The sequence below is a fragment of the Chenopodium album genome, chromosome 7, assembly GCF_948465745.1.
Source record: "Chenopodium album chromosome 7, dcCheAlbu1.1, whole genome shotgun sequence".
NCBI lineage: Eukaryota > Viridiplantae > Streptophyta > Magnoliopsida > Caryophyllales > Amaranthaceae > Chenopodium > Chenopodium album.
In genome coordinates this window covers 70,081,424-70,224,898 of record NC_137840.1, presented here as the reverse complement: position 1 = coordinate 70,224,898, position 143,475 = coordinate 70,081,424, and the positions used below count along the sequence as shown (strand labels likewise).

General features: G+C 33.0%; 10 protein-coding genes, 2 long non-coding RNA genes, 1 other non-coding gene and 2 pseudogenes across 19 annotated transcripts in view; 5 read left to right on the top strand and 10 right to left on the bottom strand.

Moving 5' to 3' along the window:
* LOC145638279 (5-OH-xanthotoxin synthase-like) overlaps window positions 1-2,729 on the bottom strand; it is a 3,236-nt gene extending 507 nt beyond the window's left edge. The window contains exons 1-3 of the mRNA XM_081689246.1: window positions 2,088-2,729; window positions 566-878; window positions 1-232 (exon numbers count right to left, since the gene is read on the bottom strand). The exon at window positions 1-232 is cut by the window's left edge and continues 507 nt beyond it. Of these exons, the coding sequence (XP_081545372.1) occupies window positions 1-232; window positions 566-878; window positions 2,088-2,656 (1,114 nt within the window). The 5' untranslated portion in view covers window positions 2,657-2,729. The remainder of the gene's footprint in view (window positions 233-565; window positions 879-2,087) is intronic.
* An 851-nt stretch (window positions 2,730-3,580) lies between these two features.
* LOC145639357 (cytochrome P450 83B1-like) lies at window positions 3,581-5,517 on the bottom strand (annotated as a pseudogene). The gene is made up of 3 exons (XR_014114872.1): window positions 4,943-5,517; window positions 4,436-4,754; window positions 3,581-4,280 (listed from the first exon to the last, which is right to left on the bottom strand). The product of XR_014114872.1 is annotated as a cytochrome P450 83B1-like (transcript).
* A 1,483-nt stretch (window positions 5,518-7,000) lies between these two features.
* LOC145639356 (cytochrome P450 83B1-like) lies at window positions 7,001-10,301 on the bottom strand. The gene is made up of 3 exons (XM_081690582.1): window positions 9,694-10,301; window positions 7,855-8,173; window positions 7,001-7,768 (listed from the first exon to the last, which is right to left on the bottom strand). Exons 1-3 carry the CDS (start codon window positions 10,263-10,265, stop codon window positions 7,160-7,162), a joined length of 1,500 nt encoding a protein of 499 aa, XP_081546708.1. The 5' UTR covers window positions 10,266-10,301; the 3' UTR covers window positions 7,001-7,159.
* A 1,049-nt stretch (window positions 10,302-11,350) lies between these two features.
* On the bottom strand, window positions 11,351-11,962 carry LOC145640602 (cytochrome P450 83B1 pseudogene; annotated as a pseudogene).
* Window positions 11,963-14,073: 2,111 nt separating this feature from the next.
* LOC145639355 (cytochrome P450 83B1-like) lies at window positions 14,074-16,682 on the bottom strand. The gene is made up of 3 exons (XM_081690581.1): window positions 16,055-16,682; window positions 14,834-15,143; window positions 14,074-14,753 (listed from the first exon to the last, which is right to left on the bottom strand). Exons 1-3 carry the CDS (start codon window positions 16,615-16,617, stop codon window positions 14,142-14,144), a joined length of 1,485 nt encoding a protein of 494 aa, XP_081546707.1. The 5' UTR covers window positions 16,618-16,682; the 3' UTR covers window positions 14,074-14,141.
* Window positions 16,683-24,103: 7,421 nt separating this feature from the next.
* Window positions 24,104-29,288, top strand: LOC145639353 (CBL-interacting serine/threonine-protein kinase 8-like). Its single transcript, XM_081690579.1, has 14 exons — window positions 24,104-24,600; window positions 25,949-26,011; window positions 26,297-26,368; window positions 26,467-26,574; window positions 26,658-26,732; window positions 26,815-26,868; window positions 26,963-27,088; window positions 27,336-27,425; window positions 27,617-27,739; window positions 27,884-28,003; window positions 28,162-28,278; window positions 28,416-28,472; window positions 28,567-28,641; window positions 28,841-29,288. The coding sequence occupies exons 1-14, from the start codon at window positions 24,442-24,444 to the stop codon at window positions 28,946-28,948; spliced, it is 1,347 nt and encodes a 448-aa protein (XP_081546705.1). The 5' UTR covers window positions 24,104-24,441; the 3' UTR covers window positions 28,949-29,288.
* A 128-nt stretch (window positions 29,289-29,416) lies between these two features.
* LOC145639352 (serine hydroxymethyltransferase 2, mitochondrial) lies at window positions 29,417-34,720 on the bottom strand. Its single transcript, XM_081690578.1, has 15 exons — window positions 34,503-34,720; window positions 34,358-34,408; window positions 34,116-34,202; window positions 33,373-33,494; window positions 33,209-33,285; window positions 32,781-32,905; window positions 32,065-32,157; window positions 31,550-31,642; window positions 31,247-31,444; window positions 30,848-30,952; window positions 30,675-30,740; window positions 30,478-30,555; window positions 30,182-30,293; window positions 29,984-30,094; window positions 29,417-29,872 (listed from the first exon to the last, which is right to left on the bottom strand). Exons 1-15 carry the CDS (start codon window positions 34,593-34,595, stop codon window positions 29,724-29,726), a joined length of 1,560 nt encoding a protein of 519 aa, XP_081546704.1. The 5' UTR covers window positions 34,596-34,720; the 3' UTR covers window positions 29,417-29,723.
* Window positions 34,721-38,109: 3,389 nt separating this feature from the next.
* Window positions 38,110-41,928, top strand: LOC145639351 (oligopeptide transporter 4-like). The gene is made up of 6 exons (XM_081690577.1): window positions 38,110-38,577; window positions 39,572-39,669; window positions 39,781-40,356; window positions 40,505-40,757; window positions 40,957-41,139; window positions 41,317-41,928. Exons 1-6 carry the CDS (start codon window positions 38,116-38,118, stop codon window positions 41,926-41,928), a joined length of 2,184 nt encoding a protein of 727 aa, XP_081546703.1. The 5' UTR covers window positions 38,110-38,115.
* A 1,812-nt stretch (window positions 41,929-43,740) lies between these two features.
* On the bottom strand, window positions 43,741-43,813 carry TRNAR-CCU (transfer RNA arginine (anticodon CCU)). The gene has a single exon. It is a non-coding gene; the product is annotated as a tRNA-Arg (tRNA).
* A 909-nt stretch (window positions 43,814-44,722) lies between these two features.
* Window positions 44,723-47,196, bottom strand: LOC145638277 (uncharacterized). The gene is made up of 2 exons (XM_081689245.1): window positions 47,061-47,196; window positions 44,723-46,661 (listed from the first exon to the last, which is right to left on the bottom strand). Exon 2 carries the CDS (start codon window positions 46,650-46,652, stop codon window positions 44,838-44,840), a length of 1,815 nt encoding a protein of 604 aa, XP_081545371.1. The 5' UTR covers window positions 46,653-46,661; window positions 47,061-47,196; the 3' UTR covers window positions 44,723-44,837.
* A 5,471-nt stretch (window positions 47,197-52,667) lies between these two features.
* On the top strand, window positions 52,668-79,165 carry LOC145639349 (uncharacterized). The gene is made up of 7 exons (XR_014114871.1): window positions 52,668-52,693; window positions 53,260-53,324; window positions 53,427-53,492; window positions 69,548-69,607; window positions 76,239-76,305; window positions 78,516-78,584; window positions 78,735-79,165. It is a non-coding gene; the product is annotated as an uncharacterized LOC145639349 (long non-coding RNA).
* Window positions 74,300-90,680, bottom strand: LOC145639348 (MADS-box transcription factor 23-like). Of its 3 annotated transcripts, none has more exons than XM_081690575.1 (10): window positions 90,342-90,680; window positions 89,907-90,116; window positions 83,007-83,085; window positions 77,562-77,623; window positions 76,327-76,426; window positions 76,203-76,244; window positions 76,018-76,101; window positions 75,773-75,921; window positions 75,624-75,688; window positions 74,300-74,633 (listed from the first exon to the last, which is right to left on the bottom strand). In XM_081690575.1, the coding sequence occupies exons 2-9, from the start codon at window positions 90,086-90,088 to the stop codon at window positions 75,670-75,672; spliced, it is 717 nt and encodes a 238-aa protein (XP_081546701.1). In that variant the 5' UTR covers window positions 90,089-90,116; window positions 90,342-90,680; the 3' UTR covers window positions 74,300-74,633; window positions 75,624-75,669. The 3 variants fall into 3 exon arrangements, with proteins under 3 accessions (XP_081546701.1, XP_081546700.1, XP_081546702.1); XM_081690574.1 differs by having other exon boundaries at window positions 74,303-74,633; window positions 90,240-90,677; XM_081690576.1 differs by having other exon boundaries at window positions 74,306-74,633; window positions 75,624-75,685; window positions 90,240-90,675.
* A 5,216-nt stretch (window positions 90,681-95,896) lies between these two features.
* On the top strand, window positions 95,897-98,548 carry LOC145640601 (uncharacterized). The gene is made up of 2 exons (XM_081691854.1): window positions 95,897-96,415; window positions 97,892-98,548. The coding sequence occupies exons 1-2, from the start codon at window positions 95,897-95,899 to the stop codon at window positions 98,333-98,335; spliced, it is 963 nt and encodes a 320-aa protein (XP_081547980.1). The 3' UTR covers window positions 98,336-98,548.
* An 8,064-nt stretch (window positions 98,549-106,612) lies between these two features.
* On the top strand, window positions 106,613-129,364 carry LOC145638276 (uncharacterized). Its single transcript, XR_014114640.1, has 8 exons — window positions 106,613-106,783; window positions 107,355-107,424; window positions 107,548-107,622; window positions 113,803-113,853; window positions 120,093-120,172; window positions 121,162-121,499; window positions 121,632-121,690; window positions 129,152-129,364. It is a non-coding gene; the product is annotated as an uncharacterized LOC145638276 (long non-coding RNA).
* LOC145638275 (MADS-box transcription factor 23-like) lies at window positions 111,276-136,845 on the bottom strand. Of its 4 annotated transcripts, none has more exons than XM_081689241.1 (10): window positions 136,680-136,845; window positions 136,220-136,484; window positions 127,081-127,158; window positions 120,903-120,981; window positions 115,676-115,737; window positions 112,375-112,474; window positions 112,251-112,292; window positions 112,080-112,163; window positions 111,804-111,964; window positions 111,276-111,699 (listed from the first exon to the last, which is right to left on the bottom strand). In XM_081689241.1, the coding sequence occupies exons 2-10, from the start codon at window positions 136,399-136,401 to the stop codon at window positions 111,681-111,683; spliced, it is 807 nt and encodes a 268-aa protein (XP_081545367.1). In that variant the 5' UTR covers window positions 136,402-136,484; window positions 136,680-136,845; the 3' UTR covers window positions 111,276-111,680. The 4 variants fall into 4 exon arrangements, with proteins under 4 accessions (XP_081545367.1, XP_081545368.1, XP_081545369.1 ...); XM_081689242.1 differs by having other exon boundaries at window positions 112,122-112,163; XM_081689243.1 differs by lacking the exon at window positions 127,081-127,158.
* Window positions 136,846-143,475: the final 6,630 nt, after the last annotated feature.

The following is a 143,475-nucleotide window of genomic DNA, read 5'->3' as shown; positions in this document are numbered from 1 at the left end:
TTTCGTGCACAATTAACAACGGTGTTGCTGGTTGTAGCCTAAATGTTTCTTTCACTACTGCCTTGAAGTATTCAAGCCCTACGAGGTCACTATTATTGATGCATCCCTTGTGTTGCATGACATTACGAAGCTCTTCTTGTACCTTTTTCATTGAAATAGGATTTTTCATTAGCTCTGCCATTGCCCAAATTACCATGGCTGAACTTGTATCCGTTCCTGCTATTAATATGACCTGCAAAAAGGTTTAATTTAGCAAGTTGCCACCATTAGAGTGATTTCATAAGAATGCATGTATCCAAAAAAAAAAAAAAAAAAAAGTGTTTTTTAGAAGATTAATTTGACAAGACAAGAACATTAATGTTAGAATAATGCGTAACTTTATTATGAAAGCCTCATTCTAGAATATATAGTAATGGATCTCCATTGTCTAATATGTGTTTTATCACTAACTTTAAAGCCGTAAATGTCAATGAAATTTATAAAGACAAAAGAAAAATACATTTGAGGGTGTATTCATGCCAAAGACGACTAGAATATGAAGTACAAGATGAAATATTTATGTTACCATTAAAACTGCTTTGATGTGGTCTAATGTGAGCTCAAATGAGCGTTCATTCATGAGTTGGAGTAGAACATCAACGATATCTTCTCGCTCGGATTTAGGCTTGTTTGGGTCAAGATGATCATTAATGATTTCTTCAAAGAATGCATCTAAATCCTTAAATGTCTTCTCAAGTCTAGAGAATTTTCCGGTTAGCTTATCAGACCACCCAATAATAGAAGGAAAATAATCACTAAAGAAGAAGGTTGTAAACATGGCTTCTGCTTCTCTTATTAGCTTGTGAAATCTGCTACTTGACCTTTCATCATCCTCGTACCTGAATTGAAATGTGCAAACTTGAACAAATGCCATTTTTTATTTGTTTATTTATTTATTTATTTATTTGAAAAAGAAGGTCATGTTTACCTCATTAGACATACAATTCTTACCATTAGACCAACTACTACTTGTCGGTTTTGATATTAAGTTCATAAACTAGTTTATGAGTCATGATGCATTCTCCTTTTGTATCGAGTCTCAATCCGTGCATGCCATCCAATTTATGCTAGAGATATAATACTATTGATCATATTACATATCACTTTTAACAAAAAAATTAATAAAGGATAATGTGAATTTGATATGTAATAAAATAAATTTAATTTTATAATAATACGTAAGTTTTGACTCGAAATGTCGTCCAGGCCCATACATATACGAAGTAGTTGACTTTTATGCAGATTATAATGTATTATGATACGGAGTTAGTAAGTACTTATAAAATTGCACTTTTAATTGGACTCCTTTGTCACAAATGGATCATTTTATTTGCCAAGCCCAACCTAAAAATGACACTGGGTCTGGCCGGGGCTGCCCTGAAGCTTAGCACGAAAAAAGCACGACACGGTACTGTGTGTGACAATTATGGGTCGGGCTGGGCCGCCTATATTTGGGAGAATCACATTAAGACCCGGCACAACAAAGCAAACTACAATCAATGCAATTTTGGCACGCAAGCGAGTCACGATGGCATGTGGGCCTGGACCGTGCACGGACTAACCTTTTGAAAACTTCGGCTCTGTACGGCACGACACAAACTTGTGTGCCGGCCTAACTAACCCCAAAACTCGTGGTACTGACACGAGCCATCTCTAGCCCAACCCATAATCGCCTCTAGAATAATGCCTAAATTATGCCTTTTATTTCCCGCCATTTTCTTTTACTACCTTTTGTGTGGATTAAAATAGGATAAGGCTTATCTCTAAACAAATTCAATAATCCTATATTTTTCTAAGCTTACACGAAACAAGTTAGATAGATAATAGAAATCATACATTGTCACATTGATACATACTCTCAAAACTCCACCAATATAATTTAATGCCACGCATATATAATACACAAAAAGTCAAACATCTAATTTCAAATCCATAGTTTTCAATACAAAATATTACTACGAAATAATAATTTTTCACAAACATGCACAATTTTTCTAAGCATTTTTGGTCAATAAAATGTTAAATTATTAGGGAGTTTGATGTAATACCTCTTTCCAAATGCAGTTCTACAAACATTCAATCTTGCAAAATTCGCTAGGAATTCAGTCAAATTTATAATTTCTGAAGCTTCGGAGAGGGATGATATCTTCTCGATCATTCTTGATACTTCTTCTTGACGAATTGGAGCAAAAGATTGAACTCTTTTAGAGCTAAGAAGATGAACAATACTAATCTTTTTAATTTTTATTTGATACTCATTATAAGGGGCAAAAGCTATGTCTAATCCATTATAACTTAACCTTTGAATTCCAACCATAGACGGTCTACTACAAAAGTTAAGGTCTTGTGTGTGTAAGACCTCCCTTGCTAACTTGGCTGATTGCACCACAATAACAGGTACACGTCCAAATTGTAAGCTCAAGATCGGGCCGTAGGTCTTGGCTAGCTCGGCAAAGTAGACGTGTGGTTTCGAGGTGTCGAATTGGTGTAGGTTTCCGATGAAGGGGATCCCTTTAGGTCCCGGGGGTGGATGAAATGGCTCATTTTTTTTGCGATTTGGAAGAAGGAAAAGTATTACTAGGGATAAAATTGCTAGAAAAGATATTATTATCAACATGATTTTATTGTAATAGGGTTAATTGTACTAATTATATATAGATAATAGACTGAATTGAAGCTTATGATCAATATTGTGTATATAAAAAAAAAAAAAAAAAATCTTCTGCAATCTCCATATCACAATATATTACAAGTTGCGTTACATGAAATGTGAGTGGCCATCTTTTATCCACGTGATACCTTGATGTTGTACGACATTATCAAAATTAATCTAGTATGGATATGATCATGAAAGAACGAAAACATTCACAGAGGATGCCCCGATTTTTCATAGCGAGAAACAAATTTTGTTTCTCACATGACATTTTCGTAAATAAACCAATAATTTTATTCAACTGTGGAGCCCACAATAATGAAAAAGTTGTTGATTTATTCACGAAAATGCCCTCATGAGAAACAAATTTCGTTTCTCACCATGAAAAATAGGGAATTTCCCAGCATTCACATGATTCAATAACATTGTCACTCGGCATACTCTCTAACCAATTGTGGGGTGGAGCATTTACCTAAATCTCTATTTTGCACTTGATTTTAGCATAACAAAAATTGTAAAGGGTATTAATAACTTACCAAGTAATTGTGTTGAAATAAAAAAAAAAACATGGAATTCAAAGGAGAGAAGAGGAAGAGAATAGAAATCATTTAACATTGATTCATTCCGTATTCATTCCATGTTACAATATAGTAATGAAAAAAGTTGTTGATTAATTCACGAAAATGCCCTTATGAGAAACAAATTTCGTTTCTCAATATGAGAAACAAGGAATTCCCCCAAAGATAGCTCAAGGTAGGATGGACATTATCTCATGATCATCATATCATGCATAATAACTCCCTACCAGTCAGCATCAAACTCTAACTATAATTAATAATTTACGTGACACACGTACATACGTATATATAAATGAAATTATTGATAAGGGACACATTTAACACACATTATCATTCATTCTCTAAATCTCAAAAGACAAGTAAATCATTAAGAACAAACTCATTGCATAGAAAATTTAATTACTAGTATATTTCCTTGCCACAAGGCAAAGTGGATTTTTCTTATTCATAGTCAAACCAGGAAGCGTATCAGTGTCAATATCTTCAATTTTCATACCCGAAGGCAATTCCCAGTCAAAAGAGAACAATAAGTTGGCTAGTGCTAGCTCAAAGTTTGCAACAGCAAGAAAAATTCCAGGGCACATTCTTCTCCCAGCACTAAAAGGAATAAACTCAAAATTCTGTCCTTTGTAATCAATTGAACTTCCCATAAACCTCTCCGGCATAAATATATCTGGGTTCTTCCAATATTCAGGATCTCTTCCGATAGTCCATACATTAACAAACACGAGGGTTTTTGGTAGTATGTCGTACCCTTCTATAGTGCATTTTTCGAGTGTGTCCCTGACTATTAGCATTGGAACTGGAGGACGGAGCCTTAATGTTTCTTTGATCACGGCTTTAAAATACTCGAGCTTTGGCAGATCATCTGTTGATATATAATCCTTGTTTCTTGCTGAATCCCGAATTTCTTTTTGTACTTTCTTCATCGCGGTTGGGCTCTTAATTAGTTCTGTCATCGCCCAAACTACCATTGCTGAGTTTGTATCTGACCCTCCTACGAACATATTCTGTGTAACACATTTTCAGAACCAGTAAGTTTACAAACTGTACAACAACAACAACAAAGCCTTAGTCTCAAATTAATTTGGGATCTGCTAACATAAATCGCCGTTAAACTCTGTCATTGAACCAAAAAAATATTGTAAGACAAGAACTTAATTACCATAAGAACTCCTTTGATGTGGTCTAAAGTGAGATCAAAGGTAAAAGCACGCTCTTTTCTAAGGTGTAATAAAACATCAATTAAGTCCTCTGCCTCAGATTCAGGTCGATTTGGGTCAAGATGGTCGCTAATGATTTCATCATAAAACACATCCAAATCTTTGAACGTTTTCTCAAGCCTCGATGATTCTCCGGTTAGTTTATCAAGCCAGCCGATGAAAGGAAAATAATCTTTAAAGAAGAAGGCCGCGAACATGGCCTGAACATCCTTTAGAAGGTCTTGAAATCTGCTTCTGTTGGACCCTTCATTTTCATCGTATCTGTGATAAATTTAATATAAGTTACTTTGCTCAACATTATTACTTGTATATATATATATGAAATATGACACAATGAAGCAAGCAGGGCTACTTAGTTTAATGAGATATGATTTTAATTTAATACATTTTGACAAATTCAAATCAAAAGGTTGTTAATCAATATTAGTAATACACTAATTAATACATACCTCTTGCCAAAAGCAATCCTGCATATATTGGAGCATGCAAAACTCATAAGCAACTCACTCAAGTTAACAGTTTCTAAACCAGATGAAATTTGTGTAGAAATCTTGTTTACCATCCTCAAGACTTCCCTTGTCGAATCGGAGTAAAAGACTCCACTCTTTTAGAACTAAGAAGATGTACAACACATATTTTCTTTATTTCTCTGAAGTATGCATAACTATGGGCAAAAGCTAAGTCTAACCCTTTATAACTTAGTCTTTGTGTTGCAACCATTGATGGGCGGTAACAAAAGTTAAGATCCTGTGTATGAAGGACCTCTTTCGCCGTCTTGGCTGATTGAACCACCACAGCTGGTGCACTTCCAAATCGTGTAGACAAGATTGGACCGTGAATCTTTGCTAAATTAGCAAAGTAGATGTGAGGTTTTGAAGGGTCGAACTGGTGTAAGTTTCCGATAATAGGAAGCCCTTTAGGTCCCGGAGGAGGATTAAATGGTTCATTCTTCCTTCGTTTTCGAAGAAGAAAGATAAGAGAGATTGTTGCAAGGAAGATGAGTGGGAGTATCATGGTAAATGATCTCCTTGGTTTTGGCTTATGTTGTGTTTTGTATATACACACTCTATATATAATACTTCGTCCGTTCTATAATACTTAAGACTTTGGAGTAGATACGAAGTTTAAAAAATTAAAAGTTTTATTTATACATTTGTTTATTATACTTGGATTTTTTTTTATTTTTTTTTTTTGGTATTTTTTTAATATAAAAAACAAAAAGTGGAAAAGGTGGGGTAACGAAGAAAGAGAAAATGTATGATTTACTATAAAGGTCCAAAAATTTCAGAACAGTCTACTTCTAATTTTGTATTTTAACTTATTTAAAATAATCAAAATAAGAAACGTAATCATGTTGATTAGAAAGTAGACAAAAAGTATATACAAATTGGAGAGTTGATGATTAACAAGTTAGTCATGGCAGCGCCGCCATGTAGTAAGTATGTGAAACTTCCTCGTTATTTAATTAGAGTCTCATTTTTAATAATGTAATTATTACTCATATAATAAGAAAAAATGAGACTCTAATAAAAGGACGGAGGGAGTATAACTTTTAACTTTAAATTCCATAGAGTACTAGTTTTGTGTCCCGATAATGTCGCATACTCACATTGTTAATTGAATTTTATTCTAAAAATTTTATCAAATTATGTTTAAGATAATTAAATTAACTTTCTTATAAACGTTTCTCCATGTATTTGTTGATTAATTTTATATTTTAATCAATTAAAATTTATATAGTTTATGAATCTTATTTTTAAATAAAACAAAATTTTGTGATGTAAAAATGATTGATGGATAAGATACATACTTAAATTTGAGATTTCAATCGAATCTCAGACAAATGAAAAAATTAATTTGAGATTTCAATCTCAGACAAATGAAAAAATTAATTTTCAAATTATTTGATTTTTTAACAAACTCAAGTGTTACTTAAATACATCTACAAATAACAAATTCCGTCATTACAGTAAATCTTGCGTGGACCTAGTCCACAATAATACATTATTGTGGACCTAAGATTTATACACACGTAACTAACATTATATTCAACATAGTGACCCTTAATTTTAATATAGTAACCTTATTTTTAACATAGTAATTTTTTTTAAAACTAGTGCGACCTTTATTGTTATTATGAACTTAAAGTACGACATTATGTTGAATAGTGACTTAATTTTAACATAGTGGAGTTTATTATTCATATTGACCATTGTATTAAAAATTTCATTAAAAAATTAATTAATCTCTTATAGCCTATGACACACTACCTTTTATTTCAACATAATAACCTTTATTTTAATATAGTGACATTTTTTTTATTAACAAAACAATCCTATTGTCTCTAATATTGGTGGTCCACAATAAATTAGTGTGAACCAGGTCTATTTAAGAATTATCGCCTTCCCTAATAGAGATTTAATCATTTTTTATTTTTATTTTTTTACATGTACAACAGATGTGCTTATATCTTGTAAATTAATAATTCATAACAGTCCATCATATCATTAATAATCTTACAATATAAGTTATCATTAATAAGTTGTGACACATTCACAAAAAAATGTACAACTTAAACAATTGATGAGGAACATGTAACACATATATCACTCTCAGAAGATAAACATGAATCATTAAGATTATCAAGTTTATAGAAAGATTAGAAACTATGTATATTTCCTTGCAACAAGGCAAAGTGGATTTTTCTTGTGCATAGTTACACCAGGCAGTGTATCAGTGTCAATATCTTCCATTTTTATATCATCAGGTAATTCCCAGTCAAAAGAGAATAATAAGTTGGCTAATGCTAGCTCAAAGTTTGCAACACCAAGAAGCATTCCAGGGCACATTTTTCTTCCAGCACCAAAAGGAATAAACTCGAAATCCTGCCCTTTATAATCGATTGAACTTCCCATAAACCTCTCGGGCATGAATACTTCCGGGTCTTTCCAATATTCAGGATCTCTTCCGATAGTCCATGCATTTACAAAGACGAGGGTCTTTGGTAATATATCGTACCCTTCTATAGTGCATTTTTCGAGTGTTTCCCTGACTATTAGTACTGGAGCTGCAGGACGGAACCTTAACGTTTCTTTGATGACGGCTTTAAAATACTCGAGCTTTGGCAGATCATCTGCTGATACATAACCCTTGTTGCCTGCTAAACCTCTAAGCTCTTTTTGTACTTTCTTCATCGCGGTTGGGTTCTTAATTAGTTCTGTCATCGCCCAAACTACCATGGCTGCGCTTGTATCAGTTCCTGCTACAAACATGTTCTGTGAAACATAAATTCAGAACCATTTAATTTAAAAACAATTTATTACAAAGATTAAATTTGTAAGACATGAACTTAATGAATTACCATAAGAACTCCTTTAATGTGGTCTAAAGTCAGATCAAAGGTAAAGGCACGCTCTTTTCTAAGTTGTAGCAAAACATCAATGATGTCCTCTGTCTCAGATACAGGGCGATTAGGGTCAAGATGGTCGTTAATGATTTCATCATAAAACACATCCAAATCTTTGAACGTCTTCTCAAGCCTTGATGATTGTCCGGTTAGCTTATCGAGCCAGCCGATGGAAGGGAAGTAATCCGTAAAGAAGAAGGCTGTAAACATGGCCTGAGCATCATTCAGAAGGTTGTGAAATCTTCTTCTGTTGGACCCTTCATTTTCACCGTACCTGTGATACATTTGAATCAAACTATAAGATACTTTGTTCAACTTTTTCCTTTTTGTGTTCATGCTTTGCAATTTTTTTGTGTGTGCTCCACGTATTATATATTTTACATAGCCAAATTTTAATCTAAGCTACTAGGGATATTGAATGGGATAAAAGCATTTCTAAGCTTAAATTCTTAAGCACTTAACCATGCCTATATATATTTAATTCACATTTTTTTAAAAGGATATATTTAATTCACTTTAATTCCCCTGATCTATACTTAATTTGTTTAAAAAATTAGTTTATAATACATGTCTATTAATCAAAAGATCTAAAAAAAGATCATTATGTGACATATTAATGAACATATGGATAGAATATAGTGTATTAATTAATTGTTACATACAAATATAAAGTACATGTTTTTTTTTTATTAAAAGTACATTATTTAACAATATAAAGATTACTTTCAAAAAAAAAAAATAACAATATAAAGAACATTACAACAAGGAATACACTTGACAATCAATCATTAAGACATATGGTTAACGGACCAACTTAATTGATAGAATATTTTGTAATGAATATTATTTAAATTTAACTTGCATGATCAACAGACAAATTTTGAATTTTGAAAATGAAAGCTTACATATTATAGTTGCAATCTTGAAAATAAATTTTTTTTTTTTTTTGAAACAATCTTGAAAATAAATTTAGAGAGAGAATTTTTATGAGAAATTGAATTTTTTATTTTTTAAAAAAATAATACTTTCTCCTTTCTTTTAATTGACACGTTTCTTTATTCACGTTTGTCAATGCACAAATTAAATCATTAATAGCTTTAATTACCGATTAGAAAAATTAATAAAAATTTGATATTTTGAAAATATATATTGTGACGAATCCAACAAGATACCACTTGACTATATTTTTACTTACATATAAATCACAAAACATAGTCAAAGGGAGGTATGTGAATAGTGCTAAAGTCAACATGTCAACTAATAAAAAACGGAGGTAGTTTTAAATATGATATAAAAAATCTATGGAGTAGTAATTAAATTTTACTTATTTGAATTATATTTTACTTATTTATAATAGACGCTCACAAATTATCGTGTTCATTATAGTTAAACAATATGTTTTTATCACTTTAAAGAACTAGACATTAGTTTGAGTGTGCAGAGTTACTTCATAATTGATAATAAGACGTAGGGGTTTCTTTATCATAGTTAATGGGAATGATGATCGAGTGGATCATTAATTTATATAATGTGTGAATGAGAATTTTTTTGTCCTTAGAAATTATTGCCAAAGAAGATTCAACATTTTATTGCTTGCTTGTGTGGATCATTTGTTTGTTTAGAAAGCCACAAAGGGCGGGGGTGAGAATCGATCCCAGGATCTCCTGGAATCGGGAGGGAAGCTCTAACCACTTGAGCTATACCTCACTCTTAGACTAATGATCATTCTTAGTACTACGGTTTAACAAAATTTAATCAGGTCATAATTACAAATAGTAATTCACTAATACATACCTCTTGCCAAAGGCAATTCTGCAAATATTGGAGCTTGCAAAACTCATTAACAACTCGCTCAAGTTAACAATTTCTAAACCAGAAGACAAAGAAATTTGAGTAGAAATCTTGTTTACCATCCTCAAAACTTCTTCTTGTCGAATTGGAGTAAAAGACTCCACTCTTTTAGAACTAAAGAGATGAACAACACATATTTTCTTTATTTCTCTAAAGTATCCATAACTTTGGGCAAAAGTTATGTCTAACCCTTTATAACTTAGTCTTTGTGTTGCTATAGTTGATGGGCGGTAACAAAAGTTAAGATCCTGTGTATGAAGGACCTCTTTCGCCGTCTTGGCTGATTGAACCACTACAGCAGTTGTACTTCCAAATCGTGTAGTCAAGATTGGACCGTAAATTTTTGCTAACTTGGCAAAATAGATATGAGGTTTTGAAGGGTTGAACTGGTGTAAGTTTCCGATAATAGGAAGCCCTTTAGGTCCAGGAGGAGGATTAAATGGTTCATTCTTCCTTCGTTTTCTAAGAAGGTAGATAAAACCGATTGTTGCAAGGAAGATAAGTAGTACTATCATGTTATATGGATTTCAATGGTACTTTTGGCTTATGGTACGGTTTTAAGGTTTTTCTTGTAACTACCTATGCGGCTATGCAACAATCCGTACTATCTATGTATTTTAAATAGCACATTAATGATTCAGTTCTCATCACTTGATCCATCTCAATTCTTTCGGTTAAGTTGGCAATTCCTGGTCCACAATAAGGTTTTGTAAGTTTCTCTTGGTTTTACCGGCTTTGAAGTCAATGGTGTTATGCAATTGGTGGTCTTCATCACTAATCCATATCTTGGTCCTCAGCCACGTAACACAAGGTTGCTCGTTTGATGTAAGTGTGTTTAGTTTGGTGTGTTAACTTGTTTTTAGTTACTTCTAGGCTTCGAGAGTGAGTGATAGTTCAAGTGGTTAGAGTTTCCTTCTCGGTTCCAAGAGATCCCAAAGTTACTTTTAGGCTTAAAGCTCTCTTAGGTAGTAATTTGCTCTTTAGTTATGAAATTTTCATTGTCTAAAAAATAGTTTGTACGTTTTTAATTATTATTATTGATATAAGCCTAAATGGATTAATGATTTTTTTGTTTCATTTTTGGCAAATACATGTGAAAGGTGGTGTTATTCAGGAATAATCAAAAGGTGGTGCTATTATGGGAATATCGCCCAAATATGGTGTTATTTTTGGCAAATTTTCCTAAAGGGCCCCCTCAGTCCCTCACCATATCACAGGAATGGACGAGAGTTATGAGGAGTCGAACTCCCATTACTTTGGGGGGGGAGGGGGATGGGATGCCATCCCTCCATATCCTCACTCCTCATGACATGCACAATATTGAATTAGAGAGTTGATGATGAATTTGACAAACATAGACATATTATAAGATTACCAAATTGTCCTTACTTATTTTTACTATTAGTACTCCCTCTGTCTCGCATTACAGTTCCTGTTTTCTATTTTGAAAATCCAAAATGTTCCTATTTTCATTTTTAGATGGTATGTATTATGTAAGATCATTATAGCTTTTTTTCTAGGGTACCTTTTTTCACTTTCACTCTTTTAACTTTTGTTTTAGTCGTAGTAGACATGATGATTCTGTACAGTTCAACAAATTTCAAATCAAAAGGACATTACTAATTATAGTAAGCAATAATACAAACCTCTTGCCAAAAGCAATTCTGCAAATATTGGAGCTTGCAAAACTCATTAACAACTCGCTCAAGTTAACAGTTTCTAAACCAGAAGAAATTTGTGTAGAAATCATGTTTACCATCCTCAAGACTTCTTCTTGTCGAATCGGAGTAAAAGATTCCACTCTTTTCGAACTAAGAAGATGTACAACACATATTTTCTTTATTTCTCTGAAGTATGCATAACTATGGGCAAAAGCTAAGTCTAACCCTTTATAACTTAGTCTTTGTGTTGCAATCATTGATGGGCGGTAACAAAAGTTAAGATCCTGTGTATGAAGGACCTCTTTCGCCGTCTTGGCTGATTGAACCACCACTGCTGGTGCACTTCCGAATCGTGTAGACAAGATTGGACCGTAAATCTTTGCTAACTTAGCAAAGTAGATGTGTGGTTTTGAAGGGTCGAACTGGTGTAAGTTTCCGATAATAGGAAGCCCTTTAGGTCCCGGAGGAGGATTAAATGGTTCATTCTTCCTTTGTTTTCGAAGAAGAAAGATAAGAGAGATTGTTGCAAGGAAGATGAGTAGTAGTATCATGATATAGGAATGATATGATTCCCTTGGTTTTTGGCTTAGGGTGTATTATGTAATATGTACTTTGTAGACTGTAGTAGCAGAAAGGTAAAGGTAAGCCAAATTAAGAATAGTCTTCTTCTAACATTGTATTTTAACTCATTAATTTAACTTTAAAAGATAATTTATTATATTAGAGTTACATGACATCACACCTGGCCCGACTCGATTTGAAAAATATTCGATTCATATTTTAATTCGACAAAATATTCTAGTATGAATCAACTATAAAAATTGACCTGACTCGACCCTCACTGAAATCGAAGCCAATTCAGACATCTAAATTGACACCTTTAGATATTATATGACTTTTTATTATTATTATTGTTATTTATTAGTAAAATTTAGATTTTTTTTAATGTGTCGATGTTCTAGTCAACAAATTCTAAAATAATCATAAGAGGACAAAGATGGGTTCTATTTTGTTAATTTAATTTATAAACATACATAATTAGCCGTTTAATTTGATTTTTTATGAATAGAGATGTACGTCCCACATAATTATAAACAGTAAATATATAGTGTACTAATCATTGCTTAGCTGTATTTTATTGAATTATTTCAGCCTATAGAGAGTGTAATTGAATTCAACAATAGCGAACGACGACCAAGCAAATAATGTATGGTTGGTGCACCCGGGTGCACTCGGAAAGAACATTATATACATATAAAAGAACATGGGCGAAAAAAAAGAACATTATAGATATTTATAAAGAACATGAGCATAATATGTTCTTAAAGTTTGATTATTATGTTCTTTGAATTTGAACAATATGTTCTTTACATTATACAATATGTTCTTTAATGTATGAAAAAAAATAAAAAAAAAATAAAAAAATCACCCGAGTAATCAGGAAAAAAACATGTTCTTTGGCTAGAGGTGATCAAATTTAGACCGGCCCCGCCCGATTTTGGACGGATTTTGGGCAGAATTTTTTCGACCCCAAATCGGGTTGGACCCTGCCCGTAAATTTAATTTTTGGGCGGGTTTCGGAATACGTTTTTATGCATTTTAGTTGATTTTTTTTACTCGACCTGAAAAGCCCGCACGACCGGACTATTTTGGGCAGGTTTGGGCACAAAAACTTCGGCCCAAAACTTGGCCCAACCCAAGAATTGAGCTGATTTTTTAACCTTGGCCCATCCTGTCCAATGATCACCTCTATCTTTATCAAACACAAACATGTTCTTTTTTGTCAAATATTATGTTATTTTTCAAACACGTTCAACCACTCAAGTAACCATGAAAAATAACATGTTCTTTTTATAAAGAATTTATGTTCTTTATAATGTGTCATGTTCTTGTCAAAAACAAACATGTTCTTTTGTCAGATACAAGTATGTTCTTTTTCAAACACTAGCATGTTTTTTTTTTTTGCCATGTTCTTTAAAATATGTCTAATGTTCATCTTTCCAGGTGCATGGTGCACCCGGGTGCACTATACTATTTTCACCGAGTAAAAACCAATAATATTTCTTGATAGTGTGTAGTTGCGTATTAACATCACATGTGCGATATGAGAGGCTGTTAGATACATGAGATATCGAAAAATAAGGAAAATATATGTGTGAGATATTTTCCGTAGATATCATTAAGGGAATAATATATTTAAACGCCACATTTCTTTTACTACCTCCGTTAACTATTATTTGCAACATATATCTCACAAATAATACCCCTTTGTTGCAAATAATAGTTAACGGAGGTAGTATTTCACTCTCTTTATAGTATTAGTTTAGTAAGCTTGTTTACCATAGTAATTAAAGATCAATTTTTAAGTATTTCCTGTATATATACTCCCTCTATTCCTTAAAAATCTTTTCATCTACATTTATATTTGTATCACTCGAAATGAGAGTGGGAAAGACTCGAGTGGCTAGAACTCCCCTCCCGATTCCAGATGATCTTGGGAATTTTCACCCCCCCATCCTTGTGGCTCTCTAAACAATCCTAGAAAAAAAAAATTAAATAAATAAATAAATCGGAACCAAATCCAACATATAGTAAATTTTATTGATTAGTAAGGTCATTATTTATACATATATAATCACCCAATTATTTCAACACTAAAAAAACCCATCATAAATTGAAAATACATACAAAGCTAATATAAAAACTTTTTATTGGGGAGGGAGGGTGCAACTATGAATATGTTTTTGCCACAAGGCAAAGTGGATTCTTCTTATGCATAGTAATACCAGGCAATGTATCAGTGTCAATATCTTCACTCTTCATACCCTTAGGCAACCCCCAGTCAAAAGAGTATAACAAATTGGCTAATGCAAGCTCAAAGTTTGCAACACCAAGAAGTATTCCAGGACACATTCTTCTTCCAGCACCAAATGGAATGAGCATGAAATCATTCCCTTTGTAATCAATTGAATTCCCTAAAAACCTCTCGGGCATAAATACTTCTGGATCCTTCCAGTATTCGGTATCTCTTCCAATAGCCCATACGTTTACAAACACTAGGGTTTTGGGTAGAATATCGTACCCTTCTATGGTACATTTTTGGAGAGACTCCCGGAGTACTAGTAATGGAGCGGCAGGTTGGATCCTAAATGTTTCTTTCACAACGGCTTTGAGATATTCCAGATCTGGTAGATCTTCTACTGATACATAACCCTTATTTCGTGCTGATGAGTCTCGAATTTCTTTTTGTACTTTCTTCATCGCAGTTGGGTTCTTAATTAGTTCTGTCATCGCCCAAACTACCATGGCCGCACTTGTATCTGTTCCCGCTACAAACATATCCTGTCAAATACAAAGTTTAGTATGTAACACTCAATTTATGAACAAATCTTAGTAAAGTAAGGTAATAAGGAATTTGCTACCATAAGTACAGCTTTGATGTTGTCCATAGATAGATCATACGTAAAGGTTTTCTCCTTTTTAATCTGAAGTAGAACATCAATGATATCCTCTTGCTCAGATTTAACTCTACTTGGGTCTAGATGGTCGTTAATAATTTCTTCGAAAAATGTATCTAAGTCTTTGAATGCCTTCTCAAGCCTAGAGGATTGTCCGGTTAGCTTATCGAGCCAGGCTATGGAAGGGAAGTAATCAGCAAAGAAGAAGGTGGTTAACACAGTCTGAGCGTCACTTAGAAGCTTGTGACAATTGTAACCTTCATCATCACTATACCTGTGAAACATCAATAAAATAATGTTAAAGACTTGTTATATTGCTTTTATTTATCTACTCGTATTTTCTTGTCACTTATAAGTTATAAGTCTCGATGTTTAAGTTTACCCTGTGTGAAATTTTATGGGAAAAGGATTTGAGATATTATATTCTAGTAGTACATGATTTGCAATAATTAGTGTACATTTGTGTTTGATATTTATTAGAAAGTACACAATTCAATGCATGTTGGATGGAGATAGAACAATAAAATTGTTTGTATTCTTCTTGAATTAAAGAAGCCAAAAATCATATGGAGTATTCAATGTAAGCACAATTTTCTAGAAAAATGTCAACAAAATGATTAAATTGACAAACAATTCTTTGCATAATCATTTTTTATGAATTTCCTACTCTGTATAATTATGGTACGTACTATAAGTTGAGGAATCATCGACGAAAAAAAAACGTGTAGATTAGTGTATATAATTTGATCCTCGTCTAATTAAAATGTATGGAGGAGGAGTATTATTCATCCATAATTATAGAAATTATTGATTAAATTCAAATGTTACTATGGAGAATTACGAAAGTTTAAGGGTTTAAAGAAAAGGAAAAAATAAAATAAAAAAACTCCGTCAGTAATCATGTGTTTCTTTCTTAACAGAATTCCACGCATCACCGCACTATTACCACCACGTCTACGTAAGCTAGCTAGCTAAGTAGCAATGACTAAATCATCACTATTATTTATTACTCACCATTTATCAAACTGGCGTTTAGCTAACATGAGACAAACTTTATTATAGAACTCATGCTACATCATCAAATATTTTACTCGTATTAAATTAGTAGAAGATCGACAAAATAACCGTGATAATGTAATATGTTATATGTAAATTATTTCCAAATCACAAGGTCGAAAGAAGTACCTCTTGCCAAAAGCAATTTTGCATATATTGGAGCTTGAAAAGGTCATCAACAACTCGCTCAAGTTAACGATTTCTGAAGCAGAACATTTTGTAGATATCTTATTAATCATCCTCATAATTTCTTCGTGTCGAATCGAAGCAAAAGACTCTACTTTTTTCGGGCTAAATAGATGAACAACACAAACCTTTTTTATTTCTCTAAAGTAATCAAGGCTATGAGCAAAGGTTATGTCCAACCCATTATAACTTAATTTTCGCGTTCCTAACGTTGGTGGTCGGTAACAAAAGTTTAGATCTTGTGTTTGTAGGACCTCTTTCGCCGTCTTGGCGGATTGAACCACCAAGGCGTGTGCGGTTCCAAATCGCAAAGACAAGATCGGACCATAGATCTTGGCTAACTTAGCAAAGTAGATGTGAGGTTTTGAAGGGTCAAATTGGTGTAAGTTTCCTATAATAGGAAGCCCTTTAGGTCCGGGCGGAGGGTGAAATGGTTCATTTTTTTTGTGTTTTAGAAAAATGAAAATAAGAGAGGAGATTGCTAGGAAGAGGAGTAGTAGTATCATGTTATATGGTTTCACAAATTTTTGTTATTGGCAGAATCATGTAATCTTGCAAGTACTATATATAGAAAGTAACACGTTGACTTTTATTTAATATTTTGCCTCTCTTTTTTCTGTTTTTGGTAATTAATGGAACTAACATGTTGACATGATACAGCATGAACGATTCGAATCAATTTTGATTTTCGAGTTTTAATATATTATATTATCATTATATTACTACTATAAAGGATAATGTTATCTTGTTTACATTGAACTGAATTGGGCTGAACTGAATTGAACTGAACTAATTGGAGCTAAACTGAACTTAACGAATATTTTATGAGAGAATAAAATTAAAAACTGAACTGAACTGAACTTATTAGAGTTGAACTGAAATGAAATTAAGCTGAAGTGATTAGACCCTTACTTGTCAAGGAGAATAAATAATTAGCGTATCATATATTCTATTAAATGTCCATATCTAAAAGATTGTCAAATTTTAAAGCAACCCATAGAAGACACTAAGGGACGACTAGTACTACTAAAATTTAAAATTTGGAGTGATGATAACAAATAAATGACTCAGCTACTCCCTACGTTTCGTAATACAAGTATTTAATTAACACACTTCTATAGACATAAAGTTGAAATAAAAAAAAAATGAGTGGATTATTTTTTTATTTTTTTTTTGAATGGTTTATCCTACTCTAAAACAGTAAAACATGATACCGTTGCTCTTGTGTAATGTATAGAGTATGTAACGTACCACATAATTATACTAGTATATAGGAACTTGAAAATAAATTGAAGCTTGAAAATGTCATTAGCAATTCACTCAAAGTTAACAATTTCTGAAGCAGAAGACTTGGTAGATTTCTTATCAATCATCCTCATGACCTCTTCGTGTTGAATTGGAGCAAAAGACTCAATTCTTTTCAAATTAAAGAGATGAACAACACAAATCTTCTTTATTTCTCTAAAGTAATCTATCAAGGTTTTGAGTAAACGTTAGGTCCGTCTAACCCATTATAAGTTAACTTTCGCATTCCTACCATTAGTGGTCGATAACAAAAGTTAAGATCTTGTGTTTGTAAGACCTCTTTCGCCGTCTTGGTGGATTGAACCACCAAGGCTTGCACGGTTCCAAATCGTAAAGAAAAGATTGGACCATAAATCTTGGCTAACTTAGCAAAGTAAATGTGAGGTTTCGAAGGGTCAAATTGGTGTAAGTTGCCTATAATAGGGAGCCCATTAGGTCCGGATGGAAGATGAAATGGTTCATTTTTTCGGTGTTTTAGATAAAAGAAAATGAGAGAAGAGGCTAATAAGAAGAGGAGTAGAAGAATCATGTTTTATGGTTTCACTGATTTTGGTTTATGGTTCTTGAATTTCCATAATCATGAAATATTGCAACTAAACTATGTATACATAGCTACAAGTTGACTTGATGTATATGAACAACTTGGGTCAATTTTTATTTATAAGGTCTATTCTAACATAATTAGTAAGGAGATAATCTTCTATTATCAACAACAATAAATAATTATCATCACTACCTTTCTTCTACCATATAACCATATTACTTGTATTGTTTAATTTTTAATTGAAACTAACATCAAAAGGAATATAAGACCTTCTCCAATGGTGAGACTCAAGTGAGTATTTTTAGGAATGAGAGAATATTTTTTGCAATGTATCTAAACTTAGCAACTCCAAAAGAAAGTTGTTAAGTTTAGACACTCAACTTTGAGTCTCATTTGACAAAAAGTGTAGACCCCTTTCAATATTCTAATATATTGACCCTCTCCAATGGTGAGATTCAAGTGAGTATTTTTAGGAGTGAGAGAATATTTTTTGCAATGTATCTAAACTTAGCAACTCCAAAAGAAAGTTGCTAAGTTTAGATACTCAACTTTGAGTCTCATTTGACAAAAAGTGTAGACCCCTTTCAATATTCTAATATATTTTGTAATTTATTTAAGTTTTACCTTTTTTTTTAATCTTACAATATTTTATATTAAAAAAGATATGGATTTAGTGAGCTTAAATTGAAAGTGAAATTTGTATATTTTAAAGAGTCTCACTATTGGGAAATTAGGCTTCACACGAGTTGCTAAATTGAGAAGTGAGTATGATATCACCATTGGAGGTAAAAAAAACAACTCATTTTGTATTTCAATACTCAAATTTGAGTCTCATCATTGGAGATAGTCTAAGGACTACTATTAATTGAATTTGATAATGGGTATTAATTGAATTTGATAATGGAAAGATGAGTTATTAAATGACCTAACTATAAAGAGTGTTTTTAATTTTTTATATTGTGGTAAGGAAATATCTTGCCAATACCCAATACTTATATTGGAATTTGGAAATATAAATACGGAGTACAAAAAATAAGTTAGACTTGATGCTCGTGGGCTGAGTGGGGCTGGGCTTGGGCAAAAGTTTAAATTGTTTCAGGCTAAAGATTTAGGCGGGCTTTTAGTACATGTATGCTGCAACACACCTATAAATGGCACGGTCCAGGCAGGACTATTTGATCTTCTGCTCCAAAATACGAGCCTATTGTCACGGGTCATCTCCCACACCAAGGATGGGCGTCAAGAGGATCACTAGGCAGCAAGGCAACAATCGGAGCCAGGGGGCTTGCCTTAGTGCTCAGGTAAGCACTTCCCCCTAAAGAGCTTTATTTAGCACCTTGCTTGTAATCCTAGTGAACACCCACTTGACAGTAACACAATAATGGGTCGTTTGGAGACCCAAATGAAGTCCAAACGGGCCCAAATTTGGGGGTCCGCCGTATTTTGGGCCAAGGAAGACGATGGTGGTGTCGGTTTTCCGAGACGAGGTCCCGAAATACAAGTTTGTGCAGCAGGTAGCCCGGAAAATGCGGGAAGCTTCTAGAAGGTTCCGGAGCTATCTACGGGGTTCTTTTGGAGGAGTATTCTAGAGGGGATGTCTCTAGAATATTCAAGGTTCATCTAGTGCATCTTAGAAGTCTCTAGGGTCTTCTATGCATGTACATTTTGTATGTAAAGTTCTAGAATGTTCTAGGTTAGTCTTTAGCATTCTAGGCTTAGATGTGTGTAGAAACCTCCATGTATCTAAGTTCCTTTGGAGGTGGGAACTTTCCAGATTGTTGTAGTCTAGAACCCTCCATTTGAGGAGGTTAGGAACGTTCTAGAGAAATTATGTAAGTAGGGTGGAGCACTATAAATAGGCTCCAAGGCATCATTTGTACATTCAAGTTGAGAGCAATACAAAAAGCATTCCAAAGCACTTGTGTTCTCTTGCAACTCAATCTCTTTCCTTCAAACACTTAGAGAGTGTGAGGAAAACTAAGGCACGAGGGTGCCAAGTGAGTGATCAGGCATACTAGCAAGGGTGATAGCTTGTGTGCTCAATTGTCTACGACACTTAGTCGTAAATTCGGACTAAGGCACTAAGGGTGAGTGCTTGGTTCAACCAAGGGGACTTGTTAGCACCAAGGGATCGTGCTAGCAAATATATTCTAGCAGCACAAAGGGTTGTGCTACGTGGGCACAAGGAGTTAGTGCCAAGGGGCAAAGCCTGACTCGTCTTACGACGGACTGTAAGCGGGTGGCGCACGGTGCGTGACTAGGGCAAAGTAGTCGGCACGTGACACTATGCTACACTCGCAAATCAAGAAAAAGACTACACTTCACTAGTCCAAAGGATATTTTATCTCTAAACTACATGGTAATAGGAAGTTTAGCTCTTTAACGTTTTAAAGAGTTTAACTTTCTCAATTTTTTATCAATGCAAAACACTTGCATGTATTATTTGTACTTCAACCATACTCCAGTAATTTATAGTGTCGGAAACGTCTAGGACTATACTCTATAGCACTTAAAACCTAAAATTAGCTTCAACACAGATCATGTTTTCTTAGAGATTTGTCCTCAATCAGGCTGAAAAAAGGAATAACTAACTTTATTGTATGTCACAAATTTGAGGTATCACCATTCACCATTTATTCAGTAGCCTTACCAAACATTCCTCGCTATTTACCCAAATGATAACCTCTTTATGCACCATGCTACATTATCGTAGACCATCTTTACAAACTCCTTTGTCCATGATGAACCTAGTCCATTTGTAATATGATATTATGAGATAACATTGTATGTGATAATATATTGTGATATAAGAAGTCTAGAATTATTAGGATTTAGGAGATAGAATTCACTAATTCAGTATATAGATATTATAATTTATAAACAAATATTTATCAAAAGACTTTGGAAAACAATTATTGTGAATATGTGATATTGTATTATTGTACGTATAAGTATGTAAATGATTAATAAGAAAATGCAATGCGACCAATTATTAAGAAAATGAAAATTATTATTCCGTGTACTTCCTTGTCGACAAAAATCTTCCTATAAATAACTACGAAGTATAATACTACAAGTAATAAGTAACTTTTTAATGCACAGTGATATACAAATTTTTGTATGTGGCTGGCCACATGGTGTGGCAGGGGTTACTTGTAGGGTGTTACTGGTTTTGGTCAGGGTGTTACTTGTGGGTGTTACTTGTATTATGGAATTACTTGTAGGGTGTTACTGGTTTTGATCAGGGATTACTTGTAAGGTGTTACTTGTTTAGTATGGGGGTTTGGTCAGGGGTTACTTGTAAGGGTTACTCAGAATCAGGGGCGGATCTATTAAGGTGCACAGTGAGTCACGTGACTCACCAACACACACACACACACACACAAAAAAAAAAAAAAAAAAAAAAAAAAAAAAAAAAACTAAGAGACCGCCTATTACAGATAGGCGGTCTCTTTGCTGCTTCTATTTGAGATTAGTCCACTGTCAGTTTTTTAAATATCAAAGAGACCGCCTATTAAAATATCAGATAGGTGGTCTCTTTGTTGCTGCTATTGCCACCACGTCATTAGAGACTTGTTATCTAGATAACATGTCTCTTTTTGTCAGAATAATTTTTTGCTCTGCTTTCATATTTCATTAAAGAGACCTGTTATATTTAATAACCGGTTTCTTAAGTTATCTAACTTTTTTTTTATATATAATTCTTGTTTTTAAGTGAAAAATCATAAAGTTAGTTTAATGTAATAGTTTTATAGTATGTATTTTTAGATCCTATTTTTGAATTGAAATCATTTTAGTGAAATATAATTTTTTTATATAATTTTTGGATTGAAACAAGTGATCAATTATTGATGGTGACTCATAAGTTCGAAAATCCTGGATCCACCACTGCTCAGAATACAAGTAACTCATACAAGTAACCCCAAAATACAAGTAATACATACCAGTAACTCATACAAGTAACCCAAAATACAAGTAACACCTACAAGTAACCTTTGTCGTACCATATGGCTTGCCGCACTGATAAACCTTTGACAATGATATTATTTAAATTGCATATCAACCAGTAGTATTAAAAAACCTTCACCAAAAATTCGAACTATAACATGGAGTGTGTGTCAAAAAAAAAAAAAAAAAAAAAAAAAAAAAAAAAAACAAAACATAGAGTGAAAATAATTTTGAAACATTAAATAATTAAATAACTCATTTGTGTCAGCCTAACACCACTCGGCCACTTGCAACTTTTAGTGCAAGTTAGTGGTGAATCACCAAACAATGTACTTTAGGAAATGTTTGCAATTGTTTCTCTTTCACAATTTAAATTACATTTTTACTACACATATTCTTACAAGCTACAACTTGTAACGTCTTCAAAAATTAGTATTTTTATTGGTTTGTTTGTCCCAATTACAAATTAAAAAAATATTAGCGTTCTAATCCTTTTACTAGAACCGTCCTAGTGCTTCAATCTCACTCGCAAATCTTTCTCATTCAATGGACAAATAATAAAAACTTAAAATAATCCTAGTATAAAAATCAATCTTAAACTTTAATCATTAATTTAAACTTTTTATTCAGTTAGTCCTCCGACATAATATCAAAGTCAATGAGACAGGTTTATATCTCATATGTCTCTCCTTCATGTATGGACTTGTATTGTTTTTTTTTTAACACTCGGCGCAAAATTTGGGAAAATATTTAATATTTAAAAAAATTTACATCCATTGCTGTAATTAAGCCACTATGAACTATTACCTTGAATTTAAGACCACTACAATCATACACAACTTTGACATTATGACGAGGAAATCCTACTAGAAGAAAGGGACCTCTTTAGATGAAGGGAATAAAGGATGATCTGGAGAATTTATTTGTGAAATGTAATGGTACCATGGTTCATCGACGTATATGATTCATTAAGAAACTAAATTATGGTAAGCGAATCAACCACACATTATGACATTAGCTTAATTGGATTAATTGCTATTTGTTAATCACTTAGTAGTCAAATCAACCACATATCCATGACATGATGACATGTTAGTTGGTCAAAAGCTAAACCAATAATAATTTGATTCCTTATCCCCAATAAAATCTAATCCTCTACCCTTAATTATTACCTCTGTTTGAAATTATTTGCAACGATTAAATATTTTCTACTTACATTTTATATTAAATCGTTTCAAATAATTTAAAACTAAGGTAAAGCTGCATTTTTCTTGTACGTTATTTGATTGAATTATAGAATTATTTTTCTTAATACTCCATAGTATTTTATCTCTACTTTTTTTTAGATGGAATGCAAATTCATCTGATTATTTCTTCGCTCTTTTTAGTAAAATTTATGTGATACTTCCTCTATTTTGTAAGTACACATTGATTTTATTTCACTATTTACTTATTATTATTTGACATATTTTTTTACTTTTACATAGGGCCTGTTTTAATTTACTGAACTGAGATGAACTGAACTGAATATTTTATAAGAAAAGGAAATTAAGAGTTGAACTGAACTAAACTGATTGAAACTGAACTGAACTGAACTTAAAATAAGCTGAAAAGAAACAGACTCATAATAATCTTATTGTATTATATATTGTTAAATTAGTCTTTTTTTATAAACAGTGTTGGATTAGTCTTAACGTATAATACATAATGAAATACAAGTATGTAAATGGTGTTTTTTTTTTAATGAATAGTGATTAGTGATGAGATGCTAATTGAGGACACATCTTGTGGACAGGTAGGGTAGTTATTAAAGCTATAGCAAGTTAGCAACCTACAAAACATAGTCTTCCTCTTGGTTGCGGTTATGCACTTATGCTGTCAACGATTCCCACATCTTTAATTTTATCTTAGTTGTTAACTTTTTTTTAAAAAAAAAGTTAACTTCATTTTATTAATCAATAAATTTATCGTAGTAATTAACTAATTATTCTCACAAAAATAATTTATAAAATTTATAAAAAAAAATAATTAAAAAAAAAAACACAAATTTAGAGCATTTATATAATTATATCCACCAAAATCCAACCTAACATAGACCTACAAAAACAACATGCTTTCCCTCAACCTATAAAACCCCAAACCCATTTTTCATGTTTAATGTTTATATTCTATGCTTTTTCGGCACAAAATTTTCATTAAACCCATACTTTATTTTCCCACCAATTGCAATTTGGCAATTAAACAAGAAAACAAAAACCCAATTTTTCAGGACACTATTTATTTTTTGCAGGACTTTTTAAAGTTGTTAGCTTTTTGATCTTTTTTAATCTTTTTAAATTATTATAGAAATTGGGTATCAATCAAATTTCTTAATTGTGGGTATTTTTTTTTCAAGATCAGTGGGAAAAGAGGAAATCTTCATCTTTACTCTTTTATTTTATGCTGTTTGTGAAGTAAAAAGAGAGAATTTTGTGTATGTCCTGTCAAATTGGACAATTGAATTTCTAGAGTAAGAAATTAAGGAGAGAAAGAGATGGTGGTGAGAAAAGTAGGAAAGTATGAGATAGGAAGAACAATTGGAGAAGGAACTTTTGCTAAGGTGAAATTTGCTCAGAACACAGAAACTGGTGAAAGTGTTGCCATGAAAGTTCTTGATCGAAGTGCCATCCTTAAGCATAAGATGGTTGAGCAGGTGATTTCCTCTCTTATCGTTATTTGACTAAGTAAAAAAAAAATAGAATTGGGAGATCCACTATGATAATTTTGTGGGGGTTATAATTAAGTTGGGAATTGGTTGATTTTTGACTTGTTTTGTGTTTTTCTTGTGATTTTAGTTGAAAATGCCATAATCGAGCTTATAATATATATGTGTTGATGTTGCATAGTAGATGATTTGTGTATGTTGGATGGAGACTTGCATTGATATCTGATAGGCCGTCGTCGAGCCTAGTCAAAGATAAATTACCACCTGCTAATTAATGTTGTTGTAATTGGCTCTTGAAAGTACAATCAAATCCTAAAGGATAGTACAGTATAAAGGGTTGATTACTTGATTTTCTGGAGGAAATTGCATTTCAATTTTGTGAATATCATTGTGAATTCCTAAATTTTTTTAAGATTTTCCTACATTACCCTAATTACTTATTGAGTTGGTGGTGGTTGCTTCTCAAGTAGGATAATTATGAGAAGCAATTTTGATTAGTTGATAAAATTTGTAATCTGGCTAATCCTAGTCTCTACTCACCTGCCATTAGCAATGATCAAGGTGTAAGGATCCAGCCTTTAATATTAGTTGGCTTTGTGACTCTTGTAGTTATGTAGTCTTTCTATGTTAGACCAATCTCAACATTGTTACTTTTTTTAGCTAGCCTCGCACCGTGATTTGAAGGGGCAAGCCTAGTGAAAGTCTGTACTTTATCAGGCTCATTCCTAGTAAAGTAGTACCACCTCACAGGCTCACGCCCATAATTTGCTGCTCTGTTAGGTGTAGTGCATACTTTGTGAATATGAATTTCAGAAGTATCAACTGGATGATATTGAACACCTTTAAATTTTTCTTAAGAGTTCCACCACTCTGCAACTATGCCTAATTGTTACTTGTTCGCCATAGAAGATGAAGTTTGCTTATGCATTATTTTTCCTATTTATGTTCGAGCTTTGTGGCACTATTATACTGTAACATAATATGATTTATTGAGATGTGTAATTGAAGATTATATTTGCATAAATTGGCAACAATCAAACACTTAATTTCTATTGCTGATATGTGTCTGTTGCTGGTTCTTTGCTCAAATGTAATTGTATGACTTGTTCCAAGTTTGTTAGCTTAGGATTGTATGAAAATGAATTTGTTTGCATCAAAGTATATGGTTTTCTTTCGTTCTCATACCCCGCTTCATTTTGCTTCTATGCTCTCTAATCTTTTGGAAGATACAGCATATTGCTAATTGTACTTCCCTGCATCTCACCTCTCGTTACTTTTTGCTATACTTGTTTGTACCATTACTGCATTACACACTGATGTATTTGCCTTTTTGCAGATAAAAAGGGAGATAACCATAATGAAACTTGTTAGGCATCCACATGTTGTTCGGTTACATGAGGTAAGGATGCTTTGGTCAGAGTATTTTTTCGTAAGTGAAGCAGAGTTTGTTTTCCATGACTGGTGTGCTATAATTTATATAGGCTGTTTGTTGTGAATACACTTTGCCTTAATAATGGAGTAGAATAATATATTATTAGTGTTAATGGAAGAATTTTGCCTACAGAATTAGAAGAATTTACCCTAAATAGGGAGCCATGAAAAAATTATTGTAGATAAATTATGCTTTGTGTTTTGTGAGGGTGCAAAATGTCCTTGAAATAAGCTAGTGTTGTCAACTGTGCAGGTACTGGCAAGTCGTACCAAGATCTATATCATATTAGAATACATTACGGGTGGTGAATTATTTGATAAAATTGTAAGTATTTTGTGCTGAGTTTTTGTTTTGAGATATGACCTTATTTTGTGCTGAGGTTTTATTTTTGAGTTTTTGCTAATTGTACTTCTTCCCTGCAGGCTCACCGTGGACGACTCAGCGAGGTGGAAGCGCGCACATATTTTCAGCAATTGATTGATGGTGTAGAGTTTTGCCATAGCAAAGGGGTTTACCATAGGGATTTGAAGGTGGATTTCTATTGTTATCAAAATGGCCATTTTGCTGATATTGCCTTATGAGCATCCTAAAATCCGTTTCTATGTTTGTCCAGCCTGAAAATCTTCTCCTAGATTCCCAGGGAAATTTAAAAATATCTGATTTTGGACTTAGTGCACAACCTCCGGAGGTATATATATCATAATATTTTTGTCCAGTTTAAGAGATGTTTTATATTTAGATGATTAACACTAGGCTTTAATTTTTTTTAGGGCGTTAGTCTCCTGAAGACTACTTGTGGGACTCCTAACTATGTGGCGCCAGAGGTAAAGGCACTTCAGCAAACTACTTTATATACATGTTTTTTTTTTTTTGGTCTTTGAGTCCTAAATCATAATTTATCTTCAAATCGTCTACTAGGTTCTCAATCACAAGGGCTACAATGGTGCTCTGGCAGATATATGGTCTTGTGGGATTATCCTTTATGTCTTGATGGCAGGTTATCTCCCATTTGACGAACTTGAACTCACGACACTATACAGTAAGGCATGAACATTTTGATTGGACTCATTTTGTTAAAGCTATCAGACTTTTGGTAACATTGACCCCCGTATACTTGATCCTTTTCTTCTTCTAATCCTGCTGGATATAATTGTTCCTTTAATAAAAATGTTTTTCATTGATGAATTCTCCCATGTAATACGAGCAAGTATCAAAGCATTAAAATTATTCTGGCATTGTTCCCTTAATCTCAATTCATCTTCACACTTGACTTTTCATTTCTGATCTGCAGATTGCAAATGCCGAATTTTCATTTCCTTCTTGGTTCTCCATGGGAGCAAAATCTTTAATCAAGCGAATATTGGACCCAAATCCTCAAAGCGTAAGATTTTTTGTCAAACTTAAGTTGTGCGTACTCAAGTGTATACAAGCATATGAAAACCTGATTACTTTGATGAAGCTTTTAGTAACTATTCACAATTTGTTTTATGTTTTTACTTGTCAGATTATTTCAGTGACTTTATGCATTTAATTCTGAGTTGTATGTTCTTTTCTTCTTATTCTTCTCTGCAGCGCATTAGGATGGAAGATATTAAGGATGATGAATGGTTCAAAAAAGATTATACTCCTGTGAGTTATATTGAATATGAAGATGTCAACTTGGATGACATAAATGCTGTTTTCGATGAGACTGAGGTCAGTAAGAACTTGAAATTTGGTTCCCTAGTTTTAGTTCATCTGAGATAGGAGAGGTTAATTCACATCACATTCCCTGAATTTAAATTTAATTTTATCTTAGTTCATCTTTTCATACGGGGTATGATGTCACTTTTATTGCAGAATCAGCAAGAGTATCAGCAGCATGGAGATGATGATGCTGGGCCATTGATTCTCAATGCATTTGACCTTATCATTCTATCACAGGGATTAAATCTTCAATCCTTGTTTGATAAAGGCAAGGTATGAAGCTGTATCTCCTGGCTCCTTTATACTTTGGCTATCTTGGACCTATCATGTCTCGTGTGTGGTATTTCACTAGATTTTCCTACTTTTGGTATCTTGAACCTATCATCTCTTTTTTATTGCTTAAATATAAATACCCTTTCACTCTTTGACAGGATTCAGTGAAACATCAAACACGCTTTGTTTCCCAAAAGCCAGAAAAAGTTGTCTTATCAAGTATGGAAGTAGTTGCCCAATCAATGGGTTTCAAGACGCATATACGGAACTATAAGGTAGGAAGTCCTAGGAGCTTTTAACAACCTTTCTCAACCTTAATCTTAGATCTGTTATTTGGTGGTGACATTTTTTTTTATGCTTGCTGTTTATGTTTGCTAGCAATAATATTTGTTTCTTTCTCTTTTTCTGCCAGATGAGGATTGAAGGTCTATCAGCTAATAAGACTGGAAATATCACTGTGATTTTAGAAGTAAGTCTTCCTCTACATTGTGGTTGGTTACTCTGATGTTCTGAATTCTTTTCATTTTTGGGAAGTTGGAACTGATTTAGATTCATTTTTCCAGGTATTTGAAGTTGCGCCTACATTTTTGTTGGTAGATATTCAAAGAGTTGCCGGTGATCCTAATGAGTACCTCAATGTTAGTTTTTTTACTTGCTTTTCTTATGATTTAATTAGCAGTTAATTGTCGAGTGATTGGACAATTATTATCAACGATTGCTCTACATTTTCTGGACTGCTGTTTATGCCATGTCATTTATAGCTCAGAGGAATACTATTAACGCAGCAGTGCTACTTCTCAAAATCATGCAATTGACTGATACTTTTTCATGTCGTAGTTTTACAAAAACTTCTGCGAAAATCTGGATGATATAATTTGGAAGCCTCCTAATGATTCGGGGGTATCAAGAATTGGCAAGAACAAGATGGGTAGAAAGCGTCCGTAGCCTTGAGCTTACTTCAGAATAATTAGGAGGCTTTTGGATTGTGATGAGCTTACTTACATTCCCACATCTGTATCAGTTGGATCCACGAAAGAAAACTAAGAGACAGCAGTGTAGCTAACTCGGGATTGAAGAGCAGAACTCACTCCTAATGATGTTTATATATCTTTTCTTAGGGAGAAAAGGATATAGAATTTTCTGTACTATATTACATAGTTTTGAGGAAATTAAGTATGACCTTAATTAATACGAAGTATGGTTTTTGTAAATCTCATGGGTTTTCTTACTTTTTGAAAGGCAGACGAATTTTGCTTAATATGAAGACATGCTGAATTTTGATGTTGTTTGCTTCTTTGCTTGTTATACATATAATAGTGAGCTGATTGTCTTAGATAAGTTAATGTTACAGTGTGTTCTATTGAGTAATTATTAGTTTAATGTAGGGAAAGTCCCTGATGATTGAACGTGTAGTGCAGTAATTTCAGCTTCCTCTATTAAGAAAAGTACTAATTCTTTGCTTATTTGTTTAATACCAAAAAAGAGTGATAAACTAACATGTAAAAAATAACTGCTAATATTGGCGACATTTAATTTGTCGCTGTCATGATACATGCCTGATGCAAATTCATACTGAATAATATCATACTGCCGTATATTTGGATCCTCTCCTTTCAAATAGTTGTTTTGCCGATACTTAACAATAGCCTGTTCAATTTTCCACCAGAGAGGCTGACCAATTATCTGAGCAACAACCTCGAACTTTCGTTGACTGCAATGTCTACTCTTTGTATTTCATCGTCTCTTTCTCAAAACCAATTGTCGGAAATTGTTTAGCAAAGTCCTCAACATCTTGACGCAGCTTCATGATCTCAGACTGGAAGTTGTCATTTGATTGCATGGTAGCCACAAAATCCTTCAGCTTTGTCCCTTTCAAAAGAGGTTTCAGATGGACAGCATTAGATCATTCATTATTCACTTTCATTGTGGATGACAAAAGATGAGCATGGGGGTAATTAAAGCACAAATTGATATACGAACCTTTTGTATCAGCCTTTATCTTTAACGCCAATTTAACAGCAGCGTCAAAGAAGTCGGCCACTTTGGCAAAATCCTCTTCCACAAATCCCCTGGACGTTAGCGCAGGGGTTCCTATGACAACAAAAGAGAACATTTATATGACAGTGGGGATGCAAAATTCACAGGAGTATGATAGATTGATAGTTGATGATGGCCTACCCATACGAATGCCTCCAGGAATCATGGCTGACACATCACCAGGAACTGTATTTTTATTTGCAGCAATATGAACTGCTTCCATGACCTTTTCAACTCGAGATCCATCAATTCCCTTTTTATGGGAAAAAAGAAAAGAGAACAAAGGTTATAATAATTTGAAGACAAGGTTCTGAAGATCAGCCATGTCAACCCACATAAATTAATAATTAGAAAATGCAAAACCATGAGCCATTATCCAGGACCAAATAACCTGCAGGCACAAACATTCATAAAAACACAAAAATATGATCCCTCACCTTGTCTCTCAGATTCACCAAGACTAGATGGTTATCGGTCCCACCAGAAACCAGGTGATACCCATTGTCAGCCAGCTTCTGCACAATCAATAGAGTTGGACCAAGCCTTGTCAGGGGATTGCCTACCACGACAGCAATGAATTGATATATGAAGAATTGCTCATGAATTTTGAACAATTTGTTTTGATTTGATGTACCTGGGCAAATGCAGCACAGTTACTTAGCACCTGCTCTTGATAGGCTTTGTACTCTGGAGTCCTAGCCTACACATTACAAAGCATATATATGGAGAACAAAATACTAAGATTAACATACATTACAAGCCGGAATAAATACATTTGAAGATTCATATACGAAATTCAAGATAGACCTGTTTCAATGCAACAGCTAAGCCAGCAATAGTGTGATTGTGTGGTCCACCCTGAAGTCCTGGGAAGACAGCCTGATTGATTTTGTCTTCAAAATCATACATTACCTGCAACAAGAACTCAACTACTTAGAATTCAAATACTTGATGATTATGAACTATTTACCCATATTCTAATTACTGAACTGCTTAATAATTAGTCCCCACCCTGAAATAACAATTGGACTCTGAATGAGCAAAGTTTTACAAATAAGCCTCAATGGATGGATTATCTCAGCATTTAACCGTTACTGGGACAATGTTGCAGTAATTAGAGTTTAAAATATTTGTCCAGCCAATATAATTGGGACACAAATGAATGGATTGATGCAGATTATTCTTGTCAAAGAAACAAAAACTCACTTCCTGCCCTTTCTTGTTTATCTCTTTTAGACCCTTCCTAAAAAATATCATTGCTCCTCGTGGCCCTCGGAGGGATTTATGTGTTGTAGTTGTCACTATGTCGGCATACTCAAAAGGAGATGGAATGACACCTGCTGCAACCAACCCACTGATATGTGCCATATCTGCTAGCATGATAGCTTTTTGCTTGTCACAAACCTATTGGATCAATCAACAAAATACTATCATACCTTTCATTTCAAGACATAGAGATGAGGAAATAATGAGACTACAGAAACAAAAGTATAAGCTAAGGGAGTACACCTTTCTGATCCGTGCATAATCATATAGGCGTGCATAAGCACTTGCACCAGCAACTATTAATTTTGGCCTAAACAAAGTGGCACTCTTCTCCATCTGCAAAGAATTAATTGACAAGAATTAATTTACTCTTTAATGACCCAGAATATATTTTCCATAAAGGAGTTGGTCACAAACTTATCCGTACTAAACTTAAGAGCCATGAAGAGTATTAGATTATTAGATAACAACACTACTATACAGAGAATACAAAGTATAGTTTATTCATTCTTCAATAGAGACAAATGACATTATGTTATAAATTCACTTACAGATGAACTTTTATAAAACATCTAACAAGTACATGTACATTCATCTTTTCCTTGCTAACACGTAACATCTAACAAAACCAGAGGAATGCAGTCCATTTTTCATTAATCCGGAAGAAAGAAGAGCATGGAACACCACAGCAAATTGGCCAAAATCTGAAAATTTTCCTTTTAACAACATGGAGCATACAAGTCTCAAAAAGAGAGTACCTGATCATAGTCTATGTAACCTGTGCTCTCATCCAATCTATATGGCATGGTCTCAAAGAATATGGACACAGCTGATATCTTCTTGGTGTCAGTCTGCAAGTAAAGAGAAAAGTGATTGAGCCTGCATTTCAACATGAGCATAAGAAAACTCGTAAGCCAGTACTACTACAACTCCTCATTTCAGATAGTAAAACCAAATTAATGAAGGATAACTTAAAATTCTCCATGGTAGATAGTTAGCAACTTAACTCAAAACCAATCAACTAAGTTTACAGCTGTTTTGGAAAGCTCAATCACCAATCGGGAGAGGGATGGAAGTAGTTTCAAATATATGAACATATATAGAGAAGGCCTATGCCATTTTTATTAAGGTAAATAGTCTCTAATGGGCAATTTTATTAACGTGTGATCTAAAAACTTATACTTCCCTTACTAAGGAAGCTGGGAAAAGTGGAGGAATATAACTTAGTTTAAGTGATACAAGTAATGAGTTCTTCCAGCAAACTGGAGGCCACAACATATAAAATGAAAGCAATGCCTAGGTCTTCTTTGAGTTGAGAGTAATTTCTCTATTATAAATAAAATGCATATAAACCAGCATGAATGAAAGTTGATGATTGTTTAATTGGTAAATCTTAACAAAACCCCAAAATATTGCACACATGCACACACACCCAAAATCTAAACAAATGTTTCATTGAACAAAGTTAGAGTACCTGATAACCGTGCGAAAGATGTCCACCATGAGGTAGATCGAGTGCCATGATTCTTTCATGGGGTTTCAGAAGTGCAGTATAAGCTTGGAAGTTGGCTGGCGATCCAGATAGAGACTGCACATTGACTGCAATAACAATGAGAAAAAATAGATTGTTCTTCATGATGCTAGATGCAAGAACTAAGGAGTAATATTAATCGTAAATTATGAAAGCCCTCATAATATGGAATACAAAAAAGAGACTGTTTTAATGAATCCTTTCCATGACTTTTATCAGAAATACAATCCATAATATTGGAAGTACACTGTTCAATTAAAAATCCTAATTGTTCAGACACATTTTTCATGCAAAAATGTTGTGATTGTGGAAGGTATAGCTTTGCGTCTATGATACAACTTATGGACATGTACTCGCAATTATGTGCTCACCTCCCCATTTTGCAGGATCCAGTTGAAAAGCTTCCAATGCCCTCTTCTGACACAATGACTCAGCCATATCAATGTACCTGATATCCATTTTACTTAAGATGAGACAAGGAACTATAATCTATCGTAACTAAATTGAAAAAGAAAAGGATGGAACTTTATCATACTCATTTCCTCCATAGTATCTAGCCCCTGGATATCCTTCACTGTATTTGTTAGTCATGACAGAACCAACAGCTTGCATTACTGAAACAGAGGTGAAATTCTCTGACGGTATAAGCTCAAGCCCCTGTAGGCACCCATAAATTTTCAATGTGAGACCAGAAACAAACAATAATTCCTCAGGTCAACCTGATTAATAGGTAACACGAATGAATGAATAGTGATACTGAGTTGGTGTGATTTTGAAAAGAAATCAAAGTCCATGGTTAAACAAACCGTCTCACAAAGTCCCAAGTATGTATATTTCTATGTACTCCGTGCAAAGGAAACTAATTGAGAGTGCAGTTGCATTAACAATTAACATTAACAATACCAAACAGGCCGTAAATGTACAAGTATATGGCATATTCAAACTACATCACATGAAGTTTCAACTTCCATTTATTAAATTAAGGTGGCTTACAAGTTGCATCTTCCATGGTGATACATAAACACGAATTTACGCCAAGACACCAACTATGGTGTTAACATTGAAATGAAATTGCAACAATTTTTGCATTTATGCATTTATTTAAATCAGATAACTCCAAACATCATTAGCAAAACAGAACTTAGCAAAATCATCATGGACAAATTTTCAATATATGAACTCAATCAAAATTCAAAACAAAACGCAGAAAATCTTCTTTACAAACACAATACGGAGTACCATATATTAAATTAAACTATTATTCAGTTTTAAATTTACCTTCCATTGCCGAGCTTTCTCCAGCTCAATAATGTCTGCAATCTCAGGATCAATAACCTCAAGCGGTTCATTCAGCTGCTTTATCCACTAAATTCAAATTTTGAAAAATTAATAAATAAAAAAATCAATTAAATACATACAATCACCATTGATACAAATCACCAAACCCTAAAGCACTAGATTGCAATGAAACATCATATAATAAAAATGTCTGATTCCAACAAATAAATTAAATAACTTACATTAACACGAGATCGACTGCTATCTAGAGAAGCTTGATTTGACAAAGAAGACTGCCAAACAAAATGGAGAAAATATGAAAATGTACATACATTCAAATAAAATGATAATGCGTAAGTTTATAATATGAAATAAAAGAATATTAACCATGTAGAAATAAGAACCGCCATTGAAGATAGGACGAAAGGAAGATGAAGAAGAAGAAGAGGAGAGTCTGCGAAGCGCCATTGACATCGCCATTGCCGCGCTTTCTCTCTCTAAAAGTGGCTGATATTCTCTCTCCTCTGAGTATTTTGTGGCGGTTGATTGGGAAGGGAGTGGAGATGCAGTGGCTGTTGATGTCAGCAATCAGGCACTTTGCTACTTTCAGACTTCAGTGGGTTGGTGGATTGGTGCGGTTGTTATTGGTGGGACCTCCACCTACTATGTTGGATTTGATATTTTGATTACTTGATTGAGCTAGGTCTTTTCATTTTCCATTTTTGGAGGGTCGTATACTCGTATACATATTTCAATACCTCACTTAATCTTTACTCATCTGGGTGTCCATTCGGTTTTAAGTTTGAATTTGGGCCAAATTCAATCCGATCCGAAATATTATTCGATTTTCAATTTTTAAACCAATCCAATTCGAGTTACTTTCCTAACCTAATCCGATCCAATCCAAATTGAAATTCGATTATTTGGATTCAATCCGAAAATCCGAATTAATATATGTAAATGTGTAGCCTCTAATAGATTAGTACAATAATATAAAAATAAGAATGCAATTATAAAATTAACATTTTGTCCAATCCTTAAGATTAATACAATTCTTTTATTCAAAAAAAAAAAAAGATTAATACAATTCTTGAAAATAGTCATAATTAACATAAATTATTTAACATCAAGTCAAAATACTACAAGCAACACCATTAGATTACAACAATTACTCCATGCGCTAAATACTACAAGCAACTGATCCCCGAATCCGGATTAGCCCAAAGGGTGAACCAGGTAGAACACCAAAAAAAAAAAAAGAACTTTGAGCAGGTTAAGACAACAACTTTTAACAGCACACAGGTGACTGCAAATACATGCTTGATTATAATTCGGTTTTCTATTTAGTTCGGATCCAACTAAAGTCAATTTGACCATTCCAAAAATCCGAATTTTTTAAAAAATATGTTTTTTTTGGTGTTTAGAGAGCCGTAAGGGCGGGGGTGAGAATCGATCCCGGAACCTCCTAGGATCGGGAGGGAGGCTCTAACCACTTTGAGCTATCCCTCCCGATCCTAGGAGCTCTAAAAAAGTATGTCTTAATACGGTAAAGGCATACAATAGGATTATTGGTGTTAGAATAGAACATGAAGACTAACTCCAATGAACATAAGAGCTACTTCATCCGTTCTTTTTTACTTGGTCCGCTTTGACTTTTACAGTATTGACTATCTCTCTTTTGACTGTCTTTTTTGCATAATGTGTGAGGGAAAACATATTCATGTTGGATTTTTTTGAATATGTCTCAATAAGAACTATCATATATAACTTTTATAATTTTTACTTATGGAGAATTAAAGTTATTGATAGCTAAAGTTTGCATTGGCAAGCATGAGAAAAGAAACAGGTCCAATGAAAAATAAAAAAGAAAGTATATAACAATAAGATGATGTTATATATGTTCATTGGTGTTTATATTCTTAAGTGTATACGTTCATAAGAGTTAATCTTCATGTTTTTTGAATTTACTTTCATTTCATTTCATGACTTCAAGTTCATCGTATGCACAATGAGCACCTTGTGTACGCTTCCACCATGCAATTATTCACAACCATTTAACATTGAATTCAATATTAAAATATTATGCTTTAATTTTTTTTTTATTTTTGACTTGACCTTAATTTAAACACTATCTAAGATACATGTATTAATAAAATTAATTTATTGGTTCCAAAATCTTGGTAACAAAGTTGTTGAGTAATTTTTTTTTTTTTTTTGGACACAATCAATTTAAACATTCACCAAAACTTTACAAATGAAACTATGAACACAAACACAATGTATGTGACAATGGTTTTGGCCTGCATCCGCAATTAAGTTACTTTTCAGTTTTTCACCATATTTTCTTATGCTCAAAATAAAAAATCACCTTGGTTAATAATAAGAATGTACATCCTCTCCAATATGGAATATGATCAGTATTTGCAATTTTCACCATATTTTCTTACAGCCAATTAATAGCTAGGTTTATTGCTGTCATTCTGTCAAAACATAATAACGCAATACCTATGCTTAGGTTTATTGAAACCGCTTAGGTTAAAATTATACTCCTATAGTCCTAATGTTAAGTTCCAATTCAAGCATTATAATGTAGATGAATTCTTTTTAATTTAGTATTTGTTGTAAAAACAAAAGACATGATTTCATATTGATATGGTTAATTTGTACAAATTTTTGCTACTACATATCATAATACAAAATATTCTCAGTGTGCAATTACTTTTAACCATATTTTCATATGTTTAAAATAAAAATCACAAAAAAAAAAAAAAGAACTACAATCATATAACTATAACTAATATATAAAGATAAACTTTTAGCCAGACGACGGGTAGTGACACTTGGCGTTCCAACTTTTCGCCAAGTGTCGTGCCAGGATAGAGTTATATAGAATTCAATTTGTAGGATAAAAAAGTTAGTTTAGAATTTTATTTCAATCAAATTTGGATAGAATTTTAGGATAAAATTGTTAATTTAGAGTTTTATTTTTGATAAAGTACCAATATTTTTATCATAGAATTTTATTTTTTTTAATAAAGTACAAATTGAATTATAATTTTATTGAAAAAATAATTTGATTATAACTCTAAAAAATTATCATATAAATTTATTTTTTGTATCATAATATTTTTCTGGAGCGAAGGAATTAGTTCAAAATATACTACATCCATTGTTTATAATATATTCTAATCAATTAAAATAATATACTTCATAATCTAATATAATTTTATTACTGTGTGTAGACCTGTAAATCAGGTCGGGTTATCTGTCATTTTAGGCAGGATCATTATTTCAAGTTACAGGTCAAGAAATATTTTTCACCAATATTATTATTATTAGTCATTACATGTCTACAAGTTTAAATCGTCACAAAAACACATCAATTCCTAACTAATTTTGTATCAATAATATGTTTTAAAATTTGACATATAGATTAAAATATATCTTAAAATTCAATAAATAACCCGGGCATCGCACGGGCAAAAAATTAGTAAGTATATAATAGGAATATTTGTGTCAAAAAAAAAAAAAAAAAGTATATATATAATAGGAATATAACAGTAAATACTAAATATCATCAATGTGGAATATGGATATGTGATCAATTTTAGCTGTTTCTTATTAAAAAGTCAAATCCCAAGTTGTTTTTGGCTAAAAGCCTAAAAACAATAGATAAAATTAAATCTTCTAAAAAAAAGATTCTGTATGATTCTATCTTCAACCAAAAAAAGGACTAGATCCATTTTTAGTACATTGTAACTACATGATCCTCCTTATGAATATTATCATACAACAAATCCCTATTTTTCCTTAAAAAGAATAAAACGAAATAAAAAAAATAAAAAAAATCCTCCTACTCTCAAAACTACGGTGTATATAATTCCACCCAAAACAAAAGTTCTGAAACCCTAGCAAAAATACACATTACCAGTGTCAAACCAAAAAAAGTTCAAACCAACGTTACAAAAAAAAAAAAAAAATTAAAAAAAACTGTACAACAATGGTGGAAACCGAAAACATAGAAGAAAATTCACCAATAGAAGAAGTTAGATTAACAGTATCAAACACAGACGATCCCACATTACCAGTATGGACCTTCAGAATGTGGTTTCTAGGAATAATTTCATGTGTATTACTCTCATTCTTGAATACATATTTCAGTTATCAAGACCAACCATTGGTGATCACTATGATAACCATTCAGGTTGCGACGCTGCCTATAGGAAGGTTAATGGAGCGTACGATTACGACTCGAAAGTTTAAGTTGGGAGGATGGGAGTTTTCGTTTAACCCTGGACCGTTTAATATGAAGGAACATGTTTTGATTTCTATGTTTGCTAATGCTGGTTCTGCTTTTGGGAGTGGTACTGCTTATGCTGTTGGTATTGTTGATATTATTAAGGTGTTTTATATGAGGAAGATTACTTTTTTGGCTAGTTGGATCCTTATTATCACTACTCAGGTTAGTTTTTACTTTTTTTTTTTTATTTAATTACCGGAATATGATCTTGTTTTCTTTTTTTTTTTTTTTCTTGCTAATGATAGGTTTAAATAATTTTTTGTTTTGATTATTAATAAATTGTTGAAATTTTAAAGAATTAATTTACAATTCTAAATTGATTGTGTTTGTTCATGATTTTACAGATTCCTTGTCAAAATCGATTTTCTTTACTAGAGGAGACTTATCTTCATCAATTACAATTGTTTTTTTTTTAAGTGGATGTTACGTTCGAGTATCTAAATATTATTGGCATTGTTTTTTTTTTTTTTTGTTGTTCCATCCGGTTCACCATTTGGGCTAATCCGGATTCGGGGATCAGTTCTGGGTGGTTAGGTTCCAGTCCCCTCCCGATTGTTGTTGCGGGGGATCGAACACGGGTCCTCCCTACCAAGTGTAGTCTCAATCACCACTACACCAACAACCAATTGGTATATTATTGGCATTGTGAATAGGGCATATCAGTAAGATTTATATATTTAGGTGTATAAAATATCTTTTGAGGACAAATAAACAACATTATTGATTTTTTTTTTTTTTTTTTTAATGAAACAACACTATAGACACCTTGGCTTTTATGTAGATTTAAATTTTACTATGGAGTAATTTCATGAATTATTAACTATGATATTATATAATGAAGTCCCACACACCATGTATCTCTAGTCCCTTTTCAATTTTTTTTTAAGGACATCTATTGGAATTTGTAACTAGATAAACTTTACCTTTAAGTTTCATAGAGGATTTATAGTTAATCATATGGTGAAAAGCATAAAATGATAATTCTTAACAAAAACTTTGATATATACCATGCATTATATCTAAGTAATTAGTAATTTCATTTAGCTTATTAGTTAAAGAACCAAATAAAAGATCTTTGTACATACAGGTAATTATGTATGTAGTGATCATATGTGATATGTCAGAAAAAATAATAATGTTTTATGTATCAATGCAGGTACTTGGTTATGGTTGGGCTGGAATACTAAGAAAGTATGTGGTTGATCCTGCTGAAATGTGGTGGCCTGGTAGTCTTGTTCAAGTTTCACTTTTCCGGTAAGCATTATTTAGGTCTCCTAAGCTAGTACTCCGTGTTGAATCCTCGACACTTCGATTATTCATTTTGGAATTTTGGAATGAACTCACATTTGATTTGGTATGTTACAGGGCACTACACGATAAGCAAGACAGTAAATCAGATAAAAGCCTGACAAGAAGCCAATTCTTTGCAATAGCACTAATATGCGCCTTTAGCTGGCAATTAGTCCCTGGTTACCTCTTCCCAACAATATCAAATCTTGCAATTATATGCTTGGCCTTCCCAAAATCTGTCGTAGCTCACCAGATTGGTTCAGGAAATAAAGGACTTGGAATTGGAGCGTTTGCTTTTGACTGGAACGTCGTAGCTGCTTTCAATGGCAGCCCTCTAGTCACTCCATTTTTCGCTATAGTTAACATAGCTGCAGGCTATGCTTTGATCATGTACTTTATTATACCAATTGCATACTGGGGGTTTAATCTGTATAATGCGAAGACTTTTCCCTTCTTTTCTTCACATTTGTTTACTGCTGCTGGGACGAGGTATGATGTTAGAGCCATTGTGAATAACAAGTTTGAACTTGATTTGGGTGCGTACGCTAAGTATGGACGAGTAAACTTGAGTATGTTCTTCGCGCTTACTTATGGCCTTGGGTTTGCTGCTGTTGTGGCTACTCTTACTCATGTTGCCCTGTTCAATGGCAAGTAAGTATTCTTTACAAGTCTACCTTAGTTTTTGGAAATTAACCTCAAATGAGTGTAAAGTGTATTATGCTTTGGTGCACTTTGCATGACAAACTGATTTTTGCTGATTAAAAGTTCGACTCAAAGTAGTTATGATTATTTTATGCAGGGACATATATAAGCAATTCAGAGCATCATCAAGCCGTAAGGAAGATATACACACCAAGTTGATGAAGAGATACAAGGACATTCCTAATTGGTGGTTTTACATTCTGCTAGTAGCATCATTTGCTCTTTCTTTGGTGCTTTGCATTTTCATGAAAGATCAAATCCAAATGCCATGGTGGGCACTCATTTTTGCTTCAGGCCTTGCCTTTTTGTTCACCCTTCCTGTCAGTGTTATTACCGCGACTACTAATCAGGTGAGCACTTCCTTCTAAACCTTTGTACTGATTGCACCCCTCCTTATCTTTCAATGTGACCATCTGGTATTGAGGTGACTAGTTATACTATTGAAGGGCGGGCAATTGGTATTTGGTGGCGCATGTCTCAACCATATGGACGACGAGATTCTAATAACAACTAGTACTGATAGGAATTTTTTGTTGTTCCCACATGCAGACACCAGGGCTTAACATCATCACAGAGTATCTAATGGGTTTGATTCTACCAGGAAGACCTATAGCTAATGTCTGCTTCAAAACATATGGTTATATGAGTATGGCACAAGCTGTATCCTTCCTTAATGATTTCAAGCTCGGCCATTACATGAAGGTCCCTCCGCGATCAATGTTCTTGGTTCAGGTACGTATTGATTACTATACTATTATATGTCCTATATAATTTTTTTTTATCTGGCTTAAGCACAATATCTGATCAAAAATCTTAGCTTTACTTTATACTATTTCACTTTTAATCTCCTCTGAAACATGCTTCTTTTACCCTATGACTAATCTAATAGGTCTATTTTGTACACCATAGTTCATTGGAACTATTATTGCAGGAACAGTCAATTTATTAGCAGCATGGTATTTCTTAAACACAGTCCCCCACATATGCCAAGACCAGCTCCTACCTCCAGGTAGCACTTGGACATGTCCAAACGACAATGTATTCTTCGATGCATCAGTCATTTGGGGCTTACTCGGACCAAGAAGGATGTTTGGATCCTTGGGGACTTACTCGTCCATAAATTGGTTCTTCTTAGTGGGAATTGTAGGTCCTCTTCTTATATGGTTGTTACACAAAGCATTCCCTCAACATAAGTGGATCCCGCTCATCAACTTGCCTGTGCTCCTTGGTTCAACAGGCAACATGCCCCCCGCCTCAGCCATCAACTTCACCACTTGGATATTTATCGGGTTCATCTTCAACTACGTTGTGTTGCGTTACAGGAAGAAGTGGTGGCAGAAGTACAACTATATTCTCTCCGCGGCCTTGGATGCAGGGGTGGCCTTCATGACTGTTCTCCTTTACTTTGCCCTTGGAAAGGTTGGAGGCATTTCTTGGTGGGGTTCTGGGTCTGAATATTGTGACCTTGCTAGTTGCCCTACTGCTAAAGGGGTAGTTTCTGATGGTTGCCCTGTATTTTGATGTGTAAGTTTGGAGAATTCATATTAGGACTGTTACTTGCCCCACATTGTTATCTTGTGTAGGTACTTATAAATTAACAAAGATTATTTTTATATGAAGATTTCTTTATGATTCTTCCATCTATCATTCATCACTTAAGTTGTATAAATAATCACTTATAGTCTGACATTAATATTGTGTTATAGAAAGTTCTGCTATAAATCTATAATTCTGTTATGCTTGCAGATAACCCAAAAAACTTGTGCACCCGCTGCAAATTTTTTGCAGTATAATCAGTTCACACTAAACCTGTCAAAAACTTAAATGTCTATCATATTATTCCTCAAAAATTCTCTTCCTATTAAGGATTGTGAGAGGGTTTCACCAATGTGTGATGCTAATGTCATACTATAAGCTTGTTAAGAGCTCGTTTGCAATGTATGATTTGCAATAATTTGGTTTCGATTTTTCTAATCTCAATAGTCAATAGTGCTTGTTAGGAGCTATAAACATGAATTCTCGAAGTTCACCAAACATATCTATTCCTTTAATCAATTAGATACAGCACATAGACGACATAGGAGTCACTCATGCATAAAAAGTACAGCAATGACAAAATCACATCTTCAATAAATAAATGCCCTGTATAATTAACACTTGTATATCACTATATTGTATGCTTTCTATACAATTATAGATGACAATAATAGCAATAATCATAGATTATTTAGTGCCCCAATTTGTTTATAACCTGAAGATACAGCATATCTGGAAGAAAACCCATGATCATAATCATCTTGATTATCATATTCAACTACACCCTCATTAAAGTTTTGGGCATAGCTTAATGCATCATACCTGAAATCATCATGAAATAAGGCCTTCTTTGGTTGAGGAATACAAACATTAGTTGCTGCTACTGCATTACTGCAGCTTTTACTAGTCTGCTTTATGTAATTCTTACCTTTCTTCCAAATATATTTGATTGGAACATTTGGAAGCTTCATCTTCAAGCAGCCCCCACATCCAAATCTTTTCCCTCCCCCTTCAATGTCTTCTCTGATAGGATATGTTGATGAATCCCCCTCCATTTTCGCGTTATCTGTTTCGTGTAATTTATCAATTGTGACAGCAATTAATGAAGAAAAAAATATTTTGTTGAATTACATGAAGGAAAGAAGAGTAAAGAAAAACAAAGAGGGAATGTATTATTATTTGTTATAATTATGATGAAATTAAATTGTGGGGACTGAAGATCAGCATCACTCTTTCAGGATTTTGATTGTGTGGTAGAGGAAATGATTAGCTGTTGTCATGGTTGATCATACGTAGTATTATAATAAGTATTATTGTAGATATTAATTTATGTTTGTTGAAAAATAATTAAGGGAATACAACATTTGAAGGATGGAAGTTGGTCTTTCTGGTATTTTGTTGCCAAAGATACTTTTTTTGAATGGCATTGCTTGTGTTTATAGGATGGAAGTTGGTCTTTCTGATATTTTGTTGCCAAAGATACTTTTTTGGATGGCATTGCTTGTGTTTATATGGATTGGGTAGAGAACCATAACCCTTGCTCAAGTGGCCTGGTGAGGTTGACAGTCCATTTCTACTATATACAATCAGTAGTACTTTGTACCCGTACAGGCGTAGTGCGTACATGGTTACTATACAATCAGCAGTATTATAGTATTGTACTCGTACATTGTTATGAAAAAAAATACAAATACGAGTCGCAAAACAAACATCTATCAGTTGCCAGTCCTGCACCAGGGTAAAATAACATGGAATGGCCTAATGGAGCACAGGCGCACAGCAAAATTTAATCAAAAACGCGCCAGGTAGGGATCGAACCTACGACTTTCTGCTTAGGAAACAGATGCTCTATCCGCTGAGCTACAGGCGCCCTAATGCAGTTGATGTAATAAGTAAATAAACATTCATTCATCTCAAATTACAAATTACAAATTACACTCGCTCAAGTCATTCTTTTTAAGCTGTATGCCTGTATTCTCTACATATATACTTCGTATACAGTATGTATAAAATGATCATGTTAAAAAAATTTCCACCAAGGTTTTTCTAGTGTTTTCTTTTTTTGACATACAAATATAATTATGATAACATGACTAGTTAAATTATATTGCTAATTCCGGAAACAAACAGACTAGGTGCCGATTTGGTGTCTTGGTCCATATCAATGTGTTACAACTTACAGACTACCCTAATCATGTAGAAACTAAAAAGTGGAGTATAGTTTAAATATATTTGAGCTTATCATAAGAGTTTGAAGAAGGGACAAGCAATTTGATGTGATACTCTGCTATAAGCTACTCCGTACAACTCTACAAGACTACCATTATGAAGTATATGTTCCATTTGACGTTGCTGGAAGCATGATTTCAACTTCTAAAATATTACTGTACTTGTACTACATGCCTATAATAAGAGCATCAAAGAGGCTTCTTAAAGCTAACCTAATCAGATTACAATGTCCCTTGATACGTAATCAATAGAACATACAGTTCCCTGTTTCTTTTATCCCTTTTGAAGTTCTCTCTTATAAGCAATAAAATGAATAAATTTACAATACACAGTATGAATCTTCATCGAGTCCCCATGTTAAGGGTAGCTCTTAAACAATATACTTAAAGAACTAATCACGAGTTTTTACAAGAAAGAGGGAGATAAAGAAATCAACTCAAAACTATTTGGATTATACAAGTGCAAGGTATCCTGGTGAAATAAACTATATGAGCAAAAGCTTACATAAGAGTATAAGACATGATATTGAACTCTGCAGGACTCAAGAACACAAACAAAATTGAATCCTGACATCACTAACTACAGAGAGGCAGGGTAAGCAATTATAGAACTACGATAGTTTGTGAGCAAAAAGCAGGAACATTAACTCACTAGCCTCTGTTGATCTACATCTTTACAGCTACCTGTTCAGCTGAACTTTTCTTCACAAACCCTCTAGCACACAACTCATTCAGTAACTCCAAAGCCTCCTCAGTTAGACCTTCATATGCAATACCTTCAACGAGAATGGTGTACGTAGCTTCAGTAGGTTTGCAACCTTTTGATATCATATAAGACAAGAAGTCAATAGCACGAGCAGTATCTCGAGCTTTGCAAAGTCCCAACATGATAGAGTTATAGGTAATTGCATTAGGTTGGATTCCTATCCTTTCTATTTCATGGAAGAATCTAATTGCTTCTTCAACATTTCCCTCTCTGCTAAGCCCTGAAACAACTGAAGAATAAGTTATTATATCAGGTCGCAACCTCTTCTTCTGCATCTCATCCAGAAGCTTTATGGCATGTTCTGTCTTTCCTGACTTAGAGAGCCCGTCAATTACTGTGTTGTAGGTAATCAGAACTGGTGAGCAACCCTTGCTACTTAACTGATTCAGTAGTTCCAAAGCAACCTCAACATTCCCATCTTTGCATAAAGCTGTAAGGAGAGTGTTGTAGGTCACAATATCAGGATAACATCCTCGAGAGACCATTATACCAAGATATTCAAGCGCCCTATCCATTTTCTTTTCTTTGCAAAATGCATGGAGTAAAGGGTTGTAACTCAAGGAGTTAGGGGTGCAGCCGTGTTTTGGCATTTTATTTAACATATCAATTGCCCGGCCCAACAGCCCCTTCCTACACAAGAAATTGATGAGTATATTAAAGGTAACAACACTAGGAGAACAGCCCTTCTGAAGCATGTCAGACAATAACTTCTCGGCATCCATCCACCTTCCAGTGCTACACATGCTTCTTAAGATAATATTGTGGGTTATTACATTTGGTTGGCAACCAAGTGATCGCATGCTATTCAAAAAATCAATTGCCTCATCCAATCTCCCTTCCTTGCAAATCCCATTTATAAGAACATTATAGGTGACCACATCAGGCTTACAACCTTTGCTCCTCATTTCATCAAGAAGTTTCATTGCTTGGCCAACCCCACTTTCCTTACAAGTTGCTTCGATCAATATAGTATATGTGATCACATCTGGGTAACATTCCCTTTCCATCTGTCTATCAAGAACCTTCATAGCCTGTTTTAATTTCCCACTATCACACAAACTACGCAAGATGGTGTTATAGGTCACAACATCCGGAGCAACACTCATACGGTCAAGAAGCCTTAATGCATTATCCATCTCCCCAGCTCTACAATACCCACTAATCAAAACATTATAAGTAATCACATCAGGTACAGCTCCAGATTCCTCAAGAATCTCCAAAACCCTAGTGGCCTTCCTAGTTTTACCAACCCTACAAAACCCGCGAATCAAACTAGTACATGGTATAATATCAGGGATATCACCCCGATAAACCATACTTTCAAGATTCTTAAAGGCTTCCTCAAGCTCCCCGTTCCTAACCAAACGGCGAAGATGATTATTGCTCTCATATTCATCATAAGTTGGACCAGAAGAGCCCAAAGATGAATTGTCATCCTCAAACCGCCCACGAGAGTTCCTCTCGCTGTGGAAAACCTTACCATTGATAGCCATAGGTTCATTCTTAGAAACAGCACAAACCAACTTTCTCTTCTGTTTGCTATACACCCTATTATCCTTCTTCAACTCAGGAATATCAACTGATAATTCAACATACCTTATCTTATACGCTAAAAATACCTTTTCACAGACCCGCCCCTGAGCCAGGGCGGCAGGCGGGGCGGCCGCCCTGGACCCAGAGAGAGAAATTCCATTTTCATAGTTCCGTCCTAACATTCAAGGGTTCTGCAATACATTAACAACCAAATTTGACTCAATTTTCAAATTAAATTCTTCTCACTTAAGAACTACTAATATCAAAATCTAACAACAAAATTTCTCATTATAATTTTTCAGAAATTACAACTAATAGTTCAAATGTTCAATAGTTCACCTAAGAAACACCTTACAAGTTACAATGATAATCTATCAGTGAAATTTCTGGTCATTATCTATAATTCAATAATTCACCTAAAAAGAACCTTAAAATGACTATAATTTATCAGAAAAATTTCTGGGTTTTACCAGTAATTATAACCAATAATTCAATAATAAACCTTAGAAGAACCCTAAATTGACAATTAAATTAACGATTAACACTAGCTTGTGAAACTAATAGTCGATGAATTTATAAACATATTTTACCTTAAAAGCTGCTTCAGTGGAGGGGAGAGCTCACAAGCCGCTTCAACGGAGTTCAGAGTAAGCTTCAATGGAAGAGAGAGGGAAAGAAGGGTACACGTGTATAAGCTCCAATATCCGTTTAATTCATTGGCAACGTATACTCCGTCTTTAAACAATTAGGGCTGTTCGTTAATGGGTACCCACTTTTGTTTGGGCTTTCTAGTCTAGTTTGTATCTATTAAACCTTACAACCCATTTTCTTGTATCTATACTCTATAGATCGGGTGAAATTAAATTGTATTCCTAGCTAAGAGCTCAAGACTATTCTCTTGAAATAAGGTCAAATGAGGACAATTTACCAAAATATGGTCAATCTGAAACTTATTTACCATTTTGCTTTGGAACTAAACTTATTTACAAAATTGTTGTTCACTTAGGATCGGGAAACTTTGATAATGAGGTAGCGGATTTAGTACATAATAAACTGCTATCTGAAGTAGCAGTTTATCTTTTTAAAAATTAAATAGACCCAGACGTATTTCCTATCCTACATGGATAGTAATTTTGTAAATAGGTTTAGTACCGACACAAAACGGTAAATAAGTTTCAAATTAACCATAGTTTCGTAAATTGTCCATCAAATGATATGTATGATTATATGGTGTATCCAATAGTATTTTTTGCTCATTTTATACCTAGATTAAACGAGCAATAATCATCTACTCAAGTTCATAATCAATTGTGTGTTGTACATTATTTTTTTCTTTTGTCTGAATTACATGTTCAATTTATAATCACAAAACCCCTTTAATGGGTGTGACTTATGCACATTTAACAATATTTGAATATAACAAGTGTGCGTCACTGGCGATGCTCCAATATACTATTTTTGAACACTTGTAATTAGATAGATAAGAATTTTTTCCTTATTCCTTATTATTTGTATTTATAATAGCTTTTCTTAAAACCTTTGAATAAATTACTTATTGATAAACTATTGGCTAATTATATAAACATGTGCTTCGTATATGGTTTTTAATATAATGAAAACAAAGACATAATTATTATCAAAATAATAAAATAACTAAAATTATTTTATAAAAATGTTTGATTTTTCTTGTATTGGTTACTTCGATGAGTATTAGCAAATAACATAAACGATTTTTTAAAAAAATGCAACAATTAATTGTTCAGTACTGCAATCCATATATACAATTATGGGTTAAGTAAAAAAAAACAAGATTAATCATTAGATGATATGATAAGACTTCTAATGCATATTGTAGTGTTTTTGAGTTCAAATCTCATGATTAAACTTTTTAATTTATTTCATCTCTCATTTGAAAGGTGACTTAGTGACATGTTTTTAAATAGATAAAATAAATTATATATACAGATTTCAACAAATACTACCTCTGTTTTAAAAATATTTACACCATTTTGGCTTTACTAAGCTAAATTACTTTCTTAGTCAAAAGCAAACCTAATGTTTACTGAGTAATATAGTTTGAGATCTCATGATAGTACATCTTTTGTGATTAATCCAACAACTAGGTGAAACCCCGTGTAATGCACGGATATTGACTAATTATAATAAAAATATAATTAGATATTAAAAAACTAAATCGATTGATCAGTATTAAACCGTATGAAATACAGTTCGTATTAAAACAATAAAAACATGATAGAGAAAATATTTAAATATGTGACAATTATAATGTGCAAGTTGATATTTTAGAAAGTTTACTTTAGATTTTATATAAAATAAAAGTCATAATCAAAATGCAATCCTTTTTTTTAATGTACTAATATTTTTTTTTTAGAAAGTAATTTTGGCGGGAATTTTTTTAATAACACATTGACAAGTGTCCTCCTAGATTCGCTTTTAGTAGTATGTAATTGATGATTGATTGATTAGCTATTAGTAACATTTATATAAATATATGTGTATAAAAGATAAAATCAAAGTTAATAATTTGTTTCCCAAAATATAAAAAAGGTTAATATGTAAGTGCGGAATTGTCCCAATTTGATCAAAACTAATTTTTAGGAAATTAATAGAGTGAAATAAAGTAAAATAGTATACGAGTAAGATAAGTTGTAGAATTAATAAATATATGCTACAGTATACAATATTCACATAAAATTACACACTTTAATTACAACTCGTAATAAAATAAATCGGATAAGAGAGAAAGTGGGTCACTTATAATTAAAGATGGGCATTGTGCCGTGCCGGACCGTCATGGACCTGCCTAGGTGGGGCTCGTGCCGGGCCGGGCCAAGTTTTGGCACACCCCGGCCCACGGCACGGCACAACCCACGTGCCTGGCGGGTCGTACCGTGTCGGGCTAAGTGCCAACCTTTTTTTTAAATATATATATTAAAAAAAATCGATATATAATTATTTTTTTGAACAACTTAAGTTTATATAAATAATTTTATTAATTTAGAAAAAAACAATAATGCATTGTTAATAATAATCATAATACTAAATATGTGCCTGGCATGTCGACCCACGGGCTGACGCCGTGCCCGTGCCAATTTTTTTAGAATTTTGTTTATGGCACGGCCCACGCCCCACAAGTGGGCCGCTGTGCCGTGCCGTGCCGGCATGCCGCTCACATGCCGGCAAGACCCATGGCCATCTTTACTTATAATGTACCGATTTATAATAAGAGAGTATTTTATTTTGTGTGGAGAAGTGATTTTGTTACATAGAGTATGTTTTCTATGCTCCTTAATTAGACAAACTTTTAAATAAATCGGATGACAATAAATATTGTACATCCGTTATAAAGTTACCCTAAAATGAGCAAAAATTACTTTAACTGAATAAAAATTACAATTAAAGTACTTATGCTTTATTGATAAAAGTTATTCAAAAAATTGTAAAAGTGACCAATCAAATGTATACAAAAGTTACTCTTTGACATAAAGGTGTGTGAAATCAATTATGAATGTCTCAAGATCAATTTTCTTTTATGTATGCTATAGGAAAATTTTAGGAAAAAAACCTCCATTACCGGAATACGGCTAATTGAAATACCATAGGCGGAACAAAAACAGTGTATAACTGTATTCCAAAAGAAAGTGTAGAACACTACCTGTCTACCTCGAAAACGATTCTCAATGAAAAAAGAATAAAAAGAGATTAGCAATCCACTTGACAAGCTAAAATATTCCACCACACGTCGGCAGTAGAGATAATTGGCTAAACTAATTGTTGAATCTTGGGTTAACCAATATCTAATTAGTCAATCATAGGTTTCTTCCCCCACTTTTTTCTTCTGCACCATTCCATAATTATTAGTGTCACACACTTGACATACGACCTCCCTAAAAGAAGCATCTTGATTACCCTAATATAAAATTCTATAATCAACCAAAAATATCTCTTAATGAGTGATATAAATATCTTCTACTATAGAAGTATAGACTAGTGATTATATTAGTACAGTCGTCGTACTTAATTCACTAAACGAGAACACGTGCCGCTTAAGACGTCGGCAAGGGTACAAATTGTCATCTAATGTCATTTAATAAAGATTAAAAATAGTTTTACAGTTGTATAATTTTCTCTGTCTCTAAAAGCTTGTCCCATTATTCTTGTAAATTACTTTTCAAACTGATCATTTCAATTAACAAAATCTTCACAATTTATCTTTATATTTATTTAGAGTTTATCTATCTAGTCGATACAATTTTTAAAAAAGTAAAAATCGAAGACATACTATATTACTATCTTTATAAAAAAAAGAGTAATAAGGTTTATTTATTTCAATTGATTAGGTATTAATCATAGCCTCATAGGTTGATAGATCTAATTACGTGTTCAATTCTAGTTAATTGATCAACTTAGGAGTTTTTAATGTGATTTATTTATTAAGTCAAAAAGCAAAAGGCCAAAATAAATCATACTTAGAGGGGAATTCATCAATGTTGGCTAGTTGATTTGGCTGTACGGTTCAAGAAGGTGTTTGGTTTGCTTGACATATGGTTCCTTTTAGAGCTGCCACTTGTATCCAGCTATGTTCATCATTGTTTGCTTATCAAAGTGGATCATGCAGGTTTATTTATTTATTTATTTATTTTTTTTATTTTAATAACACACTAAAAATTCAAATTCGTGAGTGCACAAAAGAGCGTAGAAGTATAATATATTACGGAGAAAGGTAAATTACGGAATACCATTTAAAACCTCTGCATTATATGAACAACTTCTATTTTATGGTGCTAATACGAAGTATTTAAAATTAATCTCTTTTGTAACTACTTTGTGCCCAATGGTTAACTACTAGCTTGTAATAATTTAAATGAGTCTTAATTTCTTAATTAGATTTTTTAAAATTTATTCTATTAATATATCAACTCTCTTTTTGACAAGTTTTTAAAACTTTTATTTATATCAACCCTCTTTTAATCTCGAGCATGCTAATTTACTTGACCGAACTAATTTCACTTTTTTAGCTCCAACGGTCAAGCTAGTAACTAAGTTATTTTATCAATTGTAAATAAGTATATAATTACAATAATTGGAGATGCTTTACGCCTCATAAATGTTACCAGTGGATCAGATCATATCGAGATGGAGAGATTTTGGATCCAAATAATTTGAACAAGCTACTTAATTATTTTTTTATTATTATTTTTTTATTTTATAAATCTAATATTATGTGGAGGAATAAGAAAAAGGGGTAAGCAAGTGGATAATTTTTTTTTATAAAAGAAATCACGTATCATTGTCGATGTTTTTTATAGACTACAGAGTGAAGGTATATAAATGAAAATGTTCAAAATCACCTTAGATTTAGGTTGTATCAATCAACTGAATCAAGCTAAGTTGTTCGGTCCAAGCATGGAATGTGATATATACACAAAAATTTATAATGCTCAACTAATTTTGTTAGTTAAATTTACCTTATTCTCCTTAGTTCTTCTGTATTCGATAATGGAATTAAAGCAATAAACTCTTTTTAACACATAAAGAAGAGACGAACAGACTCATTATTTTTTTTTTGGGTTCAAATGCAAACTTATTTTCAATAATTATCAAACTTTGTATACATAATTGTATATTCGATAAAGATATCCTAACATGTTAACATCAATTCTAATTGAGGGATGAGAGTAGGCCATTCGACTCATTCCCTCATTCTACTATTAATAATGTAGTATTTCTGTGAGAGAGTGAGGGATAGCTCAAGTGGTCAGAGCTTCCCTCCCGATTCTAGGAGGTCCTGGATCGATTTTCACCCCGCCCTTGTGGCTCTCTAAACACACACAAAAAAAATTGTAGTATTATGTGGAATATGTATTTTTTCCATTAAATCTAATCTGCTCTACCCAGAAATTTAAAAATACAGGATTTTAGTAATTTATCAACTCATCATGATTCATAAAAAGATAAAACTAGACTATTCCTATGTGACAAAACATTAATAAACTAACGGAGTACAAGACTAGGTAGTCAAGTAGTCGGTAGTGATAAATGGACTACCAAATCACGTAATTAGGCGATAATCAAATTATCAAATCGCCACTCTACGTAAGCAGTTGAAATATAAACCGGTCCCCAACTCTCCATATAAAAAGTTAATCATACTACGCCAGATATTTTTTCTCGCTCCTTCTTTCACTTTCTCGAACCCAAGGTACGTTTCTCTCTCTATGCAGACTATGCCTCACTCAAGGAGACACATTGTTCTTTCTCTCTCCTCGTTTCAATTTTGAATTCCTGCAATTTTAGTTCCTTGATCGCATTTCATAGCTGTAATCTACTATGCATTTGATCAAACATCGCTTCAATTTCACTCAAAATTCGATTTATTCTCAAAGAATTTTGATAATTCTTATGGTTTCAATTTTACTTGCGATTTAATCGTCAAATTAGGGCAACGATTTTGATGATCAAAGTTTTATGGTGAGATGTTAACCTAATTTCTGTAATTTCTTCAATCGCTGTTTTATCGTTGCTGAGAATTTGCATTTGTTCATACTATTTTCGTTTATTACAATTTGCATGTGCTCTTTTGGATTTGATTCTAGATGTTACTTCTTTTGTTAATCTGTTTTTAGCTTCTTTAATCGCTTTTTATCACAAATTTTTCATCAAATTGTGCTAGATTTTGCATTTAGGTGTTATTTTACCTCATAATTTTTGTAACGAGAGTTGAATGTGCGAGAATAATGAATTGTGGAAGTATTGTTGTGGAAACAGGACTTATGCCGATGGATTGTATCATCTTAATTTGTCGCCGAGTTCGAAAAATCGACTCCTTAATTGTAAGTAATGCAGCACATTGAGATTTAGTTTGTTTTTTGTGTTTATGATTTTAATTATTTATCGTCATTGTTGATTCTATTTCGTGAAATTTGTGATTGAAGGTGAATGAGAAGAATTATGAGGAATGCAATTTGGAACACACGTTGCTGTTTATTTGATGGCTACAAGTAAGTATTATTTATTGCTAAACTGTCCTTTGCTTTTTGTTCAGTAAGTATATAATATGAGTTACTGTAGTTCAACTTGTATATAGCTTTATCGTAAAATGAAAGTTTTGGCATATTAAACTCTATTAATATCTTTAATGGTTTAGATTCCATGTACTATGTGAAGAAGTTGAAATTGCTAATTGTATGTTTCCGGTTGCTACCTAGTTAGGAATTTGACGAAAACTACATAAAATATTGAGTATAACAAATGCTTTTTAGATTTCAGCATAGACGTTATTCACTGGGTGTAGATGTGGTATGGTTTTAGCCTTTTTGTTTTACTGCCTTAGCTGTGTTTATTGGTAATTTGACCAATAACAGTTTTATTCCTCCAAAGTCCAGACCAAAGATTTTCATGTCTAGGCTTTCTAATTTTCCGGTTCCGTCTCTAAAGATCCTTGCGATGCTTAGCGTAAAGAACACTAGAGCTTGTTTGTGATAAGTGTTATACTAGTTTGAATAAATTTATCATATGGTTTTTTAACGAGTTACTTCTCCGTTTTAATTTGGTTGAGAGCATGTGGTGAGATATGGTGAAGAATTGAAAAAGTGAAGGAGCCTTTGTTTCTAAGTGGATGATGTATGTATTTGACTAAGAGAGTTAGGGATTTTGGTTTTTACATAGCAATGTGACAATGAGTTCAAAGGGATGGAGCTCATAATAATGCTGTCTCCGTCTATATTGGATTGTCTTACTTTTCATCATAGGATGCTTTACATTAATTGTCCATTTTTTTTAAAAATAATTTTCCAATTTCATATGCTAAATTAGTCACTTAAGCACTCCTTAGGTTTTTATCACGGTGAAATGGAGGGAGTACTTTATAGATAATGCTATTTAAGTACTTTGTATTTATATAGAATGGTCTTAATGTTCCTAGACAATTTGATTATTCAGTTTGCATTATCAATTGAGCTTTATCTCAAAATAGGGATGTGAAGTGTTACTCCAATGAGTGATACATGCTTTCTAGTTTCCTTTAGTTTGAGAGGCCTTTCTATGAATTAATTTTTTTTACTGTTCTAAGTATTACTTGTCCAGCTAGGTTGTGGTCACTGTCAAGCCTGTTATTCATCCCATCTTTAGATAATTTTTACTTCACCAATTACACCATGGGTGTGTAACATAAGTAGCAGCCTTTCTTTTTAGATGACTTCTTCATTTTCAACTTATAGTCCTATGTAGAATAATTTTTGTTTCTTGTGTAATAAAATCTAATACCTAGAGAAATTTGTAAGAAGAAACATAATAATGTGTGATCTTATCTGAATGGTCTTGCGTGTATTTCTATGATATAAATATCTTTTAGAGTTATACTACACGTTTGAAGATAATTATGCTCAAATATTTCACTAAAAACTGTGCAAATAATGAAACAAGATTAGTTGATGGATACAGATTGAGTAATAATTGGCTATAAATTTAACATAAAGGATATAAATTTGTGTTTTAATTGGCCTAAAAATACCCTACAAATATTTATTATCATTTCGATCTTCTAGAAACTAGTTTAGATAGATTTTAAATTGGGAATGCCTAATGTTGTCCCAAGTTATCCAATTATCCTACTTTAATCTCTTAAAAATCCTACATACCTCTATGAGTGATAGATTTGTAGATTCCTATGATATTTAGTGGAGACTAGGCATTGGGAGACTTGGTGAAGTGATGAGCTTTTGTGTTTTTTCTTAAATAAGAATGTGTGAAGTATTGAAGTTATGTGTAGTTTCAACTATAATGCCCTAAAAAACCTAAAGAGCATGCCCTTTAAATTGCTAAAATAACCTGTGGAAGGTGTGAAGGAGGATGGTGTTATTATTATAACCTTAACTAAGGCTGTATTTGACTCATGTTAGCTAATCTTCCTCTTTTGAATGCCTAGTGATATAAAAGAGTGTCATATGATGGGGTTTTTAAAGTTTAGGCAGATTGTGTTAAGAGGCATTGTGAACTTGTGATTATAGATTAAGTGACTCATTTGCTATATGGCACCCCACCTCTTTTTTACACCACTTTACTTCTAATGAATACATTATGTGATACATTTTTCCTTATAACTTAGAAAATAGGGTGAAGTGTGTTAATGCTAGATGTTAATACCTCTTGGAATATAAGTTGAGTTATTACAATCAACTACTACCTCCGTTTTTCGAAGTTTCACTTACTTTCCGTTTTCATCCTCTTTTCTAAGTTATACCCACTTTTACTTCATTCCTTTTATGACAACTTTTTATTCATTTTTTTTATCATCCACAATTTCACTTTATAGGACCCAATTTTATTTAATAAACCTCATACTCTCTATCTGGTCCCAGTTTTTACTTTTCTTGATTTACGTAGTTACAACTATATAAGTATACATATATAAGTATAAGTAAGACTTAGCAAAATGCGGAGGTAGTAGTATTTATATGTATAATTTATTTTTAAAAAAAACTATTCAAGTATACACTTTGTCTTTCTTCAAATTTCTATTTCTAAAATGATTATTAAGCTTTATGAAAATGTTTTTTTTTATTTAAATTACTGAATTTAATTTTTTTGTTATTTATTTATTTTATTTTAAAAATATTTAAAATGTATGTGATGCAAATTCAACAAATATTGATTTGAAGGGTTAAAGGAATAGTATAAAAAGGGTTAGTACAATTTAATGAAAGAAACTTATTTGAATTTGTTAAAATTGAAAAAATGGAAAGACACAATGGTTTAAAAATAAATCAAGGGTGAAAAAATGTTTGTTAGTTATTTAAGTTATTTTTTTAAAATTAAAAAAATATATCGAAATATAAAAGGTGTGTGGGACATCGATCGTCGATCATCTCTTATTATTATTTGAATTTTATTTATTCACCCCCCCCCCCCCTCATTTTTTTAGCCTATTTATACCACTTATTATTACATCTACCCACTTATAGTAGAAGTAGTTGAATCATTGATTTTCTTGAATTATATGTTCATCAAATCATGTATCCAATTAGAATGTCTTGTAACACTTCTAGGGACAAATATTCTTTAAATTATCAAATCATCTCCAATAACTATTTCATCATTCTTAGGACCTAGAGTCAGATTAATACTCTTGTTGTCTCCTTTTTTTTTTCAAGGATGGGAAGGATTATATTTGATAATGGAGTAAATTAATTTTTCATCAATGATCACGCTTTATATTTGTTATCTTTAAACAAAGTACAAATAACTCCTTATCATAAATCATTATTTTATGTATAAAATGTGCATTGTGTATCATTAAAATGGTTTATACATCCACTTGTATAATTAATAGTGATAATTGTTAGGAAGAATTTCTTAAATGTAACAAATAACAAACTTAAGGAAATCGGTCCATTTCAAAATTATGCAGTGTGTATATATATATATATATATATATATATATATATATATATATATATATATATATATATATATATATATATCTTAGCGGATAAATAGTAGATATTTGTGGATGTCGTCGACAAAACCTTGTAAATAAATCATAATGAGGCGTCCAAAGGCGTGTCCTTTTCTCTTTATCAACTTAAATTATGTATAAACCTCATTCATTGGTGCTTGAACAAACCATCATGTTATGGCTATGAGTGTAATGGAATACTGCCACCTTACACCTGAAATACAAACATTTAAGAAACAATTGAAATGATTTAGAACACAAAGCATAATTTATAAACAAACGAAGAATTTATCAAATTAGCCTTTTCATTTTCCTTATAAGCTACAATTACAAGTTTTTAGATTCAAATTGAATATTTGACATAAGGGTTTTTACTTTTGAATCTATGAAAGATTTCTAAGGAGAATTGAAATTAAAGAAAGGACAATGCCTAAGAAACTTTTTAAAATTTATATACAATGGTATAAAGGTTACACCTTGGATCCATGTGTAAGACATTTTTCCATTAAATTTATTGGAGACTTTTTAAATTTAATGTAGTGAAGCGTATTTTTTTTTTTTTTTTTATTATATGGCAACCTCCTTTTAATGTGATGCTTTCTTAGGCTTTCCTCTAAGTCTCCCACGACTTAGAATCCATTCTTATGTTTGTGTCAATACAATGAATAAAGGAAAATGTACTTTTAAAACTAAGCTCGTTAGGGAGCAAAGATCAATGTGTGATCCAAAGTTCTAAATTTCTCTTGCTTTATTTGTATTAATCCCCCCACCCCACAATTTAAGAATCCTAAAATAGATAATCTTCTTATTCTTATGTTTGTGTCAATACAATGGATAAAGGAAAATGTACTTTTAAAACTAAGCTCGTTAGGGAGCAAAGGTCAATGTGTGATCCAAAGTTCTAAATTTCTCTTGCTTTATTTGTATTAAGCCCCCCACCCCACAATTTAAGAATCCTAAAATAGATAATCTTCTCTTTCATAAGTGCTTGTGCCCCTTTCATTTGCTTAGCAATCTCTCTCGGCACTTGTCCCTCAATAGACCAAAGGGTTAATACGCACATTGACAATTGCTTGTGTGTTTTCGCCGGCTAGCAAGCCTGATGTGCTACTTGGATTTGGTGTTTATGGTGTAAGGGGCTAAGGGCCCTTTGTGTGCTTTGGTAAGAAAGATTGAAATGCTTTGACAAGATGGAATTATAGACAACTCGAGTATGTTATGACCTTGTTTGCAACAAAAACCGATTAACCGGACTTAGAGATTGTGATCGATGAATTATGTAACAAAAAAGAAGCACTTTATTAGGGGGCAAGTTGATGAGGCATTACAAACATGAGACCTTTTATTAAAAAAAAAATCATTATTCTTGTTGTGACAACCGCGACGTGGTTTACCTCAATGCATCATTTGGGTAATATTATGACCGTAATTGTGACTACAACTATTAACGAGTCATTATGGCTAAGTATGCTCGGCTTAAGCTAGCTTAGGTTTGTGCTCCAAGCTTTAAAGGCAAGCTTGGCTCGTGGTTAGTTAAGGCTTGTGAAGCCTAATTTAAACAAGGCCCAAATGGTTCCCATAGACATTGTTTCAAAGGCAACTAAATTTGCTTTTATAATTCTTATATTCTATAGGACTGCCATAAGACTAGTGTTGCTCTATAGTACAGAATGTTGGGTTTTTAAGAAGGAGCACATTAAAATGATGGAGGTTGCTTGTTAAGGTGGATGTGCGGGAACACTCTAAGAGATAGGATCATAAATGAGTTTTTTCACTAAAAAGTAGGTGTGACAGGCTTTGCGGACAAACTAAGGGAAATTCGCCTGCGTTGGTTTAGGCATGTTAGACAGAGTCCCCGAGTGGTTCGAAGAGTGGAAGAGTGGGACTATGGAGGGGTTAGAAAAGGGAGAGGGAGACCGAAAATGATTTGGTTGGAAGGAGTTAGGAAGGATGTGCAATATATGGATTTTCATAAGGATGAAGCATTGGATTGTAAGGGATGGAGGAGGAAGATTGTTGTGGATGACTACATGGAATAATCAAATTTGGTTCATGTAGTCTACTCCACTTGCGATTAAGCCGTAGGTTTGTGAAAAGCTGACATGACACGATTACAGGACACAAATTCGACACGAAATGAGTGGGTTGGGTCAAGAATTCTCTGACGACACGAACACGACATGAAATTAAACAGGTTGGGTTGACATTTTCAACCCGAAACCTGACACGCATAAATGGGTCAAATGTCAACTCCTCAATCCGAACCCGACACACTTGATCTATTAATTAAGTAGTAAAAAAACTAAATTTGTTAATTCAAAACTTGCAATCTTGTCAATTACCTTGACACCATTTATACATTTTGGTAATTTTTTTGGTAGTTAATTTGGAAAAAAACTTTGAACCCTTGTAGTATCTTTTTCTAAGACACTTACTTTAAAGTGTCAATACTGTCTTCAATGAATTAATGATGTTTGTCTTTTTTATTTTTGAATTGAATATTAATTAGTTTATTACATTATATGTGGGTAAAAGGTTTGCACGGATAACCTATTTAATAAATAGGTTAGGTTTGGGTCAAGGGTTTTCAGCCCAATTAATAAACGGGTTAGGTTTGGGTCAAGGGTTTTTCAACCCGTTTAACATCGACACGAACCCGACACGACCCCTTTCACATTTATTGATTGATATCCTTTGCTCCTATCTTTCGATGTAGGATTATTTCATTCCTCTTTATTTTGTTAGTTCTTCTCCTTAAACAACAATTGCCATGAACTAAATCTCCTACAGGCTACAGCTTTGTAGATTAGTTTTAGTTACTAAGTCCTTTACATGAAACAAATTTTATGATAATGATTAATTTATTACAAAAAAAGTAATGTTGTACAAAACTGGAGCATGTTCACAAGCTTTCAAGCCGAGGTTTCGTGATGAACCCGAGATTGAGTTGGGCCAACTTAGTCGAGCCTATACTGAGCCTTGATTGAGCTGAACTCGGCTCGGTTACACCCATAATCTTGACAAAAATAAGTTTTGAGACGAATCTAACAAGACCGTTCATGACTTTATTTTTCTCAAACACGAAATTACAAAACAAAGTCAAAGCAAGTAATGACAAAACAAAGTCAAAGTTATGTGAATAGTGCACAAAGTTAAAGTGTGTCATCTAATTTAGAATGGGGGAGGAATAGCCCCTTCAATGCCTTTATTCTTTAATAAGATCCATATAAATTCTTTTTAAGCCAACCATAAAGGTGAAGATCATGTCTTTAAAATTGACACTACCTTCACCAAAAATGTTAGAATTTGTTTTTGTAAACTTCTTCAAAAGGAGCTTAGAATGGTAAAGCCCCACCCTCGTTATTCCGTTATGGTTCATGTTGACTATATGTACTTTCTTAAACTCTCAACATTCCAATTTCTTTATGAATAAACTCCTCATTACTTCTATTCTTTCCTTCAAAAACCCAAGTGCTAAGCCCTAATTGTACCTTTGTAACAAACTCCAAAATAAGTCTCACCATTGTGTGCCTTTCATTTTCTTTCTAAAGTCCACGCACCATTGGTTGAAAGTATCACCACTGAAGGTTTTAATCTCCAATCGCATAGGAAAGATACCAAAGGAAGCTCGTAACATGACAATTTACAAGCATACTGTCCCCCCCCCCCCCCTCCCACATAGGGCATTTTGGGTTCATGCTCATCCTCATTATCATCTATTTAGCTTTGGTTGGAAGGCTATCGCTAACTGTTTACTTTTTGAGGGCATCTTCTCCTTCCAAATTACATTTGAACCAACCGTCTTTGCATAAACAGTCATTGATAGAAGCATATTATTAGCATTCTTAGACGATGTAATTTTCATCTTCTGGGAGATGCGAAGCTTGCCGACTCCTTCCATCCTTGTCATTAAAACTTGGAAGGGGGTAATATTTGCTACTCCTCTTGCCGCAAACAACTCCATTAAGGTACTACACTTTCACCTCCTTCCTTCCCACAACTCATTAATTAAGCCGGAAAATCCTTCCCATAACTTGTTGAAAGAATATTGAAAATACTCTTAGTTTCCTCCTTACTAGCACGTACAAATAGAAGACTATCATCCACAAAAAATAGATAAATAGTCCTAATTTTTTAACCCCATGAACGATTTTTCTCCTTTTAGCACACATATGATCTATGTTCACAAATGATCTATGTTACATATGATGCTCACATATGATCTATGTTACATTGACTCGAGTATGGGTATCCGATATTGGTACGGATCCGAGTGTCCGATCATCATTTTCAAAAATTTAGGACACGGAGACACTTGGACTCGAGTACGGATACGACAATGAATTTTTTAAGAGAAAAATAATAACGGATAATTATTACAACAAAATTAAATATTTTCATTAAAATTGATTACATAAACTGATACATACTCCGTATCTTTTAACTAAGTTCAAAATGTTGGGGAAGCTTGTTTAGGAAGCCAAACCAAAATACCAATTACGGAGTAAAATAAAAACATATGAGTACACAAAGCTTTTATATCCTTTAGAAAAAAGCCTTTTTACCATCTTTGTGCTATACAGTACAAAAAAGTTTACCTTGGGAAACCACAAACCATTTAAAAAAATAAATGTACAGTACTCTTATGAAACCACAAAACTTATTAAATAAAGATAAAAGAAAAAAAAAAAAACAAATCCTTCATCTTCCTCCACCAGCTTCAACCAGTGCTTTTAAGGTCTCCTTGCCAAGAAAAACCTTTTCATGACAACCTTGCCATACCCGAGAGCAAAGTGACGTATTCGGAATGGATTTCATACCCGGATCCGTGTCGGGTATGACGGCAAAAATGCCGTGTCCGAGTAACACAGCATATGATGAACAGAAAAGAAGACAAAGGATTCCCTAACCGTCTACTTGGTTAGTTGGAGGCTTGCCCATTCACCTAACACATTAAAAGAAATAGAGCTAGCACACCTCCTTTGTTAAAACAAAAATCCTATTACACATTATCGTAAGCTTTACTCACATCAAGTATTAAGCATTTCTTCCCTTTTTCCTTTATCTCTCATATGATGATAACACTTATAAGCTAACTAGAATATTATCGGTTATCTAGTTATTTGTCGGAATATTTTCTTTAACTTGGCTGCTAAGGCTTTTCTACACAATTTGATACAAAACATCCCCTAGGCTAAATGGTTTTTATTCAATAAGAGACACCTAATTTCTTTTTTGGAATTTAATTCATATGACTTTAATTAAAATGGCCTTTATCATCCTCATTATCTAAGATGTTTATAACTTTGTCTATCACATCTTTCGCTATAACTCCTCAAAATTTTTGGAAAAAATGTTACACAACGTTTGTAGCCATTGAGCGAATTTAGAACAACGCTCTTTTTTTATTTTTTTATTTTTTTTTACCGCATCTCCATTGATAGTTACAAGCATATTATTAACTTGCTCAATTGATATTGCCGCAGTTATCTTTTTCTGCTCGGGATCATTTTGTCTACTCGTGGCTAAAAGATCCTCGAAAAAAATTGACAAAATTCTTCGTAATTTGTTCTTCCTCCATATAGCTATTCCCAACCCATTGTTCGAAAACTAGACTGTTTCGTCTCAAATATGGTGGGACGTAGCAGATTTCCAAGTCGTCATTCTAATATTTACTGGTTATAACATGCTGCATTACAATACCCTATGATTTGGTTGTTACGACCGTTTTGAACTAAAACATGGCTGAATCAAACTTTACCGGCAAGTATCCTAAGAAAAAACGCAAGCTCGAATTGGTTATCATACATTTCTTTTTATTCTCATTTGAAAATTTTACTTTCCCTTTGCATTTTTCTTTTTTGACATCCCAAGTGACCCCAAGGCCCCAATCCTCTTCGTGTGTTCTTTCCCTTCTCAAGTTGCTACCCGGGCCCACACACAATAAAAGGTTTTTATTTTTAAAATGTAAAGAGGGGGTATAGGAATACATAATATACTATAGATTCTAAAATTAATGAGAAAATATATCATAAAATATAGAGTTTAAAAACTTAAATATAAGTTAAATTCATGTGCGACAAACTGTGTCACGATCCATGATCAATGCATCAATTCTGCTATTGAATCGTTGTAACCATTTCCGAGATTGTTACCGAAATCACATTTTCGTACCAGGTCCAACTGCATCCTTAATAGAATTAATACGAGGTCAATATGACTTGTTATTACAATAAATTTTACTAATCTATTATGACTTGTTATTACAATAAATTTATTACAATAAATTTTGTATAGAAGGTTGGAGATATGACTTGTTATTACAATTTGACTTGTTATTACAATAAATTTTACTAATTTTGATGTTTTTGTGTTAGGATTAACCTAGGCGATTTTCCATTAATGGAGTAATGGGTGGTGGCTTTCGCATGGGTGTGATGGCTAGAGGTTGACATTTTATTTATAAGGGGAAGGAATTAATGGATGGTGACGTTGAATAATCATGGCTATTGGTGTCAAATCTATAAAGTGAAAAGATTTAAACTAAAATTACCTATATTTTTTTGGTTACCAATCATATGGAATCAATTAAAGTGAATTACCCTTAAAGTTTGGATTATTAAAATAGACTAAAAGGTTGGATTATTATTGGAGAACTGCTATAATGATGGATTAATAGTTTTGCTTCCCTAAATAAGATTTTCTTAATATGACCTTACCATGAAGATGCAAGGTGTGGTTTTGTTAATTTGAAAGGGAGTAGTGAGAAACATTGAAAGTGACAATTTTGGCAAAATAATGCTTTTGTCTTAAAGGATAGGGCTAGTTGATTCGATATAATTTTTGAATTGCATCGTCTTTTGTTTTTTTAGTTTACAAAGAGTTCTCGTACTACACAAGCACAAGACTATTTTGGAGGTATAAAACTTTTAAACCTTAAAACCCTATCTCATGACATTATGAAGGTAAAGTCCCTTAAAAAAAGTCCCTTAAAATACTACTCCATAATAGTCCCTTAAAATACTAATCACTCCGGCCCTTAATTACGTGTTTGTATTCCTTTTAGGGGTGCTTAAAATGCTTGTCTGTTTTAGAATATTTGCATTTATAGCATGTACTTTTTAAATATTACCCTCATACAATTTATTTAGTTGCCGTTTGGTTCGCACGGGGTAATCGAAATGGAATAAATAAAAGGAAAGACAAGGAATGGAATGAAAATACCTAAAATTTTCCATGTTTGTTTTAAAAACAAAGAGAATGAGACCCACTAGTCCCACCACCACCCCATGAAACCTTCACTCTATAACTTTTAATAGCCACACTCGTCGCACCTCCCTTACCATTCACCTCCCTTCTGTTCCTTGCACAGCTCTCCCCGCCCCTCGCAAAACCTCCCTCATCCCCGAAAAACTTCCCTCAATTGAAATTGAACTTCAATTAATTGAAACAGGGGCAGCGATGGGGGATGTGCGACAACCTTCGATGAGGGTTGATGGAGGTGCTAACATGGGCAGCAAGTTCCGACGACTCTCCGACGAGGGCTGAGGGAGGTGCGAACATGGTCAGTGAGTTTCGACGAGGGGTCTAGGAAGATTTTCAAGGTAGTCGAATGGCGAAGGAGGGACGATGACGGCCAGGGGAATGTATTTGCGGGGGAGGGGATAGGCGTGAGGGTCGAGGGAGGGGAAGCGAGGGTCAGGTAGGAAGGTTGTTGGGTTTTCCTGTGTTGTGGGTAGGTAGGAAGGTGGTGATGTGGTGGTTGTTGGGAATGGGAATTGAAATACCTAGGGGGGTTGGGAATGAACTTACAAGGATTTGGGGGAATGGAGGGGTAAAGGGAATGTGAAAAAACGACTAACAAACAATAACAAAAGGAATCAGGGTGGTTGATTCCTTTTTACTTTGATAGATACTCCCAACCAAATGGCCCCTTAATTCCTTCCATCTTCCCCCTTTTTTTTAATGAAGTTTTGTCCTTTTTTGTATTCTTAATGCCTTTTGTCATCAATTCTCCACCACACTTTTTCTATTTCTCTTTTTATTAATTTTCAGCCACCTTTTCTTTCTCTTTATGTCTCTCGTCAACCCCACATGCACCGAGGCGAGAGGGGTTCTTGCGTCTCTTTAAATTGAGGTGCTCTATATGGGCAATTTAAAAATTTTGGCGGAAGTTTGCCTCATGTACGCCTCGGGTGCGCCTCGGGCGCTTTTTGTGCACCTAATCCAAAGCGCCTCGCCTTGCGCCTCAGCGCGCTTTTTCAAACACTGTTTAATTCCTGTGAAAAAACTCAAACGGGCATGAATTGAGGGACGGAGGGAGTACCTCATGACATTATGGAGGTATAAATCCTTTTATTTTTGATTCATACCACTCATGACATTATGGACGTATAAAACCTTAAAATACTACCTCCGTTTCTTATTTTTTGTCCAAAGAAATTTTTATTTCTCGTAAATTATAACCATTCGCTACAAATAGTAAGAAACAAAATTGGTATTTTTGTTTTCTCATGATAGGTAATAGCACAATCACAAAATTACTTGAAGTTCCTCATGACACCTCCTTATCTCCCTCCTTCCATTTATCTACGTATCTTGCAATAAAAATTGGACACTATCTTATCATCATCTTTTATTGCTTCATACGCTCCCTCTATCTCTTTCCTCTTTCATTTGTCTTTTTATTCCATTTCGTTTCTTTTCCTCTTCTGCCTTGCAAATCAGCGATTGATTGCCTCGTCACCTTTTCTTTTTATAGCCATCACCTTGGTAGGTATGCATAAATATCCCCCCCCCCCCACCCAAAAAAAAAGAATACTACCACTAGAATAACCATTATTAACCTAGAACAACGTTACATGGGACGGTATTCGATTCGAAACGTGGTACGGAAACGAATACGCGAAACGCTACCCGTGGTGAATCCGGTACAATTGGGTACGAAATACGAAAATTAATAAAAAAATTATATAGGTGATTTTTATTGATAGATTTTTATATCTAGGTGAGTGGATTGCTAAAAAAAAGTGAATAAAATAAAAAGCCGAAGTTGTTTATTTAAAAAAAGCCCAAGTTGTTGATAGACAGATATAGGTTTAAGGCCTTTAAGCTTTTTACCAATTAAAACAAAACCCTAGCCGCCACCCTTAGTGTGCAAAAAAAAAAAAAAAAAAAAAAAACTGATACTCCTAGGTAAACCAGGAGAGAGGAGAGAGAAAAAAGTCAAAAACTTCAGAAATTAAATAAGTGAATACATGTGAAAGAAGAAAGAGAGAGATAACTGCAAAAATGTCGGGAAACAAGCCATTAAAGGTTGTAGAGGAAGAACAACTGTGTTTGCTCAGCCACAACTAGGAGTCGCCACCTTCAGCATTCTGGTTCGCGACCACCAGTGACCCAGGTCGCGTTTGTTCCGCGTTCCGGTTCGCACGAATCAGATCACAATTCGTGGCTCTGTACCGCAAACCTTGTAACGTTGACCTAGAATTCTTGCTTACAAACTATCAAATTAAATAAGAAAGTAAAAAAAATTAAAGCGTATAAACAATCAAAATCTTATAAAATTCATTATCTTTTAAAAAGATGTTATTTTTATTTTTATTTTTATTTTTTAAGTGACACTACATTCACAAGAACAACGACAAGGATAAGAGCACGTTGATAGCAACTCTTTGAACTAGAGGCTTTAATTAAGAAGCATCCTTGGCAACATCAAAACTGTGCGTGTTAGGTGCAAATGACAAATTGTGCATAATTAAACCTTATGAAGGAGATGATGAGGTGTTACGGTGAATATAAATGGGGTTCGGGGCGGGAAGTTAGAGATGGAGGATGAAGACAGGAGAGAACATGTGGGAAACTATTAGAAATGGGTGAATGACCGTAAATGGTTGAGTTTGGGGATGGAAGATGTCGACGTGTTATGTGTCAAAGAGATGTAGTTAGAAATGGAAATGGGATGAGGAGAGAGAAGGAAAACAGTGAAGGAGAGGCTTTAACCATATAAATGCTAATTGTGGTTGGCAATCAATGATACATTTAGGTGTTAAACCTTAAGAATGATATTAACCAACAAATGAGTGTTACCATTGATATAATTTTTTTTTCCCCTCAACCAAATATAAAGTGCAATTTTGAGGTTACTTAATGAGAAATTAAAACATAAATTAAAAAATCTCTTGCATGATACAATATGAAAAAATAATAGTAATGGAGGAAGTACCAAATTACATAATCAAAGAACCTCGAGAACTCCTAAACTTGTACAAAGAGGGAAGGACTTAGAATAGAATGACATAATTCAATCCAATTATAATGTGGAAATCCTCTATGCTTCACCACACCTCATATCTCGACATTGGTTGTTTTCATTTGGTATACTATTCTTTATCATTTTCCCTTAAAAATATTTTTTCTTCTTTATAGTAGTTCATTATTTGTCCTATCAAATTCTTTTATTGAACGTTTTGACAATCACCAAAGTAATTACATCTCTATCATCTATGTTCATGCAATGGTCAAATTTTGAAGTTTACAATGGTGGTACGGGGCTTGTAGTTCTTTGGTTTTCAAAGCCACTACACTTTTATCTATAGTGTACTAAAATTTTACTTGATAAATTATGTTATGAAAGTATTCATTGATTTTCATCTTTGTGTGCTACGTTGGGTTTTATAAATTTCTATTAAAGATTATTCTTGTAGCAGGTAATAAAACTTAACATTTACAATATAGGTAGCTTTTTAGATAATTGATATTGTTTTAGGCAGGTGAAAGGAATTTCTTTTTAAATATTGTTTAATTTTAAAAATATGAAAAATATCATTAACAATAAGCCATGAGACATGTGCAACAACAATCATCTCTACATATTAATAAATTTGTAACATCTAACATAATTATCTTTTTCTTATCCACTAACAACAAACCATATACATAATTGATGTTTAAACATCATAAGTCTCATGGGTCCTTACATTTGGTATTGGGAATATGAACACAAACTTTGTCTTGATATTCCAAATCTTCAACCCTGCAACACAAAATACTCTCACATGTAGAGAGATAGTTTTCTACCGAAATGTAATTATCTCTCACCATTGGAGAGACTAACTTGTATATTCCACTTGAACAAAAGAGATTAACAACACAACATATAAAGATTAATTTTTGGTTTGGAATGTGCATATTCACGACCAACGTATAAGACCTTTAAAGACGGAGTATTAACCTTTGTGAGAAACAATGGGAAAAGAAGAGGTCTTTCATATTAGACATTTATATGATGTAAATATGTTGTTTTGGCTACTTTTTGTCACTTTTAAATACAGTGATATGGTGATGAGTACCTACTTTCTTTTTTAAACATTGATTTGCATAAATAAACATTAATGATTGGTTTAGAATCTAGACGCTATTCCTTAATTTCATTTCATCATGTTTTTACATTTACTATTCTTGCGGTCAAAGTATGAAATCAGAAAGATGACTTAAATGTAAGAGGAAACGTTATTATGTAGGATCTTGTTGGATTTGTTTCAAAATTAAAACTCATAACATCGATTTTTCATACTTTTTTTTTTCAAATTTGAAGATATTAACAATTAAAAGATGTGTATTTGAGACTATGTATAAAGAAATGTAAAGAATTTTATGAAAGGATGGTAGTATGTAATGTTTTCTGGTGTTTAGACTTTGGTTTGCATTATTTGTGTTTTTATAGCCAAAGTATGTGTTTTGTGTTTTTGGATGAATGCTATACAATTAGTAAGTAGATATTCACAAGTAGCTTGATTAAGTTAGGTTCGTGAGCGTGTAAGTGGCACGAATTACTTAATAGGTGTTTACTTGGTCAAGTCCAAAGGAATCCTAGTTTTATCAACTTAATTCATATGGAAGCCCATTTCTAAATCACTTTAAATTTTGAATTGATTTATAAGAGCCGCTGATGGGCACTTCCAAACTAAGGAGCACTTACAAGCATTTAGTTCAGAAGTTTTAAGCATGGTAACCTTTTGAAGACTATGTCATCTACTATCTCTTGTTGCTGTGCTGATGTATTGGTTGTGTACATAGTGTGTAATATATTTCCGATGGATTTGCATTTTTCAAGTTGAGTTTTTCTCGTTAAATATCCTACTTCCTCTGTTTCATCAAAATTGCAACACTTTTGACATATGCACTAATCATATACTCTAATTTGATTAACATTTATAATTTCTTATAAATTTTACTTTTTGAAAATCTAATATATAAGTGATTGAATAGTTTATTAATAGTTGCAGACATGGGCTCCTAGAAGCTATGTATTTTTATTTTAGAATTCGAAACTGTTATCTTACTCGTTACGGAGCCTATTGCATATGGTGTTGAATTGGCATAGGGAGGGATATATCTCTACATTGCCTGTAACAGTTTTTTTTTTTAATTCTTTTTTTGCATGGTGTCTTACAATCAAGCTCAAATGAGCTAGTCGCAGATCTAGGTATCTAATTGTGATTTACTAATAATAAAATTCAGATTATTTATCATGTTTTCATTAATTATATAGTTGTACATTTGTTCAAATTTTCAGTTTCTTTATTTAATCTATGACAGGTGGTTGGTAGTTCGATGGTTAACATATTATTGAGAATTATCTAAGAATCAAAGATTGAGGTATACCATGCTGCCACTAAGTCTTGCTATGCATACTATGTGCGATATATCTATATGGATCAAAATTTTATGATATGCTTGGCAAAAACGACTTTGAATGTGTCAAAGATGCCTCAATACATGGATTTTTTGTATATGACACTCATTTTGCTGTGATCTTCTTTTGTCTGCTACCAAATCTTTAGTATTATGTGCGTTGCTATGGTCATTTTTTGCCGTATATAGGTTGGGAATAAGGTTTTCTTTTGGGAGGATGATACATTGAACAAATATCTTCTTTTGTTATCTTCCCCGTCTTTATACCTTTCTACTCGTATGATAATTTTTATTCTTGCCCATCTTTTAATGATGTGTGACACACCCATGGTTTCTTCTATGTTGCTTTTGGTACGTGTCCAATTTTTCGACTCCACTATTTTGTGAAAATTATTTATGATTTTTTTCCAAAATAGAAGGTTCGAATATTCTTACCCTTGTACGGATGATCTTCAGTTGTTCAGGTAAGATGAAGACTCTCACCATCTCTTTGGATATTTTTGTCTTCCCAGCTATTTAAATTAACTACTCCCTCCGTCCCATAATACAAAGCCTCTTTCTAGCATTTATTACTCACATAGAAAGAGGCTTTTAATTTAGGGACGGAGGGAGTACCTTTCAAGACAATTTGTTGAAATAAACTACAATTTGATGGGGTGATTTAGTTTCAGACATTTTGAATGACTTACAATTGGAGGTCAATTATCATAGATCCAAGGGTATAAAAGAGACAGACTGGTTTTTGTGGCTGTACTTAATGGTTGGAGCTCATGATAATCGTCCTCTGGTTGTGTTTATATATTACATTTTCTTAAAAGGTAGCTATTTTATTTCCTTACAGGGTAGTTGATTGTTGAAAGTGGTTCATTATAGGTTTTTTATCGTGATTTTTTCTAAAGTATATTTATGTAATTTATCCCAATAGAAAATAATCACCTAACACTTTTCAGGATGTCCCATATTTACATATATGCCTGGATTGCTTCAGGCTTCTTTTTTTTTTTTTTTTATTCATATTTCTACCTAAGCATTGCTCTAAAGCGTTTCTTCAGCATGGAGGAATGGAGGGAATTTGATGTGTGTAGTCTTAGCCCCATTGATATGGATGTGTTTTTGTAGATTAATACTTGGTCCTATATGCATCGTGCATAATTATGAACTTTTGCCTTAATTTATGAAGTTGAGAGATGCCATTTTTAAGTATTTTTGGAATGAAAATATGAACAGCATATTCTTCAAGGTCTTTTTAAAAAAAAAACAAAATAAAAATAAAAATAGCTCATTAAGTTGTCTTTTTTTTTGTTTAATATTTCTAGTATTATTTGGAGTTTTTGGACCCCTAAGGTTTCAAAGAAGGATAATGCTTCTCCATAAACAAGGTTTATGGGAGGGCTCTATAATAATGACAATCTATGCATTTGTTGAGCCTAACATATTCTTTTGCCTTCACATGGTCTTAGTGCTTAAGAAGAGGTCTGAATGAAATATTTTTTAACATTGGGTAAAAGGAAGGATAGTAAAGCATATAGAAAAAGAGATTACTAACAAATTTTTTGGTTCGATGTGGCCTAATTTATGCAATAAACTTAGACCATGTACCTTTCCAGCTGATTGTTTTTCCTTAGAATTGGCAATAGGTTTGAGTGACTCTTTGTACTATTTTTTTTTGCTTTGTATATATATATATATATTTTCCCTTTTGATAAATATAAAGATGTTTTATAAAAGGAATATGGAAAAGCTAATTGCTTTCCATAGCCTACTTGACTCCAGTTACATTAGTATATAAAATAAAAAATAACTAGAGACCTTGATGTGGGGAGCTACACAATCATTGTTTTGTGAAACCGGAAATGTGATGTGCATTCTGTTCCTTGTTCATGGTTTTTGAGCATATTGTCAATTTTATTTAAATGGTTATTAATTGAAAATTGGAATTTTTGTGATACACTGGAAATTAGTTGACTATAACAAATTTAACCTGAATGATATAGTTGTCCAATTTATATATGTTTTTTTTTTCCAAGCTATACAAAAGTATAATTATGTTGATTTGTCTGCTACAAAGATTTTCTTCTTTTTTTTCAACATAATATTCGGTAATTTCATAGTGGTTCTTCTCTATTTTTAATACATTAAATATAAGTTGTTGATAGTAACTTTTAAATACACTTTTAAAAAAGTATCTTAACTGTTTTAATCTATATCAGGGAGTATGATGTGCATTATGCTAACTGGTGCGTAAATTAATTAACTGAAGTTGTTTTTCCTTTCCAATGTATCTCCTAGTGACCAACAGAATTCCACGCTTCAAGAAGCCAACCTTTATCTAATTATCTCCAAACTTAAAGAATTTCTTACGCAGAACAAGGGTGCACCTAAATTATTTCAAGGCTAATGATAAACAATGAGAAAGAACCTAAGTATAGTATAGCGAGCCTTCAAGAATTGTATAGTAGCCATTTTACTCTACTTGTGGCACAACTAGGCATGGTTTTTATATTAGTTATTGGGTTTTTGAAGTGTTAGAAGATAAATTTTAATTTGTATCAATTGAAACTACACAAATGCGACGAATGATGATGGCACTGGTTTGTAGTTTGAGAGAAGTCACTTTAGAAGCATGCCGAAGGTCCGGATTGGATCTCATCAATGTTTATGTTCTGTGAAAAGCTTCATATGGCCGGTGAACAAAGCATGGGAGAGTTTGAATTTAGTTTGAGGTTGTTGAATGTTTAGACTGATGGATTATGCTAGACAAATGAGTTCTCTTACAACGAAGTTACAAGTCTAACTTTAGATTTTTTTTTTTTTTTTTTTTTTTTTTTTGGGGGGGGGGGGGGGGGGGGAATGCAACGGATTTTGTGTTACTGATGGCTCCCATTCTGGCTTGTTCTGGAAGCAATAGAACTTGAGTGCTTTTTTTGGGCTGTATTGCTGTTGCTGGCATATCAGACCACAAAATTACAGTGTTTCAGGCAAGGTAGTGATAGTGGGATAATTGTTCAAAGGTGACAAAAAAGTGGAGTTAGAAGGGCCCTTGAAAGGAAGAATATTGAGGCCATCTAATGAAAACATTGAAGTGGTGCACCTGTGTAAGAGTAATTTGATATATGTTTTTTTTTTTTTTTACAGTTTTGAGTGCTATCATAAATGAGTCATTAGGTATTATTAGTTTTAAACGGCACTCCATTAATAAAGTTGAGTATGACACATAAGGAACAATTAATTGTAACTATTTCTCATGTTCTCATTTTGATCCCAACTATTGGGAACTTTCTTAGATTAGTGTACCTCCGGTGACTTTTACAACTGGTAAAATTTGTTTTTCCTTCAATTTTAAATGCTTTTTCTCCCATCTCTCCACTACCCCGTTTGTTAATTGTATTACCTAATAAGTCATTGGCAAATGGCCAGGACATCTTCACCATAACCACTAACTCTTCCAGCCCCCATTTGATTCATCTTTCCAACCCAATATTTTCTTTTTTTTCTCTAATTAGATTTTCACGATTGTACCCCAAATTTCACTCTATTTTACTCTTATCATGGTCTTTTTGTTCGAATTGTTTTTTATTCTTAATGTTGTACACACAAAGGATGTTTACTGAGTTTTAATTTGATTTTGGTTGTAATAATGATTTAATTTCTCTTGAGCAAGTTATTTGGCTACCGCTACGTGGCTTCTGTAAAACATAATTAATACTTGAAAAAAAAAAAAGAAAATTCCAGCTCATTTTGTTTGCTGGATAATTCCGTCATCATTTAAATTTCCTATATATGTAGTTCATAGTGAAAGGTTGGTGCTATATGGTAATTAAAATCATGGTGAATTTTAAAGGATTTTTGAGTTGAATGTTTGGGTGGTTATATGATAGGTGGTGGTCTTAAGGTGACGTATATGGTAGGCTTTAGCATCATGGGTTTGGGAGGAATGGAGATATGTGGTTGCCCATGGACAAAAGTGGAGAGGAGAGGGAGGAAGGGTGAATAATTAAAAAAAAGTAATAAAAAAAATTAAAATGGCTAGCTAGAAGAATACATATACTCTTGTTTACCTACTTGGGCCCCATTTACTTCACCTTATTTTTGCTAAATTGAAATTATTTTTATGGAATTGCTATTATTTTGCTAAACTTAATTATTTGTCCTGAACTGAAATTGTTTTTATTAAACTGAAATTTACTTTACTTAACTAAAATTATTTATACTAGCTCTCTAATATATTTCTTCTTTAAAGTTACAGATTTTTACCGAACTGAAATTATTTTTCTTAAAATCCTAATTTTTTTTTTTACTAAAAACCTATTTTTACTTAACTGAAATCATTTTTGCTGAATAATTTTTTGTGTAGGTGAAGTGAACAAGGCCTTACCTTCCCCCATATAAAATACCCAACATTTCTCCAAATATTTGTGCCATTATTTACTTTTTAACCTTCCCCTTATAAAATTTTCCTATACCCAAACATTCATTGAATCCATGTTTAGTTTATTTTTTTTTTATTTTTAAAAGGGGATTATGGTACATATTACTAGAATTTTATTCTATTAGATATCATTCTAAGAATATTTCCGTGAAAATATAAATATGGGCTTTTATTATGTGATGTAGGGATTAAAATAAAGGTTTTGAAAGAGGAGAAATTATAAAGAATGTAATAATAGGGACAATTGAAACAAAAAGAGAACAGAAGATTGAATACAATTTCAGTGAGATTATCTCGCTTGGTTCATATCTTAGGAAAGTTTGTACAATCATTACTTGACATAGACAGTATTGAAAATGTAGACTATTCTAAATATTAGTTCTCTTCCTGACAACTTATCAACATTCTAGATACAAATCTCAGTATTGCCACACTGTCTTACCTCTTATGCAACAATGACTTCTTTCTTGCAGTTTCTTTATTAATTTCAGGACCAATCTGTGTCTATCTTCATCCATAGTCTGTCTGTTCAGTGCACATTTGAGCTGATAGACCATGTACCTATAAATTTGACATTTATGTTAGTGATTTATACAAGTCTCTTGAAACACATAGACAATATCTATTAGTATGAAAGTTTTAGATCTTTCTTTCTGATCTAGTTACCCCATACTGCCTAGTTGCAGTGAAGCATTGACTGTGCTGAGAGCCTTCAATTTGCGCATTTTATTTTTTTATTGTAGTTTTCTCATTTTGTATTCACATAAAAGTAGTAAAATCCATTGTTTTTGTTTCTACTGTTTTGGTTCCTCATGAATTTTGTTGTAGTATATCTTGTTTTCATTATGCTAGCAATGAATTACATTTTGCTCATTTGTGACATTCCTGTTCTTGTATGACTGCTTAACCCAATCCATCTTACATGAAATCATTGACACAGGAATCATCTTGGGAATATGATTATGCTCGATCCTGTGTCTTTTGCATTAATTTCTTCATGCTTTCACAGTTTTAACTCCGCATATATATATAAATATTTTAATTTCTATATTTTGTTCTTTTAATCATCATGCTGTCATCTATACCGTGTCTATGGATGTACCTATTCAATGCATGTATATTATAATGTTTGGCTCTATGATGATGTGGAATCTGATTTCTTTTATGTGTGGTGTATGCTACTTTATTTGCCGCACTCTCTCACTGATGCTAAAATAATTATATAACGAAATAAGGCTTTAGGGAGTATGGGAACACTGTGCAATCCCATAAAGCTGTATTTTCTTTGTTTTGAATTTCTGGCACAAGAGATCTGAAGATATTAACAGAACACTCAAATATAAAACACATTGTCTTATTTGTTCTCTCTTTATTACATGACATTATGATGAAACAATAGACTTTTTTAATGCTTTTTTTGGTTGGTTTCTTTTTGTCTAGAATTTCATTCCAACAGATGCAAACTTCTCTTTCTTCATAACCGTTCAATTGTGTTATTGATTGTCTGTGGTTCTATGCCACTATCTAGTAATAAGAGCAGAACATTAAGACCTTGGGAATTGTGACCAGGAGTGTATTTCCAACTAAGCCATCTTGTCTAGTACAGTTGTAGTCTGCTGCAGCAAAATAAAAAGAACAAAAGAATTATGGATCAAACTTTCTGTTAGAGGAATTAGCACTGTAGTTTATAGGTCACGTACCCCAACTTGATAGCCCCTGGTGATGCATGGGTTTGCTGCTGTGGTTGACTAAGCTGTAGATGGACAGGTCCGTTTGAATCCTCTTCCATGTCTTCACCATCAATGAGCATGGCACCATTGGCTGCACTTGTATCTCCATTTCCATATACCTGAAAAAGAATCTCATAGCGTCTTTGTTTCATCTGTAGACACAATTACATTAATTTGATTCAAAAATCTGTGCATTTTGCTGATCAAATAATCACCTTTCTGTACAGCTCTTTATTTTCTTGACGAATAGTATTTGCCTTTTCGTATAGCTCCACATTTTCTTGGCGAATGAGCTCCCTCTGTAACAATGCTACTGAGCTTTAGCTGTTTGTCATTTATGATGTGCATTCATTGAAATAAATGATTAAAACAAGAAATTTGCATAGTAAATGTCATTGACCTTTTGATTTAGCTCTTGTATGTCGTTTATCAACAGTTGATCCTGCAAAAGATAAGACTACGAGTCAGCTCCTGCTTCACACTGAGGAACAGTTTATAATAAGGTATGGAACTTGCATTAGTACCTTTTTGTTACGGACTCCTCGTAAACTCATTTCGAGTTGGTTTTCAAGATTCTGTAGATCTTTGATTGTCAGACCAGAGAGCTCTTCCCCCATAATTTGCCTACATCAACAAATGGTTAATGTGTCATGCTTCCTTATATTTCTGGTTATTAGTGATTTGCTCCTTTATTTTGAAGAGTATGAAGGTACACATATGCTTTATTTGGTTGACCTTGCTTCACTTTTTAAATTATTTTAAGAGGGTTGGAGCACTTTTCATATCACCTCAAACTTAAATTTATCCAAAGTTGTGTCTTGTCATTTTGAACGAATGTATTCAGGTGCTTGCTTAGAGGCATACTTTGTAGTAAGCAGCGTGTCCAGTGGTCATGATTGGGTAGATCTGTCCATCAACTTTCTCTACATCCTTTCTTATCTATTGGAACAAAAAAAAAACCCAACTTTTACTTAACTGCTTGGCTCATTTTATCATATTTTTTCCTTAAAATACCGACATTTGGGCAAGGACAAAGACAGCATAGAGCATCCCTTCGAGGCGCTATTAAGAAGTCTTTAACCTGTTATATTTGATATAATTTCTAAGAACCAAGGGTTTGGGAATTCTTTGTCTTAGCATTTTGGGGTACCTTTGCTGTTTATGTTTCTTGAGTTGTGGGAGAAAGTGAGTGTGCTAGGTTACTGCATTTCTGCAGTACCTCTTATGTTTTCGCTTATCGGTGAACTATAGTTACAAAGTTTTTTGGGCTTTCTCTATTTTGACTGTTTTGTAGTTCAAAGTTCAGATTATCTTGATGGCAATTTCTTAATTGCTTTAATTGGTCAAGTGACAATTTCTTAATTATCTGGATGACAATATTCTTGTTATTTGTGCTTGTGATCATATGTGTCTTTAAAGTGTGTCCAATAAATTGGGCAAGGTAGGGTAGAAAAGGATATAATTTGCCAAATAAGGAGGTCGAGTTGGAAGAATATCATGGACTAGAGGGAGTTAAAGTTACGTCTTTTTTTATTGAACAATTAGTTCAATTAAAAACTTATTCTTATAAATTTTGACTGCAAGAAAAATCATTTATTTTGGATGCAAGTATATTGGATACGGAATAAAAAGTTTAGAAGACAAGAGCACTTATATGTTGAAATAAGTTGAACTGAACTATAAAAGCATGATTATGTTATAGAGGTGGATTTTTTTTTGTTCAAATAGTCAAGATGTCATGTCGGGAGAGAAATCATACCGGTGGCTTTCTTGTAAGATCTGCAGTTGCTGCCTGAGCATTGCCACTTCTTTTTGCCAGAACTACAAAATACAGTTGTGCATTAGATTATGGTAAGAAATGTTGATGTAATTGGCATATACAAGATAATTATTACTCCTACATAGTACACCCTTTTCAATAATATGATAAGAGCATTTCTCCTGTTACTTTTTGGATTTGTATTACAATGGATCAAACACAAAGCTTCTTCCACCCCCAAATGTTTACCCACTTAATAATCTGTACTTTACAAGACAGAGGAATTAAAGAAAGTAGGAAATGTGGGTGAAGAATTAGCAGATGGGGAATTTATTTATAAATTTGAAATGGTCTAAGCATTTGAGAGGCCTAGATTCTATAAAAAATAAAATAAAATAAAATAAAATAGAAGAACAAAAAGGGGGAAAAAAAAGAAATGAAGATGCATCACATATTTTTTTATGATTCCCCCTTTATCCTTCTCCTCCCTTTTTATTACGTACCCAAGTTTCCCTGTCATTTTTAGCAAACTCTCGTGATCCAATATTCCTCCTAACATCATTATTGCGACTTTCCTGCATTATAGGGACTTGCTTGAATTATGGTGACTTGCCTTCTTTACCTTTGTTCCTATGTTTTCCATACATCAGCAATAGGAGTCCTTGATGGAATCATTGCTCATGTCCCTTGTTATTCTAATCATAGCTATTTCCAGTTGTCTCCACAGTGATGTACTCTCCCTCGAGATTTCTGTGCCTAAGATTAATAATTTGTGATGAAAACAGAAGTTTTTTTTTTTTAAAAAAAAAAAAAAATTATTTATTTATTTATTTTGGTGATGATTCTTGGTATATTACTGATTCAAGCTGCATGCTCTGTTCTTGTTTTTAAAGTTTTTGTGCTTGTTTTCTGTACAACCAAATATCCTGTTATAAAGAGTTTTATGTTTTACAGGTTGGTTGTTTGACTAATTCTGAGATTGAATAGATGCTTGTTATTTCTTGGAGCTGTTGTCTTAGATAGGTAGGTATGCCCGATGCAATCAATTTTAATTGATAGATGTTGCAATGATGTGAGATCCACTTTCTGTTTTGAAGGATGATTACATCTCTGGTCTGCTATTTTAAGATGCCTTTAATACAACTAATATCATCTTTATGTTTGTTATCACAGAAAGGAGATTTTGCCAACCATTTCATTCGAAATGTGTTGTCTTTCACACTATTTTTATCGTGGGGCTTGGTGAACATAATCACAGTGGTAAGATCTCACTTGGGTATAGGGGCTCGGTCAACCAGGTTTTTTTTTTTTTTCTCCGTTGTTGTTGTTGTTGTTGTAGATACATTTTTTTTATTGATTAGCTCCAACAAAAAAAGTTGGACAATTATAAAAATTTTCTTTCTGGATGGCTAGTCTCTATATGCAAGAACAATGTTTTTCTAATACGCATGGATATGTTGCACCCATCAGTTTTTTTTCTCAATTGTTCTAGGTGTTTTGTGATGGTGATTACGTCCTAAGTAGAGGCACTAATTGCAATACCTCAAATTTTCAAGTATTTTATAATAAACAATTTCTATAAATTGATTTGGTTTTGATAAAAATGATTATTTACTTATTTTATTTTTTTTGGAAAAAAAGATAATTGATTTTCATTAAAGATACCAAAGTGATATTCATAATTGTATAAATTATTTATTTGAAATTTAAAATAGTTTTAAATACCTCCATCTGCCCAATTATATGACCCTTTTTTACAATCATTTGGTCTTCATTTTCTCTTCAATGTTATAGTTTTGTTTTGCTTCCATCATGAAGTTTTTTGAGGTACTCTACTGTAATGATCTATTCCCATTGTAGGAGTACAATATGTTCTTGATTTCCCACTGATGAACATATCATTGTATTTTTTTTTAACTTATGAGAATAGTTCTCTCTCCCGAATAGTGTATAAGAGTATGTTTTCGTCAAAACATAAGAGTATTGATGTCCTTTTTTTTAGTCGAACACATACTCTTATACACTCTTCGGAAGAGAGGATCGTGATCAAAAGTCAAAACTGTTAAAAAAAAAAGTTCAATGTTGTATTAATCAATGGGAAAACAAATACACAAAGTACTCCTACTAGGGAAATGGATCCCTTACTTTAGACTGCCTTGAAATGCTAATGATGGAAGCAAAACAAAATTACAAGTATAACAAGGAAGTTAAGAAGACCAAAAGAAATGAATAAAAGGGGGTTGTATAATTGAGGCATAAAGAGGTATTTACACCTCAAAGTCAATAATAGGGTTTGATAATCTAGAAATTTCAAAGAGTCAATAATAGGGTTGATCTCTAGATATTTTAGATTTTATATTTTAAACCAAAATTTTTGTTATTATACAAATCAGTTTTTTTATCTCTTTTTAAAACTATGAAATTATGAATAATCTTCATGTGATATCGAAGAAAATTAAAATCAAATAAGTGTATTACACTAATAATGGTGGTGTCTTTGATTCAAGAGTTTAGGGTTGATGAAGTTAATATGCTGTCTTTAGTGTACCAAGTGTTGGTACAGGTAAGCCCCTAGTTATAATTTTTGTTTGTAAGGTAAAATTAAATAATAAGTTTATAAAAGACATTTATTGATGATATGTTCCATAAACAAGATTGGGTTTGGCTATATGTCATTATTTGTTTGGTATGTGAATTCAATTCAAATCATGATGTCTTACCTTTCTTTGTTGTTACCTGACATGTCATGATGCTTAAGAGGAATAAGTTTGTGATGTATGAGGAGTCTAATGTTTGTTACTTTTTCGGAGTGGCATTTATGATGTGCTTTGTAGGCTTTTGGGGGCCAATGAGTTATTCCTATGGCACAACGCTTTTATGGTAATTTTGTGGTGCATTTGGCTGAAATGTATCTTCTAAAACTCCCTTTTTCCGCGCACCATCTTATATGGTTTGTTACTTTGTTAAGCATTTAGAAGTAGCACCTTAATAAAAAAAAAATGTGTATTATATGATGGATGTGTGGGAACTTGGTGAGGGAGTAAAGTATGTAGTTATTCGAAGGAATAGTATAGATATGATAAGGAAGAGTCGATTACAATGGTTTGGGAATTTGAGATGTTGACTGAAAGATACAGTGGTAATGAAGGTGAAGGGTTGGAATAAAAGAGATCTAAAGTTAGGTTGAGGAAAACCAAAGATGTGTTTGATGGATGGGATTTAAAATGGGCATGGAGAAAGGGGCTTATTCGGTGATGTAGGTCATGTAGCTGTAGAAAGAAAAGATTGGAGAAGGATGTTGTTTGGGTTGGGGTTGATCATATGAGATAGACTCTTGGTTCATGTTGCTGACCCCATATCTTTGGGAATAAATCTATTTGTGGGCTAGAATAACTTCCGCAACTTCCTATTGCGCAAGGACGATAAAGGCTTATAAGAGCTATATGATTTTGGAGATCTGTTAAATTTATTTCTTGGCTAATATTTGTTTGATCTTGGGAGAATTTCAGAACTAGTTCTTTTGTTGCATTTTGATTATGTATGCTTTATATGCCTCTCTATATAGAAAAAGTGGTAAAATTTGTACTTGAGAATTTTCAAGAGTCCTCTAGAACAACCAATATGATATAGTTGTAATTTGTGTTAAAAGATCCTTGTAAGGTTTTATCATGACCTCTTCATTGAATGTAAGAAGGCTTAGCAATCGTTGACATGATTTGTTGAAATCAAACCATAATTCAATCATATACTATTATTCGGTTATGGTACTATTCCTGTGTCTTAATCCATGCCTAGGCTCAGGTTTGCTTACTTGAAACATACTTTGCTCCTATTGAGTCAAGTGTGGTCCATGCACCGTTTTACGTTGCTTAAATATTGGTTGTTATCCCTTGTTTGATCTCTAATTACATCCCTTGATGGGCCCCGAGAAGAATCACGAATCTTTCGTTTTGAGCAACTTGTCCTGTGGAATAAAAAACATTTTGATAAAAGTTGCTCATTTTAGATCATATATCAGGATTACGTAGTACTGTGTCAAACCATTCATGGTGTCCTATTTTCAGCATAAGACGTGGAAAATTTTCTGGATAGTTGGGTCATTAGACTGCTATGGTAATATAACTATAGAGTAATAGGGAGTTGGATGCAGGTTGTTATTGCTTTATTACATCCATTGCTGGCTAGGTAGCAGTGTAGAATGGCAATAAACTTTGTTGCATTGTTTCTATTTACCTGTATTTGGTGCTGTACAATGTTACTGCAATAGTTTTCAAGGAATCAATATTAAGGGAAGGGTATGTTAGTCAGTATGTTAGTCATATTCTATTACTCCCTCCGTCCCCGAAAGAACGACCCATTTGGGTTGATTTTGCGGGTGTTAAGAAACTTAATTTGCAAGTACAAATATATGGGAAAACACAAGAAAAATTAATGGTGGCAGGAGAGAGAAAAAAAGTTTAGAAATTTAGAGAGGAGATGACACAAAGATCTGAAAAAATACAAGGGTAAAATAGGGAGAAGGATCTATATGACAAAAATATTTGAGGATATATTGGTAATTTTGTGATTTTAATAGATGTTGGGAAAAACAAATGGGTCATTCTTTTTGGGACTAAAATTAGGCCAAATGGGTCGTTCTTTCGGGGACGGAGGGAGTAGTAGTAACTTGGAGAATAAGCTAGAGGTTTTGTTAGTAGGGATTTTCTATAAAATAGGTCTCATTAGGAGGAAAGTAGACATGTTGAATATTGTGTGGTTTGTTATTGGGAGAGAGTGAGCCTTTCACAAGCTCAAATTAGGAGAGAATCCACCTCTTAAAAGTGGAATTATCATTCGATTTACTGTAATTCTCATCTTATCAATGTAAAAATCATTTTCTTCTTATATTGCTGTCATTGTTAGTGCTGTAAGCTATGTCAGTTCCTATCATAGTTTTAAATTGTTTTTAGCTAATCACCTGAAGTAGTTTGTAAATAACCCTGTCTGATTATTAGAGGTGAGATTGTGTTATCTTGAGTCCTGACCTTTCAAATTCCCATTTTTAAGTAGTTGCTAATTTAATCTTCTGGTGGTGGTTATTGTTTTATGTTTTTATTGCTTCTGCTTTTCTACTTTATAGAGAATTCTTATTACTTACCATTGCATTTTGTTATGACAATTATATTATATGATTTCTTAGTTAATCTTGCTTGAAACTTCTATTTATAGTCTTGAAATATAATGTTGCACTCGGACTAGCGTCTTGCAAATCTCTGATACTTAAGAAAGTTTTAACCATTCCTCAGTTTTTATCATCCATTAAGAGCAAAAATTTGCCTGTGAAAATGATTTTCTGTTAAATTCCAAACAAAAAGAAGATTTTCCTGTTTTCATTTATATTTGTCTTGGAAGATATTCTGGTAGCAATTATAGTATTATACATTCAAAATAAGAACTCAATCGTACCTTTAGCTCACAATTTGGATTCACCAGTTGATTTTCCTCCTCTTTCGCCTTATTATAGCGGTCAATTATGGATGTCATGCTGGCAAAATAAATATCAAGCATCAGCAATATTTATATTTGAATCCAAAATTCAACACTGAAAGTAACAAGTATTGCATTTTTTATTTATACTGTACATAGCACAAATAACAAGTATTGCATTTTGTTGGATTTGTGAGCATTCTTGTATGCTCCTAGTTACCAAGGTAAAAAAAAAAAAAAAACAAAATTAAAAGGTAAAGAGTAGCTTATTCTCCTTTACCAAATCTTGCAAAGAGAACTATCAAAAAGATAATGAATTTAAAAGTTGATCTACGTAAGAGATAAATTTACTCGATTATCAATAAGAACTAGATCTAACAAGGCTCCATATCTATGCACACTCACAAATTCTTATATATGACAGGTGACCAATCATTATGGGGTTACTTCATTATTGTTATAGGGATTACTTGGTTAGTGTTACAAGGGTTAAATTACTTCATTAGTAATATAAGGTTACTTTGTTAGTGTTATAAGGGTTAGTTTATTATATTATGAGTGGGTAAGTGGCCACACGGTGTGGCCAACCACACAAGGTGGGTTGAAAAAGAATAATGCTTGTAAGATGAATGTTCTTTTTATTCATGGATTATTGAAAGACCAAGACCGTAGTATTGCAGTTCATACTTCATAGTCTATTAATTGTCTTAAACAGAATAGGATATAAGGATAGATTATATTTTCCATGTGTTCTTTTAAATGCAACACACCTTTCTGGTTTACCCATCTATTATTTAGTCTCAACAAAAGTCTTACTTTTGAATTACATGAAATATGTTATCTTACTAATGTATTTTCTAATAATAATGTGTGGTTATTGTTGACATCCATAAAACAAAAATGTTTTTTAACTATTTTAATTGAGTTGGTGTTTCATCCAAGTACACAAGTTTAGTGGTTCAAGATTTATTGGTTATTGTTTCTCACAGTTATCGGTGATTGCAGTTCTCGGCCAACTCTAGACAATCTTAATATGCTTGGCATCTTAGGTATGTTTTTATGTTCTCCTAACTAGCAGTGGTATTTGGCTCTTGCACCCTAATGAATGTCATGCTAAGATGCATTTTATGTTAGTTATTCCATCCTTAACTTTGTCAGCTTGTCATAAAACAATGAATCTTCTTCATTCATCCACTTAAATGTTTTGGTGGTTAAGCATCCAAAAATCTCAATTAATCTAGATATCTAAAGAGTAATGGGATTTGCAGTTTGTGATTGTATAATGAGATGGTGGTGGTGAAATTTGTGATAGTGGTGGATAAGTGGAGTGATGCTTTGATTACATTTACGAGGATTGTAGGTTAGGTTTGTTACTTTATTGGAGGTGATGGCAATTCTATGGTAATTTTAGGAGTCGGGCGGTTGGCAATGATGTTAGTTGATTTATGTAATTTTGTGGTGTAGTCATGGTGGAGAAGTTTTTAGCCCAAACTTGTACATGATCATAGACAAGGATACATCTCACCTTTTCTTGTCATTTTCTATTTGGAAGCTCACTATATAATTATAGCCGGAGATAACTATTTTCAGTAGAAGGTGGTGAAGAACCACTCTTCTCCTCATTATATGTAGTTAAAGTGGGTGTTTGGATAGAGAAAGAGAAGGGAATGGAAGAATGATGAGTTTTTTTTTTTTTTTTTTTTTTTTTTTTTTTTTTTTCCCAAATCTCTCTATTGTTGGAGAGATCAATTTCTTCAATTTAGTCCCTTCATTTCTCTCCTCTAATTCTCTTCTTCCCTCATTTGTTATCCAAATGAGAGATAATTTATCCCTCCATTTCCTTCTATCCAAACAAATTGTTAGAGGGTTAATATTAGTAAAACTTTCGTAATATTACCCTTAACATTCATTCCTTAGAAGTCGATAATACTTTTATAGTGCAACTTGATAATGGACGTAAAGGAAAGTATTAGAGTATCTTCTTATGAACTCATAACAATAATATGTGAGCTTTACACTATGTTTGGATAACAATAGTGAAGGAAAAAGAGGAAGTGGAAGGGGAGATGAGAGGAGGGAAAAGGTGAACTTAGTTGGAGAGATTTGGTTTATTTAAAGGGGAAGGAAAATTAATCCTTCAAATTCCCTCCTTGTATTAGATATCCAAATAAAGGATGACGCATCCTTTCTTTTCTCCTCTTCCCATCCCTCCATTTCTTTGTATCCAAATAAAGTTAATGTCAAGAATATAAAAGTATGTAAAAAAGAAAAAAAAAACCAAATTCCAAATTTATGAATTTAGCTCAAGTCCACCCACAAGTGATTAACAATGTATAAAAAGTTGTAGTGCGTTGAAGTGATGAAGGTCCGGCAAGGCCTACTTAAAGCGCGCCTCTTTGAAGTGAGGTGCACAACCTAATTTGCTTCTCTGTGCCTTGGCGTACCTTGTGTGCCTCTTGCTTCTTAGGCTTGTCTCTGCCTTTGCATAGAGCAAGAAGTACTTTACCTAATCGTCTAGCGCCTTTTTATATAATATCTTAAATTAATATTAATGTCATTCCCAAATTCCATCTACTAGCATTGTTAACAAGTGACTTAATGCATTAATTGAGACCCTTGAATGAAGGTAATAACACTATTTATTGCATTTCTTAAACTATAATCATTTTTAGTGTAAGTTAGGCATAAATCCCTCTTTTTTTTACATCAAGCTTAGGACCAAGGGTTTGCTACACACGCAGGACTTAATTTTCAGAGTTATGATTCAAATGGTTTGGTCTTTTATGTATTTTGCACGAAAGGTGTTGACAAGGAGTTTGACTTGGAGTTGCAATATTCATAATCAGGCTTTGGGAGTTCAAGTTTATAGATGAGGGAGGTGGTGTTGTGGTCTAAGTATAGGCAAAGTGCAAGAATGAGGAGTTGTTGATTCAGCAATGGGTTTCTTATGTTCTTGGTCTTCTATTTTTAACTTAGGAATTGATCAATTTCTTTGTATTTATTTTGACCAAGGGTGAATGCAATGACATAAATTATATCTAAGATAGCGAATGGTGACATAAATATTTAACCATTTACAATAGGTTGCACTAGTGTGTGCACTTAAGAACAGTTGGTGCTGTTGTAGCAAAATTTTTTGTTGATTTTAATATCTTTCAAGTGGGCTAGCCCCAGTTACTCATTTTGAGTAATAACATTTGTATTACTCAAATGACACAATTGTAATAATTGTTTCTTCCTCCTTCCTCCTTCCTTCTCATCATCACAACCACCATCTCTCAAGCCAATCTTCTTCTTCCCCGCCCACCTTTGATCATCTTTCCCCTGTTGTCCTCCTCTTCTTCGCCCTTTCCAAGCCTTGAACGTTGCGGCGAAACAAAAGTCACGCTTCCTCATTTCCACCTTCCCAGATATCCACCCATCTCCCCCAATCTTCAGTCACATTTAAAAAAAGCGAAAACCCTAGGAATGAAAGGTGAAGTTAAGTGCATGCTCAACCCCAAAAGGAAGAGGTGACCAACTCCTTCAATTGAGTTAGATTTTCGAAGATGGGCAAAGAAGTGATGATGGCAGTGGTGTTGTGAGGTGTTTGGCAAGAGAAATGGTGGTTGTGGTGGTGAAAAAGTGGTCAGCGTGTAGTGCCATGGTCGAGTGCTTAAGGTAGAAGAAGAGTAAGGAAAAGTTGAATGGTAGTATTGAAAAGATAATAGAACCCCTTTGAGTAACATATTTTTTTACTCATGTTGGGATTTTGCCCTTCTAAATATGAATAGTTGTGAATGATTATTTTAGTTTTTAAACACAATGAAAATGGGTGAATTTGTTGCATTTCATCAACTAGTGGCTACTCTGTCAATAAGTTTTAAGCTGTCCTTGTGAGATTATTTACAATCATCTGTTCTTTTGTAAGTTTAAATTAAAAGAAATTTAATGTTTTGAAATCATACATTGAGATGAATGTATAAGGTGGGTTAAAAAAAATTAAAAAAAAAAAAAAAAAAAAAATCTATGCCAAACAAATAACAAGTCCCAAGAATGTTCGAATTGGTTATGGTTTTGGTTAGGCCAATTTTTGGATCAATTTAGATGGTTTAGACCATGGAAGGTATTTCAAGCATGTGTGCTTGCACATATGTAAATATGTAACATCACTCTTAGTCAGCCCCTTGTAATGGGAGGCATGACATGAGATGTGGGCTATACTTTGCCAACTTGTCAAAATGAAATAAACATGATATGTCTCATAGTTATGTATATATGTTGGTGTGGATTAGACCTTTGAATGGGAGACATGATAAGAGTTTTGTGACCTATGCATGGAGAACTCTGGTACTAAATTGTTCGTGAACTGTTCGATCTCGACTCGATCAAAGTTCAGTCAAAGCTCGATTCATAGTTGCTTGGCTCATATTTGAGTTCGGCTCGAGACCTTAACGAGCCGAGTTGAGTTATGCCAATCAAGGCTCAAATAGTTTGTGCATAAGCTGGATTATTCTTTTCTATATAAAAAAAGTTATGCTTATAAACATAAATATATTGATCATAGAAATCACACTATTTGAAGTTAGTATTTTCATTATAAAAAATAAGGAAATTTTACATTAAACCACCTTTTATAACCCTTTTTTTTTGCAAGAAACCACCTTTTAAAATTTTTTTCGCAAAAACACACCTTAATCCTAAATTTTTTTGCAAGCCCACACCTTTTCATTATTAGAAGCTTATTTTCCCATTTTCATAGGAATTAAGGAAGTTGGTTGGGAGTACAAATATGTATGTGTGGGCAGAGAGATAGAGAGAAAGAAAAAATGGTTGAGAAGTATTGAAGAGATGAAGAGAAAAAGTGTTAGGAATTGATGCTAAAAGTACTATCTATAAATATAAATAGGCTTCTAATTTTAAACACCCAAAAAAGTAAAACATGCTTCTAATTATGAAACGGAGAGAGTATATTTTTATCAGTTACACAAATTTGGTTTTTAGGTTAGATCTAAAGGTGATTAACAATGACCCGACCCAAAAAGCGTAGGCTTGGACAAACCTGAAAATATATTATTAGTTAAACACCCAACTCAAAACCTTTAAAAGCCTGCTTTGCCCCGACAGCTTGACGGATTAGGGCATGAGATTTTATACCAAGACCTGACCGAAAATTGGTCGACTCTATTATTATCATCCTTAAATCTTTTGAATAAATGCTATGTATGTTACTCCCTCCGTCCCTTAATACAAAGCCTCATTTCCTTTTGGGTAAATCAAAATACAATGTATTTTTCTATTTAAAGGTTGTATTTTTTTGACATAATTATACTCTTTTATGAGTTGTCATTTGAAATTAGCTTATTGAATGCATTAAATTAATAATAAATTGTTCTTTACCCAACACTTTTACATAACTAGCTCATTTCAACCCATTAGACAAACTAGTTTTATATCGCGTGTTAGTCAAACCAGTTGATACGATTGACTAGTTTGTATGTATTATTGAACAATACCTTTATCCAACTCGTACTGTGTGTTAGATTAGAAAGTTTATCTAAATTATAAAAGTAGTAATTGAATAAAAAAAAAAAATATCATAAGCGAAACGAATGGGTTTTTTTCTACTTAAAATATTTTGTTTAATCTGAATTACAAAAGTTATAAATATGACAACAGCACATTACTAATTAAAATGGAAGAGCTAGCAAAGGTAATAGCATCAACAACTACTTTCCTAGTCAACTGATTAGCTTGTTGGAAAAAAAGCCTTTTGTTAATATTTAAAGACAACTTGACCAAACTACGCTTTCCAAATATAGAACTTAGTGCTCAAACCTCACGTCTGAAGCCAAGTATTTTTCCTCAAGAACTAATCTGAAGAAGAATCTTACTAATTTTAGCTCTTTTAATGACCACCTGAGGAATTAGTATAGCATCTTTTCCAAGATGTGACAGTGTCTGGGCCCTAGAAAATCAAATCGAAAGCTAAATAAAAGAGATATATGAACCGCATATCTTTTATCTATTTTTGGGTGGTAATTGTTGAGAGCATGTGGCAATGTACTTAACCTAGATAAGGTAACCAATTGCCAGAGATACCAGTGATATCCATCATCTATGGTACTTATTCCTATTTAGTGGTACTAATCTAGTTTATCTCTTCGTAATTATCAATTAATTGTCTGTTGAATGCTGGAATATCGTACTAATCCCACATTAAGCACAATTAGTAGTTTTCTATTACACGTCTTTTACTTTGTTGTTATTTGTATTGATCTTTCGTCTTGTGCTTTATTCTTTAATGACCGAAAATTAAAGAAAGAAAGAATAGAACACATCCATTTTTGTTATTCTTGTGCAAGCACTCCTATTTTCTTGCTACATCCTTAATAGTATCACATTATCAAATCTTGTCAATATTCCATTTTCAATGCTAAACTTTGAGTTTATTGCTTCACAATTTGGTAAATTGGTAGTATTAGTGATATATAGTTATTAATTTAGCTTCTTTTTATTCCCGTAAGGAGAGAAATTTAACTTTTTTATGTTACAAAATACGAGTAATTCGCCTTTCTGTTAACTCAAATTGACTTGACTGTTGACGTTTTTTGGGGATACTAAGGTGTTTTATTTGTTTCGAACTCATCGATCTATGCATAAAATCGATAGATTAACTTAAATTCATCATAAATGTTTTTAAGTTGATCTATATTCAAGACAACTTATTTTAAATCAAGCATATGAGATTTTTTATTTTTATTTTTGAGGAAAAGCATATGAGATTATCGCTAGAATTCATTGTTTTAAAGAGCTGTTCAATAGAATCTAGAAAAGGAAATATTGCAAGACCCAATAACACGGAAATACTCAAATATAGCTTTAGGGGTTTCCACTAACCTGTTGCTAGCATATTCATAGAGCTTCCCTGTACTGGAAAAAATTATGACCCCAACTTCAGCATCACAAAGTACACCCAATTCCTCTGACTTCTTCAACAATCCTTTCCTTCGCTTGGAAAATGTTACTTGCCTGCTTGTTGTATTGTCGATCCTTCTAATTACAATCTTCCCTCTTCCCATATTGTTGACCAATTGCTCGAAAACCCACCTAATGTCAAAAATCACAAGAAATTCGAGTTGGGGAATGTTTCGATCAAATTGGGGAAAGAAAACATTGCAAAAAAGTGAAACATTGAAACAAGAATTCACTCAATTCAGTATGTAATCTTACCACAAAAGGAAGAAAAATGATTGGAATTTTTGGAACAGTTGAAGAAGTTTTGGGGTGCTAAAGAAAAAAGGGGGCAAAAAAATAAATACAAGTTGTGCTTACTTGTAAAAAGGCAGCCAAAAGAAGAAAGAAGAAATACAAGTTGGTTGTAATATGTAGTACTTGTTGAGGTTTGCAATAATCTGGAAATTGATTTCCCTTTCCTTTGAGCTTGATTTTGATTTCAAATCGTGGTTAGTAACTATAAAAGGAAAGTATTTAGTTTTTATACGTAAATGGAAATTAAAAGGGGGACAAAAAACACTTATTTTTGGGTGTTTGTGCTCAATCACCTATAAGAATCAATTTCTATTTCATGTCATTGGCTACTGGAAGTAAAAGGGTTGTCTAGCTAATAGATCACCGACGTGTGGCATTTCCTAGGTTGCTATTTTTAGATATCTAATTATTTTGGAATTCAGACCAACTAATGACGTACGACTGCTTTTTTATTTTAATACAAACAACGACGACTGACCCTTGTTGGTGTCTTGTTAATGCCTTAGATGGGGTATTTTTCATTTTATTTTTTTATTTGATGGTGGTGGTGCTCTACTTTCTTGTACACGGAGTTTACACTCTATAAAACTATACTGAGACATTTTAAAGAGGGTAAAATACTGCATTTGTTGGTACTCGTACATAACAAGAGGAGTTCTACACAGTAACATTCGGGTGTTCACTTTTTCACGTTGTACAATCTCCTTTTTAAAGTTCTACATTGTAACGTCAAGGTCCATTTATTGACTATACATTAACCTTGCCATTACCCCTCCGTTACGTGTTGCCATTAGTGGAGCCCACTTACACCTATTTTATTTTCTTCCTCGATTTTCATGCTAAAAATGTTCTGTTAAAGATTTAAGGGTCATTTATTTCTTAAGGAGCCAAATTGAACTTAGATTTTGCAAACAAATAACGTAAAAACCCCGTTTTGTGAATTCAGATTCCCGTAGTTTATTTAGAATCCACAAACGGGGTTTTTACGTTTTTTTTTTTTTTTTTTTGCAAAAGTTGAGCTCAATTTGGAACTTTAAGGGCTATAATGACCCATGAAACCTTTGACGAAACATTATTTTAGCACGAAAATCAAGAGAAAAATTAAATAGGTGTAAAGTGGGCCCCACTACCGGCAACATATAATGAAGGGATAATGATAAGGTTACATCGTAATTAATAAATGGACCTTAAGGTTACGGCGTGGAACTTTTAAAAGGAGGGGCACAACGTGGAAAAGTGAACACCTGAGGGTTATTGTGTAAAATTTCTCTATAAAAAAAATAATGGTTTTTAGTTGATTAAAAATAAGAAATAATAATAAAAAATAGGAAAATTTGGATTTTGGTACCTCGAAAATGGGGGTAATTGAATTTTAGTACCCATCTAAAATTTTATTTTAAATTGGTACCTCAAAAATGACTAAACTATAGATATCAGTACCTCCGTTAGCATTCTGTCAACTTTGCCGTTAGTGGGTCCCATTATCTAATTATTTAATAATTTAATTTATTAAAAAAAAAAAACATCTAATAAAAAAAACTTAAAAAATAAAATCAGAAAAACCCCTAATACCACCAGCCACCCACCTTCCCCGCGCCGACGCCACCCACCAGCCCTGCCTCCCCGCGACGACGCCACCCAACACACCACCACTCAGCGCACCACCAACGAGCCCAGCACCACGAACGGAGCCCAGCACCACCCAACACACCACCACCCAGCGCACCACCAACGAGCCCAGCACCACTACCACCTGCGAACCCAGACCCACAACCCACGTACCACCACCCACCCTGAAACCCACCACCAAAAACCCAGACCCACAACCCACCAACCCAGCGCACCCGAAACCGACAACCCACGAACTACAACCCACCACCACCCACCCCAAAACCCATAACCTAAGAACCCAGCCAACTACCCCAAAACCCGCCACCACGAACCCAGACCCACAACCGTCGAACCCACTATAACCCACCACCACCCACCTCGAAACCCAATTCCCACGAACCCAGACCCACAACCACGAAACCCACAACCCCGAAACGCACAACCCACGAACTTAGATCCACCGCCCACAACCCCGAAACTCACAAACCACCAACCAACACCACGGGTGGCGTCGTCGCGGGGAGGCAGGGCTGGTGGGGGGTGGGTGGCGTCGGCGCGGGGAAGGTGGGTGGCTGATTTTTTTTTTTTTTTTATTTTTTTGATTTTTCCTGATTTTTTTTAATTATTTTTTACAGTTTTTTTTTTTTATTAAATGTTTTTTTTTTTAATAAATTAAATAATTAGATAATGGGACCCACTAACAGCAAAGTTGACAGAATGCTAACGGAGGTACTGATATCTATAGTTTAGTCATTTTTCAGGTACCAATTTAAAATAAAATTTTAGATGGGTACTAAAATTCAATTACCCCCATTTTCGAGGTACCAAAATCCAAGTTTTCCTAAAAAATAGGTAAGTGAGAAATGAGGGTCAAAGGTCAATGAGGGAGTATAAGGTTACAATATGCTCTAAGCTATTTGTTTTGGTGGAAAAAGATTTTCTTTTGTTTCTCTATTTTCCTTTGTTTCGTTTAAGGGTGCGAAGCAATTTTCTTTTTTAGTATAAAGTTACTTTTAAGAGAAGGAAAATCATTTTTCTTTTGTAAGGAAGATATTTCACATTTTCGTAGTCACAAACTCTTAATAACATCCGGTTTACACTAAATTAGTGTAAATCGGGCTGGTTGGGCAATTTCATCACTGAGAAAAACACCCACCATCGTCGCCACTGGCTAGGTATCTATCATTTCACCTCATCTACTTTGATGATGGCAAACATGGCGGCGGCGGAGGTGGCGATGACTATGGCGGCAGAGGTGACCATGACGACAGCGTTGAAGGGAAAAATATGAGGATTTGCAGTTGGTAACGGAGAGGGAGAAGGGGGTTGAGGGTTTGATGGAGGAGAGAATTTGAAGGTTTGTTAATGGTGGAAATGTTTAGTTTTGAGGAGAGATAAAGATATGGGATGAAAGTAGAGCCATTGGGTTAACTTTTGCATTTTGTGTTTATTTTTTTATTTTGATAGTCTATTTTTGTGAAAAAAAAAGGTCGTGAAAAAAAGGTTCACTTTTGTGAAAATATGGGTCATTTTTGTAATAAAAAGGGTCACTTTTGTAAAGTAAAATAGTCACTTTTGTAAAGAAAAAGGGTCACTTTTTGCAAAAATGTTCGACGTACAATCAAATTATTGTAAACCGGGGGCATGCAAAAGGAGTTATTTCGTCGTCACTTCTTTATTATCTCTCCTCTATCCTTTCTCTTGTTGCTTACATTTTTTTTTGTCCATAATTATTCCTATAATAAACAATTAAAGAAGAGAAAACACTTTTCAAAATTATATTTTTTTTTAATGAAGATTGTATTATTTAAATAAATGGAGCCTCATGATTTTAACCTTTTAGGTTGTGGTTTTATGAAGAAAAGTGAAACAATTTTGGGTGTACATAAGAGGTTCTTATTATGAAAAGCTATGTCCATAAGGTTAAAACTTAAAAGTAATTTCAGTTGTAGATGTTGCACTGTCATTAATTGGTTAATATGTTTTCATATTTCAAAAAGTATTGCGAAATATATGTAATTGCACAGCTAAAATTTGGTAAGTGCCATAAACATTCAATTATAGCGGTTTTGTATAATTTCTGTATTTATTAAGATATATTTAGGAAATATCCTAAGATTTGGTGAATATATTTAGATTTACTAGGATAATAATTGTTTCCTTGATTGTGTCGATTTCCCTAAGCTAGCAGGACATGTTTTTAGGTAGGCTTAGGCAGGGCCGTTTCTGAGATTTCGGGGGCCTAGGGCGAAATAATAAATTGAGGCCCTATAGTATATATATATGAACAAATAATCATTTAAAAAAAAAGTTTTGACCAAATAATCTAGTTTTAATTATTGTTGAAAAAAACTTATAATAAGTTAAACTCAATGTAAAAATTCCATTTAAAAAAAAAAAAAAAAAAAAAAACTCAATGTAAAAATAATACTTCTATGATTATATACTACATTACTACTACAACTATATGGTAGTAAAAAAAAGAATTTATAAAGGAAGCATTTTGTAGTTATTATCGATATATACTACGCAAATGGTTACTAATTTTTAAAACAGGGAAGGAAAAAAAATAAAACAAAATTGGTGAAGATGGTAGTCGAACCTTTGACCATAGAGAACATTTAACTTCACCAACTTATCCTAACCACCAAGCTGGCGAGATACTCATGTTAGCTATTGCTTCTATAAAATAAATATAGCTGTCTCATGAACTTAAAACAGAAAATGGGGCCCTCTCCGTCCGTGGGCCCTGGGCGGGTGCCCCGGCTGCCCCGGCTCAGCGACGGGCCTGGGCTTAGGAATCTTCTGCATTGTATTATATATAGGCTGCTTATGATATTAATCAAACCAAGCTAAATTTCACAGCTTTACATGGTATCAGGCCAAAGTCTTTGATTTTTTTCATTAAAGTATTTGTATATTGTCGATTTAAGTGCTATTAATTATGCTGTTCCATTTGTGCTTTGTGAATATTAAATTGTTTAGATGTTTATTATGGCTTGTTTGGATGGCATGATTTCATTTCAAATTCCGGAATTGGCCCAATCAACCTGTTTGGATATACTTTGAATTTGGGAATTGAAATTGGCCCAAATCCAACATTTTAAAGATAAGAGTATATTTTAATATTTTGAAATTCCAATCTTATACTTGTCATTTCAAATTCTAAAAAGCCCAACTCATTCTATCTCTTATGCTGTCAATGTCGACTTCTCTCTCCTAGGGCTTGTTCCCAATTTTCTCTCTCCTCCATTGTAGCTCCATTAAAGCTCGATATCCTCCGTCAAAGTGTACCAGCGGCGCACTCTCCTCCATTTTAGCAATTCCTCCATTGAATCGGCTCCTGAGGTAATTTTTCTTAAATAATCGAATATCAATTTCATAATCTAGGGTTTATTGATAATGTCTGCTGATTTTTTTCGCTCTTTTTTTGTTCATTTTTACTATAAATTGTGTGGTAAAACGCTAGTATGTCAGCGCACTCTAGGTGTTTGATGAAAGGTTAAAGTGAGAAATTGTTTACAAAATAGTATCTTTGCTATCTGAATGTTTGAAATTTGAGTGTTCTTATTTGAAATGCTATGATCAATTGAGTAGAGTAGCTTGGCCAAGAAATTGTTTACAAAAATCATGAGTTTTTATCTACTGGTCTAATCTGTCTCGTTGATGGTTTGATATATAAAACCAAGCATTGAAGTTTGTAGGCCCTTGATAGTACAAACATGCAATAATACTTTGGTAGAGTATAAACTTGTCTTTAGTGTCTTCATTTTTTATGTTATTTCATGGTTCTGTAAATACTCCTATCTTCAAATCTTGCCTTTTCTGTTATTATTCTGTTTTTTTAGTCTGTAGGAGAAATAGTTCTGTTTTCTATTTGTTTTATACTTCTATGGTTGATTGAAATGTTGTTGCTTACAAGTTGTTAGTGATACTATTGAATTGGCTTAAGATAAGCAAAGTTTGAGTTTGGGTATTGTTTATTCTTCCAGCTCATAATTGAAAAGATGTCAGAGGAAGTCTCTACTCGGGAGTCGCTAAAACGTGTAAGGGATGATGACGAAGATATGGAGTTTATTGTCGTAGTTATAGGTTTTATTATGATAGTAGTAGGTGCATGTTATGGTCAAAAGTATAGGCTTAAGGAGGTAACATGGAATGAGAATGAGCGTGCCTTAACTAGAGCTACTTGGATGAACACTTTAAAAAATGATAGGATTTGTCGAGAGCAACTAAGGCTTGACATAAGGTGTTTTAATAAATTATGTCATATATTGCAAACTAAGGGAGGTTTAAAGACAACAAGAAATGTCACGGTAAAAGAGATAGTTGCATTGTTTCTTCATATTCTTGCCCAAGATTTGAAAAATAGAACAATTCAAGCTATCTTTGCCCGTTCTGGAGAGACCGTGAGTCGTCAATTCCATATAGTCCTCCAATCTATTTTGAAGATTGGAAAGTATTACATCAAGCAAGTTGACCAAACCACTAGTTTTGCCGAGGATAACAAGTGGAAATGGTTTGAGGTAAAATCAACATGACCTATAGCTTTAACGATATAAATTTCTTTTTATTAGCCTAAGTTATGTATTGTGAAATATAATGCTAGGGTGTTGTTGGAGCTCTTGATGGAACACACATTAAGATGACCGTCCCTATTGAGGATCGTCCTCGATATCGAGATAGGAAAGGTGACCTTAGTACTAATGTCTTAGCGGCTTGTGATTCAAATCTTCGTTTCACATATGTTTTACCTGGTTGGGAAGGGTCCGCATCAGATCCTCGTGTGCTTCGTGATGCATTAAGGAGGCCTAATGGGCTTAAAATACCAAGAAGTAAGAGTTTAGATTTTTTTTCCATCATAACTTAGTTATTTTATATTGAATCTTATATGATTAATCTAATATTTGATAATGCAGAAAAATACTTTCTTGTGGATTTGGGCTTTTCAAACTGTGAGGGATTTTTAGCTCCTTACAAAGGAACCCGTTATCATTTAAATTTGTGGCGGGGAAACACTCCAACAAATTATATGGAACTTTTCAATTTACGACATTCCTCTGCCCGAAACACTATTGAGAGGGCTTTTGGGTTGTTGAAGAAACGTTGGAGCATTCTTAGGGATCCTAGTTTTTTTGGGAAAAAGACTCAAATTAGGATAATTAATGCATGTTTCATCCTCCATAACTTTTTAAGAGAGGAAAAAATGGAAGAAACGACTCTTATGCAAGAGGTAGAACAAGATTTGTTAAATATGGAAGTAATCGATGTAGAAGAAGAAGAAGAAGAAGAAGACTATATTACCAGTGCTCGGTCAACAAAAGAGTGGAATGAGTTTAGGGATAAACTTGCCAAGAAGATGTTTAAAGAGTATCAAGGGAGGAGACTTCGAATTTTAACTACTTAATGAAATGGATAATAGGTGATTAATGGTTTTATTTCTGATTATATGCTACTTTAAGTATGCAACTAGGTCTGCCTTGCATTATTGCATTTGTTTAGTGTTTGAATGTGTTGTGTTTAGTGTTTGAATGTGTTGAAATTTCATTATTTGCTTACCTGATACTTCGTATTAGAACTAAAGACGGTCAGTTGTTATAATCAACTTATAAAGCATTTACTATATCCATTCATTCTCTAAATCACTAGTGGTTGGACTTACCTTTGATTTCCTGTAATCTTGTTATCATTGATTAGCTTAAATAAAACTAAAACATGACAAGTTGATGTTTTGGTCTTTTTTTTTCTTAGTAAATGATTTTATAACCACCTTGCTGTGTATATCATCTTAAATTGGTAGCAGTTGGCCAGTAGCTCAGTCTGTTTGGCTTGAGTTTCTGAGATAGCCGTTTTTACTCCAATCTATTTTTCTGAGATGGCCTTAGTAAAGTCAGTTTTTCTGATCTTCTTAAGAGTTGTTGTGATGCTGATTATATGTTAATTTATTGTTGTTTTTCTGATTATAGTTTGCCTTACATTGATGTTGATTATTGCTAATGTAGGAAGCTCCCCAAGCCGCTGCATATCAGAATAAATTCATTGAGAATTGGGATGATATATGTGTTTTGTTTGCCTCGGATAGAGCCACTGGTGAAGGAGCTGAGCAGCATGAAGAAGCTGCTGCAGCAATGGAGAATGAAAATGATAATGCAAGTACATCAGAAACACCTTCCGGAGAATCAAACAAAAGGTTAAAAAGGGATCGTCTTGCAGATGCTGTGAATAGCTTTGCCGAATCTTTCAAGGAGTACGTGATGAGTAAATCAACAAGGCCAACTAGTCAAGAAATCTACAAGGAGGTGTCTAGTGTACTTGGAATATCTCGACACCAAGTTTTGAGGGCGGTTAAGAGATTCGTAAATGGCACCCTTGATGAGTTTGACATGCTGAAAAATTTACCCGATGATCAAAAATTAGATTGGATCATTTTGTGTATAGATGAGTAGTAGTGTTGTAAGTTTAGAGATAATTAGAGTTAAGTTGGAACTTAGTTATTGAAATTTAGAATTTGGAATTCCATTGTTTTTCCCAAACAACAACTAGAATTTGAAATTCTAGAATTGAAATTCTCTTGTTTCCCAAACAGGTATTTGAATTTGAAATCCTAAATTTGAAATTATCATATTTCCCAAACACATGATTTGAATTTGAAATGTAGAATTTCAATTTCGGAATTTGAATTTTATTATTTGAAATGAAATTCGCATATCCAAACGCAACCTTAATGACTTTCTTAAGGTTTCTGGCAATATTTCTGTTAGCAGTATCTTAAACCATTAAGCTATGTCCCCCAAGATCGACTTCTCAGCTTGATAGTAATCCCCATCAAAACTGTTTATTGTTTTTTACCCATAAATTGTTTTACGACAAAACAAATGGAGGCTTAGTCTTGGAGTCATGGACAACTAATTTAGACATTTACCCTATGTTCGTATTTCTCATGAGTCACTTAGTTATTGAAATTTAGAATTTGGAATTCCATTGTTTTTCCCAAACAACAACTAGAATTTGAAATTCTAGAATTGAAATTCTCTTGTTTCCCAAACAGGTATTTGAATTTGAAATCCTAAATTTGAAATTATCATATTTCCCAAACACATGATTTGAATTTGAAATGTAGAATTTCAATTTCGGAATTTGAATTTTATTATTTGAAATGAAATTCGCATATCCAAACGCAACCTTAATGACTTTCTTAAGGTTTCTGGCAATATTTCTGTTAGCAGTATCTTAAACCATTAAGCTATGTCCCCCAAGATCGACTTCTCAGCTTGATAGTAATCCCCATCAAAACTGTTTATTGTTTTTTACCCATAAATTGTTTTACGACAAAACAAATGGAGGCTTAGTCTTGGAGTCATGGACAACTAATTTAGACATTTACCCTATGTTCGTATTTCTCATGAGTCACAATCTTATTGCCCCCCCCCCCACCCCCCCCCCCCCCCCCCCCCCCCCCCCCCCGCGCTTTCACAACAAATGTAAATGAATTTCATTTGAAAATTTATCCTGCACAAGTTACTTTAGTTTACTACTCCCCCTCTTCCCCCAACACGTGCAAGGAAAACCGAGAATTTTGTAAAATTTTTTGAATGGCAGCAAAAGAAAACAAATTATAGGTCTGTGTAGTGGTGTGACCTGTTGAGAAGTTTAACAGAACCGGAACATTATACAAAAGGTTCTTGATGCAAAGGCCTATTTGTCTGCGCCACTGTTGATGTTGCTAATATATTAGTTATTTTGTTGCTTGATCTTAAAAAGAGTCGTCCCCTGGCTGTCCCTGGTTCCCTGCTCATTTTACATTAATATTTCCATGCGAGCAGTAGGAAGATTAATTGTTATGTGGTGTATTAGTATTACTACTATCTGTTGCTGTTTTAAATTTGGTCCTTTTATGATCCTTGCTCAGTTTCCAACCAAAATAGACGGGTGGAAATTTTGCAGCTGTTATTTAGTAGTCGATTTGATTTGGAAGCCAGCAACCCATCCTCGGCAGTCCTGTAAGCTCTGCACTTACTAAAAGGGCAAAAAAGGATGCCTCCACAAGTTATAGTTCTTGTAGATAGTGAGGGAATTCAGAATTGTTTTGTTTTTGGGTTGGTGTAAACTGTAAAGGGTTAGGTTTAGAGAAAATTTCAGTTAAGACTATAGGGCATATGTTTCAACGCTTTTGGGATCAAGAGGTCCAAGCTTTAGAAAACCCATTTTTTTCTTCTCTTTCAGAAGTGCCACCATACAGAGACGGCGAAGGTGATGTTGCAGCCTTGCAGGGGAGGGGGAGTTGAATTCTGACCTGCAATGCTGGTGATGCAGATTAAAGTTAGAAGTTAAGAGGGGGTTAAACTAAATCTAGTCTTCCTTAGCTTTAAGACAATCTAAGGATATGTACTAAATTAGATATGGCTTGAGATAGCAATTGGTTGTGTTATGTTGTGCTTGTGCCAAACCTACGTGTCTCGGAAAGTTCACTTGTGTCTCAGGCAATGTAGCGCTTCCCAAATCCACGTATTTGACTTATCGCGATTTTATTTTTCAGTACAACGTACCCTGGTTATTACACCGGCGTCACGCACATTTTGGTGTCATGTCATGCCTTCACTCTTTCATTTTTATAAAGAGGATTGTTAAAAACACACTCAACTTGGAATTGTACCTGTAATTATATTTATAAGCTGATCAATACTACTTGTACTATTTGGCAGTTGGACTTGTTATTGGTAGTCGAGAAACCTTCCTCTTTTAGTCTATGTTATGAACAGATGGTCTTCAAATATGGAAATTGTAGCCAGGGCCCTAATTCTTATGCTAAATATGGGAACTTTCCCTTTGTGTTAGTATCTTTTTCAAGAAAAAAGGTCCAACTTGCATGTTGCAAGTGGGTAGAATTAGCTGCTTATTAGGCCCAATTATTCAACACTTATTATATAATGTAGATTAGGACTCCACTAATTATGGGTTATCCAACATTAAATTGTTGTTAATACTGTCTTTCCAACTGAAACTAGCATTAAATAGACAAGTTGCAATATAGTATTAAGTTTCCTGATTTTGAAAAAGATCTAGATTCCTTGACATCATGGTAGGTTACTTAACTTTCTTGGTAAAAAAAAAACTTGACCTTTTTTTTTTTTTTTTTTTAAAATCAATTGTGTGATGTTTAGGATAAGCAATTCTACTTGAGAATACAAGTACGGAGTAATATCATTTGATGAATCAAAGAAGTATTAATTAACAAACTATAATGGGCTGATCCTGGTCCAATTCTTCGCCATTCAACCCGTTGAGACGATCCATATAGAGCATTTGGTATGTTGCTCATTATGTGTTTCAACACTCTCAATAGGGATGCAAAGACAAATGTTGTTCTGAATGGAGATTATGTTTTTTGTGGAATGCAAAATATGTAAGCAAATAGAATGTTTGAAATTTTGTAGGTAACCTCTTTAGTTTTACAAACTTTATGTATAAAAAAACCTCATTTTATTTGCAAAAATACGTCATAAGAAATTATTGTAATCGAAAAAATTAATCCGTAGTACTATAGTTATTTGATACATTTAACCTTTATTGTAAAGTTTAGTTGTTGTTGTTGTTGTTTTTTTTTTTAACTTGTTATGATCACATTAACGTTATGTTTAATGTCATCAGGCTCATCATTATTCTTAATGCTACATTCACTCAATCAATGTATTTAAAGGCTGAATGGCAAAGACATGATCAGATTGATCACATGAGAAAGTAAATGGACTTGCGAATAGCCTAACATACAACTTACGAATAAAACATGCTCATCAGTAAAATTTATAATAGAAGTACAAAGGATTTGGTTGTGACTCAATTATAGTTATTCCTTTTGTGTCAAAAAGGACATTTACTTACTGGTTTGGTCCATACCTTTATATTTTGGGGTGAAAGTGAAACTATTAACTAAGCCCAATATGAACATGTAGTTGTAACTTGTAACTTATAAGTTGTAACAAAGAAGACATGATATAGAAGCAAAATCTATCAACAAGAGTTGGCTCAAATGGTAAGCAACTTGATGTCGCTTAAGGGAGGTTTTGGGTTCGAAGCTTGTCGTATGCAGAAGATTTTGTTGGGAGACTCACCCACCATAAGCTAGGTGTGCTACCCGAGTCGAATCCGGATGTAGTCGGAGTTAAGCTCCGGTGTACCGGGTGGGCATTCTAAAAAAGATATAGAAGAAAAATAGAAAAAAGTTGGAACTCCAATTGAATATGATGAAATGAACATGCAATTAAGAAAAATAAACCGATTTAAAAGAATAAGTTCATGTTCACTACTAATTTAAGACGAGCATTATGTACTATAACCAGGGCCGTAGCATTGATTTTGGGGGCCCTGTTCCAAATCGAAAAAGGGGCCCTTAATAATGTTAAAATTATACATTTTTTTTAATCTATAATTTTGGCAATGCACAATTTTCCTATATATACATTGCAAAATAAAATTGTTAGATACAGAAGAGTATAAACAAAATCAAAAATTGCTTCAATTGACATTAAAAAAAAAATCAAAAATAACAATGAAGATTGCTTCACGAGTTCACGAATTATCACAGAAAGAAGATGTACATAATAGTTAAAACATCTTGAGCAAAGTTCTAGTTAAGCCGTACATAAAAATAGAACAAATTCTCACTTAATATCTCTGTTGCAACACGAGCAGGGCCGAAATTTTTTTTTAAAAAAATGAAATAAAATTTGCTTCAATTCATCAATTGAAATTATCAAACCCAGAATTAATTAAAAACAAAAATAAAAAAATTACCAAAAGACACGAAGCATTCAAAGAAGGGCCAAAAAAATGAAATAAAAATTGCTTCAATTGAAATTATCAAACCCAGAAATAATTAAAAACAAAAAAAAAAAATCTACCTAAAATCGATTGCTTCAATTCGTTCCCCTCAAAAAGAAAAAAAAATTTGCTTCAACCCTTCAATTCGTTTTTGATTTTGTATAAAGTATAATTGTATCAATTGGGAATAGATAGATGAAGATGATTGAATGGAAGATAACCCATATATATGGAAAATAATTACCGTTTGATAACAAGAAATTCGGAAGATTGAAATTGATTTCTTGACTGAGTTTTTTTTTTTTTTTTTCCGTTGAAATTCCTTGAATGGGAAAATATGCAATACAATTTTTCATAGTGTTGATTGATGTAATTATGGAGGAATTTGGAAACATGGAGAAATTAATATGGAAGGTTGAATTGATTGAATGGGATTATGGGAATTGGGAAAGTTGAATGCGTGAATGTTGCAGTGTTGCTTCTCCTTCCTCTTTGCCATCTTTTGGCGATAAAAACAAGATTTAGTTTATTTTTTATTTTTTATTTATTATTTTTTTTTAATAATAATTGGAAAAAAAATTGGGCCCTTTTAATTGGGGGTCTTGTGCTAAGGGGCACCTTGCACATGGCCTTCTACGGGCCTGACTATAACATACAAAATATTATGCTTAACTGTCAATATTGCATTTTTTTATAGGTAAAATTGACATTTACTATCACCGAAAGCACCCTTTATCAGATTTACTACCCATTTAAAAAACTATTTTATTTTGCTACCACACAAATCCCTAAAATATATATTTCACTACCAAAGACTAAGATCGTTACTGCTTTCCGTTAGTTGGGTTTAGCCACCATTCAACCACCTTGCGACCACCTCTCCACTTCACTGCCACCCGTCCCCTTCCCCCCTACCGGCGTCGGCGCGACCCCGCCCCCTCCCCCCCCCCCCAAGCCGACGCGACCCCACCCCCTTCCTTTCCCCCACCTGCACAACCAACCCCCTCCCTTTTCCCGTACTTGATGCCCCGACCCCTCCATTCACACCATCACCCACAACGCCGAACCACCACAACTCCGATCCCCTGCTCTCTCCAACATCACCAAGCTCAGCCCACACTTCAACCCCCACCGCAAACACAGCAGCGAGCACCACCGCAAGAAGCTTTGCTCCATCGGCAGGCCCGCACCACCATTAATTGAAGTTGAATACACCTCGCTCCATTGATGCAAGATAATGCTTGGACTCCATCTCCGTCAACCATAAACCACCATCGCCGCACAAAAATTTTCCCCCTTTTCAAAACCCTAATTATTGCTTCAATGGTGATTTAATTTCAATCAAAATCTTCTATCAAATCACTTCAATGGCTCTTCGATCCATTTTCGACACTTCAGTGCTAAGAACCGAGGTCGAAAACACCGGAATTAATGGAAGTAATTCAATTCGGGGTGGGGGTCGAGGCAGCGAGAACGGGGAAAGGGAAGAGGGGTTCGTTGGCTACGTAGGGGTGGGGGTGAGGGAGGGGTGTGGGTTCGCGCGTCGGCGTCGGCCGAAGCTCTGGGCGCCGACCGCCGGCAGGGGGGGAGAGAAGGGGTGGCAGGGGAGGGGTGGCTGGGTTACTTTTTTTTTTTTTTTTTTGAAATATCTTATTTTAATTTTTTTTGAAATATCTTATTTTAAATTTTTTTTTTAATAAACTTAACGGATTCCGTTAAGTGGTAGTGAAATTTTAATTATGTGATTTTGGGTGATAGTAATATAAAATATTTTTTAAATGGGTAGTAAATCTGATATATACATGGTGCTTTAGCTGGTAGTAAATGTCAATTTTTCCTTTTTTATATTCAAACATTCAAATTTTAAAAATACATATTCATTTTATTATATGCATATGCTTCGTATATTGATTTCATATACCATATTATCTTCAAAAATTGTAGCTTTATAAACTTCTATAAATTTTTTCTTCCACATGCATATACAAATTTCTTATTGAAACACATGTATGTTATTTATATCAAAGTTACATGTTTGCAACGTTGGACCAATTAACTCACGTTGGACTAAAATTTGGATTGAAAATGGTGATATAGTAGTGTATATATGTAGGTCGGTAGAGCAATGCATTTAGCCATTTCTACATTGTTTCCTGGCTGAAGCCTTCAGCTTTCTGGTCTTGACCAAAAGTATATAAAGCACTTTTGTTAACTATTTTAATGTGTAAATAGGTTTAATAAACAAGGCGCATTAACAATGTGTTAGAACTTTATTTGCTTATTAGATTGCCAGCAAAATCCTTAAACTCACTATTTCTTGTGGCCTCCGCGTGTCATACTTTTAAAAGGACACGTGCTAGCTTTGTGGTGCATGGTATGAGTCAAGTTTATAATAATCTAATAATAACTAATTGTCTACCGACTAATTAAAGATCTCAAAATAGTAAGCAATCTAATTTTTTTTATTTTAAAATTTTTTAAAAATGGTAAGGAAGATACTAAGGGGCCGTTTGGTTCGCACGGGATAATCGGAATGGAATGAACAAAGGGAAAGAGAAGGAATGAAATGAAAATACCTAAAATTTGGGGTGTTGTTTGTTTTAAAAACAAAGGGAATGAGACCCACCTGCCCCACCACCACACAACCAACAGTAACATTAATTCTCTAACGTTCCCACCACCGAACCACCTCCAAACCAGTCGTCGCACCTCCCTCACCCTTTGCCTCCCTTCTCCGGCCATCCCTGCCCCTCGCAAAACCTTCCACAGCCCCGAAAAAACCCTAATCGAAAAAACCCTAGATCGACGAGGGGTTTAGGAAGTGGCGGAGGAATGCTTTTGCGGGTAAGGAGACAGGCGGCGAGGCTCGGGGAAGGGTCGGCGATGGTGATGGGAGGGCTGGGCGGCGGGTTTACGGGGATAGGGAGGGGTTTTGCGGGGGCTGTGGGATGTTTTGCGGGGTAGGGGAGGGCGGCGAGGGTCGGGGGAGGGGCAGCGGTGGTAGGGGGAGGGGGGTTGGTGGTCGGGGTAGTGTCGGCGGTGGTAAGGTGAGCTGGTTTCCGGTGGTGTTGGTAGGTTTGAAGGTGGTGATGTGGTGGTGTGAAGGTGGGTAGGGAATGGAATGGAAATACCTTGGGGGTGGGGAATGGAGTTAGAGGGATTTGGGGGAATGAAGGGGGTAAAGGGAATGAAAGAAAGTGCTTAACAAACAACAATAAAAGGAATCGGGGTGATGGATTCCTATTCCCTTTCCTGAATACCCCCAACCAAACGACCCCTAAGTACTCCGGAAATCTCAAACCTTTTTTGTTCTAATATTTATGGGAGTAGAGGGGAGTATGAGGGAATCCTTACCTCTACATATCTTTCGCTTGGTAGGATTCGAACACTAAACTTCTAGAATCTAAGGTAAGAGCCGTGAAAATTATTGAGTAAATTAAGACTTTATTCCTTAGCATTATACCAGATAAGATCTTGAAAGTTAAAACACACATTAAGAGAACTAGAGATGCATATTATTAGTCCTCAATTAATAGAGTTTTTCCTTTTATTCATTGACCTACAACCAAGGCCAGAATTGTTAAATCAAATCAGAACATATTCAAAGCATACTGACTACATAAACTTCATACTAGATCAATTGTCTCAACCCTGTACACTCTCTACGCAACTTTTTAAAATTAAATGTGTGATTTAACGTACAATTATACATTTTCTTACGTATAAATCACGAACATTAGTCAAAATAAACCGTCCCAGTGACCTTTTGCTCCTCCTACGAGGCCAGTAGGCCACCGAATCACGTAAATTTAAAAATAATTCTCACCCCACACACACTATATAAAGCCATGACCCCTGACCTGACCAGATATTGTCTCATTTCTCCTCTTTCTCTCTCTCTCAAGTGAAGTCGGCAGGATTTTCAATGTCTCCTTCCAGGAGGCAGATCCGCCATTTTTCTCAATTCTTCAACCTTCTCATTTCTTCTACTCTCCTTTTTCTCTCTCCTCTTTTGCCGTCTTCAAATTCTCCACTATCACTCGTTTTTCCAAGCTTCTTCATCTCTCACATTCATGGTATTGTAAATTCATGATCTATCACTTGTATAATAAGTTTTATTTTCATTTTCTTTCTCTTTCAATTTACTTATATAATTTGTTTTAATATTTTTGCGTAAAATTGTTTTTTGATCTAACTATAATCATGATCTTTGTATATTATTCGTACTTTTTGTTTGTTTAAAGCTCTTATTTTATGTTTGATTTCTTAAATTTTAATTTTATCGGCGATCGAATTGTTCAATTATGCTGTTATTAACAATGTAATCTGTGAAAAATTGTAATTTAGGTGATTTTGTTTTCAAAAAATTTACTACGGATTATAATTTTTTGAGACGACATTGTGTTTTTTATATATTTTTTTTTAAATTTGGTGTTTTTAGCTAAATATCTCAATCAAATGTTTAAGGAAACGGATTTTATGAACGAATATGATTCCTCTTCCTAATAACTCATTTAATCATATGATTATGTTTCAATGTTTGTATGATGTGAATAATTTTGTTGAATAAAGAACTACTATGAGTATATATATTTTGCCCTAATTTTTTCAATTTAATTTGATGTGAAATTTGATCCAATTTTGCAGGAAACAATCGAAACATTCTTATTGTAATTTAAATCAAGATTGTTACCAGAATGTCAAACGAACTTTTGAGGTACAAGAATCTTTGTATTTTCATAATATGATTTTGCTTTTAGTCATAAGAATTGCAATGATTTGATCTCAACAAGAAATTTGCTTGATTTAATTTTCTAATTTAATTATGTTGTTAATACAGTGAATTTCTGCGAAATTCTGATCAATAACACGCTAGTTTTCTGTGACAAAATTCCTTTTGCAAGTTGGCACTGAGGTAAATGCAGCATTTGCTTAGAGTAATTTATTTGTGTACAGTTTTCACTTGTACTTGATGGTTTATTTACCATATAAATATTGCAACTTGCTGCTTTTGCTTTGTTCCATGAAGTTTAAATCCAATAGTATTTCTGGAATTATTTCTAGATTGTGCTTCTTGCTTGTGTGTCTGTGTGTACATTTCATGATTTGAATGGGTGTACTAATATTCTACCTCGGTCGTTTGTAAAGATTCAGTATCTCTATGTGATGTTATCATTAAGCAATTGTCTGTGATGATGAATTGGTGCTTTATTTTGAAAGAAATTGCATTGAAGTACACGTAAAATATTTTCATTTCTTAAAGCCATTAATTTCTTTGGATGAAATTTTTATAGTTAGTGTTCAATACCTTCATGAAAGTATACTTTTAAAACATTTGATTTGATTTTCTGTGAGTTATTAATTTCTTGTTAAACTTAAAGAACAAATATAGATAGTTTTAGAAGGTGATGATATTAAATTTCCAATGTTGCGTAGGTTTTTTTTTTTTTTTTTTTAATGGCCTTTTGCTTTCATTCTTTATTGATTTTATAGCTTGCTAATTTGCTAGCTATTTGGATAGTAGGAATTCCTTAATGTTTAATTAGAGCATTAGCCCATTATATTGAACAATTTTATCATAGGAAAGTAAAGATGTTTCATGTAATTGTACTATCAAGATAATTCATTTGCTATAAAAAGGTGGTGGTGTTTACATATCTGATATCTTAAGTAAAGTAAAGAGATTTATTTAGGTAACAAAGGTAGGATACACTCATACAAGTCAAATCATAAGAAATTGTTAAACAAGAACTCGTTCATCAAACTTGGACTCCACATTTTTTTAGATGAATTGTACAAATGTCAAACAAGATCTTTGTGAGGATGTTTCTTTTAGCGGTTTAGTAATTTTGTTTCTAGAAGGAATGCTGAATATATAAATTTTAAGTTTGCCTTGTAGTTTACAAATAAAACGCAAAAAAGGAGACGTGTGTGTGTGCACACGCGCGCATGCGTATGGAGAAGAAATTTCTTGATATATGACAACTTCTTCCAAATAGTTTAGGATTGTAGCTCTCTAAGTATGACGTTTGTAATGAGTTAGCCTAAAGTATTATTCCTTATAAGGAGTTTGGTTCTCATTATATCATGAATAGAAGGTAAAGGCTTTCAATTTACCAAATGCGTGTTCTCTATATTCCTCTAGCTTAATTTCTTTTAATCACATTGAGGATGGAGATAAAGGATTGAGTTACCTTCGATTTTCTGAATTCAATCTGACGTTTAAGCAAATTGGGGATTGTCTTATGGATGAACCAAGTTTTATGGAAAAAAGAAATTGGACGAAAGTTACAAAATAAGAGAGATGGTAAGATAAACCTAAGTTCACTCGTGTTGTAGTGTTGTCTATATTTATGAAAGTTAAGGATTGTGTTGCAAAATTAGTTGTGTTGTTACTAGTAATTATTAGCCGTTTGAGTAATGGTTTAGCAGTTTAATTTTAGCTATTATTATATGGGTACGAAATGGATGTGTGTCCGAATAGCAAAAGTGATAGGTATTACAATGAATCGTTACTTACAAAGTAGGAGTTAAAACGTGTAAAGATGCAAGAGGCGTAATTACTTGATAGCAAGTAATAATGTATGAATGTATGGGACATTTGAAAGCTTAGTAAAACGCTTTTTTTTTTATTTTTTTATTTTTTTTATTTTTAGGAAATGGTAGTGGTAATTCTTAATAGTTCTAGAAAAGTCTCTTTCCATTGTGCAAGTGTACATGACCTCCATGAGTCCTTGGTAGGCTGATAATGAAACTTTATCCCCTATCATGTGTAATTCATAAACTTTCATTACCACTCATTATAATGCTTATATTTTGCAAAACTACTTGGAGACTAATTACTATCATCTTTTGTTAAATACCTCATAATAAAGCCATAATCCTTGTCAACACTCCCGACTTAGAGTATACATTGTACTGAAATAGATAGGAAACTAATGATCATATCCACAAGAGATGGTTATCTTGCAACTATGAAAAAATAAACTATGAATTTTGAAAAAATAAACTATGAATTTTGAAAAAATGTCCCTTGTCTTGAATGCCTATAATACTATTGTGAAATAATAATAAAAGTTTAAACTAATGTATAAAAGCCTAGGGGAGCTCCCGCTTTTACTAGATTTGCTATACCTATTGTTGTGACATTGGTTTACTAAACAGTTTTATTAAAATCGGCCATATTCTTTCAAAAGAGCAATTAAAATCAACAACAATAAGAGAAATTAAAAGTAAACAATTTATTAGTTTAATCAATAATTTCCATCACAGATCATTTGAAGATCCCTAAACCCTAGTATGAAAATACTCACTCGTATTTGAATTCTTATCAACAATAACAGTTATTGAAGACATAATAATTGTAAAAGCTGCTGATAGCAATAAGGAATGGAGAAGAACAATAAGAAACATACCTATGAAATTATGTTGAAATCCCTCTCGAGAGTGCTAATGGAAAGCTAAGAATTTTTAAGAGAAAACCTAGGTAAAGTATGTTGGGGAATTATAACAAATAGCATAAGCCAAATTCGGGCTTTACATCAAGTATTTACAGCTGAAAGATAGAAATTTCCTACATAGACTACAAATCATCTTCGTGAGAATCTGCCCAGTTGGACTGGGCACTTGATTGGGCCCACATAAAAAGTCTTCAAATTCTTCAAAGAGCTCAGATGAGTAAGTCTCAAATAATGCCAAGGGCAAGGGTTAAAACCATACATATATTGCACACATCAGTACCATTACTTAAAAAACTTTAAACCGTTATCAGTCTTTTGAACACTTTTTTTTTTATGGACCTTTTCTGTAAAACTTTCAATTGGCCACAATTACTGAACTCAGAATCTTTTCAGAATTTGTATATGTTGTGGTAATTGTGTTGAGTATTGTGCATTACAACAGTTGTTTAATGCATATGCAACTTTTATACATTATTTTGTGCATGGTTGAAGCTCCTATCCTTAAGCAAGGCTTTTTTTGTTCTTTGACGATAATTTTTATAGGGGACATCTGTTAGTTGGTCTGTCAGAAGCTATACAGTATTTGAATCATTTGTAATGTAAAATTTTTCATCCTTATGGTACTGTACTACTGTGCCTAGTTTTAAATTTTTATTGCTCAGTGATCAAAACATTGGAATTACCATGCTGTTTTGGTACCCACTCATGGGTTAGTATTGTGTAATAAGATACTATAGAACCTGATGTTGGTATAACACAGCTAACAACTTTCATATTTCATTTGCATTATTTACTCAATTTTAGAAGTGCACCCCATTGATTTATTTAACCTTAACTTGATTATGCAAGTCCTACTCAAGTATAAACATAATGTTCCTTTGGATTATAAATGTGGAGACACATGGCGTAAGCTCAGTGTTGATTATTATGTATTCTACATCTTTCAATAGCCAAGCATTTGAACATTTCTGTACAATTATATAAGCACCGACTTTAGCACTAGAACTTGGTTGCTGTAAAGGATAGACTCTTTTAACTGAAAATTTATGGAAATCCAATTATCCTATACCAATTTCCTCTCTGTCTAATATCTTTTTTTAGTGTTTAAGATTTTTTGTCGTATACTTGTTAGAATACTATTACAGTCCTAAATCATGGGACATGTTTAGTCGGACAGCAGTTTTTGCAAAGTGGCAGTCCCTAACTTTTCCCAAATTTTTGACAATGGTGCTGAACAAGGACAAATTTTCAAATAAAAATGTGAAAGATAATGGATAGGTGCTAATACACTTTGCTTTTAAACAGGACATTTGCATCTTTATTACATTTCATCCAGGTTTGGCATTGCTAGCTAATTTCTTAATCACTGTGAACAATGTTAAAGATTGTTCTATTGATTATCTTGAACCTGTTTCTTGAATCATCTTTGATTTGCATTCGACTTTTGAACAAATTGCATGGACTTGGGAAACTATGTTGACAGTGTGTCAACCTGGCAGACTGGTCTTCTTTGCTAGGCAAGTTCTAGTCTGCTGCAGTAAAAAAAATTTGAAATACAAAAAAAAATATTAGGGATGATGTTATGTTATTTTTCCTTATAGTTTGCGTGAAAAAGGCTTAGCTGCAAGTTTCTTGCCTAAATTTTGATGCTCTTGCTGCTCTTTCACCATCTTGTTGCTGTGGTTGGCAAAGCTGTAGGCAAATAGGCTCATTTGAATCTTCTTCCATGTTCAGACTATTTCCATTTGTGCGAAAAGAACTTTTGTTTGTACCATTTACTTCCCTTGATCCGTAGAGCTGAGAGGAGAAACATGGTTTTGCTGCTAAGATACTTTTAATTTTGGCTCAAAGCCCCAAAAAATAAAGCATTGCTCCTAGAAATATATGTTAAACCAATTGATTACCCAGTTACCTTCTTTTGAAGCTCTAAGTTCTCTTGACGAATCAGATTTACCTTCTTGTGTAGTTCTAGATTTTCTTGTTGAATGAGATTACCCTGTGATAGTATAATGATTAGCTAATTGGCAAGAAAACTAGTGACGTGAAAATGAGGAGAAGAAAGCTAGGAAGTGCATGAACCTACCGTTCGATTTAGCTCTTGTATTTCACCAAGTAGAAGTTCATCCTACAAAATTGATGTTTGTGTCAGCAAATCTAGGACCAATGTGGATCAGAATTAGTTTTTGCACTAGAACATTGTTTCTTACCTTTTTGGTACGGACCCCTCGAAGACTCATCTCCAATTGGCTCTCCAAATTTTGCAAGTCCTTAACACTTAAACCAGAGAGTTCTTCACCCATCATTTTTCTGCAAATTCAAACAAAACTAGATAAGATAAAACAATGTTTGTTTCTTAGGTTCACTTGGTATAATCCCTTAAGATTTGTTTTTATTTTTATTTTTATTTTTATTATCTTCTGTCTTGTGGTTGATAAAATATTCTTATCCCTATATAATAGCCCCGTTGGGTTCGAGTTGTTAGTAGTATTGTTTTGAATTTGTTGATGAAAGTTGCATTATAAAAATAGTGTACATAGCTTTTTATTGTTAGAAGAAGTAAGAATATTACAGTGGAGGTTGCTGATGGATCCTACACTAGAGTGACGAATTTTGGGAGAATGGGCTTTTATATAGGGATGGAGAGTAAAAAAAACAACTTCGACTTTCTCTTTGATTTTACTTTTCAGTCATGTCATGTTATGGCTAAATCTAGTCATCCTATGATAAGTTGAGTTGCTTGTGTCAGGAACTGCTATATTCTCTTTTTATTTCGCTGTGATTGTACTAGATGACAAATTTGACACATAGTATTACAATCTACAATAATTTCATACATAAATGTTTTGTATTGATTCTGCAGAATAATTTTGAACATTTAGGATAGTACCTTTCATAACATAGTCATCTGATTGTCTGACTTGTTTTTGGAGAAAGTTACCTGCTATCTGGGAATATATGCTGTAATGCTACATTTTCTATGATAAATTCAGTTTATATGAAATATTATATAGTGGAAATTGCAACCAAGTCAAGGATGAGGCTGCCTACTATATTGATTCAACAATTATTGAGGTGCACAAGTGGAAAGGAAGTTTTGAAAAAAAAAAAATAATAATACTACGTAAAAGATATTTCCTTCAATGGTGTGCTTATTAGATCATATTTCTCTGTAACTGTAATGAGGCTGTGTGGATTATTAGATATATAAAAAATATTGGGGAATAGTTGATGCCAGCCTTTGTAGTACTTATGAGTTTGTGTGTGTGTTTTTACAGGAAGGAACTTATGTGTTTGAACTAATTGTTACTTGGATCAATATGTTGCATCTTTAGGATTTCGGAATTGAATTGACCTTGCTTAGACATATCGTGATGGAAACACTTTTATTGCATTATGTGACTGCAAGACCTTGTTTTGTACAATCATAGAGTTGGCAAAAAATCGCTTTATTGAGCTAGGTGCTGAGCTATGGCATTGTTGTCACCAATTTTTCCCTTGCGTTTTATCCTCAAATTAAAATGGTGTTAAGTTGCTGAAATATCTGTGTTTGCTTCTTGCCGACTAACTGTTATGTCTTATATAGCACTTTGTGCATTCCTGCCCTTTCCTACTGACCTTTATCATTGATGTGTCAGGGCAAGCATGCATTTGAAGGTATAAAGAGACCCCTCTGTCTGTTTTTGATGGTATGAATGGTACAAGATTCTAATGCTTTTTAATTTGGATAAATTTTTCTATGAAGGAAAAGCTCAAGTATGTGGTATTTGAATTACAGCTGTCTATTCATGCTGGATATTTGAACAATATCAAATGCAGGTCTTAGCATAGTCAATAGAGATACCCTCCTCCAAAGAAATTTAATTATTACTTGGTCCTTGAAAAGCATGGCACTATAATAATCCATTTCTTGCATGATGTTTCTTAAACCTTGAACTTTCACTAAAAGCATTTTGAACATGAACAAAGCCAATATACGTAGCAGAAGAGATTAGCACTAGAAGAGAGAACCTTTTAGGTTCTTAAGCACAAAATAAAAATTTACCACACCTTAGCAATGAAATAACTAGAATGTATTAAGGCCTACGTGTACACTGAAATAGCTAACAATAAGTTTTTGCAAAAAAATGATGCTTCCAAACCATGTTTGTATGATTGTGAGTTCTTATTACTCGTAATCTTAGATTAGTTTTGAAAAGCAAGATTGCCCATGTTCGGTGGACAACTTGTTCTTTTTGTTGGTAAATCTTTTTTTCAAATGTCAATATAATCCTTTATATATATATATATATAAAAAAAAAAAAAAAATTTATTATTATTTGTTTTACAAAAATTGAAGTTTGGTTAGTTTTTATAATGAAATTATTGGTTAGTTTTTATAAAGGCAATTAACTCCTTTTTTTTTTGGAGGCAATTGTCCAATCCTACCATTTTATGTAGGGTAAGTAGTCATTATAGTGTAACAGGTTAATAATTGAAATTTAATTTTGAAAGTGGTAATTAAAAACATAATTTTGTTTGGAACTTGGAAGCCTTCTATAATGATAATCTTTAGTAGAAGAATGATGCTACTTATGTCCATGTATCACAACATATTTGATATCCTACGCTTTAATATTTGGTACCTTGAATGTGAAAGATAATTCCACAGACTATGTCCAACAATTGGATCACCTTGATGGTACCTTCTAACAAGGTAGCTTGTATTCATGCTAGCATATCTGTTCACTCTTGTTTATTCATGCCCATAAAAGATTCTTTTGAAAGCTTTCTTGATATAAGGAATTTCTTTGTTTAAAGAAAATCATCTAACTCTTCCAAAAACTATTCTTGACCTAGTCTTTCAACCCTATAGTTTGTTTATTCTTCATCTTTTAAGGATTAGTAAAACGGATCTTCTCGGTAGTTTTTCCGGTTTCTTAACATCTTATCAAAGGTCCTTATTATTCAAGATATGGACACTTTTATTCCTATTTTTCATTTATACCAAATTTGATACCTGTTAAACCCTTTGCGTTGTATTTTGCCTACCTAGTCTCTTGATATAATGTTACATTGGATATTGCCCTTTTCAAGTTCCCCCAACAATAAGGACATGCCTTTAATAGTCCAATATTCCAAGAGTGTACCCAACATTTACTTTTAGACTTGAAGTTTTCATTATTGTTTGAAAAATGCCACTATAAAGCCATCATACAATCGTATGGGTAAAAAATGGTGGTTGTATATAGTTATATACTTATTAGTAGCCAATTTTGCCTTTATATATGCATGAAATCATATGGGTTTTTTTTAATAACTATTTTACGTTCTCTTTCTCTTTAAATTGTATTGGGAATTTTTAACTTATTATAAAGCAAGATTAACTCTGAATATTGTTTCATCGCCTTAAAACAACATTGTTAGCATTCAAATTTTGTCATATCATTTTAGTTTTAGAACACTCTAAACACATAAAATTTGCTAAGAGTTGACATATATGTAGATTGATATAGAAGTTGAAGATAGTACCGGTGATTTTCTTGCAAACTCTCTAATTGTTGCCGTAGCATAGCTGCTTCTCTTTGCCAAAACTACAATGTAATGGTAGATGTTAGAATAATACACGTGCACGTTGAGGGTAAAAGAGCTAATGTACCACACAACAAACCTTGCGCCACGACTAACAACTTGTATCATCAATAGTAAAGTTGATTGATGACCTTAACCTAGAGTAATATAAGTTAGTGGTGTTTGTTTGTGATGGCGAATAGCATATACATTGATTTAATGGAGATTTGGGATATACTTATTGTGATGATATAAGAAAAATTATTCTAAAGGTGTTAAAAGCATCGACATGTATTTATTGCATTGATGTGTCTTTTACAAAATATATTATTGGGATCAATAAGGTATATTGTATTAAGGAACTAGGCCTTATATTTTTGTTTTCCAATAGCATATGATCTTCTTGGGACTAAGGCTTTGTTGTTGTTTTAGAAGCTTATGATCTTCTAGTTCAAGCTACGTACTTGTGAGAAATGTTAATAGTTTAGGTATCTATGGTAGCAGATTTATGTTTGATTTGATTTGTTGTTTATATCACTCATAGTTGCTTGTAAATGTGCCCTTACAATTAAAGATTTACCTTTTATACGATGACTTATCTATGATTGGATTTAATCGTTACATGTCTGCAATTTTGTTGACCTTTTGGATTCAACATATTGGTGTTATGGATTTTTCCCGCTAGCCTCACCAAAAAAAAGGTCATTATTTGTCATGGATGTTTTACTCTAGAAGCAAATTAACATTTTGGTTCGATGGACATTTTACTCTTGAGTCGCTGCTTGTTTTTATTTAATAAAAGGAAGGAGGACACTAAGACGGAGAATTTCCTTCATTTGCCACTCTTTTTCTATCTATTTATTATTTAATCCTTGATAGATAGTTCCTTAGTCAAGCTCTTCCTATTTGATATTGCCAATGATAACAAGTGGTATTCCCTAAGATCGGGTTAAAAGATATATACATCACTTTTAAGGAGGTATGATGATGGAAAATACGAGAGAATAGGACCATAAGTGGTCGTCGTCAAATGTATATGAAATTAAGCTTCAAAGGGTTAAGGAATGAGGTTGAGAGTGTTGGAGAGGTTAGGAAAGAGGTTGACTTGGTAGATTGCCAATAAGCAATCATCGTCAATTGTATATGAAATCAACCTTCCAATGTAGTAGGGAATGAGGCTTAGAGAATGAGGCTTAGAGTGTTGGGATTAAGGATTTAAGAGTAGGGAAGAGGAGAAGGACTTGGTTGGTTGTTGGGAAAAGAAGACTCCTTTGCTAAGCTTTATTGGAGGTGGTTAGATGAAAAGGTCATAAAGGTCTAAATTGGTGAGGAGGTGGGGATGTTAAGGGTGGTGATTACGAGTAGGTATATGATCCCTAAAGAAAGCATGTTCGACATTGACTGGAATCATGAGACCTCCGATTATATTTTCTGGATTCAATCAATCAAAGTCTTAACCCTATAAGTGGGGTCGGCATTTTCAGGAATCATGGAAAGAAAATATTGCATGAGGGCATACAAGGGGAGAGATGGTGATTCTACTTACCAAGAAGATTTTCACTTAAATGACTACTTTGCCACTCCTATATTCTTTTTATAGAACTTGAAATAAATGCATATCTATATTATACTTGTCTTGACAAGGCATAAGTGGGAGAATAAGAATGAGTGATTTGGTTCACCATTAGGGTTTGGAATCAAGAATAGGAAATTAGTGATAAGAAATTAAAATCCTGTAATTGCCTATTGTGTTTTGTTTAAAGGGGAAATGCTTTTATTTTATCCCATTAGTGTTTTATGAATTGTATTGATTTCCTTTGCTAAAGTTTTCTCAAACCTATATGTTTTTTACTCTAAACGTTTTAACCACCTCTTTAAAACTTTCTTGAATTTGTTTGTTCTCTTTTAAAACTCCCTTTATTATTCTTGGATGCTCTTTTTCTCATTTTACTCACCTTTTTTCAAACTCTTTCGACTAAATATCATGTTATGTCCCTTTTTATATTGTACGGTTCCTTATGGCAATTCATGTTAGCCAACCCCAAATCATTTTGTGACTAAGGCTTTGTTGTGGTTGTTATGTTCGGTTCACTGTATATCAAAACCCACAATCTTTCTCCTTGCTTATGGAAGTGGGTTGCAATTTGGTTTTCATGGACATATGTCCAGCCTGAAACTTCTCCCCACCTCCTAGCAATACCTTGAATTATTTTTAAAGGGAAAGGAAGCAATGCACAATTCAACAGGAGCAATTCAGACGCCAGTTGCAATCTGAAATTGCAGCTCTGAGGAACTTGCAAGTGCAGAGGCATGGGTTGTTATGTGTCTCCAGTGATAAACCGATAACCAAGATAGTTGGCATGATTTATAAGTGTATATGTTTGATCATTTATTCCTCTAGGTTAATGTAGTGGTTCTTTAAGTGTAGAGAGTAACCGTTATTCTCTAACTGGGTTCATCCATTCATAACAATGAAAGAAACATAATTTTCTGAAGATTTGCAAACCGATGGTGGAATTGGTGTATTGGATATGATTTTGGTATTTACGTATAGGATCGGTTTTGTCTCTTCTTGTGTAATTGTCCTATACTTTCCTTGTCTGAGGTTTTTGCAAAAGTTCGCTGTATTTAGCCTGAGCAGTGGTGCTGATGTATAAAAAATGGTTCTCCAAGATTCGATCCTATTTGTTGTTTTAGCCAATCAACACAGACTAGCAGTAGATCGGGAGACTCTAAATTCTACTCCTCTGATGAGTTTAATATCGATGTTTAATATTCATAGAAGCTCATTGCATACCTGTACTCTAGGCTTGTGTTCTCATGAACTTCCACTCCTTTTGCATTGCAAAACTTGGTTGTGCTGTTTGCTTCTTGAATATGGTGTTGATGATTACTGGATATAAGCTACCCTCACCATGTTTTGCAAACATGAATGTCCATGAAGACTAAACCAAAACACTTCATCCTTATGCTCCCACCTGACATTAGACAAAATCAATGAAGTTCTATGTTTTGCCTGCATACGTACAAGTTTCTCTGGTCTTGTGCCTGAACTTCAACAGTCTTCTTTTTATACCTATCAAGAGAAACGAACTAACTTTTAATGGAACTTCTTTGATGCATGCATTATCCAGGTCAGAAGATTTGCTCTCAGTACTTTTGAGAAGCCTTGATCACCTTTTAATCATCTGCAATTTTGACGAGATGATGTTAAAGGCCATCCTTATTGAAGAATATCAAATCTAATGATATGCATGTGATATTTTGATGTCGGATACCTGTCCATCTTAGGAGTTGTTTCCTTATTTAATCAGAGGACCTCACTTCATGAGAGCCATTGCGAGAACTAGAAACTCTTTAGTTTCTCCTTTTCCCCATCTTATAGGGAGTCGAAACTTTACTGCACTCTCTTTATAAGAGAATTCAGGAGATCATATAGAGGTAAGTAGATGCATTAGACTTTTAGATATATGGCATTAGTCATAACATTCAACACCTTCAATAAGTCCAATTTTCCATTTCAACTGGGATAAGTGGTTCATTATAGTGATTCTTGTTTTATATTCAGGACTTTGGAATCCTGATACAAATAACAAATGTGTTTTTCTTTTCTGTCCAATTCAATTCCAAGCTCCCTTCCCAAAATAGCGTAGACACAATCAATGCATATCATTTGAGTTCTTAGTTTTTGCATTGATGACTTTAAGAGATGGCTGATGAGGAAGGACATTCTATCCTATATGATCTTTTAGCTTCAATTTATGCTATGCCTGAATTCTGATTCCCAAAGGAGTGATTTTGGTGTAACTACTTAGTCCCTTAATATGATGTGGCCGCTCAGTGTGATAAATGTTTGCTATACTAGGGTAGTATCACCACTAACTTGGATATGCCTGAGTTACAAATTATCCAAAACGTTGAAACCGATGAATGAACTGAGGCACAGCCCTATCATCCTTGCACCAAAAACAAACTCTACTATCCTTTATTGAGTTTGATTCTGTTGTCAGTTGATAGTTGCAATTGAAGAAAGTTCCATGAAATATGTGGAAGCTCTAAAGCACTTTTTTTTTTTTTGAGGGGAAGCTCTAAAGCACTTGGTGTTTCCTATCCTCTGGTTTTGGTGACTGGTTATATCCATTTACCACACCTGAGACAAATTAGCTCCAACCTGACTTGTTTCCCAGACAGTTGACATTGGAGCAATCTGAGATCTTTAATCTTCAAAAGGTCCAATATTACCAGAATATGCATCTTTTACACCTTGGCTTGTTTTACTTCTTCAATGTGTGTATTTGATGGATGCTTATACCTCTTCTTGGTATAAGTTCCTAACAGCTTTTTGCTTCTAACTCATGCGCTTCATCTTTGTTCGCAGTATGTGGTGAATCGTGACTCATTTTGCCCTTCATCTTACTGGCTGATAGCTGTTCAAGGATCATAGATCTTGTGATTTAGGTATGTTATTTCTACATTAGACCCAAAGGGTTGATTATTCAGGTATTTATGTGTTATTTCCTTTTACTTTATGATTAGGCTGCTAGTAGTTAGCAGAGTAACATGTTAAAGACATGCTTGTTTTCAACATGAGTTAGGCTATAAGAGGGTAGCAGGAGAGATTTGACACATTGCAAGACCATTTGGTGGTATCTTAAGCAGAATGTTTAATTTGATTTTTTAATGCTTACTCTTTAAAATTTGTGTTTTCCTGTTGAAAGAAGATAGGCCTAGCTTGTATTTTGCATTTTTAGCATCATGATCAACATCAATCTGCCACCAATGCATATTAAAAGGCCCATCCCCGTCATGATTTCGTTGATATTTGATAACATTAGTATGCTTTGTGGATTCTGTTTGACAAAACCATGTTAGAAGCTTGAGTATAGGTTTTAGTTTTAGCAGACAATAAACTATGTGATTTTACCATTCTGATAACACTTGTGTATACTGTTATTTACTTAGAAATCTACTTTTGGTCTAGCTAATGTTTCTGTTTCTGATAATATTAGTGTGCGTATTAGATTCTGCACCTCAGTAAATATGAAATATTGCGGAAGAAATCTACTATGAATCAAACAAAACCAGTAACTTTCTGCTTCTTTTTGGCGTCACAAAGTTGCCTTCCCTAAAAGGAGATGACATCAATGAGCTTATTGTAGATCTATTATGCTTAGGTTCTGAATCATACCTTGACCTCTGAGTTGGGGTTTGCTAGCTGTTGATGCTCCTCTTTTGTCTTTTTGTATCGTTCAATCACTGATTTCATACTGTAAAAATAGGAAGTAACGTGATTTTAAATATCTGTACGGAAAATCTAACGGTAGACATCGAAACTATGCAGAATGGTGATATAAGAAAATAACTTATGTCAATTCTGGTTAGAAGCTTGTGTTCATAGATGATTGTATCAACTAACTTTATACACTTATTTTTGATTGATGCAACAGAACTACAGAAGCTAAACTACTATAGGCGTATTTCCTACATGATCGAATCATCTAGGAACCTTATCCTTCAAATTGAAGCAAACAAAAATCTTTCTTCACACTGACATTCAACAATCTTTCTAAAGTACAGCAGACTGCGGAGTTTCAACGATCTTTTGGCATGATCCTTGGACCATGGACATAGAAACAACATCTCTTGTTCATAGCCACATCTAAAACTTTAATTGGTAACCTAGAGAAGGGTGAGTCATTAAGTTCCTTTTTCATTGTAAAGCTGACTACAAAGTTTGCTCATCCATTAATGAGGATAGTTGGAATTAAATCAGGGAATTGTAAAGGTAATTAAAAGCTATTAGATGTATATATCTCAAAACCATTTACCAGTGATTATATGTGTATGATGGCAAAGCCCCTTTCCAACTTAAAATTTCAATGCACTAATCAGGTATGGCTGCTAACTAACTTTTCAGGTGTGCTTAGATGCCTTTTTGGACACGCCCAAGTTGTGAAATGGCTCAAGGCCTGTTTGGTAAGGAGTTATAGTTTTGTTAAGAAAGTCAACATGTCAATGTTTATTATGGTGATCGAACTTTGTCTCTGAGCATGTGTTTTTCTTCATATAATTTCATTGTCACTTCCTCAATGATGACGGAATTATATGATGAAACGATGATATTTGGGGATGGACAAGCATAACCATGGCATTGGCATGATGCCGTAATGGCATGAGACTCTCTTAACAAGATTAATTGCCTATAATACAGACTATAATACATAGTTACATGTGATGTTTTGCTAACTATTTAGGAGGAAACCTCAAATGTGGCATTTGAATTTGCTAGGGATTATAAATTGATTGAAGCCTAGTTTATCTAGCAGAGGGTTTCTAAACAGTCGAGTTCAAGTTTAGGGAAAAGCTCTAACTTGTTGGCTAGAGTAGTTAGGAATTATTTATCTTTAGAGAGGTATATATTGTGTGTAAAACTTCTAAAGGATAATTTTGATAAACATAATAACTCTAATGAATTGTAGTCTTTGTGCTTCCAATCTACCATACACAATAAAAGCTGAAGAACAACTAAGAGATTCTTCACTAACAAACTAATTGTCTACTTAGATTGTCATGTCAAGGTTTTAAGCTACTCTATTTTAGGTAGTTTGTACCCAAATGATAGCAATTAGCTAGTGTCTATTAACTTTTTGTCAAGCAAATTAGTTTAGCCAAGCTTTTTCCCATTTTCAAATCCAAGTAACTTGAAACTTCTAAAAATTGCTCACATTTTCCTAGCTACCACCATTGTAGTACCAATTACCAAAGAGGGACAAAAAGGGATTGGCTCATGCAAAATGGTCATAATCCATTATTGAATTAACAAATTTCAAATGTAACTACTCTTTTTGGCCCACTAAGGGCCTGTTCTCATACGTTGAAATTCAGTTCAGTTCAACTCAGCTCCTAATTTCCTTCTCTTATAAAATATTCATTTCAGCTCAGTTTAGTTCAGCTCAGCTGAGTTAGTCAATGAGAACAGGCACTAATATTGCTGCATCCTCGTGTGCTACCACATAAAGACAAAGCTAGAAATAAACTTGTAGTCACTAAGGGGTCTGGAACAATCTAAATAGATTGGAGGGATAGTTAGTGGATCTAAGAGGACCTAAGTCACTATCAAACCAATATTTAGTTAGACTAAGGGCTTGTTCTCATACGATTATTTTCACTTCAATTCAGCTCTAATAAGTTAAGTTAAGTTCAGCTCTAATAAGTTCAGTTTCAGTTCAACTCTAATAAGTTCAACTCTTTCTTTGTATATTCTAGCCTAGTGTGAAGGTTTTCTAGTTTTGTAGGGTCTTTAAAAACAATGTGTATTCATATAATTGTTTTTTTCTCTGAGCAAGCCCTAGATCATCTTCATGATAAACGCTGTTGCAAAGAAGTGACAATTTTGTAGAGTTAAGCATAAGGTTGGTGATTATGTTTTATATTTTTTCACCGTTTGGTGATTATGTTATTTTTTTCACCGTTTGGTGATTAGAGGGGTAATTCTGGCAAAAAAAAATAAAAAGGAAGCAAAAACTTAATCACTTGTCATATATGGGTTAAAAACTTAGTCACTTGTGGTTAACCAATAGGAAAAAAAAAACAGGTATTTAATTTTTTTTTATTCACACGAGGCACGTCAAATTTGTGAAAATGACGCCTCTTATGAACTTTTCCCAAAATTTCCCCCTTTGGTGCACTTCTTCCCCTTCCCCACGTTTCCTTTTTTTTTTTTTTTTTTTTAATTTTCTTTACTAGTTCTTCAAACTTCACTCTTAATGAATAATGGTGATTTGCTCTTTTGGAAAGCTCGATTAAAGGAGTTCGGCACTTTGAAAGGTAAATTTGTACTTGATCTCTTTGGTTAAGTTATTCATAATTGCCTCAATCGTTGTGTCGTCTTTAAAATCGAAAAAAGTAGGGTTTAAATTTTGTCAAAAATTGTGGAATTCTTCCTGAATTTAGGGTCGAATTTGGTGTTTGATGATAAAATTTCGTATTTTTACCTTTAGATTATTGTTGTAAGACTCTTGATTTGCTAATGCATGGTTAAATTAGGTGGGTATCTTGACTTTAGTGTAATTGGAAGGAGTAGTGTGAAACAGAGTAATTGTACTTCAATCACCAAAGGGTAAAATAAAAAAACTTGATCACCAAAGGGTGAAAAAAACAAAAACTTGATCACCATTTGTATACTTAACTCCAATTTTGTACATAAGTAAACAAATGTATTCAATATGTTATATGGTATGTGTATTACAAACATGTTATAAGAGTGTAATTTTGTTGATTTATGTTTAAAATTGTCACTTGATTTGCAATTTGGATTTTCTCTCATCTCTCCACTATATTATGATGTCTAGCAAGGCAAAAGGATGCTTATTAGATTCATATACTCCTTCCATTTCTTTTTTATTGGTTTACAATTCATCTTGATTTTTAGTTTTCAAATATATAGTTTTTATGTATTGTTTATAATACATAATTTGAGATATTTTAATTATATTATTGAATTGAAAATTGTGTGAAAAGCAAATCTGAAAAAACAAAACATGGAGTATAAAGGAATAAAGGATACAGAACCTGGGTTTGAAATATATTTTAAGGAGCTTGTCTCATTTGACAGGATTCACTTGAATGGACAAGTTTATAAGGTAATTTAACAAGGCAATTTAGTTTGAGTATTGTTTTTATTATTTTTCATACAAATTTTTGTTACAACCCTTTATTCCTTAAAATTATTCCTACTTTTCAATTCTAGTTTATAAGGTAAATTAACAAGGCAGTTTTTTTTTTTTTTTAATGTTGGGCTTTTTTTCACTATTCATAGGTTTATTTTAGAGGTGATCAACATTGGCCTGGCCCACTAGCCCGACCCGAAAATAGGGCGGGTTTGGGCAAGCATAAAAATGCATTTTTAGTTAAAAAGCCCGAACCTAGCCCGAAAAACCTATTTTGGCCCGATAAGCCCTCTACTTTTTTACAGGTTTGGGCGTGAGAAATTGTGTTCCGGCCCGGCCCGATTTTTATCACCTCTGGTTTATTTAACTATAATTTCTTACAAATTTAATAAAAATATATTTTTTTAACTTGACTAAAACATTGTCATAAAATATATATTACTCCCTCCGTCTCATAATATAGTTTTTGTTTGTGTTTTTTTACGGTATTTAAGAAATTGGAGGAGAAAGTAGATGAAGTATATTTATAAATAAATGAATAGTACCATCATAAATAGAATTTAGAGAGAGAGAGAAAGTGGACAAAAGTACAAAACATGTGCAAAACTCAAGGGTAAATTAGGAAGTACAATGTATAAAGTTAAAAAAAAAAAGTGAGGGTATAATAGACTTTACTACTCTCCAAAAATATAAATAGGAATAACACTTTGGATCTCCAAAATAGGAAAAGAGGAACTATATTATGGGACAAAGGGAGTATTAAATAAATATTAACAAAAAGTTTTGTAATATTATTTTCGGAAATTTCAACAATTCCCCTGAGTTATTTTTTTATTCACTATATACTCATGAAAATTTTCAAATTCACCATATATACTTAAGTTTTACAAAAATTTCATGACATGCCCTTAATGACTAACGGCAGTTAATTCCGTTTGTCATTAGGGTTAATTATGTCATGTGACGGCATTGTATTGGTTATTTAAAATTATTTTTATTAATAATTTATCAAAAAAACTTTAAATTTTTTTTAAAAAAAATTATAATAAAAAAAAAAACAAAAAAACCACCTCCAACCACTTTTTACCCAGCCCACCCTTCGCCGTCGGTGCCTGGGCTCCTCTCCCCCACCGCGCCAATGTTAGCACCCCCCCCTCGCCCCCCAGCCAGTGAGCTACGCGCAGGTGCCCCTCTTCCCTTTCCCCTGAACCACCATACCCCATCAACCTTGCCTAAAACCTTCCACACGTTTCCATCTTCGCCGAAACCAGCATACACCCCAAAACCCCTTCACCGACAACACAAACCCCTTCATCGGCAGCCCAAACTTGTTCCCCTACATCGCTGCCACCCAAATTAGCCGAAATCCACAACCTCGAAATCGTAAAACCCCAAAATCGCAACCCTTGTATTGATTTTAGGTTTTTCTATTTTAGGGTTCCGACGTGGTGGCTCAAGGGGTGGAGATGGAAGGTTGAAGGTCGACCATTGTTCGCCGGCGCAGGAAGATGGGTTTGGACGACATTGGTGGGAAGGAGAGGAATTTTCGAGGGAGAAAGGGAGTTTTGCGGATCGGTGGAAGGGTGGCTGGGTTGCGTCGGCGGCGCGGGCTGGCTGCGATGGGTCACCAACGCTGTGGTTCAGGCTCGGCCGCCGGTGCAGTGGGGATAGGCTGCTGGCGGAGACTTGGTGGTGGCGGTGGAAGTAGGGTGGTTGTTGGGGCTGGGTTGTGGAGGGGTGGAGGTTTTTTATTTATTTAAATAATAAATAAATATTTAAACTATTATTAATTGAAAAGACAACCAATAAGATGATGCCACGTAGCATACTTAACTCTAATGACAAACAGAGTTAACATCCGTTAGTCATTGGGCATGTGGTGACGTTTTTATTAAATTCAGAGGTATATTGTGAGTTTGAAAATTTTGATGGGTATTTGGTGAATAAAAAAATAGTTCAGAGGCATTTGGTGAAATTTCCGTATTTTTTTTGTTCATATAAATAAGGTAAAACTAATGCATCGCTATGTGTGTAAAGTTTGACTGTGTCAATTATTCTGGACAAAGGAAATATCCCCCTCCCCCTCTTCATTAAATTATTAATGATTCTCTCCTTTTCTCTCGTGTGTGGTAGTGTGGGTAAACTAGTAAAGATAAGAATTTATTAAAGTCAACAAAACTAGGTCTTCCCCTCAGGATGGTAGGGATATATATAGTGTACAAGATTTTCTTATACACCACTAATGAAATGTTGCCAACTTAGCTAAGATCAAAGGGAAAGGAAGAGAAGAATGACCTACTTCAAAATAAAATTCCCTATTAACTAATAGGGAGCTTGGTGTACAAGGTTGTTTTGTACACCAAGTGTTCCCCTCCCCTCCCCCCCCCCCCCCCCCCCCTCTCTTTTTTACCCTCTTTTGAGTCCGTGTTACCTATTTAGTTTTAAACTATCACGATTATAATGTTATATTTCCTTTTCAAAAGTAAAAAAGGATGAACTTTAAAAATTAAGAAACGAAGGGAGTACATTGTTTCAATGGTGTATATCTCTTTTTCCCCATAAGTTTTTTACTCATGCTCCTTTACATTAGAAATTAAATTTTTAAAAATGGGCTTCAATGTAAGGGAATAAAATAGACTATAATTGAATTGCTTGATACATAAAAACATTTTAGTATTACTGATTTCCATACATAACCTGAGTTCTGGGTTCATAACTTCTTTATCCCCTTCCCCCTCCTTTCTCTGGAGAAAGGAAGGTGTTGTTTGATTGACCCTAACAAAACAAAGATTTTTGAATAAAATTATAGTATCAAGAGGCATAAGTAGGCATTATAAGGTCACATACATTCTCAAACCACATGAAATTATAATATTGAAATTGGGGACATGGTGATCAAGCAAATTTTCCCTAACTATATTATTTTCCATTCTAAAATAGGCTACATTTCAGTACTATTATTGAAGTGTGTTTTTTTAAGACAAAATTAGTTGCAATAGCATAACCTAACTCAAATGCACACATTAACTTGTGCACGCAACGACATATTTACATTGTAGTCCTCGATTGACATGAATAATATCTAAGAAAGCAGACCGTATATGTCACGAAATGTAGTTTATCTTATTGTGTGCACTTTTGGTCCTAGTTTGTGATGATGTTTGTACCCACAATATGTTGTACTATTTTGTGCACCTGGACTGTAGTTGGTGCTATTCCAACCAAGTTCATACTTTTTTTGGCAAAGGCATATTGTAATCTAAGTGTGTAACATAGCTAAATAGTGTTGGGAATATTTGATCTTTTTAGTGGGTGCAAATGTGTGTCTATAATTGTACTCTCGAGTTACCCTAGGTTATAAGTCGATCTTGTCTTGTCTTTTTTTTTTTTTTTTCAATTGCATCCTACTATAAATCCTCGTATCAACAGATAAAGTAGTGCCTTTAGGTGTAATTTAAATAAGTGTAACTAAGCCATTCCCCATCAATGCATAGAAGGTTGCTTATTTCATGAATTCAATTTATAAGGTATGGTTTAGAATGGTCTAAACTGATTCTAAACCCATATCAGGTGATTCATTTCTTTGCTTGATTCTAAACTCATACCTTAAACTCCTAGAGAGAGTTGGGTTTGACTCATACCAATATTTCCAAGTATTAAATTCGAGATGACAATATCATTCTATATTTCTAGATATTAAACTAAACAAATGGCATTAAGAATCTAGTTCCAAATCTTTATATACCATCATGTTTTCATTTTTTATTTCAACTTCGTATCACTCTACAAATTAAACGCCTCATAAGTGTTTTGAATAGGGTAAATACGAAATAGCACCAAATTAGTTTCTCAAGAAAAATTCCATACAAATTTATGACAGTTTGTGCTCCTTTCTTTTGTGAAACAAGGTTATTGTTGGTGATTTTACACGCTTAATTAGAAAAATAAGCGGAAAACAATGATTAGATGTCACATATAGCAAGTATTAAGAGTAAAACACTAAATTAACTTTGAAAATATGTATATATGTATACGGATTAGGTAAATATTCTTGTAAATAGGAATAGTTGCATCAGGAGTATGCATATACTTTGATAAAAGGGATAGTTCCATGGAAAGTACTCTCTATGTTTAAAAATGATCTTATTTGGAATCTTTTATGTAAATTAAGGCAAGGGAAGAATCTTGAAATAAAGTACATGTAGATTGTAGACCATTCAAATATAATACTCTGACAATTATTTTTAGAATAAAATACATTGAGATCACTTATTATTTTGAAATAAAGTACATTGGGACCATTTATTATACTCCCTAAGTTCTTGAAAGTTCTACTCACATTGTATTTGCACGTCTCTAATGAACATTTTTGACTATGTATAAGTAAAAATTATAAAAAATTGATATTTGAAAATTTTATCATAATGGGAATCTAATGAGATCAAACTTGTTAATTTATTTTGATTGTGTAAATCATAAAATATGGACAAAGTTATTTTACTTTGACCACATGAATAATAAGTGAGTCGAAGTTTCAAGAACGGAGGTAGTATATGGTTTGCGACCATTAAAACGAGGGTAAAATGAGAAATAATGAGGATAGGTAACTTTAAACGAGAAAGTTTAAAATGACAAATGTAACCCTTTTTCATGAAAGAAGGATGTAGTAGGTCAGGAATCAAAAGTGGCTCTTGAATAAGTGGTAGGACAACTTTAAGCCTTTTCTCGCTTGAACCGCGACTCAACTTCTGTTGGCATTTTCGGACAGGATTGAAGGGGGATTGAATTGCGCTCACTTAGTGATGGTCAACAACTCATATTTCCTCTGTTTCAAATAAAGTACATTACTTTGACTAAAATCATGAGTTTATTTTGGAAAAGTGTTGCACTTTTTATAAAACGGAGGACGTATATACTTATGTTATGTTCTCATCTAAACTTAAAATTAAGTGTTCTATTGTTTGAATCTTGTAAAGTTTAATTTATCATTATTTGAATGTTTCTACTCATTTGTATTCTTAGCATGTTTGTTTGTAGGGATTATTGATGGGATAAGGATTTAAAATCCCTAATGTCCCATTATCCCTTGTTTGTTTGAGGGGATACAAGTTATCCCATATAAAAGGGATGGGGACTAAATAGAGGTTTATCCCTCTATTTCTATAACAAGGGGGGGCAAGTATAAGGGTTGGGGATAAAAATTAAAAGATAAAAGACAATTTTACCCTTAATAAAGGGGAAGGAAAAGGAGAAAGGAGAAAAGTTAATAAGGATAGTTAAGTAAATTTGCTATTTATCCCAATTTAATTCCCAACTCATTCCAAACAATGGATAGCATAGTTTTTATCCTTATCCCACCTAATAATTCCTTACCCTTATCCTACCATCTTATCTTCATTATCCCTATCCCTGTTGCCAAACGCCCCGTCTAATTTTACCTCATGACCTGACTTAACTTGTTCATATGTGTATGCTAATATATAAGAAAAGACATTATCAATTAGGGTATCACTTTTTTTATTAGGATGTTGTTAGATTAAGGCTTTGTTTTCTTTACCTTATTCTTTTTACTTACTTTCTCTGTAATTAATTGAAACATTTTAATTTGACATTTGATATAATTTTATAAACTTTACTTTGACTAACATTTGTGTATTATATATTTAATATTGTTATGTCGTCAAATCTTATTAAACCCATTTTAATGTGTACTTAATTAAAATTCATTTTTTAGTATGTTCTACAACAATACAATTAAAGATAACTTTCAATTGAATTTATGCATAGGCAAACATAAATGACAAACATAAAAAAAAAAAAAAAAAAAAAAAAAAAAAAAAAGTCAACTAATTTGAAATAGAAGAAGTATTATATTTCTAAATTAGACCAAATCAAACGATCGATTGGATTTAATAAGGGGTCGCTCGGATTTATCCTTACATATAATTGTAATCAAAGCAAAATAATGAGCCTAGGAATATCAATGAACCCGATGATTACAATTGCTTAGGATGCCTTTTTTAGGTCAGCAAATCTCAGACCAAATATGATCTTTATTTCGTTTGCTTATTGTCATATATCTTTAGTTTATTTCGTATATGTATAAATATGTAATATATATTTGAAAATACATGTTGAGATGAATCTAACGAAATCCTACTAGATAAATTTTTTCCATTATACATTTTAATGTTCAATTAAGGTCAAAATCTCGTCAAATCGTACAATTAGATCAAAAAAAATTCAGACGATACCAAATCAGAATACCTTAAATAAGGAAAAGAGAACAAATCTAAGTTCAATCTGTAATTTTAAATATCTCATTTTCATAATTTTTATTAATATGAAATTCTAAATATTTAGCCATAGGCAAACACGCTTCAAAATATATGATGTGGTTCGAACTTTTCTACTTTGATTTGATCTAGTCTCATCCTAATAAGCATATGCATTAAAATTCTTAAGTAAGGTGAAGAAAACATAAGTACGGAATGTATGTACATGTGTTGATGCTTAGGACATACCCTCTTAATAAGTTTTTATTTTTTCTCATTTTGCATAAAGTTTAGGTGATAAAAAATAATTTGATTATCAATTGTCATTTTATTGAAAATTTAGATGTTGTAGAAATTAATGTTGCATTTTTTAAAATTAATTGAGAAAAAAAAAATGCAAAGATAAACACGTTAATTGTAGGAAGAAAGAGATATTGTATAAGACACATGTATGAAAGTGCAAGAAGTATATAATCTGAGGACAAATAGAATATTGTAGTTTTCTTAAAGGATAAAATGAAATTTAATATTGTTCTATATAATAATTATTGTAGCCTATTGTTTTCCAAGATCTATATATGTCATGTTAATTGGTTTCGTTCATTAAAGGGTTTTATCTTTTATTAGCGATTATATTTTATTCACTGTGCACTAGGTGCTCACATCAGTAACTAAACAAACATAACTTTCATTGACAAGTAAAGAAAATAACACAACTTCGACAACCCTATTATGGATGACACTCAACCATGCCTAGTGCCATAAAAAGATTGAGAACTAGGTTGGATTGAATAAATTTTGGCTAGATCCCCTCAACTTTACCCTTAAGGGTGCTTTAATCATCAAGTTAAGGATGCAAAGATACTTAACAACTTAATCCAACTAGGATTTAATATTCCTCCTCGAGATTCTGTTTATTCCATTATAGGAGATTCATAACAAAAAAGATGCAATGAATCAATATTGATTACGAAAAGTACTAGTAGAAAGAAAGTATCACAAATAATCACAATGCATCCTTGAGTAAGAAGGCGCGTTTTAAGAATTTGAACTCAAAATTTGTTAAATATAGGAATTTTTTCTTAATATAACATCTATTCAAATACAAAAGATAGGGAGCTAAAGCTTGTCATGTGTGCTCAATTGAACCCAGCGCATCACAAGTTGATCCGCCTCCTCTAAGTGGAGTAGCTAGGAGTAATCATGCTCTTCTCCATGTGTGTAGGTTAATTCGTCATATGTACAAGTGAAGTTGGCAATAAGTTCATTATTGCTCTATTTAAAATAAAAAATAATAATTAAAAAAATAAAAAAACTATTTATGTAGGCTTTAAGTTTAGAATATATAAAATTAAGACTTATTACAATTAAGATAGAAGATTATCAATCAAAATCTTAAGTTTTTCATCAAACAAAATAGCACAATTATCATGTATATACATAAGTGGAGTCAAATTCTTACATAATCGAGGAGTACGTTCATCAATGAAAATAAATACTCCATCTATATTCTCCTAAAACATTTCTTCAATTTTAATTTTAAGGTTTGAATGTTTGATTTTCAAAAGAAAGACCATTAACTCATCATATTCATAGGTACTTCATGTCTCACATTGCATGTGGGCGTGCTAACTAGAGGCTTGAGACACATTCACACATACTATGAGGTGCAATTTTTATGTCTATGCATTATATATTTTAGAATTTTTATCATTTGTTTCACATTAATTGGTAGCTGTCAAAGTTAAGTACAACAAATAGTATGCCATGGAGGACAATAAGAAAATATTAGATGTAATTTTCTGATTTTTTCAAAATTATATTTACATTCAAATGTGAGAAAATATTTTGTTATATATTCTCTCACATTCATAATATAATAAAGATGTATATTATACGTAATGTGTATATTTTTTTTCTTTTTTTTTTACGAGAGAAAAGTTTTTTTTTTAATGATAGATTGTGTTAAACAAGAAATATCTCAGTATGTTTTCCTAAAAAAAAGTCTCACTTATGAAACAAATTCAATGCATGTTGAACACTTGTCACACATATATAAAATTTGCCTCCAAGTTAAGAAAGAAAGGGAATTTTCCTTGCAAGTTATGAAATTACACATTCTTCCACCATTTTCACCTTCTATTGTTGATCATGGTTATTATAATTACTTTCAGTAGAAAATATTATGTGTTGCTTTTGATCATATATAAATTAACCAAAAATCATATGTATTTAGTTAAGATGTATAACTGTTGAAAATTTATCACATAAGTAGTATTGACCAAAATCGACAACATTTTACCCTTAATTATAGGCATAACTTGTATGTAATTACTAATCATTATGATAACAAAAGAAATAAATTACTTAGAATGTATTGTTAAAAACATAATTAAACAAAATGTATCACAACATCAATCAAATAAAGTTTTTATAGTAGAAATTTAAATTATAGTACTACTATACGAAATATACATTATAAAATACGAGTACTAATTAATACGAAATATAATTAGTATAAATTATTTTTCCATAATTTAATTTAAAGACACTAATGGAATAAGTAGTGGACTCTGTCAAACTGACTTGCTTGTCTAAGGTAATATCAGAACACATCTGCTGACTGTTGTGCTGTATGATTTTGATTGCTAAATTGAGTATATTTTATGATTAAGTATTTTTTTTGTTATTTTTTTTTTACAAGATTGACTGACATAATTCAGTGGATCAGCATTACACCCCATGCTAAATTTTGAATCTCTGCATTGGCCAACTATATATCCATGAATTTCATGTGGCTTACGTACGATAATTGTACGAATTAATGTGTACTTAATTCTATAATTTAGATTATTGTTTTAAAATCTTATCATTTACGTCACTCCATTTATCACCAACATTATATCATGTACAACAAAAACACCTGCTCGTCTGTAAGTGTGTAGTATGTTCTCTCATTATCAAGATTTTATTATTATTCAGATTTATAATTGATTAAAGAATTAGCAAATTATTTATCTAAATATGTTGAATAATATTGTTTTAGTTAAGGATTGTTAAATAGCCTTAGTAAATTTTGATTTAGAATCATAACTAAACTATCAAGGTTACAAAAATAAAAATCTTATAAATATCGGACTTTTAACATCTCAAACTCTCAATAGAATGATACTCCTAAATCCTAAAGACATGTACCATCTATGCATACAAAACACCATAAGATCAAGTTATTTTCGTTATAGCTATATTACAATATTCTTTTCCACTTATAATTCATTTGATCTCTCCTTAGTACCCTACTATGTATTTGTGATGACACAGTTTTACTATGTCCGTGTTTAGAAGATAAACTTTTAAGGCGAGTGATTGTGAAAAAAATGAAGTTATTATCATATCGTTGGTCAGAAAATTAATTTTAGTCGAAATGTTCATGGGATAGATCGAAGAAACAGACATATAGATACACAAAGACTTAGCTAGCTGCCAAGTAGCAGCTAGTGCAACTATATGATTATGGAGTCCTCCTTGCAAACTAAGCTTCAATATCAGTGTTTAATATAAATATTATTTTGATAGTGTTATCAAACTCAATGCATATATGCCTTCAACATTCATCTAATATAGATGTTAAAACTCCTTTAATTATTATTAGATTTTGAACAAATAAAATCAAATTGATTTAATTCAATGTTTACCATGTAAATTAATATTCTTCTTAAGAATTGAATTCCTCAACAACACCCATTTGCATGTAAACATTTTAATGAAATTTACATAATTTTATTTATTTATTTTTAAAAAAAGACTCAAAATTTCAATTGATTATGTTCATATGAATTATATCACATGCCTTGTCTAATAATGTTCAAGGTATAATCTATAAATCAAAATATTTTTTGTTGTATTTTTAATGTGTATTTTGGATGCATGATTTATTTTATCAATTATCTTCATTTATAATTATTGACCTTTAAGAAGGAAAAGTACCAATCAATATGAATATCAGACCATATGCATGGCATTAATCTAAAGTCTGCATTCACAATCTACACTTATACAATAATTTATATTCATGTATATGCATAAATTTTACAAGTAAGAATAATAAATTTTGAATTGAAGTTGATTGTGTTAACTTGGTGAGTTAAGTGTTGAGAAATATTGTTGTATATGAGAAACCAAAGGTTTTTACAGCCTGTGTTTCAAAGATTGAAGAAGATTAACCAAAGATGATGTCTTCAATTCTTTCTTACAAGTTCTCTCAATTACCCAATCAACTAGAGGCAAAACCCGAAAATTTTTCCAAACGGATTGAAGATCAAACATAAATTTTTATTGTGATACTTACAAAAATGAACATTGCTTTTTTTATCACATGCTCGTTAAGCTAAAGTTTATGGTCATCCTTTTTGTTGCAACCTAATTGAACTCCGCCCTTTGTATCATCCTTAGCTAAAAACAAGATTCAACTTATTAGAGATATAAAGAAAATATTCTCATGATATCTAACTCAACTAGCTTCGCTTATCAAATACTTCGTATATTGTTTGGGGAATGGTAATACAATACAAAAACGATTTTTCTACTTAATTGTTCTTCATGACTTGCTCCCTATGAATATTGTGAAAAAAATAATTTGTCCTCAGACTTTTATATGCAATTAAGTTGTTCGTTATAGCTCACATAATTAATTAATGAGTACTAAGACATCGAAGTACTTGGTATGTACTTTGGATATTATTATAATGCATGCAATGTATGAGCCTAATCAAGATGTTTAATCCCAAGCTTATATCGCGTTAAAAATTAGTCAAAAAGAGGTTAGTACTTCTAAAGTTCTAATTATACTAGTTACTATTTAATTTTGAGATAATTTTGCTTTGATTTGATATATTTTTAACATTTGATATACATTTTTCTCTTTACTTTGTTTCACGTATTCAATATTTAAACCTCCCTATTTATAAGTATTAATTGGTGTTGATTAAAATTAACTTATGATCATTTTCTTCGTTTTTAATCTATTTTACCATCTACTTTACCAAAATATTTACGGGACACCTTATTTGTATGTTTTAATTTTTAGATCTCACAATCACGAAATATTTAGATATAGATAGGATCGGACTAGGATTTGATCGAATTCGATTAAAGTTTAGAAGGATGGTAGCTAAAGAGGCATTTCTCAAACCCTAGTAGCTCAAAATGAGGTGAGAATGTAGTGATTTTATGGTAAATCAAAATTTAGGCAAAAAGCAATGGATAATGTAATATTTTTTTATTTTTAATTTCAAGACTTTTTTGATGATTTTTTTTTTTTTCTAGTGATTACTAATGCAATTATTTTCTAATGTTAGGATAATGTAAATGATTAATTAGGTGACCAAAAACGGGACCCAAAAATTCATGTAGGCATATTTATTCACTAATTTCTTGCAAAAACAAAAATCCACTAATTGTTCTTATTAAATGAAAGTTGCATTTTTAAAGCATTTAAAGTAAAAATAATATCTATGAAATGCAGAAAAATTAAATTAAAAAAATAGAGAAAGAAGATGAACCTGGAGTTAGAGAAATCAGAGAGTTTTCCAGTGCTAGAGAAGATCATAACTCCGACTTCGGCGTCACAAAGAATAGCCAACTCCTTAGCTTTCTTCAACAATCCATTCCTTCGCTTCGAAAACGTAACTTGTCTGCTCGTTACATTATCGATCCTTCGAATCACGATCTTTCCTCTTCCCATCTTTTTCAATCTTTAATGAATCTCTAAATTCTGATGGTGATCGAAGGTAAATACTTAGCTTCCGAAGCTCAAGAACAATTGACCTAAATAAGTCGGCGAAAAATCAAATTCAAAATCAAAATCAAAATTATAAAAAAACAGCCAGCTCGTTTGGAGCTAGCCGGTGAAGAAAAAGGTGGATCAAGTAAGAGCGAGACAATTAAAAATAATAAAACCCGAAGACGAAGACGAAGACGAAGAGATTTAAGGAAGAGGAGGAGAGAGAGGGAGGCGCTTACTGAGAATAGAAAGGGGAAGAGGAGAAGATGGGTAAGGTAGCAAATTGGGGTTTAATTTGGAGTCGTAGCACATGCCCATTTGTGGAAAGTTTTTTATTTTTTTATTTTAAAATAAAAATAGAAGTAGAGAGAGAAAGAGGTGATAATGATACGAATCGTATTTTAATTTTCTCAATCACTTCTCTTTCCTGTTTGGAAAACCTGGGGCAAAAGAAGGAAGCTATTGTTTTGTGGATTTTGGAGGTGTGAGAATATGGAAATGTGATTGGTGGATGGATTTTTGTATTTGCACCGTCCACCTTATAGGTTGCTGACGCGTGGGGAGATTCGTACTTCTCTATGCGTGTATATTGTACCGTATTTGTATTTTTTTTTTCTCTTAAGGTAAGATGAAGGATTCTACTAATCCGTCCGTCAAAAAAAAAAAGATTCTACTAATCCGACATTTTTCACGGGTTAAGATAATTCAGTTCCGCAGGTCAACACTTGAGAGTAGAGGAGCGTTGACCTCCCTCCTCTTGTAAGATTGTGTTGTATGAATTGGGAAATTTTAAGTATGGAGTACTGAATTTTAAAAGGACTAGGTCCTTTGTTAGATGAAATAATTATGTTCTACTCGTTTAAGGAAAAGAATAATCCGTAGCTTTTTGTTTACATCTTTTGATCTAAATTTATTACGAGTAATATGGCCATACTACTTGTAATATAATATGGCCATACTACTTGTAATATAATATGGCCATTTGTATGAAATTTTAAACAAGTGAAAAAATAGAGTATAAAACCTAATTCCAAGCCTTAATTATCTCGATTATCAACTTAAAATTTTGGTTGAGTTAATTCGTTAACATGACATTAAAAATCAGCATGACAACAAGGTTATGAGTTCGTATCTTATCTACCTCTCATGTCTATCAGTCTATATGCGAAATAATAATATAAGGCCCCAATTTTAAAACTTTGCACATACATGTCATTGTTGACATAGTAGCCCTTATTCCATTTATGTTAAGCTAAGATGGTTTTGTATGAATTGGAAATTTTTTGATACTGAATTTTATAAAATAGATAGACTAGGTCTTCTGTAAGACGAATAGCATTTACTCGCAAGTTTAAGGAGAAGAAAAACCCTTGACTCTTGTTTTTTACTCCATCCTTTTGTTCTAAATTTCTTATTTACTTGCAATATAGCCATTTGTATAAAATACAAGTAAAAAATTAATAAAAACAATATGAGTGGATTGTTATAGAACTATAACAGAGTATAAAACCTATTTATGAGCTTTAACCATTAACTTAAATTTGAAAAAGTTAGCTTAGTCCTTTAATAATGTATCAATAGAATTAGCGTGTGGCAACAATATTACAAGTTTGTATCTTGTTTATCCTTCAGACCCTCATATTTATGTGTGAAATAATTTAATAATATAATAAGGGTCCAAATTAAAAACCTTTACCAGCAAATAATAATCATTTGTACGAAACGTGAGACAAAAAAATGAATAATAAAACATTATTGGTCAAATAAGCTAATTTTGTCCCAAAAAACACTTTACCAGCAAATACCTCCATTGTTATTGGCCAAAGAACTATTCCCGCCAAATTAGCTCATATTTAATAAGCTAATGCTCCGAGGAACTTTTTCATCAGCTCATTCAAGTAATTTAAGATGATGTGGTGACATTTTTAACCCTCTTTTAACCCAAAACACTAGCAACTACAAAAAAAATAAAATAAAATAAAATAAAATAAATTATAAATAAAAATAAATATAATCAATGTCCTTATTGATCATATATTTTGTGTACTCAAACAATTTTATTAAGAAATTAACTATTTACCAAACATTTCTGTATAATTAGTTTGTAAAATCAATTAATACAATCAATTCCAACAAACATGCCCTATATGTGTTAAATTGATTCTTAAATGACTTCTTCCTTTGATATCTTATTCTGCTTTCTCAATGGCATGAATCATGTTCGAAAAATGTGTGTTTTATTAAGTTATTTAAAAAACTTCCTCAACTCTATACATATGCTTTCATTATCATATACTCTACAATATCTAATTTTTCCTAAACTCTATATCTACCCATTCCCTAAAGTCTACTTTAGAAAAATTAATTGTGACATGACAATTTATTATATGACACTTTTAAAGGACTGATATTGAAAAACATTTCAAAATTATAGGTTGATGATAAATGAATCTTACTTTAAAGTCTATTCCAAACTCTTTTCCATGGGAATATATATTATGCCTCAAATTATATTGAGGGTTGATTATGATTAATTTTATATATATTAATCTCCTTAATCATCTATTGAAAAAATTTCTAAATTCTATAAATACATATAAATAAATAAAGCTCTACAGTATATTATTTCATCAAATGAGAGTATTTTATATGTGGTTAGAAGGAGAAAACATTGCCAAAATAAGAAGAAATTATAAGTGTAAAACAAAAAGGAGCAAACATAAATGAAAAGTGTAATTATGAAAAAAGCTATGGACAAATGTATACTAGATTGTACTGTTAATCTGTGTTTTTCTTTACACTATATATTTAATAAGCATGTGTGGGGTCCATTTCACCTGCCTCAATAGATCAGATGCCTCCTCAACTCTCCTTCCTCGGACTTTTCTTATGTCCCCATCTCGAGACCTCAAGATTGGGAGATGACATGTAGCATTACTACCAATTCAACGACACCTGATTGGTTGCCCTTTTTAATTTTTTACATTATCATTTCTCCTTGTCGTTGAATCCAAATTGATACACAGAATATAATTAGATAGCCGACATTATTTCATTTGCATTTGCAGTCATCTTCCTTTATTTTTTTTTCCCCGAAAGTATTAACCAATTCTAGAATAAGATACATCCTTTTTATGCATTTCATTAGATACATACTTTATGTAATCTCCAACGAAAATAAATATAGAATAACTCTAGAGTATCCAAAAAAGGAAATTTTTAGTACAAAATACCAAACAAAACTACTCAAAGTTGGAAACTCAAAAAATTGAATGACATCAAAGCATAACTTGTTCTTTGCCATTCACTAAGTCCCAAGTTCCGACGTTACATGATAGTACTCTTATGGAGTATATAATATATATCATTCAAAAATAATAAACTATATAATATAAATTTTTCAAATATACTTGACTCTTGAAAACTCTAAAAATCGTATTTATTCTAAAATTGTGGACAAATCAAGAAATTATCTGGCCATCACATAACCGTTGGCCGACACTTTATTCAGGTAAAATATAGTGAACGTGTCAGCACTTAAAAAGATCCAAATTTAAGAGCAATTTCTAGGAAAGATTTCCTTTTTCAGGTAATTAAGGTTTCCAAAATTAGAAAAAAATATAAACAAATTAGGATGTACCTTCAAAAAAATAACCCAAAAATTGATGGCCAATTGGCAAATTTTGTATGGATTTAATTATCACTTTCCTCTTTTTCCAACATTAACTTAAAGTGGGTACTGTCCAATGCCTATTAACATGACTTCTCACATGCATGGTTACAAATGATTAAAGAAGCATGCACTCTACTTAGTGCTCATGTTGTCATCTAAAACATATGTTAATCTTTTAAATATTAGCAAGTTGCAATTAATTTATCCCAAAGAATAACTATACTAAGATTAAGTTGCGATCTACTCAATTAAAGATGCAAGTTGTCGCGATAATGTCTTTATTTTAGCATATTATAGACTATAATTAGCAAAGATGACGGACAAGATATACATTATTCACACCATATAAAGGAATATATTATTTCGAAAAACATTATCTCTTTTCGTAACCTCGTGATGTGACATGTATCCAAAAGAATTTATCTTAATGAGGATGTCAAAATTACCAAAATATCCTTCACTCGGTAATTGATGACTTGGACGAGACAACATATTAGGTGTTGTAGAGATGTACGGTCTTTCATGTTACCTCCTGACACACGTTATTGTGAAAGGTGGCTACTCAAATTCTTAAAAGTTACAATCACCTTTCTCCCTTCTATCAGACACAAATTAAACATCTTGAGTTTAGGTTAACATTTTGTGATTTATACCAGCTAATCAATAAGGCCATATATTTAATTTGCTCCTAATATTTTTGTTACTAGCTACTTTTCAGACAACCACATTATGTTTTGTTCATAACTTTGGTCTACAATCATGGAGAAATTTCTATGTATGCTTCACTTAGTTTGTTTCTCATATATATATATATATATATAGGGGAGGGATCCGGTAAGAACCCCTCTTTATGTAAGAACCCTAGTTATATAAGAATCAATCTCATCCGTAGGATTAGATTAGGATGAGCGGTCAAGATTAAAACAAAAAAAAACTCCCCCAAAACCCTCCCCAAACGTTCATACTTTTCTCTCTCCTCAAACTTTCAATCCTCTTTACTTTCTCTCTCCTCAAATGTCAAAATCTAGCCCAAATTGCTGCAAAACAACCTAAATTGCTCAAATCAGGTACGTTTTTCTTTGATTTTGTTCTAATTTTATGAATTTCACATGATATTCAAGTCGATTTTGTGCTTTCAATCGCATGATGTTTGCAAATTGGCGATTTTGATTTTTGCGATTTGATTTTCATGAATTTTGCATGAGTTAAAGCCGATTTTTTATGTTTTTCTTTTCGATTTTGTTTAAATTTCTATGAAATTAGCATGATGTTCAAGTGGATTTTGTTTTTCTTTTCGATTTTTTTGAGTTCGATTTTTGAAAATTTAGGGCTCGAATTTAGGGTTCGATTTTTGCGGCTTTAGTGTTCGAATTTAGGGTTCAATTTTAGTTCGATTATTTTGTTCGATTTTTGCTCGATTTTAGTTCGAATTTTGCTTGATTTTAGTTCGATTTTGCTAATATTTTGATTTTTGTTCGATTTTGTTCGATTTAATTAGTTCAATTTATGTTCGAAGTATTTTGTTCGATTTTTGTTGTTTGTTTTCTGTCAATTTCGAACAGGCTTGTATAATGTTCTAGACTCTTTTTTTTTTTTTTTTTTTTTTTTAAATTATGTTCTAAACTCATTCTATTATGTTCTATGTTTAAATTAATGGATAATGTTCTAAACTCTTTTTTTAAAAAAAATTATGTTCTAAACTCATTCTATTATGTCTACATTTAAATTAATGGATACCCGAGAACATAATCATAATGGAGGTGGATCTTTGATTTTTACGATATATAATTCCACGTTTTAAAAGCATTGCTAAATGCTGCTGAATTATTCAATGGGAAAATGTACCGAAGAAAATTCAATAATAGAGCATCTAGAACAGAGACAACATAAAATCAGTTATCATCCCGACCCATCGCTGTCAATTCGTTCATAATACGATGTGACATTACAATCAAAGAGGAATCATAAAAAGGTGTAAAATTAGAATGCTGTCAAAATTTTGATCAATTATACTAGAATGTTTGGTTTTGATAGTTCATTATTAGAGTTCATATGAGATTGCAAATAATATGAAGCATTTGCTGGTAGTTGCACAAATTTAGTCATTTAGGTTAGTTCATGTAAAAATAAGAGTATTATAGTCAGATATTAGGTTAGCACTTGCAGTAGATAAATTTGCATAATATTTTATAGGAATGGAATCACTGGATGAACATCCAACTGTATATTTTCCTCTGTCAGACTGATGTAATTTACTTGATAACACTTCCTAGTAGTACTGTAGTAGTTGTGTTGGGTAATGTGTGAGCTATGGTGGTTGTTTTAGCAATAATGGAGGCATTTGAGTTTCTACATGTGATCGTTTTCCTCTACTTCTATGGGAGGGTAGTGTGTTGATCTATATCAAAAACCTATTAGCTCAAGTGGTAGAGCACTATGCAAACTGCATAGATGATGTAGGTTCGAATCCTACATAGGCTATATTTATAAATAACTATATAAAAAAAACTTAATCATCGTTCTTTCCTTAGAATAAATTTAGAAAAAATTAGATCATAATTCATAATGTTATAATTTAGAACATAAGAAATAATTTTAGAACATAGGGAAAAAAATTAGAACATAGGCTCAAAAGATAGGTTTAGAACATATAAAGAATTGAAATTTAGAACATGGATGAAAAAACTAAGAATATAGGAAATGATTTTAGAGCATAGGGGAAAAAAAATTAGAACATAGGCTCACAATATAAGTTTAGAACATAGGAAAAAGTTTAGAACATAGATTTAAAAAAAAAAATTAGAACATGAAAATGTAAAATTGAACATAAATCGAAAATCAAGCATAAATCTAAATTTAGAACATAGAAAAAAAAAATTAGAACATAGGGAATAAATTTAGAACATAGGCTCAAAATATAGGTTTAGAACATAGAAAGAAATTTAGAACATACACGAAAAACTAAGAATATAGGAAATGATTTTAGAGCATAGGGGAAAAAATTAGAACATAGGCTCACAATATAAGTTTAGAACATATGCAAAAGTTTACAACATAGACAAATTTTTTTGAACATAGACAAAAAATTTAGAACATGGAAATATAAAATCGAACATAAATCGAAAATCAAGCTTTTTATGTTCTAACTTTTTTCTGCTTATGTTCTAAATTTTTGTTTGCTTATGTTCTAAATTTTTTCTGCTTATGTTCTAAAAATTTTCCTATGTTCTAAATTTTTATTCTATGTTCTAAATACAAACTCTTCAAAATTACAGAAATGCCATTACTAAGGGATCATTTTAGATGGTTGGATCAAAACAAATAAAGGGTTAAGACTGGTTCTTATATAAGATTGGGTTCTT

What these genes read in the sequence shown, in the direction of transcription:
- LOC145639356 (XM_081690582.1), bottom strand. Translation starts at nt 10,265, where the DNA reads ATGATAGTACTACTTATCTTCCTTGCAACAATCGGTTTTATCTACCTT. An exon ending in AGAATTGCCTTTGGCAAGAG is followed by an intron (nt 8,174 to 9,693) that starts GTATGTATTAGT and finishes AATGTATCACAG; the next exon opens with GTACGGTGAAAATGAAGGGT. An exon ending in ACATTAAAGGAGTTCTTATG is followed by an intron (nt 7,769 to 7,854) that starts GTAATTCATTAA and finishes TATGTTTCACAG; the next exon opens with AACATGTTTGTAGCAGGAAC.
- LOC145639355 (XM_081690581.1), bottom strand. Translation starts at nt 16,617, where the DNA reads ATGATACTACTACTCCTCTTCCTAGCAATCTCCTCTCTTATTTTCATT. An exon ending in AAAATTGCTTTTGGCAAGAG is followed by an intron (nt 15,144 to 16,054) that starts GTACTTCTTTCG and finishes GATGTTTCACAG; the next exon opens with GTATAGTGATGATGAAGGTT. An exon ending in ACATCAAAGCTGTACTTATG is followed by an intron (nt 14,754 to 14,833) that starts GTAGCAAATTCC and finishes TGTATTTGACAG; the next exon opens with GATATGTTTGTAGCGGGAAC.
- LOC145639353 (XM_081690579.1), top strand. Translation starts at nt 24,442, where the DNA reads ATGGTGGTGAGAAAAGTAGGAAAGTATGAGATAGGAAGAACAATTGGA. An exon ending in CTAACTATGTGGCGCCAGAG is followed by an intron (nt 26,869 to 26,962) that starts GTAAAGGCACTT and finishes ATCGTCTACTAG; the next exon opens with GTTCTCAATCACAAGGGCTA. An exon ending in TGGACCCAAATCCTCAAAGC is followed by an intron (nt 27,426 to 27,616) that starts GTAAGATTTTTT and finishes TCTTCTCTGCAG; the next exon opens with CGCATTAGGATGGAAGATAT.
- LOC145639352 (XM_081690578.1), bottom strand. Translation starts at nt 34,595, where the DNA reads ATGGCGATGTCAATGGCGCTTCGCAGACTCTCCTCTTCTTCTTCTTCA. An exon ending in ATTATGCACGGATCAGAAAG is followed by an intron (nt 31,445 to 31,549) that starts GTGTACTCCCTT and finishes TTGATCCAATAG; the next exon opens with GTTTGTGACAAGCAAAAAGC. An exon ending in TGGTGAATCTGAGAGACAAG is followed by an intron (nt 30,294 to 30,477) that starts GTGAGGGATCAT and finishes TCCCATAAAAAG; the next exon opens with GGAATTGATGGATCTCGAGT.
- LOC145639351 (XM_081690577.1), top strand. Translation starts at nt 38,116, where the DNA reads ATGGTGGAAACCGAAAACATAGAAGAAAATTCACCAATAGAAGAAGTT. An exon ending in GTTGCCCTGTTCAATGGCAA is followed by an intron (nt 40,357 to 40,504) that starts GTAAGTATTCTT and finishes TATTTTATGCAG; the next exon opens with GGACATATATAAGCAATTCA. An exon ending in TTACCGCGACTACTAATCAG is followed by an intron (nt 40,758 to 40,956) that starts GTGAGCACTTCC and finishes TCCCACATGCAG; the next exon opens with ACACCAGGGCTTAACATCAT.
- LOC145638277 (XM_081689245.1), bottom strand. Translation starts at nt 46,652, where the DNA reads ATGTTAGGACGGAACTATGAAAATGGAATTTCTCTCTCTGGGTCCAGG.
- LOC145639348 (XM_081690575.1), bottom strand. Translation starts at nt 90,088, where the DNA reads ATGGGAAGAGGGAAGATTGTAATTAGAAGGATCGACAATACAACAAGC. An exon ending in TATGAATATGCTAGCAACAG is followed by an intron (nt 83,086 to 89,906) that starts GTTAGTGGAAAC and finishes TTATTTTGCCAG; the next exon opens with CATGACATCCATAATTGACC. An exon ending in TACAAGAGCTAAATCAAAAG is followed by an intron (nt 76,102 to 76,202) that starts GTCAATGACATT and finishes GCATTGTTACAG; the next exon opens with AGGGAGCTCATTCGCCAAGA.
- LOC145640601 (XM_081691854.1), top strand. Translation starts at nt 95,897, where the DNA reads ATGTCAGAGGAAGTCTCTACTCGGGAGTCGCTAAAACGTGTAAGGGAT. An exon ending in ACAAGTGGAAATGGTTTGAG is followed by an intron (nt 96,416 to 97,891) that starts GTAAAATCAACA and finishes TTGCTAATGTAG; the next exon opens with GAAGCTCCCCAAGCCGCTGC.
- LOC145638275 (XM_081689241.1), bottom strand. Translation starts at nt 136,401, where the DNA reads ATGGGAAGAGGAAAGATCGTGATTCGAAGGATCGATAATGTAACGAGC. An exon ending in AGTTTGCAAGAAAATCACCG is followed by an intron (nt 112,475 to 115,675) that starts GTACTATCTTCA and finishes TTGAATTTGCAG; the next exon opens with AAAAATGATGGGTGAAGAAC. An exon ending in ACTTAGAGCTTCAAAAGAAG is followed by an intron (nt 111,965 to 112,079) that starts GTAACTGGGTAA and finishes TTCTCCTCTCAG; the next exon opens with CTCTACGGATCAAGGGAAGT.